At 36.3% G+C, this 120,288-nt stretch overlaps 13 protein-coding genes across 23 annotated transcripts in view; 7 read left to right on the top strand and 6 right to left on the bottom strand.

Moving 5' to 3' along the window:
• Positions 1 to 11,422: 11,422 nt before the first annotated feature.
• On the bottom strand, positions 11,423 to 17,275 carry Ctr9 (RNA polymerase-associated protein Ctr9). Its single transcript, XM_078186246.1, has 14 exons — positions 17,191 to 17,275; positions 16,612 to 16,710; positions 16,293 to 16,532; positions 15,643 to 16,215; positions 15,449 to 15,568; positions 15,052 to 15,362; positions 14,452 to 14,977; positions 14,179 to 14,373; positions 13,990 to 14,106; positions 13,598 to 13,908; positions 13,182 to 13,522; positions 12,934 to 13,108; positions 12,222 to 12,857; positions 11,423 to 12,061 (listed from the first exon to the last, which is right to left on the bottom strand). Exons 1-14 carry the CDS (start codon positions 17,254 to 17,256, stop codon positions 11,959 to 11,961), a joined length of 3,813 nt encoding a protein of 1,270 aa, XP_078042372.1. The 5' UTR covers positions 17,257 to 17,275; the 3' UTR covers positions 11,423 to 11,958.
• A 1,096-nt stretch (positions 17,276 to 18,371) lies between these two features.
• Positions 18,372 to 21,928, top strand: Sas-6 (Spindle assembly abnormal 6). 3 transcript variants are annotated; one of them, XM_078186958.1, is made up of 4 exons: positions 18,372 to 18,747; positions 18,984 to 19,488; positions 19,563 to 20,311; positions 20,445 to 21,928. In XM_078186958.1, exons 2-4 carry the CDS (start codon positions 19,121 to 19,123, stop codon positions 20,993 to 20,995), a joined length of 1,668 nt encoding a protein of 555 aa, XP_078043084.1. In that variant the 5' UTR covers positions 18,372 to 18,747; positions 18,984 to 19,120; the 3' UTR covers positions 20,996 to 21,928. The 3 variants fall into 3 exon arrangements, with proteins under 3 accessions (XP_078043084.1, XP_078043083.1, XP_078043082.1); XM_078186957.1 differs by having other exon boundaries at positions 18,981 to 19,488; XM_078186956.1 differs by having other exon boundaries at positions 18,962 to 19,488.
• A 559-nt stretch (positions 21,929 to 22,487) lies between these two features.
• Positions 22,488 to 26,264, bottom strand: Plekhm1 (Pleckstrin homology and RUN domain containing M1). The gene is made up of 3 exons (XM_078186421.1): positions 24,208 to 26,264; positions 23,473 to 24,108; positions 22,488 to 23,390 (listed from the first exon to the last, which is right to left on the bottom strand). The coding sequence occupies exons 1-3, from the start codon at positions 25,729 to 25,731 to the stop codon at positions 23,229 to 23,231; spliced, it is 2,322 nt and encodes a 773-aa protein (XP_078042547.1). The 5' UTR covers positions 25,732 to 26,264; the 3' UTR covers positions 22,488 to 23,228.
• Positions 26,265 to 29,068: 2,804 nt separating this feature from the next.
• Positions 29,069 to 65,670, top strand: LOC144472395 (serine/threonine-protein kinase PLK1). Its single transcript, XM_078185442.1, has 8 exons — positions 29,069 to 30,285; positions 55,443 to 55,547; positions 56,004 to 56,120; positions 58,588 to 58,802; positions 59,350 to 59,779; positions 59,972 to 60,465; positions 60,636 to 60,766; positions 60,848 to 65,670. Exons 1-8 carry the CDS (start codon positions 29,557 to 29,559, stop codon positions 61,189 to 61,191), a joined length of 2,565 nt encoding a protein of 854 aa, XP_078041568.1. The 5' UTR covers positions 29,069 to 29,556; the 3' UTR covers positions 61,192 to 65,670.
• Positions 65,671 to 66,245: 575 nt separating this feature from the next.
• On the bottom strand, positions 66,246 to 77,809 carry LOC144472394 (uncharacterized). The gene is made up of 19 exons (XM_078185441.1): positions 77,615 to 77,809; positions 75,660 to 75,965; positions 74,938 to 75,237; positions 74,460 to 74,607; positions 74,147 to 74,364; positions 73,746 to 73,901; positions 73,404 to 73,556; positions 73,194 to 73,331; positions 72,519 to 72,789; positions 72,310 to 72,425; positions 71,930 to 72,234; positions 71,283 to 71,863; positions 70,985 to 71,073; positions 69,785 to 70,122; positions 69,110 to 69,567; positions 68,651 to 68,975; positions 68,107 to 68,359; positions 67,526 to 67,655; positions 66,246 to 67,368 (listed from the first exon to the last, which is right to left on the bottom strand). Exons 1-19 carry the CDS (start codon positions 77,688 to 77,690, stop codon positions 66,963 to 66,965), a joined length of 4,767 nt encoding a protein of 1,588 aa, XP_078041567.1. The 5' UTR covers positions 77,691 to 77,809; the 3' UTR covers positions 66,246 to 66,962.
• Positions 77,810 to 81,382: 3,573 nt separating this feature from the next.
• Dnapol-eta (DNA polymerase eta) lies at positions 81,383 to 84,679 on the bottom strand. Of its 2 annotated transcripts, XM_078185181.1 has the most exons (8): positions 84,634 to 84,679; positions 84,427 to 84,529; positions 84,191 to 84,325; positions 83,922 to 84,127; positions 83,691 to 83,857; positions 83,394 to 83,617; positions 83,207 to 83,330; positions 81,384 to 83,145 (listed from the first exon to the last, which is right to left on the bottom strand). In XM_078185181.1, the coding sequence occupies exons 2-8, from the start codon at positions 84,522 to 84,524 to the stop codon at positions 81,778 to 81,780; spliced, it is 2,322 nt and encodes a 773-aa protein (XP_078041307.1). In that variant the 5' UTR covers positions 84,525 to 84,529; positions 84,634 to 84,679; the 3' UTR covers positions 81,384 to 81,777. The 2 variants fall into 2 exon arrangements, with proteins under 2 accessions (XP_078041306.1, XP_078041307.1); XM_078185180.1 differs by having other exon boundaries at positions 81,383 to 83,145; positions 84,427 to 84,647.
• An 822-nt stretch (positions 84,680 to 85,501) lies between these two features.
• Nc2alpha (negative cofactor 2 alpha) lies at positions 85,502 to 88,797 on the top strand. Of its 2 annotated transcripts, none has more exons than XM_078187789.1 (6): positions 85,502 to 85,694; positions 85,766 to 85,873; positions 86,092 to 86,164; positions 86,309 to 86,402; positions 86,491 to 86,661; positions 86,725 to 88,797. In XM_078187789.1, the coding sequence occupies exons 2-6, from the start codon at positions 85,832 to 85,834 to the stop codon at positions 87,029 to 87,031; spliced, it is 687 nt and encodes a 228-aa protein (XP_078043915.1). In that variant the 5' UTR covers positions 85,502 to 85,694; positions 85,766 to 85,831; the 3' UTR covers positions 87,032 to 88,797. The 2 variants fall into 2 exon arrangements, with proteins under 2 accessions (XP_078043915.1, XP_078043916.1); XM_078187790.1 differs by having other exon boundaries at positions 85,547 to 85,565.
• A 201-nt stretch (positions 88,798 to 88,998) lies between these two features.
• LOC144473686 (deubiquitinase DESI2) lies at positions 88,999 to 93,585 on the top strand. Of its 3 annotated transcripts, none has more exons than XM_078187793.1 (6): positions 88,999 to 89,600; positions 90,340 to 90,449; positions 90,517 to 90,589; positions 90,708 to 90,801; positions 91,267 to 91,408; positions 91,488 to 93,585. In XM_078187793.1, the coding sequence occupies exons 2-6, from the start codon at positions 90,411 to 90,413 to the stop codon at positions 91,662 to 91,664; spliced, it is 525 nt and encodes a 174-aa protein (XP_078043919.1). In that variant the 5' UTR covers positions 88,999 to 89,600; positions 90,340 to 90,410; the 3' UTR covers positions 91,665 to 93,585. The 3 variants fall into 3 exon arrangements, with proteins under 3 accessions (XP_078043919.1, XP_078043917.1, XP_078043918.1); XM_078187791.1 differs by having other exon boundaries at positions 90,271 to 90,449; XM_078187792.1 differs by lacking the exon at positions 88,999 to 89,600 and adding an exon at positions 89,647 to 89,798 and having other exon boundaries at positions 90,271 to 90,449.
• Positions 93,586 to 93,681: 96 nt separating this feature from the next.
• Positions 93,682 to 108,797, bottom strand: Gek (serine/threonine-protein kinase gek). 3 transcript variants are annotated; one of them, XM_078187787.1, is made up of 27 exons: positions 107,959 to 108,797; positions 107,522 to 107,709; positions 107,238 to 107,420; positions 106,874 to 107,145; positions 106,287 to 106,586; positions 106,049 to 106,192; positions 105,841 to 105,963; positions 105,539 to 105,747; positions 105,228 to 105,436; positions 104,158 to 105,161; positions 103,846 to 104,081; positions 103,631 to 103,737; positions 101,859 to 102,056; positions 100,674 to 100,837; positions 100,346 to 100,601; positions 99,980 to 100,266; positions 99,764 to 99,907; positions 99,553 to 99,688; positions 99,237 to 99,478; positions 98,962 to 99,142; positions 98,690 to 98,878; positions 98,417 to 98,602; positions 98,154 to 98,335; positions 97,957 to 98,055; positions 97,746 to 97,869; positions 97,505 to 97,662; positions 93,682 to 97,312 (listed from the first exon to the last, which is right to left on the bottom strand). In XM_078187787.1, exons 2-27 carry the CDS (start codon positions 107,649 to 107,651, stop codon positions 97,199 to 97,201), a joined length of 5,577 nt encoding a protein of 1,858 aa, XP_078043913.1. In that variant the 5' UTR covers positions 107,652 to 107,709; positions 107,959 to 108,797; the 3' UTR covers positions 93,682 to 97,198. The 3 variants fall into 3 exon arrangements, with proteins under 3 accessions (XP_078043913.1, XP_078043911.1, XP_078043912.1); XM_078187785.1 differs by lacking the exon at positions 101,859 to 102,056; XM_078187786.1 differs by lacking the exon at positions 101,859 to 102,056 and having other exon boundaries at positions 98,154 to 98,308.
• Positions 108,798 to 110,177: 1,380 nt separating this feature from the next.
• On the top strand, positions 110,178 to 114,398 carry Lin (protein lines homolog). Of its 2 annotated transcripts, none has more exons than XM_078186607.1 (3): positions 110,178 to 110,287; positions 110,387 to 110,886; positions 111,320 to 114,398. In XM_078186607.1, the coding sequence occupies exon 3, from the start codon at positions 111,464 to 111,466 to the stop codon at positions 113,246 to 113,248; it is 1,785 nt and encodes a 594-aa protein (XP_078042733.1). In that variant the 5' UTR covers positions 110,178 to 110,287; positions 110,387 to 110,886; positions 111,320 to 111,463; the 3' UTR covers positions 113,249 to 114,398. The 2 variants fall into 2 exon arrangements, with proteins under 2 accessions (XP_078042733.1, XP_078042732.1); XM_078186606.1 differs by having other exon boundaries at positions 110,184 to 110,565; positions 110,654 to 110,886.
• An 851-nt stretch (positions 114,399 to 115,249) lies between these two features.
• LOC144472590 (protein FAM98A) lies at positions 115,250 to 118,244 on the top strand. 2 transcript variants are annotated; one of them, XM_078185806.1, is made up of 7 exons: positions 115,250 to 115,306; positions 115,445 to 115,494; positions 115,675 to 116,041; positions 116,123 to 116,413; positions 116,499 to 116,797; positions 116,879 to 117,456; positions 117,526 to 118,244. In XM_078185806.1, exons 2-7 carry the CDS (start codon positions 115,457 to 115,459, stop codon positions 117,705 to 117,707), a joined length of 1,755 nt encoding a protein of 584 aa, XP_078041932.1. In that variant the 5' UTR covers positions 115,250 to 115,306; positions 115,445 to 115,456; the 3' UTR covers positions 117,708 to 118,244. The 2 variants fall into 2 exon arrangements, with proteins under 2 accessions (XP_078041932.1, XP_078041931.1); XM_078185805.1 differs by having other exon boundaries at positions 115,297 to 115,371.
• Positions 118,245 to 118,285: 41 nt separating this feature from the next.
• LOC144472591 (ribonuclease H2 subunit C) overlaps positions 118,286 to 120,288 on the bottom strand; it is a 5,691-nt gene continuing 3,688 nt past the window's right edge. The window contains exon 4 of the mRNA XM_078185810.1: positions 118,286 to 118,411. The gene's annotated coding sequence lies outside the window, so the exon portion shown is untranslated. The remainder of the gene's footprint in view (positions 118,412 to 120,288) is intronic.
• LOC144472589 (transmembrane channel-like protein 7) overlaps positions 118,480 to 120,288 on the top strand; it is a 4,133-nt gene continuing 2,324 nt past the window's right edge. The window contains exons 1-4 of the mRNA XM_078185804.1: positions 118,480 to 118,781; positions 118,996 to 119,226; positions 119,300 to 119,541; positions 119,611 to 120,288. The exon at positions 119,611 to 120,288 is cut by the window's right edge and continues 2,324 nt beyond it. Of these exons, the coding sequence (XP_078041930.1) occupies positions 119,049 to 119,226; positions 119,300 to 119,541; positions 119,611 to 120,288 (1,098 nt within the window). The 5' untranslated portion in view covers positions 118,480 to 118,781; positions 118,996 to 119,048. The remainder of the gene's footprint in view (positions 118,782 to 118,995; positions 119,227 to 119,299; positions 119,542 to 119,610) is intronic.

Here is a 120,288-nt window from a genome sequence, read left to right as displayed (position 1 = left end):
ATCGCGCGGGAGACAAAATATGAAAATGGCGTTTTGTTGAAACGCAAAACTGGATCGCGTTTGTTGTTGCAGTTCGTTGTATGATATTGAACCGTTTGGAACGCGTTTCAAATAAAACACGGCCGCGTAAACATGACTGCTAACGAACGGCAGAACTGCGAGTTAAACAGCGCCATAAATTAGGCGAAGTCGTAAACGGAAGCGCTTTGTATATACTTAATGTGCCTCGGCGGTAGTTGTAGCATCGGCCCGCGATATAAGGTCGGGAGAACACATTTGTAAACGCATCGTCTAGAGTCACGTACTATCGTATTGAGTGGCGACACGTGTTGTAACTCTGTAACTAGGACCAATTAAAGTGGTGTCAGGGAATATTGTTTACTATAAGGAGTCTCCAGTTAGCTAAATTAACTGGAGACTAAATTGGCTTTTTACCCCGATTGGTAGCCTGGGAATCCGGTGGCATGGCGACCAATAATTTGCCATCTATTATTGACGTATTATCGTATCATTTTTTAAACTTTATCATTTTGTATACTACACAATTTGTTGTATTATATAATTTTTTAAATATTAGATATCTCTCGTGGTAAATAAAATAAATAAAATAGATAAAATAAATATTGTTCGATCCTAATGGTACGGAAATATAAAAATGTTTACCGTCGAATAACCGATCGGTTAATTATTAATAATGATTTCTGGCAATTCTATCGTAACTCCTTAAGAAAAATTATTATAATAAACAGCAATTATTCCTGAAAACTAATGCTCATAACACCAGTTGTACTATTTACTGTAAAAAGAAACGCAGTCGCCGTCTTCGTTGCATTTAAATGAAACAGCTATTAGTCGCTTAACTCGTCGCACCCTACAAAATGGCGTAGCACGGTCGCCGGTTTGCGCGTCGCAATTAAAACACCGGCGTAAAGGCCGCGGAAGCATTTGTTTCCGTGAGGCTGCATAATCGTTCCGTGTATTTCCGCCGCCGCTCCGGGATTTCTATCAATGAAGGTTACGACGAGAAACGCGTGGCAAAGTTTGCACGTGGTTTGCACGGTGATGCACCGCGAGCATTGAATATTTAAATACATTTTTCCCAGGCCGCCGAATATACAGTCGATCCCATAAATATTCGTACTCTCGTTGCTTATAAGAGAAATTATGGTACGTGATAACAGTCCACAAAAGTATTCGTGCCAGTATAGTACATTTTTTAATTGTAATTCTGTGTTAGGCTTTCTCCAAACTTTTCCCCTTCCAACGCATCCAAGAATATTAATTAAGATGATAAAGAGTTTATTGCAAAATTGCATCCCTTGATTTTAAGAGATTTCTCTTGTAAGTGATGAAGGTACGAATACTTATGGGCTTGACTGTATATGCTCGTTTTCTAGATATGTTAGGTTATGTCGAATTTCTTTCTCTTCTGAGAAATTATTGAAAAAGCTCTGATCGTTGCGACGGCATCTTGCAAACGCGACGTTGGTCTAGCGGTTGACAGGAAGCCTATGCGAAACGTGGTATAATAAACATTATGCTCGGGGGTGCGTCGGCTCAATTTATTTCAGCTTTTCTAAAGCCTTTGGCTATTCGAAGGACGCCGCGTCCGATCGCGAACACGTGTTTACGCGCGCGACTCAAAGGCGCGAGGGAAAGATCCCCGGCCCCTCTTCTTAAGCTTCCTGGCGTGTATTTCCCCGTGGCAACATCGCCATAATAATTCCCCGAAGCACTTGCGCGGCGGACGGTTCAAGGCCTGGCACGGGGAATTTCAGCTGCGCGACGATATTCGTCGCGGTTAAATTTCAATTACCCTCCCCCCGAAAAGGGGTTTACTGGTTCAAATTTCTGGGATTACGGGCCGCGCGCGTGACCGGCCTCCTAAACTTGGACCGATGTATAGTATACGTCCCTGTTCTTGGTCCTTTTTGGGTGCAGAAAAATTTAGTGGCACGTTTAACCCCTTGCGGTATGACTGATTTTATGCTGCGTTGATTGGCACCTATTTGTCCTTAATATTTTTAATCATAGGACCGGACAATTTTAAGTTTATTTTATTGTCTTTATGTACCGTTGTTTTTAGACTTTGATAAGAGATGAATCTATCTTTACTGAGATGTGGAAGGAAGTGATAATGTTCATTTAATTAAATCAATAATAATATTCATATTTAATCTATTAAATATCTTCTTCTCTATTAAATTATTCTGCAAATTGCTAAGTAATATAAGAATACAGTGATATTTAATTGAATTGCGGTAAAAGGGCTCGAGATTTTTGAATTTTGAAAGGATGCTATAACAGTTAGGTTAGGGGTGGGTTAAGGGTCCTCCACACGCTTTCGATTTTTGAGAGATTTTCCCGATGCGCGCGTCACCGCCGTGAAAATATCGCGCACCGAAATACACCACCTGTTTCTCGCAGAGCAGCAGCAGCGTCACGAGCTATCAGACGCATGATTACCGATGACATTATTGGTCAACCGGACTCACACCGTAGCGTTTCGATTAAACTAGCACATCTACCGACCGCCCACGCGCCGACCTTATCAGTCGATGTTAATAAGACTTGGGAATCGCGCTCGAAAACCGGACGTTTTAACGGGGACGCGTCGAAACAAATACGCGGGAACGCGTATCGCAAACATTCTCTCTCTCCCTCCCTCCCCCCCTCTCTCTCTCACTCTGTTTGATCTCTATACGTGAGTTTATTTCAGCCGCGAGCGTTAGCGGGTTTCGGCAACTGGAGCGGAGAGAAAAAACATAATAAAATTATAAAATCGGCGCGTTTAAATTATAAATTCGCTCCCTTCTACGGATATTTATTTTTATTATATTCTGGTAACCGATCGTTCTATTGTTTAAGCCTCGTATCTATTTAAATATATGATAATATATATAGGCGATAGGTTAGGGTAGTTTAAGCACGTTTATCGTTAAAATCGGGTAATAACGTAATACCCCAGCATGAGTCTCGTTTAATTTAAATATACGAATCCCTAATTTTGACTAACTGCTAATTAGGGCGGCCATTGTTCATGTTCTTCTCGCCGCGCTTTTCTACGAATTACCATGGTTCGCGGGCCATGGGAGCGTGGCCGGCGCATGATAAATGGGAGGAGGGGTGTAGGAGTCCGCCATTTCAATTTTAAACAAGACTAGGTAATTATAAACAAGATCGGGTCGTTTCAAACGAGAAAGCTTCAGAATGCGAAAATTGTTCCGAAATAATAATAATAATTATGTCATTAAATAGACACTAATGGGAATCCTACTTAAATTGGTCCTAAATAATAATAATTATATTATTAAACAGGAAGTCTACTTATTTCCCCACTCTTCCCGGATCCCGGTGAACAAACAACCCTTTAATTAGCTCCGGTGGTTAATTGATAAATTGATCGGGTTATTCGGTGGCGGAAGTGTTACCACTGTTGACCATGCTATAAATATTAATGAACGGAGAAGGGGCGGTGTCATTGTTTTCGAGCACATTAACTTGCCAACGTTAACGGAAACGCGCGCACCTATGTAAATCGTAGCGTAAACAATTTCTGCGCGCGCATAAATATTCACGACGTTCAAGGAACCGATAACGATACCATAAAGTCGTAGACGTTTCGTGTGGGTAAGTTTGTTACTCGCACTGATCATTTGCGTTTTATGCACGAACCATTAGCTTGGTTATGGAGACGGTAACAGCCATTGGCACTGCAACGGCTCGCGGATAGCATAAACTGTATCGTTGATCGGTCCGGGAACTGGAAAAGCGGGAAATAAATCGCCAAAATCGATGCATTTTTGGTTACAGTTTTATATCGATGAAAATTTATTATTACCAACGCAACGTAGAAGAATGGCCTTTTCGTTGCCTTTTCCATTAAGAAACGTAGATTAACGAAACTCCTGCAAGATATAATAAATAAAATTAATCAAATATAACATTACAAAAATATAATTTATAAGAAAAGGCAACCTGTAACAAGGTCTACTGATTAATTATATTATTACAAATAATAAACACCCCTATAAATACACCGGTATAAATTCAGTGCAATTATACAGCAAATACATTTTTTTTTCTTGCCTTTAAAATTCTAACTAAAATTCTAAAATTACAACTAAAATTCTAAAATTACAACTAAAATTCTAAAATTACAACTAGAATTCTAAAATTCCACTAATTTTATAATTAAGTACGTACGGCTGGAAAACCAAGCCTAATTTCACACCTCTCCTGACCGATTTCCATGAACTGTGTCCCTAGACCTCGTTTTTAATAACAACATCAAAGGTCACGTCGACGGAAAGAATTCATTGGCGTCGTGTCGACTTGTACACGAAGTGTTTGATGAAGAAACAACGTCCCGTACGAGAGACGGTTTCGAGTGGCTTATACGAGTGGCCTTTACTATACCCACCCTGTGATCAGCTTACAATATTGGACGAAGTTGTGACTGGAATAAACACCTTCTGGATTCCCTATCGTAGAAACGATAATACGAACGTCGAATTGGGTCACCCCTGGCAGGGTGATACGCTCTCCCAGCTGCGGAAGAACAGATAGAACACCATCGATCCCGCTGTGTACGCATGTATACAGACCGTCTCATTTTAATCGACTCGCGAAATTTCGTCTGGGTCGCAAATTACTTTCGTCGTTAGAAATATTTGTTTAGTCACGTGTGCGGTTTATTATTATTATTAAGGAGAGTATTTTTAATATTAGTAGTATTAAAGTAGAGTATTTCTAGTATTTTTAGTATTATTAGTATTAAAGTAGGGTCAAAAGCATTCGTCGATGCTCAAGAATTATATTTACTATGTTATAGACAAGTAATACGACAGTAATGAAATTACCACAAAGATAATACAATACTCTTCTTTCCCCAAAATTCGAAAAATCATCGCGCGTATAAGTATACATTAATACAGCCGCCATTAAGATGGTTAACCGAAGAATCGCGACGATTTTATTCATCCGCCCTGACACGGTCCGATGAACGAACTATAGATAGTTCGCGATCGGTGGCGAGCGGTTCTCGCTGTTCACTTTATACCTTTCGTTCCGCGAACAGAGAGAGAGAGAGAGGTTGGCGACCCGTAGAAACGGTAACCATCCCTGCATCCGCGTCTCGCGTTTGCACTGACTATTAGATTGTTCTAGAACTTCGGGCGCGGGCCTGGTTGCCATTTGTTTCCGTTGACAATGAACTACCCGTCACCGAGCCAGCACAGGGCGAAGGGTGGAAAGTTTCGATGCAACAATTAATTTCTCAGACAATTACACCTGGTGCTGGGATCGAGTTGATGAACGAAGTAAACTAGATAGTAGGTTGAAATGACAACGGTAACTGGTTCGGAATTGTTTGACAAGGCTGGGACCTTATTCCTTATTGCTACCTTCATTTTTAAGATGATCTGATAATATTTTTTCGTTTTAAATAATTCTCGGAGAACGTGTGCCGCTCTTAATACCGTACATTAATTCTTCAAACCTATAATTAAAACCGTATTACTCGATATAGCTGCCATGATATAAATATTAAATATTTATAACGTGTAAATATTTATATAAATATTTAATATTTATAACGTATAAATATTCTCGTAAAATCCATACCAAAGAACGCCTATATAAAACAGCCTCTTTTTATCGTCTAATAAACTCGCTGCTATCGCAGTAAAGACAATTAAACCAGTTTAAACAGTTCATTCGCGGTCGCCATTTCATCGAGATGCATTTGTTTTGCTATTTCGCAACGCTTAGTAACCCTTGTCATTTAACGAACGAATAATGCAACGTGAATCTGACAGCAACGGCACACGTGCGCAAACATTTTCAAAGACGCGAAACAGTTTCGCCACGGCAAAATATTGTCGCGCGATATATCGATAATTATTAAATTCGTAAAACGTGTATGCTTAACACTTTACCGATCGGTCATCTATAAATCAGTTATGGCAATCATTAATTTGTTATCTATTACTAAAGTGTTATTGTATAATTTTATAAATATTATGTTATAAATAAATAAAATAGATATTATAAATTAATGAAATAGATATTATAAGTAAATGAAATATTAAATGTTAAATCTACGGTGCGCGCGGAATATGAATATCGGCGATTGTTCCGGCGGTTCGGCAATATTCGAGGCTACAATGAACAGAGGTGTCTGACTAATAACAGTCTTTACTACTTGCGAACGAGCTGCTATATCACTGTAACATAACCTGACATAACCTGCGCTGTAGAGCGTCTGCGACATCCTTATCAACTTAAAGTACGAACGATCGTATCGACATGATCACGTGGATAAATCTACAGCATGTTACACGTGAATAAATCCACCTATGTGTTACACATAAATAAATCTAGTACACGTTACGCGAGAATAAATCTACTACATGTTACGCGAGAATAAATCTAGTACATGTTACACAAGAATAAATCTACTACATGTTACGCGTGAATAAATCTAGTACATGTTACACCGATGCAATTTTTCTCTGGGCGGATTGATACGCATGGAGCGACTGGTCGAGCTATCTCTTGATCGGTCTTCTAGACAATTCACGCACGAGTTGATCGATTGCCGGATAATTCGTCTGATCACTATCTATGAATCATCACCATTTGCACTGTATTTCACATACTGGAATTTATGCTCAAGAATGAATTTTTCAAGCAAGTACCGCAGTTGGTATTAGACACACATTATTAACAATAATGTCAATATAATAATAAAGTATCGGCGATAAATATTTTAAAATACTTCGAATAATACTTCATATAATAAATACTTCAAAATACGACTAATTAACACGTTTCTCCATTTCTCTAATTTTAACACATTCCTTCACAGAAAATCCCCCAAAATAATGGAACGGAAACTCAATTTACCCTAAAACACCCCCATTAAATTGGCCGCGAGATATCCGAGGGAATTGTTATCCGCATTTAGACCTTGACAACACATGTGCCACGGTCGTCAGATTCGGCGATGCGCGTTCGAAAGTAAATAATTACCGCGACTAATTACAATTCGCTTATCTCGCGATAAAATAACAACGTCATCCGCGCGCACGTCGGGCGTCATAACTCCGTAACCGTGGTCCGATTAATCGCGGCCACGATTTACACCGAAGCATTCAATTCGAATTGACCTGACCCCGCGACTATGACGGAACGCGCGGGTCCAATCGATAACCGACTGTCCCAATGTGACTAACGTCTGTCGGCCGGATTCTCTCGTCAAATTCGATCGGTCGGTGAACGTTAATTCTTTGCACTCGAATGGTGACTATATGGCAGCAATAAAATTGACCTATCGCATCGCAAGATAAATTTTATAGTAACAAAGTTTAAAATTGAACTATCGAAACTGTATAAAAGCGCATAATAATAGCACACTATATTACATACAATGGGAATACTATAGACTAGGAAAATTATATCAAAGTTACACTTAAAATCTCTTCGAGTGGAAAGGATTAATTTCGCGCGTTAACAATGTATTCGTCGGAGTAGTCCGCGCCCCGGAAGAAACTTCTCCCAGGAAGATTAAATAGACCGGGAGACACCGGAGGTCTCGTGTCCGCATCGATCATCTCTACCCTACGGTACCGGAAACCATACGAGCGGTAACAAGATTTTCAGGCGAACGAGCGTGTTACAGAAATTGCTCGGCCGGGTAAATGCTATCGGTTACATAAAGCACTCCGATTAATTACGCTGGATCAACGACTGCTCCGACGGCGCACGGCGGTCGCATACTTAAGAACGCTTGACAAACGGCGCAACGTTTCCAACGCGTGTTCCCTCCGGTAATTCTTTACTATCTTCAATTTTTTTTCTGTTATTGTTAAAGTAAAATCGTTGCAGAATTATCATTTTTCACGAATTTATATCGAAACGATTTTACGTCGAAAATTACAATTTTAACATATGTAATCTTTAATAACGATAAAAAAATTGAAACAGTCACTATATAACAAACAGAGTACCTATTTACTACGCAAAAACATTCGCAAGGTGTCTCGTTAAAGCATCGATTCCCTTCAAACCGCGCCGTAGCAGTGTCGCGTAATTTCCAGAAAGGCGAGCAAATTGCAGAATTTTAATTTTCTCGGTTCCCTCGAAAGAGTTATTCCGCGAAGTAATCCGTGTACAGATGGGATTCGTTTAAAAGATTTCGAGAGCGTGGTTCAAATGAAACGTGCGCAATTAAATATTCCGGGATCCGCGGCTCGTCGGTGGACAACCGTGGAGAAAAAAAAAAGTGCGCTGGCTTTAAATCCAGTCCCGCGACAACGGTGGGCTCAGTTCTACGGTGGTAATTAATTAGATATTTGTTAAGGAAGCGGCTCGGCTAGATACGCCTCGTGATTCCACGGTCAAAGGAAAATAAAGTACAATTAAATTTCCGGGCTTTGACGGCAGAACGAGAATCTCATATCGCGCAATATCTTCACAACTTCGAGAGGGGTCGCAATATCTCCGAGAGGCCTTCGAGGAGAACGGTATCCAAATCCTTTTAGGCATCGGTGCACGCGCTGTTTCAATTTAACTCTCGTTTATACGCTCGATTTTCATTTCTAGCTCTATGCACGTTTGATTATCGCATAATCACGTTCACGGCGACCGAAGGCTAAAACCAGGCAAAGTGTTTTTAATCTTGAACTTCCCCGTGATAGAAATCCTCTCGCGCAGACCGTGGCCGCGTTTCCTCCTTTTTACGACGGGACATTACTTTCACATTTGACCCGTTTGTCTTCCCTTTGTGCCGCATAAGCTTAACCGCAATCATATTTTCACGTTGCGCCGTGTGCGGCTCGAACGGTGCTCGAGACCTTTATCCACCGCGGCAAACTTGATTCAACATTGGCAACGTGCATTGGAAGGCTCTAGAAAGAAAAATCCGTCTTACGAGATTCGAAGAAGGGGTTAAATATTTTACCGATCAACAATCTCGCGAGAGTTCGTCGGAATTTCCGCCACGGAGTGTTCTCTCGGGCGTGGAGGGATGCCGTTTCGAAGGGTATCGTCGAAGGAAACGCGGATCTTCAAACTCTGTTCCGTTTACAAGTGGGTCACTAGCGTCTGCACGTGATATTAATGTACCGGGCTATCGCCGGAGTCCCCCCCTGTGCAGAAGAAATATTGCATTCCGCGTCTTTTTCGAACCGGGTCGAACTTAGGCTCGGAAGGGTCGAGCTACGCCAGATTTCGAGAACTCGTTGTTATCCTACGGATGATATGCAATGGAGACGTTGTTCCTTGTGAATAATGGACGGCTTTTCTTTCTTTCACTCCATTTGAAACTGTCTGTAAAATAATTTTGACTATCAGCATAATTAATTAAAAAAGAAAAACAAAAATAGAACGGCGTCAAATCGTTGAGTAATCTTTTACGAAATCAGATTGCAAATGATTGCAAAGATGTTTGATGCTTCTTTAAACGGGTTCCAGGAAATTATTGTACAAGTAATCAACACGAGTACGGTATTTATTAATGACCAATCGGAAGAGCCACATGTTTGCCGAGGAAAATTAAACGGAGCCCGTTTGTTTACTCGCCAACATCTTCGCGGAAATCGCATCGCTGAAACATTATAAGGAGGCGGTTCAAATGCAAATGCGAGGGAGGTTAATCAAAGCCCGCAAGTCGCGGGAGTCTAGCACTCCTGCTAACCGGCAACGAGGTAACCGCGATAGTAAATAATTCTCGGATAGTTTGGAACTTTCCGGGAGAAACGAGTAATTAAACGTTTTCAAAATTCTCTCGACGCTGATCGTTATTTAAAATCTGTCTGTGGATGAAACTAATCTGCCAAATGGTACTTTGTGTTTCCTGAGAAAGTTGGTTCGCTCGCTAACGCATGTACTGTTTAGGTTATGATGCGAGATTGCCGGATTAAATTCTAACACTCGCAGGCGGATTTGTCGACGTTCCGCGCCGCGACTTGGGCAACATAAGGGATCAAGCGACTATAATATACACATGTGTACAATGTGCTACGGGTCGTTCTGTTCTGCCGAATTCGAAATTCGATTAAGCGCAGGAAGCTATTGTTTCGATTCGATGAAATTGCTTCCAAAGAATTCGATAGCTTGAAGAGGATCGTTTCAGTAGAAATAGCTCAAATGGCGTACGATCAGGCCCGCGGGGAAACTGTTTTCGATGTCTCCGGAGGATAAGGCTTTCAACCGTCTCCCGTTTCAGAACGTTTCTGCCACTGTGTATTACTCTCGTCTCTCTCTCCTTCTACAATTTCCAGTCTTGCTACACTAGACTTGCCCGGTTGTTCTACAAATAGGTTGCGAATCAATAGACTGGCATACCACCGAAACCGTAGATATAGCAATGATGAATACCTACTGTCATCGCACACCGAGAATCTTAGCGCGAATCCGCATTTTTATTTACCATTTTGTCATTACGATTATCGACTGGAAGATTCATATAATTATCGACTAGAAGATTATCTATTAGCGTAACCGATGATTCCGGACATCGAAGTATATTACTGAAACACAAAAAGCAATCATTACTTATTCCATAAATTACAATCATTCAAATTGTTAAGTAAATCAGAAAATAGGGATCAATGTTAGTTAAATTCAATGATCCAAAAATGGATCATCTTTGAAAAGAATATAACCTATTTCTAAAAAATTCAAATTTCTCCCACAAAATCGCCTTTCCTCCTGCTATTAAAATAATGGAATGGATAAAGAATGGAACACGTGTCGTTCGAAAGGGTAATATAAATACAGACGCTGAGTGATAGAACGATGCCTGCGTCGTTGCGATTGTTTTCTGTAATTATAAAAAGAAGGTAATGTATAATTGGAACAGGACGTGAAAGGTCAGTGCATGCACGGACGCTGGAAAATTCAAGCTAAATGCAGCATGAATGAGTTGTCGAGGACTGTAGTTGTGTCACTCACCTTAAAAGAGCATCAACAATTTATCTCGTGTGATCGATATTGGATTAACGAGGGGAGTATGCGGAGTGTTCCTAAACGGTTCAAGAACGGTAAAATCTTTTCATGAAAGACTGTGAATTTTTATTAAGAAATGCTGTCTTGTTACCAGTGTAACTTCGGTAAACATATATCGTTTGCATTCTTTTGAATGTTGTTGACCAGCAAATATTTTCAATTGTCGGCATTATAGGGGCATCGTTGCATAGACAAACCTCCCACTCCTACTTCAAGGCGATCACCGAAGCGATGGAGACGCGGCTTGTGGCAAAAAACTGACCTACGCATCGCGTCAACGCAGGCGCATTACACCGCTTCGGTTCGTGGACCGTTCAGGGGTAGCACGAACGCGAAGGAGACCCCTATGACGCCGGCAAATGGAAACACCGTGCTGGCTAATGCAATTGCACAGACATCGGTCGCTGCATTGGCTTAAATCACGTTTAATAATTAACTTCGATATATAGAATTGATTGAAACTATCTGTTTATTGTACAAAGTAGCAACAGACCACTAGGAAGGAAGAATTAACGTCTGTTAACAAACGAATTAATTTACATATGAAATCGATACGAGTTTTGCGTAAAAGTATAAAATACGCGACGTCAGTAAGCGATAATACGTTCTAAATGAATTTTAAAAAAATGACGGAAAGTCGATCAACTTCAACGATACTGTTTTTAAAACTGACGTTGAATCAAGTTAAAAAAGCAGCAATTCAATAAAAGTTACGTTAATTCGCGTTTATAATATAAATATATTTTTGCACGTTCAATGACTCCCGAGATCATTTTCCTTATCGTGATTCTCATTCTATCCACGACCGAATCGTGTTCCCTAAAATGTCGCGAGAATTGTATATTTCATATGTAAATTCACTCTTACAAAAAGGTATATATGCAATCAACAGTGAAAGTGTACATCTCGTGTGTTTCACCGGTTGTCTCAGCCCGTGCGTAACATTTATTCACTTTCACTACCGCCACCGCCGCCCCTGTCAGAGCTCGAATGACGAGAACCAACGTCGCTCCCGGACACTGACTTTCTAGATTCTGGAGTGGCGGATCTGAAACACAAAAAGCCATGATCTTTAGAAGCGAGTCACATTATCAAAGCCTTCATTTTAAAAAAACACTTCGCAAACTACAGGAAATTTGTTTTCAATTTATTTCAACATTCGCAGATAAATTACTAATATGACAAAAATATCTTTAAAAGTACTTTACCTTGCTGATCCACTAGGGCTGCGGCTGCGAGAGCCAGATTTCGACCTTGATCCGGAACGTGATCGTGATCTAGACCTCGAGACAGATTTAGATTTCGATCGACTTCTGGATCTACGTTCATCCGGCGAACCACTCCTCGACCTCGACCTGGACGTTGCTTTTCTGGAGCCGCTGCGTGACCTTGATCTTGATCGGCTATGTTTAGATCCTGACCTTGATCTTGCCTGTGATCCACTTTTTCGTGAACCACTGCGGGATCGCGATCGCGACTGACTCTTTCTTGAGCCAGACCTCGATCTGGAGCCTGACCTTGAACGTGACCCGCTCTTTGCCGAGCCTGATCTCGATCTCGATCGGCTTTTCGATCGAGACGGACTCCTAGATTTCGATCCAGATCGAGATCTGGAACGCGATCGAGAACGCGAACGAGAACGCGATCCCGACCGTGATCGTGATCGCGATCGTGACCGTGATCGTGACCGTGATCGCGATCGCGATCTTGATCGTGAACTGCTTCTGGATCGACTCCTGGATTTTGAACGACTTCTAGAACGAGACCGTGATGCTCGAGATCCTTCGGAATCTGAAGCAATTCTCCTACTTCCGCGTGCACGACCTTCATTTCCGCTCTCGCCCCTGGAAAGTAAGTTACGGATGTACTAAATCATTTTGATCACATTGACCATGTTACGTCACTTGGAATCCAACTTACCCGCTAGCAATTTTAAGACCTCCTGTATCACTGTCGGATTCGCTCGTCGATATTGTTTCCTTCGACAATGGCATCTTACCCTTCGTAGTCTCGGCAGTGCTTTTACGAAACTTGTCTTTTTTACCTGTTCCCATCTTTCTCCCACGTTTCGGCTTGACACGATCACTCTCAGAACCTAAACACATAATTTTTTTATTTATTAAAAAATAATCTTAGCATAATGAAGATTGTTTAAAACGATATCTTACCGCTTTCTCCGCTACCCATGTCTCTCTTGCGCTTCCCTTTACCCTTGCTTTTCTTCTCTTTACGTTCGCCGCTACCTTTCCTTTTGCGCGGTTTCTTTTCTCTTGGAGTTTCCTCTCTTCCTTCTTCTCTTCCCGAACCACCGCTGTCGCTAATATACTGATCCGTGCGTACTTTCTTCCCTTTCCTTCCAGACTTCTCCGACGGCATTTCTCCGAATACCAGTACATTTTTCGTTTTCTCAACGTATTCTTGTCGCTTCTGCAACATCTCTTCCTCTTTCTGTCTACGCAATTCCTCGAGTTTCCGTTGCTCTTCCGTTTGGCGCATCTTGAATGCTTGTCTGAAAGTGTTTTTAGAATTGTTAACACACTTCGATGTGACTAATTAAAATATTTTACTTTGTTATTGTTATTACCGTTCTTCTTCCTGCTTCCTCCTCAGCATCTTTTCTTCCTCGTCCAACCTCCTAGCTCGAGCAACGTGATACTGTGCTTGCGACAGCAGGTCCTGACACCTCCTGGCTTCCGCTTCCGCAAGCTGCTCCATTCTGTCTCCATGCGCCGACAGATATTGAAAATATTTATGCGAGAGCCCTAATTCATGAACCGCTTGAAGTACAGTAGTCAAAGTTGACTTTTCGTCTTTTAATATCTGCGTTGCTAGACGCTGAAGTACAAGCGCAATATTGTACAATAAAACCGTGTCTTGTGGGGCAACCCTGCGCGCCTGCGATAAAATATAACTTGTTTGTTTATTCCTTAAAAAGACATCCAAAGTACTGCAACGGAAGATTGTTTTTTTGCTTACCTTCAACAGCGTCAATTTTGCTTCCTTTAATTTACCCGCTTTGAAGTAAGCTCTGCCGAGGTATTGAAGGACTTCAACGTGATGGTATTTGTAAAATTTACGGAGGCAATTCTCATACTGTAAAATAATATTTATAAAGTAGGGCAATCGTCTTCGAATCGATTTGTAAGATCGAACATATGTAGTTACCATTTGAATGGCGCTGACAAATTGTTTTTGCTCTACATAAATGTGCGCGATGTTTAACCAAACGTCACAGAAGTCTGCGGTCGCCTCTCGCACCTGAGCGAAAATATCTCTGGCTTCGTTCACGCAGCCTTTATGCGCCAATACCGCTCCAATCCCGTTCGCCGCCCAAATATTTTTTGGATCATTCCGCAAAACCTAAAAGTACCATGTACAAACTGTACCAAGCGCAAATACCGGATTAGAAATTACAAAAAAAATTAGTGACTCCAATACCTGTTTATACATAGCCAATGCTCTGTCTTGATGGCGTTTCTCCCGATCCTTGTCTTTTCCACTTTGATGTAGAGTTTGTAACCAAATATTGCCCAAGGCGATTAGCGAATAAGCATCCGTACTGGTCGTAGGATTCTTCAAGATTCTTTCGAATTTCTTTTGACCAGGGCCCCATTCCATCTTAGCCAAATGCAAATTTCCTAAAAGCGACCAAGCGTCCGGATGCTCGTTGTTGATCCTCAAAGCGTCTTTGAACCAATCGGATGCTTCATAGATTTGTCCTTTATCACGTGCCATACAACCAAGGCGTAAGTAACAATCTACATAATTCGGATGCTCCTTTAAAATGTCTTTATACAACTTCTCCGCTTTGTCGAAAACACATAAAGCTTCGTTCAGTCGCGCTAAATTGTACGTTGTTGTAACCGCGATAGAATTATAATATACAGAATCGTGTAAGGCATCGGCTTTGGAACGCGCCAGCGATTCTTCCAAATTTTTTCTAGCTTCTTCTAAATTTCCAAGTCTGAAACATATATAAACATTTTATATACAAGCGACATAGAAAGTAGAATCTTTAATTAAACGTGGGTTGCACACCTATAATGTAGAGCTCCAACATTGTTTAGAATTTCAGGTGGTATGTCTGCTTGAACCTTTTCTTTTAAAATTCTAGTTGCAGTACCATATGCATTTAAGGCTGCATTAAGGTCACTTTGTTCTAATATCTGAGCCAACTCGATCCATGCTTCGACATCGTCAGGAAATTGTTCCGTAACTTTGCGAAGATGATTTTTGGCAATATCACGTTTTGATTGTGAACTCGAATTTGCATACAGCGATCCAAGAATTTTCATCGTCTCATAATTGCCCGGTTGAGCTTTCAACACTTTTTCGAAACATTGGGCAGCCTGCAATTACAATAGAAGTTTTTAGAACTATTCAATTCTCTACCGAATCAATTGAGATTTAATACGAATCAATATAGTATACATACATTTTCTGCATCACCTCGATAAACATACATTTGACCTAAACCAAAGTGTGGTAATACAAACACTGGAGGCGCAAATTGTGTTGCCTGATAGTAATACTGAAATGCTTGATCATAATCACCCTGAAACATAGTAAACGATTATACAGAAAGTCATTCGAAGATACTTAGATAAGTATTACGTTAAAAAAGTTTACCTGAACGTGAAAAGCTCTGGCCAATTGGTAACAACTTTCTGCTCGCATAGCTTCATTTTCTGTGTTGTGGAAGGCATGAAGTGCCAGATGTTGCACTTTGTTGTAATCCTTTTTAAAGAAAAAATGATTTGCCAAATGGTTCAATACCATAGGATTTGTTGAATCAATTGTATACGCTTTCGACAACATTTGCACTCCAGTTCTGATACTGTCCGGCTGTTGTTGATTTAATTTTAAGACAGAGAGCCCAACCAATGCTCCGACACATTGTCCATCTAATTGCAGAGCTCTCTCAAAGGCCAAACGTGCTTTCTCTTGGTTATTCAATTTCATAAAACAATGTCCCATTCCGAGCCGCACAGCGGCTGGACAATTGGGATTTGTTCTCAATGCTTTCTTGTAGAATGCAAGCGCACCACGGTAATCCTTTTTGTTAAATGCTATACAAGCTTTACCGAGTAAAGACGGGATATTATTTGGAGACTGATTGAGTACAAAATTGAATTGAGCATCAGCTTGATCCATTTTATCCCCTTCCAAGAGGCAAAAATAAGCTCGGCCGAGTAAATGATTCTGAAACATAAATTACATTTATACGAGAACTGTCAATATTTTTAATCATCTGCTGTATCAATAAAAACAATGCATACCTGGTCATACATAATGATCTTATCAGCGGTTGTGTATAATAATGTGGCTTTTGTAAATAGATCTCTCTTTTTGTCCTTATTTTTCTCTCTGTTGGCTTCTTGGACATAGTATGCCGCCAACATGTCCAACGCGCGCATTTGATCCTTTTCATAGTCGCGATAGTCAATATTTGCATCGATCCGAGAAGACTCAAGTATTTTAATAAAATCTTCAATTTTGTGTTGCTTATAATATTCGAGCTGCAATAAAAAATAACGTGCAGTTTAAGTATCGTAAGGTTTCTACGACAGCTGTTAGAGCCATGATACAGATACATACGGCCAAATTGACCCAGATATTAAGCTGGGCATGTTCTTGGCGGAGAATTCCAAGAACTTCATCTCCTTCTGGTAACTGATCGAGGTAGAGCTCTATTACCTAACAAAATACAATGATATCATTAAAGAAAGAAAGAAGGCTACAGAAATAAACACAATTTATTGACAAAATTACTGACACTTTAATACGTATGTTACAAATAATGTGCATACTACAAACAATTTGTTTAAAGTAACAATAAGACAAGATTTTTAACAATAAAATAAGATTCTCAATTCGACCAACACAAATAAAACAATCAGATTACAAAACAAAACTATATATATGTATGTGTATACATAGATATATATGTATATATATTTATATATATGTATGAGTAACAGTGTGCACAGTTATATCGTATATACGACGCTTTATTGCACAAGAATTCCGTGCGAGGTTAGGTACACTAAAACATCTTATCACGATCGCCGGACAAATTTCATGTTTCACCAATTGCAAACGTAATAGGACACGCATTACTTTCGTACAGTATCTTAAAAAATAGTGAATTCGAGGGTTGGAAACAACAATATTCACCTCGTCCGTATCACGAAGCGGAATCTCTATGGAACCCGCCATTGCGGCATCGTCACTGATTTTCATGACAGCATGGCCAACAGATGTCCCATTACAGTAACCTTCGCCGTACCGTGCCGTTTCTTGTATCTTCTCAATCCGAGCACTTCTATCCCCACCATTTCAATGCGCATCCAGCTGCGCGCAGTTGGTTTGGAAAGAGTACGAAGGTAATCGAGAGAGACAGAACGAAACCAGCGGGCTTTATAGTGTGAGTGTCGCTACGTTACTCGCTAAAACTGTGAGGGCAGCACCGCTTAGCTACAAAAGGTTAACCAATCAGAGAAAAGCAGTTTCTGTACCTTGTTTCAAATTTCTGAGCTCTTCGCCCCCGGCATGGCTTAGTATAGCAAAACGCTACTGTAAATAAATGCATAGACGAAACCAGATTGTCCACGCCCGGGTTTTCGGCGCGTACGAAATAGTGCTGCCATCATAGGCAACGTGGAACCACAATTAATGCGACTACTACAGGTACTATAGGATCTACGTTGCCGTCGGCGAACGAGAATCGACGTATTAAAAAACTCTGCTTTGCCGACAGCAAACGAATAACGAAAGCTTTCGTTTTACTTAAATATTCGCTATCAGCGACGAACACGAATCCCCGTCTTATCCAAACATGCGTTGCGAACGGCTAATTATAAATCATCTTTTATAGAAATCTATCATACCAACGGCAAATGTTAAATAGAAGTGTATATGTTTGGTTTAAGGTAAGACGGCCTAGATGTCTCATTCGCGTGATCCCCGTTCCCTTTCTAAAGCAACTGCGCGAAGATGAATGCGCGGTAAAATGGTGGGAAAAAAAGCGTTCTTGAATTGGGAGAAGGAAAAACTTTTGAATCGAGATGCGACTGTATTTCTTTTCATATAGATCATTGCAAGTTTAAAAGATTTATAATATATATTTTTAAATATATTAGACGTACATATTTATGACTATGCATATTTCATTTTAATTACAATATTTGTAACGAAAAAGCCTCTATTAATTTCGCATCGACAGACGATCGGAATCGAACACAAAATCAAAAATTCCTTTCGGCTAACGCTGATGCATGCACGTGCATATAACGCGATGCACATTATGTAAAAAGTAATTCAATGGGAGGGGCAGTAATAATAAAGCGTGACGCTAAGATGGCAGCACTGAGGACCGAGCGTACATCAACTGGGGATGTAAATTACAGGATTTAAAAGTATCAATTCCTACATATTTTTTTCATTCACTAAACATTGACAAATGAATCAAAAACCGAATACCCGTTTCGAAAAATACCGGGCGATTAGAAGCTAACAGATGACCGCTGAATGTATGGGCGTACGATGAATTATTTGAATAATTCAATAGTTGGTGGAGTGACTAGTGATTCTGGCCTCCAATTGAACAATGTCGAGGTATTATATACTAAAGTGCAAAGGGTTTACATTAAGCCGCAGCATAAAGAAGAACGTCAACGCGAACTTCGTGTTAACGTTGAAGTTCATGCCGGTATCAGTCCTGTTTGTCGCAAGGTAACATTTCGTTCGGTTACGTTAACCTAAAATAATAATATAAATTTACACGATCTCTATACGTTTGTATTCCATTTTACTCGAATGGAAGCGACGTTAGACTCACCGTATTGTTATCGATCGATTGATATTCTGTTTCTTTTTAAAAAGATCTCACGTAGATATCTAATAGAATAGAGTATTGTAGATTAACAATTCTGTGTTTATATTACAGAGTTTGTGTGTTTTGTTAGCAGATGATGACGATCCCTGCTTTCTGTACTCGTTATTCATCACAGAAGAAGATTTTAAAGTGTTAAAGTCCCAGCAGGGATTGTTGGTGGATTTTGATAATTTTGCGACTCAATTAATATGTTTGTTAGAGCAATGTCAAATGCCGTCGGCGAATTTGTCAAAAACTCCGCCGAAATTTTTGTTGTTGTTAGCAGAAGAGAACGGAGAATGGATATTAAAATTAGTTGAAACGAACAATTTCAAGCATCTGTGCCATTTGAGTCTGAACGTGTCGCCGGCGAGCGATTCGGATTTGAAAACTCATATGGCTATGAAGATCAAGCAATTGAAAGAAAATGTTCTGCAGCAAAATAGAAATACGGTGACGCTTGAAGCGAGATTGTCTGATTTAACGAATAAGGTGGAAACGAAAACGAAAGAGTTAGAACAATTGCAACACAAATGTAACTTAGAAAGAAATCAGATACAATTATCGTCGAGCGAGCAAATAAATCTTGAGAAAGATAGGTATGTAAAGCTATACAATATCTTATTGTATATGTTTATTAAATGTATGTGAAAATGTTATTGATATTTTACAGATTCGCTAAAGCTCGATTGGAATGGCAATGTCAAAGCGAGAAAGAAAAGTTAGAGGTAGAACGTAGACACACGGAAATTGTAAAAGAACTGCATACAGAACTTGCGGAACTACGTACACAAAATTCAACGTACAGAGATAAGATATCACTTCTCGAAGCAACGAATGTAGAACAAATAAAGCTGCAACAAAACCTTGAGAAAGAACTTAGCGTGACGCAAAGAGATTTAAGTGTATTGAAGAAGCAAAATTCCAAATTAGATACGGACTACCATGAGCAAGATAAAAGTGTAAACAGTTTGAGAACTAGAGTTGCTGTACTCGAGCAAGAATTAAAAGATAAAGGGATACTTATCGGTAAACATACGGAGATGCTAAAAACCGCGAAAGAACAGAAACAACATTTGGAGGATCTCTTGGCTGATAAGGAAGGGCAGTTACAAAGAAAACAAAACTCTTTGCGGAACTTGAGCGATGAGTTGGTGAAGGCTAATGAAATACTGACAAAATTACAGAATGAACTCGCTTCTACTAAATCTAAATTGAAATTAAGAACAAGTATAGCGCTTGAGCAAGAACGGTTGTTAGATACTAAACAAAAAGAGGTCGGCCAGTTTGAAAATAAAATGGAAAACTTGGTTAAAGAAGCAAAAAACGCGAAAACAGAGGCAGAAAATTTGAAAGAGCAACTTAAAGTTTTGCAAAACCAATTAGAAGAAAAAGAAAAAATGATCAAAAATAATGACAATGGTAAGAAACTATTTTTTTGGTTATTGGTATAAATATTTTAATACATGTTATCTTAAAGAATTACTTTTATCATGTATTGTTTAAAGTTTTTCTTTTAAGGAATTATATCAAATAATTGTGATGTGTGTTACAGTTATCAATTGGTTAAATCGGCGATTAGCAGACAATCAGTCTCCGTTACAAAATGCTAATGTAACAGCTCCAATTACTGTACCTTCGTCAGTTCAGCTTACTCTGCCGAGAACAAATAAATTAATTACAAATAAATATGAAACACGTACTCCCGCACCTACTACGATACAGTCGAATATGTTGTCTGGACTGCCAATGAGGAATCCAATTGTTCAAAATCCAAATATTAATCAAACGACACGCATGTCCGCACGATCAATGGGTGTTGGTATCACTGATAATACAACGGGTATAACGACATTTAATAAAAGTGGCCAAATATCAAGTACCAGTACTCCTATGGAAAGAATTAATTCGTTAAATAAATTATCCGGAAATATTGCGGGCTCGTCTTCGATGCCAGCTGTTATAGAAAATAATAATTCATGCTTGCCATCAAATGGTACAAAAGCAAAAAGTTCAAGTACTACGTTACAGGGCGGATTAAGAAGAGGTGGTTTGTCGGACAAACCAATTTTGCCATCCGCGTATTTTCCTAAAACTTTACATTGATCAAAGATCTGAATAGATGTTCAAAGTTTTGTTATTTGTCACAGAAAGAAACGCTGCATGTTGAAACAGCATTTCGAATTAAATTGGCGTTATGTCAATCTTGATGATAAAAAAAGAAACAGTACAAAATAGTTACTCAACTGAAAAGTATTATTAAATGAAAGTTCAGATTTCAAGTTACAAGATATTGTTGTAAATTTATATCTATATATATAAGGAAATAAGTATCCGTATTATTTTCTTATATTGCAAGGATTTTTAAAAAAGTGTGTTTGCATCCACAAATATTTTCATTATGACTGTTTAGGTGTGTTGAATGAAAATGAGTAATTGAATTGCGTGTTTGTGAGAAGCATCTATTTGTATAAACATTTACCATTCACAGCCTTCATTCAAGAAACGATACAGTATTCTGTATTTTTCTGCATAATATACGTCAGTTCATAAAGTATTAACATTTGTAAAACATATCAGAAAGTGATACACGCGTGACAAATATTTTCAAAATTGCTTTCCACGTCAGTGTAAATTCTTAATAATTGCTTCATTGTTACATAACGTTTATCCTAAATCAGACTGTAACAGAGTGCCAACATCGATTCAATTAATGTTTCAACTCTTTCCTAAATTAACTCGTATATTATTACTCATAATGTTGTTATATCTCATAAAATCATAATTTCGTGAATAGGTACCTGGAAAAATCTTAGTAGACACTGAAGATTATGTAAATATTATTTTTTATATATGTTTTATAAGCATAAAAATTAAACTTAAAAGTAATAAACGAAAGTATTAAATAATTAGTATTAAGAGAATCAATGTGCCTTATAATACAAGTTAGACTAGAAAAGTTATTCTCATAATAAAAATTTCATGACATTCTCTTAGAATTAATGTATAATTTTTTATGTATTGCAACACATAAAATATTATAATTCTAAACGAATTAATATAAATAACATAAATTAGTAAAAATAATATTATGTATTTATATTATATAAGATAATTCTGTTAAAGTGTTTTATATTTTGCCAGTCTTAATATGATATATACATATATATATTGTATTTTTAGTATCATAATTTAGAATTATTTATTAATTAAATCAAAATCGTAGTACAAATGAAATTACTAAAAAATGAATTTTAGATGCTGTATGGTTTCCAAAAATTTTAAGGAAAATGTAAATATATGAGAAGCATGTATTATTGATAAACCAAAACTATGTATTCTATAAGAATTTCTTTATGGTTTATCTCATAATTTTTTCACGATTCATTTCTAGTCTATAAGGTACTTTACACGCATTCATTTACTTCAGTAACACAATGATGTACTTTATTATGGAAAACACATTTTGCATATACTGGTTACCATCTAGTAGTATATGTAGTAAAAATATACATTGTTAAGCAATTGCAAAATATTTGTTTTAACAAAGTTTAATTGATAAACATATAACTATCTTAACGTAATGAGAGTCAGTATATACAAATTCCAATTTTTATTTACAATTTAGTACATTAAAACCAATAGGTTTAGTATATATACAAGCATGATACAAGGATATCGTTTACAAAGCGCGGTGATTCTTTTACATTTCAGAAATATAACAGTATTAAGCATAGCAAATACAAAATAATTTCACGAATGTTTGGTCAATATATTTTACTATCTTTTGTACATAATATTTTAATAAAATATATATTATATAGCATTCGTATTGTCTACGAATTTAAAAATCAACTACCTTAAAAATAAGAAGCAGTTTTTATAATAAGTAGAAACAATGAAATTGTAAATTAAGCAATATATAAGAAAGATATTGCTCTAGTAAATTAGTAAAATATGGCCTAAGAATTTCTTTATGCATACACACATATATTTCATGGAACATAATATTTGCGTTAGTAAATAATTGAGATTATACAAATCATAACATGGATTTATATAATTGAATGATTTATTTGTCCCATTTTTAATTTTTGAATATGTTATATTGTTTTGGATTGTAAAGCAAACCAATAGTTAGAAAATATAATATCATTTTGGTTCTTTTTCACTTTAGTCCATTATTCAGTTACGAAACAGTGTGCAAAAATATACGCTACAATTTAAAAAAAAAATACTAATTAAAATGAAAGTAGAAATCAATTAAATAATTAATTTTAAAGAAAAGCAATACTGCACACATTTTTGGACAAAAACGTGTAAATTTTTTAAAGTGTACTTATTCACTTGCATTAACTTTTAATGCACTATCCATTGTTATATCTGTACAGCCCACATCTAAGAGTGGAAGATCTATTCGTTTGCGTCTGCGTTCACATCTTGGACATGGTTTACGTGCATTTAAACATTCAATATGAAATACTGCATTACAGGCTCCACACTAAAAATCACACAACGAATAATTAATTAATAAATGAATTTTTGTCCTTTATTGGTGACATTAATAATTGACTTCGACTTACTCTATATGTAGATTCAATGTCAAAAGGATATATAACTTTTGGATTATTACAAATTTCGCATATGAACCCCTTTTGACTGCAAAGCCAACAATTTAAGACATGATTTCTTGCAAATTCTACAACCTTCTGCAGTTGTTGTGCAAGAGTTCCATTGGTTATGTCAAGCAGATCAGAGATAGAGTACTGATGTACGTGTTCGTACAAATAGTCTCTGGGTGCAACTTTCTTTTGCAGAGATTCAATAACAGGTTCGCGGCATGTGAATAAATAAGCTCTTAATAAATTCAGTTGGATTCTTAACGATTGTAGTTGAGCCATGTTGTCCACAGCCATATAAATTTGTGGATTCAAGATTTTCAAATCCAGTAACACTGAACAATCTTGTAAATATGTTGCAGCTTTATTGCAAACAGGGTAATGCTTCAAATCCCAATTATAAATTACTTTTGATGGAATAATGCAGTCATTTGATGACATACAATTAGAGCAATAATAATGTCCTGAATATGCACAAACATATGCTTTTGAAAATGTCATACCAATCGCATGACCACAATCAAAACAAGAATAATTTTGTACATCTAAACCTTTTTCTCTTGGAAGTTTTCCCACTTGTTCATCAAAATTTATTTCAACCTGAAAACGATAAAAATGACAATTTATGCAAATTCTGCTTATTTTTATGGTATTAGGTGTGTATGATAAAAATATGGTTGATATTTAGTAAAGTTATACCTTATTTTCTGATTGAGCTTTGCTTCCATTATCAACTGCTTCTTTTTTGAGATACTTTTCTAAAAATTCTTGAAGATTCGGCGTCGATGTGCTGCCAACAATTTGATAACTTTGAACAATTGATTCATATGTAGCACCATCAGCTGGTGTACGCGGTGCATCTGCTACAGAATCATACGATATTATGGAGGAAGTTAAAGATGACTGGCAATCTTCAAACGATGTTGACCATCCTAATTTTCTAATTAAAGAATTTCCTACTGTAGTTACAGCAGCCTCCTGTGATGTTTCATGATTTTCTAATGTATGGTCAATTCCCGAATCTTCGGTATCAGGTATTGCATTGGTTCCTACATCTCTAGTATTTGTACTAGTATTATTCAAAATTTCTTTTTCTTCTCCTAATTCTTGTAAATTTGGTTCTTCTACCTCTTCTATTTTCACAGGTAAAATATTACTTGGTGGACTTGTTGTATCTTCTATATCACTATTCGTTGCATGTTCTATACCATTATTTATTGAACATTGGATACCGATGTTCTTTGAATTGTCTATATCAATATTTTTTGAATTATCTATACCAGTAGTTTTTGAATTATCCGTACCAACATTTTTGGAACGTTCTTTAACAATATTCTTTGAACGTTCTTTACCACTATTTTTCGAACGTTCTCTACCACTATTGTTCGAACTGTCTATGCCACTATCTCCTGTCTCTGTGGTGGCCAATATAATTTTTAAAGCTTCATCCTCTGTGATAGAACCTATGGTGTTAAGCACAGACTGTGACGAATTAAAAGATCCTAAGCTGCCAATAGAACTAGCCGTTTCAACTTCGTCCATATTTTCACCGTCAGCTGTAGTTATTGTTTTCGCGATGTCAACTGCACTTTGTACAGGACAAGATTTCATTGGCGGCGACCATATACCTGCTAGTAGAAGCGGCGTAGTGGACCAGTAATTTAGAAGGCTTCCATTGCAGGCAATTTTAAATTGGATGTGGCCAATAGTTTCGATTAATCTCTGAACTACTTCCAAAAGATCTAAATCTCTCATGAACGCGTAAGGATTGTAATAAGGCTTCAGAGCTGAATTGTCTTTCTTGATCGAACCAAAGTAGCTAGCCAACAGACCTTCGTTTAACGCTAATCGTATCCATGCTCTGCAATATCCAACTTCCGTATTGATCTGACTGAAGGCTTGTATTTGATCTATGATCTGCCGATGAGAGAAAACTAACAGCGGGCCCCAAAAGCTTGGCTGAGGCATGGCGTCTATGTCTGGACCACTTAAAACCGCTGTTACACGATTCAAAAGACTGTTTTTCAAGCCGTGTAGAAAAATTGCTTCCAAGATCGAACATAGCGTCATAATTTCTTCGCAATTGCCAATCATGCCATCCTCTGCGCCCGGTGCACCTTCCAGCTCCATCACACTGACGTTTAACTGCTTTTGCAGCGATTGCTTGACCAACACATTCCTCTTATTACTCATAGAGTTGACGGTCTTCAAAAACGAATTCATTTTTCCGAATTTGTCGTGACAAAGGAGATCTAGTCGTGTTATTGTAATTTATTCTTTCAAGCATCTTCGCTTTTCGAATAAAACGAGAGTTACCTGAACGTCCTAAGGTAACTCAATGGGACTATTGTCAAATGTAACTCGACGCAGCAGATATTAGATAAATTAAATCTGCGCGACTCGAGCATTACGTTGATACTGACAAAGAAACAAGGAAGTATCCCAAGACGAAATATAAATCATAGCGTGATAAGAAATGTGGTTGAACTTCGAACCAGTTGTAATGCATTCCAACGCTATCTCTTCCTCTTGTTGTATGTATGTATATGCGAAATAGGTTATTCCATCTTGTAAAAACAAAACACTGTAAACGACCTCCTTTATACCATAAATTTCTATTTCATAGTCTACGCTACGAATCAAATTCGGCAAGACATTTCCTTTTCTTGCTCTCCTGTTTCTCGATAAATATGTATTTTTGATCCGATAAAACTTTAATTCACTACCACTCGAAACATGATTTATCACTGTTTTCGTCACCGACAAACGTTCGCATGCAATATCCTAATACGTATCGGAACGATAGATCGCGCCTGGATCGCACTGTAATGCATATCTGTGCATCAGCAGGTGATACATTTGACACGTTTCTCATTGTTTAGAATTGCTATCGACCTTTTACAAGGACAATTATATTTGCTGACATATTAGTGTAATTAATATGCTGCAAGCTTGCATAATATTGAATAAATTTTATAAAACATAACAAAGAAATCAGGATTACGTTCCTTTACTATTTTTGTACTAGGTACACCAGTATGAATCGACCCTAGGGACGACAAATGATCTATAAATGATTTACTAACGATAGTAATACTTACACATAGTATTCTTACACATTTTATTAATCATTCATAATTGTCTGATTTTATATATTACATTCATTAATACTGTTATTCATGCAACATACTTTTGATTTCAAAAACTTCATGTACATTCCTAATGATCCTCGATATGTTGCGCGTTTTTTAAATTGATTAGAAAAACTGATCAATGAAAAATATTCTAACCGTACTAACTTTTATTAATCTCTTTCAAATATTATTTTTCTTCTTACAACACACGATTTAAGTGAACAACGACAAATTAGATTATTTAAATACATCTGTCAAAAATATCAATTCATTTATTCATTTTGAATTGCGTAAAGAAAATAATCGTGTACGCAATGTATAAAATATATTCTATGAATTCATCGTGCCACATGTATTTAAATTTTGTGTCAATGCCAACTAACAATAAGATTGATAATGGTTACATTAATATTGTGTCATATGCCACGAGCTCATCTTTAAACTTAGTTTGCGCGCTAATTTATGTATTGCGTACAGTTTGTGTCCAAAAGAAATCTTTTAACGAACGAAATAAATTTGTCTTTGTAAAATAGACTGTAGCCTATTAGAACAGAAATTCCTGTTATATTATTATATAAACGTATTTTGATCTTAATCGAGTGTACAAGAAAAAATACATTTATATCTGACACGTTTCTGCAAACGACTACGAAAACGTGTAACACTGTAACGACAAACCGTATTGAATCTATTGTTCAAGCATAAAAGTTTGATCGTGCCCGCCATTCCCATTGGTACACCTTGCCATTGAAAGCAGGCAGACTCTCGGGGAATTCTGATCGTGTGTCAAACAGTTACGAAATGTAAAACGGTTCATGAAGCACATGAACGGTCGTTGCTTTAGATTCTATAACCATGTCCTTTCTTCCTATACCGTTCCTATATTTAGATGTGCACTTAGCGCATCTCAAATGTTGAAACAGGTATATCTTGTGTGAATGACCGAATACGCATGATGGGACGATGCGTGTTCCCCGTTTGACGGCGGTAGAGTTCTGGTATATAGGAGTCGCAAGAGGGAAAGGGAAAGCGCGACAGAAGCGAACGAGCGGAAAGGAGCAAGTAGATTGAACACGGGGACAACGAAGCAAATAGTAGAATCAGGGCCGTACGATCGTTGCCAATGACCGCCACCCCTCTCATTAAACGTTTAATCAAATTCTAAACTTCGACTTCTACCATTAAATGCATCACCAAACAATTTACAATTTTGAAAATCTGAATAATTTGTTATCTATTTTCATCGAACAGTAGTAAATTAATTCAATAAGAAGAATTTATTCTACCTCGAATCTCAAGCGTTCAGACCTGGTTTGGACGGAACGTCTGAGAAAATTTAGTAAAATTATAATTTATTCGATACCTAGACGACCATGAGAATAAATGCATCGGTATTCCAAGTCAGGTTACATCCGTTCTGTATGCAAAGGAACGATGCACCCATGGTTGAACTTCCCTTTTACACGATATCAAAAAAACAATGAGCTTTCTCACGTTTCGTCGGTGTATAGAACACACTGTACTCTTTGAAGTACATTCAAATATGCAGTCAGCATAAGAAATAATATAAAACTGCATTTCATTAATCAAATGGATCGATTATTTTTATTTTCAAGTGGCAGTACTGAAAATTATAATTCGAAATTAATTATTTCAAATAGTTATTATTAGACTGGGGATTTTCTGCATTTGCATCAAATCTGATTAGGTCGAAAACAAAACCACACAAATATTAAAAGAATTTAAGAATATTTGCATACTACGTGCACCTTATTAAAGTTATTAAAAGGCAAAACACGCATCCATCTGGCATTCTTACAATCCTCGCAAGTTATTTATTATTAGAAAATTGTTATTTTATATAAAAATCCGCAGTCTAGTTATAACTGATCGTAATCTGCATAATTATGAACTCAAAGTAACTTTTACATTGTCATAGATATAAGCGAAATATATAAACAAAAATTTAATAAAATATTATATTCGTATATTTTTATTATCCGTTAATTTTTCATTAAGTTATGCCTTTAATACAGAATATCTCAGCTAAAGGAGTGCTGTGAATAAGTAACTCTTAAATCTTCACTGATATTTTATCAAAACTCGAAACACGAACTATATTCGTATATTTCTACTTTTTGGTATTTCAAATACACAAATACGATGTTTCGTTAAGTATTTGTTTAAATATCACAGAGAATGTAAAAGCAACGTAGCGTCTATAATTATTCAAACCGTTGTAATTCCGATGTCAACAAAAATTTGTCAAGTTTCGGTGAGAAGTACCCCCGCGTCGAGCGCGTCGCCGGCCCTGCGCACTCAGGTGGTGGATGTGGTGGGGGGGGACTAGAGAGAACCGAGGGTGTCGGTCGTTGGGCCGGTGCGCGCGGACCAGTGGTGATTCGACTGGTGGAGCGCCAGGGTTACGGTCGCTTCAGGCTCGCGTGGTTTCTAACAGAGCGCGTGCGTTTAGCTGTGTCCGCGCAGCATCGCTCGCGGTTGCACGCGATTACCCGGACGCGTTTCCCTTGACTTGGTCGCGTTTCCATCAGCTGTTTCGCCCTGAACGAAGCCGTTTCACGGTTGATCGCAAGTCCCCGTGGTCGCGGGACAGCGTGGTGTCCGTTCCGTCGCCGTGACACTGTCTCTCCTTGTCAGTGTGCACGTGTGTCCAGGGGACGTCAAGCGGTAGAGGCGTCGTCTGTGTGCCCAAATGCCGTAACCCCTGATAACATGACATCCCGTGCAACGATTCTCGAGAAAATCGTAGCGTGCGAGCGATCCGTGTGCGAGGAAACGGGATTGGCGGTGGTCGGGTGTTGCACAGGGTGTGCGCTAAATAATTGATTTCTTGGTACGAGGTGCTCCGGGTCGTCGCGAGATCTCCTCGAGAGACCGACTCTAACCCGACTCGATGAAGCTAGACATGCTGCCCGCGAACACGGCCGAGCTGCAGATCGGTGGCTCGTCGCCGCCGCGGGAGTACGATGCGACCAGCAAGAGCTTCGTCCTGGAGACGATGCTCGGCGACCTGCACATCGAGACGGCCGCCTGCCGTTTCTTGGAGACCGGGGTCGTTGCACGATGCCACGAGCTGATGAACGACACCGTCAAAACCATGCCCGCCGAGTCCACCGAGTGTTCTGCGAAAAAAACGTACGAATCAGCTGGCAGCGGCGTACACGGGAACGCGCGGCCCCGGCACAGCTTCTCGAAGAGCTCCGCGTCCCTGCAGAGCTTGGTCCGCAGGTTATCCCTGCAGGATACACCGAAGGAGAACGCCCCGAGTTACCGTAACGACGAGAAAACCTGCGTCACGACGCGTACGTCCACGCTGCTTTACGTATCGTCCGCGCAACAACCGTCGTCGAGAGCGGCTAGCAACGGGCAGGACGTCTCCACGGCGGTGAACGTGCCACCGAGCGTGGCCGTAGCCACCACGACGAACAGCACAAGTAACGTTACATCCTCGGCGAGTGGCAGCCACTTCGGCAATACCGCGTCTTCGTTGATAAGGACGACAAGTGTGATCACCGCCGGGCCGTCAACGTCCTCCTGGAACAACTCCACGGAGCAGGAGTCGGATTACGTCGTCGACCCGGTCCAGGGAAATGCTTACCACAAAGGGCAATTCCTCGGGAAGGTGAGCGCCTCTATACACGCATGATAAACTACCGCGGACACCTGTCGTTCTTGCATGTTTCCTTTCTTATGGCTTCACCGTGGAAACGGATGTTGTCGCAGAACGTGGCAAAAAAATGGTTCCTGTCACTCGTGTGACAATTTTCACCGTATAAGCTATCGTAATTTGAGTCTTCCGAGGAACACGCATAAAAATTTATACAAATTAGTCGGAGGGCTCGTTGATGGATCTTTAAATGATCTTAAGAAATTTTTCAGTAGAATTTCTTAGATCTTTCTGAAAAGTTAATTCACCAGATGGCGTGAAGATTGAATTTTTTTCTAAAAAGTATCGTTTTTGAAAACACTATTGTCAAAGCTTGTATTTGAAACTTAAATGAGATATTTTGCGGATTTACATCAATTAATATAATATAATAATATTATTACGCCATTTTAAATTGATCAGAGTTACTCAAAGTAACGATTCGTTTTCTACTTTGCCATAAAAAATGCAATTCACAACGTTATCTGAAAGTTAAACGCATGCTTGTTATTTTTATAAGTTAATTGAAAGTTAGTGCTTCGTGGTTGTGTAACGTTGAGAACATTCTAATAAATTACACGCTCGATGAAGTCAAGAGCAGTTATTTGGTTTTTTAGGCTTCGTTAAGTAATCAATGTAAGATATTTCTTCGAATAATGTTGCGCTTGTACGGCGAAACAAATGTTCGGTTATTGTGTACGTTTGTTAACGTTAACGACGGGCTTCCACGTGTACGGATTATTATCTAAATGTAATTACGTTCTCCTATAATCATGAAATATTACGCGCCGTCTGATTATTCTCTCGGGAAATTAAAAACGAGTTACTTAATACGAGGATGGTACAGTTGCACGAACGGTAGTCGCTGAGGATTATATATTATGCGTTGAATAAAACCCGATGAAAATATTTTTTTAAATAGAATAAAATTAAATAAATAAAAATAAATTATATAATAATTTTCTAGAATACTTTGGCAGTCGAAAATTCGTAAAATGTTTTACATTTATCAGGTTTCAGCCTTCCGAGCGATGATCTTTCGCAAAGCTTAATTCCCCTTCATTTTCTCATTAATCCTGTAAACATTATTCAAAGCTTTTTTTTCTGTACATATATTGAAAGACACGTTGTGAAAATAGAATGGCATAAATTAACCTGCAAGGAATTCTCTTCACTCTAGAAACTACGCGAAGTTTCATTATAATTTTCAATTTGCATAGACTTCGAAATTAGAAGGTCTGCCCACTTGTGCCGTAAAATATGCGTCCAGTCTCCGTGAAAATGCGATCGGATAATTGAGCGTAGTAGGTCATAGCGTGTTGCTATACGTTGACAAGGATTCAAGGACAAGTAATTGTGCTTCGCGAAAGGAGAAGTGCTCCTTTTTCACGCAAAAATATACGGTCTCTTAATTGTACGCCAATCACCGCGGCTATTCGTTTCCATCGTAACAAAGACCATCTGGTGCTCCTTTCTATGACAATAAGCTTTTTGTTCGAATGGAAACTGTATTCAGCGTTTGGCGTAATTGTCTTCGATGCTGAACATTCCGAACGACACTCGAAATCGAAGATTTCTAAATTCAGACATTCATTATTTTTACAAAAAATAATCGAAAACTGAAACTCGTTAATTTCTGGTCGAATATTTCGAATAATTATTATTCGAATAATCTCGTGTTTACTTTACCCAGAATAGCCGAACGTTCGGTCAATTACGAGCGACAATGTACCCGCGCATCGTGTACGAGTAATTTTGTAAACAAGGTGACACAGTGTACCAGAAAATAGCAAGAAAACCGTGGTTAATGATTTCATACACGAAAATATGTCCCCGCGTTGTGACACTTGATCTTCTGGATACAATAACACACCCAGGAGACAGTCCAAGACGTTGTTTACGTCGTGCTTTACACTGTTCTAATTACTTCGAAAGTTATGTCGAATTTACGACGCCATTGCTTCCTGTAGCACAAATTGCATGGGAGATCGATCACGGTTAACGTATGTTCCCGTGCACCGTCTATTCGAAATACACATTTTTAATTATTATCGTCTAGGTCCAGTTCTCGCCAAACTAGAATACCTCCCAGGCAGACGCTAATTATTCTCGTCTTGTTTAAATCTTCGCCAAACTAGAATACCTCGAAGCCATTAATTATCTTCTAGTTGAAATTTTCGCTAGAATATTTCGATGGCAATGAAATATCAAATGCAGAGTAGTATGATTTATTAGTATAATTACGAGAGTGATTTACTAGTAAAATTACGTGCGATTTATTGGTAAATTACGAATTACAATTACACATTGAAATCAATCGCGTCGAACGACACAAAATCGGTTTATAAAATTCGATTCGACGTTTACGAGCGGTGAACATTCGCTCGATTGTTTTCCCCACGAAAGTACGAAGCAGTAAGATGTGAATCACCGGCGATTCGTTTTGCGCATACCGAGAATTCTAATGTAAAACGTTCGGGGAAGTTCTGTCACCATAGCGGAACCTATTTCCAAGAAAAGCTATGGCGTGTACGATGCGGCAACGGAGCACCGTGAGAAAGAAAGAAGTCGGCACCGTTTAAATTAGCAATGGACTCCGGGGCAACTGCCGAGAAAGTTCAATTTATGCAACTGCGAAGGTCCGCGCGCGCGTAGCCGGGAATCCAATTCACCGATTTATAACCTGTTAAGGTATTTGTAACAACTGATAGTAAAGTCGTAGCCATCTTTCCCAGCGAGAGAAGTCGACCAGTGAAGAGTCGAACTCGAAAGCTAATTGTTAGACTGCAGGTGCTATGCATTAATGGAGAAATTAAGAATTGAAAAATGTTTATGTATCATTTCGAGTCGATTAAAATTATCGCTGAGAAAAAGAACTCGCTATTCAATTGTGCTATTGACAATGTTTTCTTCGCAATAAAATTATAACTTATTTGTATAATTTTCAAGACCAAAATTTAATTATTCAATTGCAAGATTCCCTGCTCTCGTTTTCTTTATAAACAAATTCTCAAATTCAATTATCAAATTCTACTTCTGTTGGAAACTATATTATTCATTTTACATCATAATTTAAACAATTTTCCAAACAAAGGAACGCTACCGATGATCAATAAACTATATTAAATGCTACAGTTACAATGAATAAGAATTTGGCAGGAATTCGAACACGTGCTAGAACGCCGGAACGTTTTAACGTTAGGACGTATTGTCTGTTGAAATTTATGAGGCATAATTAAGGAGTGTGTCCTCCGCTGTCTGCACGGAGAATGTTGACGCGAAAGCAATATAGAGCTGTTACAGAGCAAGAAAACGGTCTTAATAAATGCGCGCGGTTAAGTGCGCGTTGACATAGAATTGTCACGTTCGGTTACCACGCAGTACAAGCGTGTACAAAGTGCTTTGGAGGATTTAGTCTTGTTAAAATATTTGTCAGTGACGACACAGATGTCAAACGGTTCCAAAGTCACGGGTTCAAGGCGGAAAACAATCGGTGACGTGTTCACATTGTCATCAGATTGCACGTATCACGCGTATAGTCATTTAGAATTGAAGTTAAATTGAATATAAAATTGAATTTAAAATTCAAAGCTATAGACAGTTGTAATATTGGTCAGTAGGAACGTTGACCGAAATACAAATAAATCCAAAGGTAGTCGAAAATACGTTACGTCGTAAACAAGTCTTAAAAAGTGTCCTCTGACAACGGTAGAAAAGGTTACGCTCTTGGCATTATTCATTTTCGCAGCAATATGAGAACGCGGCAATTTCGAAATGTCACTCGACGCGTATTTTATTTTTCATAGAACTTTCGCAGCCTCGACATGGATCAATGATTCTTTAAGATCTCTGTGCTTCGTTTACGCGCGAGAAATTATACATAGAAAAAGGTCTGATGTTTAGGATCACCGTGTCTATTATTAGTATAAAAGGTTGAGAATCCGTCGCCCCTGTTACATGCTAAATGTAAATGCTACGAAAGGCTATACATATTTATATACTTGAAATGTCAGCTGATCGATATATTATTTATCGCGAAGCATCCCACGTCTTGACAGATATCTTTTTCTCTTTGTCAGCGTTTTCGTGTAATATTGTTACTTTTATATCTTACTTGGTTTATTTAGATACTTTTTCTATTTCGTTCATCATGCTTCTCAATTTATTTAACAGGTATTTATAATTTACAAAGCAATATATATGCAATTATATGCAATTGTAGGCAATTATATGCAATTGTATGCAATAGTATGCAACCGATGCAATCCATTAACTTATCTTAAAAAATGATTACACCTAGTACACATTTCTCGTGTCAAATGACTCTATCCACAGAATCTAGTACTCTTGATTAAAAGATAACAGATTTATCGGTACAGTAAGCTTTATCTAATTCATTTTTCAATCATTAAATCTACACAGTGTCGTTCGAGTGCAGGAGATTCTAGATAGATCTAAACGCGGCCATAACTTTCGGAAAATATTAATAACATCTATTGCATGAAGGATATCAATCACTGCCGTAAAAAATTAATCTAATATCATTGTTAATTATCGAGCAATATATACGATACAAAATATAAAATGTTTTGGATTATGATTAAATAATTATGATTAAAGTGTCGAGAGATTAAAAAGATCTTTGGTTCTTACAATGAGGAATTACAGAACACGAATTCGCACGGACATCAACGATCTAGTTGCAAATAAACAAGAAGGTGATTAAACAGAACGCTTTGTTCGCGCGTTCGTTCCGAAACGATTTATCAAAATACACATGGTTCTGCAAACAGACAAATCAGTGCTTCGTGTACTGTACCAATAAATACCTATTCACACTCTTCGTTCATTCATGCTTATAACTCCGGATCGCGTATTTGCTGTTCGATCGATCAATATTAACATTACATAAAACTATTAAGTGGATTGAAAATTCTCGGATCTCTTACTTTGCAAATACCTAGAATCTTTCTAATCTTCGAATAAAATTGTTTTGCATCAGTTGCAACGAAGAATAGTAAAACTATTTAATTAAAGCCATTTCTTCTCTCAATAAAATAAATGTTGAAATATTAGATTATTAAAATTAAATTATTATCAAAAAAATTAAAATATTAAATTATTAAAATAAAATAAATGTTTGCCAAGCTTCTGCATCTTGCACCGAATGCAGATAATATATATAAAGATCCACAGTTTAGTCGCGATATGATTGCAGAACGTTGCGCAAATCCTCATTTTCTTTATCACAAAAAAGTAACTGCAAACGCTTCCTTGTATATTGGAAATCCGCAGACGCCAATAACGCATAGAAATTCACGTGGCGCGTATAACAGAGTAAACGCAGAGGATATTTGACGTCATTCTATCTCGAGCATCGTCGCGAAGGATGCACCGGAGAAATTCGCCACAAATCCCGCGTTTCATGAGACACCTGCCGCGGTCCTGTCCGCAAAAACACCTCATAATCGCGTTATCCTCGTACCACGAGGAAGGAGAGAGACAAAAAAAAGCTATTCGTTCAAGGGTATTGATTTTCACAGCTTAGTCGCGCTCTCGGCCCGGTCTTTGGTTCGGCTCGTTACGTAATGTTTCGCGGCGATTGCGGGCGTAGAATTAATTCGCGTCATTTGGCGTCACTCGGGGTCATTCGAGGCGTCATTTGGCGAGCGAGTAGATTCCGAAAATGTCGGCGAGGCATCGGCGCGCGGGGTACACACCGCCGCTCCCGGTATCGATTTGCTCGGCGAGGAAGTATCCTCTGTCTCCGGCAGGCACACCGGGATTCAATCTGTCGGTAGCAAGATGCGATTTTGCGGGGTTTCTCTCCCTCGGCAGGAAGGAGGAAGGCGCTAGGAGAGGGAGAGAGAGAAAGAGGGAGGAAGGGAGACCAGTAATTTCAGAGGATGCACTCAAAGTGTATCCTCCGTTCGAGAAAACCGGTCGTCGTTTCATCATACCGATTATCCGAGGCAGGTAGCTCGGGCGTGTTGCTAGTCCTCTTCGTCTCCCCCTCCCTCCGCGCTCTGTCCTGTCGCATGCACACCGCGTTAGGCGATCTCCCACAGACACATACCCGAAGACGCCTCGTTGCACGCGCTTGTGCGCGCTCGCGGTCGAGGTTTACGCCGAGGTCGCGGTATAAGAGCTTGCAATCTGGAATGATGAAGAGGAACATACCCGGACGGACTTTTCTGCCAGCGATCCCCTAGACGATGCCTTCTCTGTTTTCCCACTTTGCTTTGTTGTCGTATCAAACCCTAAATTCGTCGGCATACATTTCCGATTTTTTCATATCTTTTTAACATTGCTAGTGATATTCGACTCGCTCAATTACACTTGCAGAAAATTTTCGATCGAAATCGTGATTGTTAAACGAATATACAAGCATGGTAGAAGAGTAAACTATACACTCAATTCTGTGTTTACATGGGTCAGGAGAACTGGACACCATGACCTTTGAAAAATAGAAATAGAAATGTCCTTGAGAGAAAAGAAACATGAATCATTATTTTCTCAGCTTTGAACTAAATAAAGTTGTCTCGACACATTTTTAAATCGAAATCGATTTAAATCCATCAATTATTTCATCCGTAGAATTTGTTTTGATATTTGCATTAAGAGGATTAACAGGTATTGCATAACTTAACTCTTCCATCGATATCATTCCTCGTAACACATATTACATAATTGGATATTATCATTATGTCTCATCTGCAAAATCAGTATTCATAATTACTGTTCTTTTATTGAACAGATCATCCAATTATTTTCTAAAAAATCTAGTTATAGTTAGTGGTAAGTAAACTTCGATTTACGTACTAGTTACTTGAAGAATACTTTAAAAATGTCTTCAGCAATTACCTGGACGAATTCACGACGAGACACACCATATAAAGTGGTGACACCGAAGTATCGATTACCATTAGTAACGAAGCATCTTCGGCTTGTAGCCGCTGAAATCGAGCAAGCTTCCCCGCTGATTATGCTTGCGCCGCGCTCGGATAGTCATTTTTCATCGAAACTCATCTCCTCGATAGGCTCTCTTCCGTGTTCTCTTTTTTCTCCAGGCGAAGTGATGCGACGCTCAGAAACCGTAAAAGAAGCCGTGCCCACCCCCGCGCTCGCGCGCGCGCGCGTCATTATCGCGATTATTCCTCTAACTTGTTACGGGCACTTCGCGATCTGGAATCGAGAAGAGCCCGCAGGCTGCTGCTCGACGAGGTTTTATTGCGTTAATTAGACGAGCTCGCGTCTTAATTGATAACGGACTCAAGTGGGATACGAGCATGGATTTCGTTGATGACCGGCGCTAATTTATCGTTTCCGCGCGACTTTACAAGCTGATACACGACCGAAAACGGAACGCGGACCTCCGGTTGTGCCCTTCTCCGACAAGATCACGGTTATAGTAAAATATACCTTTGATAGCCGTAACAGGATTTCTGATTTATTCGACAGACTGCTTCTTAAACGATATTTAGTTAATTATTCTTAGCAGATTATTTATATATATTTTTTTTAATAGAACCAATTAATTTTTGTTTCTTCTATTGTCTTCATTTACTTTTGTTTCCAGACTTTGATAACAAGAGATTTTATTTTTATTTCGATGTAGAAGTGAAGAAATTTTTATCACGAGTCTGACTCGTTATTACAGTGCAAAGGGTTAATTGACCATGGGCTATCTTAGTTCGACAATCATCCACGTGCTTTGCCGTCAAGTACTTTTAAATATATTTATAGAGGCGCGTATTTCATTGGTCGCTTTGAACGACAATTTCAATATTCCTAGTCAAAATAATTAAATCAATTGTGTGTTCATATTAAGAGTCTTGTTCAACCCTTAAGAATTATTGGAGGTTTCGATAATGAGTTGAATATCAAGTTTTTAACAACTGACTTAATTTTGCACATACATTACTAGAACCTATAGGAACATTAACGTATCTAAAACAAGTAATAAAAATATATCGGAAAGATTAATATACAGTATATATAATATAATGTACAAAACCAGAAGAGAAGTTTTAATTTACTTCAAGCATTGTTGGAACACATGACCGAATAAAGAAATTTATTAAACGATCCCGATCCAGTTAATTTGAATAATTGTAAAAGACTTGGAACCGGTTGCACGGCCGCGAACGCTGGTTCAGTGCGAAGAGATAATGAGTCCGAGAGCAGCTTTCGCATACATCGTCCGCAAAATACCCTATTTACTCGAAATTTACGACTCTTTTTACAGTTTTCCGTCTCGTTCCGGAACAATGGCGTCCGGCTGCGTTAGAAATTTATTTTCTCGCCCGTGCGCCAAGTGGCGTTCCGCGGGCTTTTGTTATTGTATAGTCAGCGCGCGCGGGGTATACACGTGTGTCAATGACACGTTACGCCTTTCACTGATTGGCCCGCGGTCGTGTGTTCCGCGCATCCACCGTCCGGGGATAAGTTGAACGGATGGGCCCCTTCCTCTCCTTTCTCTGTTCCACCGCGCGGGGTCTTTTTCTTTTCGCCGCCCGTTTCCCCCCTTTTTTCTCTACCCCCTTCCCCCTCTGGTTCTTTCGCGCCGGGGCTGTTCACATGCACGAGATACCACACGGTTCTCATCATTTTCTATGCTGAACGGAATTCTTCTTGTCTATTAAATTAATTTCATAGATCCGCGCGCGCGCGCTTCCTTGGGAAACACGCTTCTCCGGAGGGGGGCTCCGAGCTCGTTCAACCAGACAAAGGGAATATTTTATCAAATGTATATTATCCAATTAAAGGACTCTACAATTACGCGAGAGGGGAGCATTGTCTCGTTGCCTCTGCTTTTTCAAGTTGGCTAGACCTCGTCGTAAGCGTACCATTAAATTCCATCGCGAAGCCTGAAATCGAGTTTCACGTATTCTTTTACCGCACGCACGAAAGTCACGGACTCTTTTTGCCGGCCGATATCTTCACACTTTCGCCGTGCTTGAGGATATTTGTGGTTCGAGAATTGAGATCGGTCGTAGACGTCGCACAATTTAATTAATTAATTTAATTTAAGGAATGGTTGAAGAATTCTTTTTAAAAAATAAATATTAAGTAAATGTTTTTTATTGCACGCTTTAATAGATGCGTCAACGAATCACACGTTGTCTCATATTACAATTGACAATTTATTTCTTTTTTTAATAAATTTAATATACTAATTTAATAATTTTAATAGACTTTCACATTCTTTTTATCTTTTTATCGTTTTATATTTCACTGATTCCGCCTCTTCATAAGTTCGTAAAATCCGCGGTTTATTTATGATTTCTTTCAAGTGCCATTTTATTCCATTAATATCGCTTAATTTGTTCAACTACATTTTATCGTTAAAAATAAAGAAACCTACCGATAACAGTAGTAGAATTCGCAGAGTCGTACATCTCCAGCTGCGTGTGAAAAGCGGTGCAAAATTCCACTGGCGAGCAACGTGGTCGCATTACGTCTCTATCTCCGTTCGGAATCTGCTTCGCACCAGGCGGTGTTTACAAACATCTGCGAGGAAAGTCACGTGTCATCTGTTTACCAGATTTGGACACTTTTTTTTCTATTCGTCCATCACCTCGGCGACGAAACGACCGGCAGTTGAATTTTTGTAGCAGTACCTGCCGACGTACCTGTAACCAATGAAGACGCGTACCCTCGGCTCTTTCCTTCCTCTCCGCATTACGGTGGACATCTATTGGATAGAAACCCAAAGTCGCCGCACAATTAGCCGATTATAGCTTCTCTGGAACTGGCCGAGAGATTTCACTTCGAACAGATGCTTGCCACAGGTGGGCCCTTTACGACCTGTTACGGCCTTCTTCGGTTTGTACTTCGTTTGTATGGAACACGAACTGCGCTGCAACTCTGCACGTGGTACACGGCTGTTAAAGGGTCCAGGTAATATAATGCCGAGATTATTGGAATCGATGGTTATGGCTCGAATGGTTCGCGCGAATTTGTTGGATAGACAGAGACATATGCGGGTAAAATTTTACGGTGTTTCTAGAGGTTGTTTTTAAAAAATAGGTATCATGTTAAAACATTTTAAAAGGAAGTTAATAATGACAATATTAGGTCTACCGGAAAAGAGCATAAACCAGTCACAAACTTGAAATTTAACCTCCTAATTATTTCAAATAATTGTAATATAACCTAACATGTTATTTAAAATAATATTTTCGATTCACAGGCATAGGAATAATTATGAAATAAAATAACATATTACTTGAAATAATATTTAATATCTACGCTCATTTGCTCGAAATAAATCATTTATTTTCGTTGACTGAACAAACTATTATTCGTTTCTAAGATAGTTTCTAACAGTTTAACATAACCCTAACAACCTATTAAGCGCGAGTATTTCTGTAAGACGGGACTATAAGAAATTTTCGTGCACCTGGGCCGTCTTATAGCCCGTTTTCATGATTCATTGATCCGATCGGGCATAGAATTTGAGTGAATCACCGGAGCGGTGTGAGTAACGTCAAGGGTAAGTAACTGTGAAAGGGAACTCTCGGGAGATTGTGTTTACGGAATTTTTTAATTAGCGTACAAGGCGATCGAACGGGTTCGGAAATTTTTTATCACGGAATTCCAGAACTGAATTTATAAAACGTGATAGCGGTTTTCCCCCGGGGATAATTATATCCGAAATAAATCTTCAGAACTTGCGAAGTGTTACATTTACAGCCAATCGGCAATACAATCTCTGCGAGGAAGTAATTACGTTTTATCGTTCTATATCCGTTCGCTACAAAATACCGTGTTAAGGAAATACGATTCGCAGATTTGTTGAAAAACGCGGCAATTACGAGAAAGATTCGCGCAATTCATTCGGGAAGGTATAATCGCGAAATTAATGGCAGGTTGGAATTTTATCATGAAATTCTAATTAGCTGTTTCAAAATACGTAACGGACAGGTATAAATCAGTCTTCGGTTTGTCTGAGATACATTTCATTTACGCTCGGCAGAGTTCATTAATTTGTGTGCGAATCAGTTAATTTTTTTAAAGTATTACCGTGCTGCACGCAATTAGCGCTGTTGGAAATGTTGTTAACTGCTTAATAATAATTTCTCCTAGAGAAAACTCCAGATATATTACATCAATAATGTTCGTAATTTTCACTTCGAATTTAAATTAAATATTCAAATAATCTTTATTTTAATTATCATTAAGATTCGCATGAATTAAATTTCATTTATATTATAAGAACGAGCTAATTAAATAGATATAAATATCTGAATATAAATACCAGACATAATTTTGGTAATGAATTCTATATATATTTGTTAATTAATACTATAAATACATTTTGCAAGCAAAGGAAGCCATTATCGCGGGAGGTTGAAATAACGGCGCAGTGTCAATGGCCGAACGGTTTCGATAATTATTTAACGATTATTCGTGCGTGACATAACCGGGTATATCGCGTCTTGGCTCTCTCGGTCTTGAAACGAGATTAGCACGAAGCGAAATCGTACTATCCGTTTTTTGTCGAAGTCGATCTCCTCAACTTCTCTTCTCTCAGTTTCCGTTGCGGCTCGCAACAAGATAACTCGGCTTCTTTCAAGCAGAGCGTGACATTTGTTAATAGAATTATTCCGAAAAAGTAACCGGCCAGTAGGCATAGTGGGAAGCGACGCGTAATCGACGATAATTATGTATGTACGTGCTCGCAAAGAAATTAGAGCGTGCGCGTTTATGCTTTGAGCGATAGACGCGGCACGTGATCTCTCTCGCGCGCGTACTTTCACGGGAACCGAGAAACGGGGCTTTTTTGTTATCGTGAATTAACGGTTACGCAAAAAAAATATTCTTCGTTGCAGTGCAGAGGAAGCGGCGCAACTTCGGTGGATTCGTTTGCATCCTTTTAAGATTCAAATAAGTAGTAACTAATTTGTAACGTTGCCTATCTAGGTCTTTATTATACTTTAATCAAAGTATGCAAATATTTTCAGTCAAGTTCCATTTCTCCGCGTTGTTTCTTCAGTCGCGATTACTTTGTATCCGTCTTTCGATTTATCGTCGATATATGTCGAAAATTCTGTCAGAAATTTCAGTGACAATTATTAATTAAAGTAAGACAATTAGTAATTAAAGTAAATTATTATATTAAAATAAAAACGTATTTCTTCTTTTAATAATTTTAATTTTAATCTTTTGAAAGTGCTCTTAAATTTTTCTAATATTTTCGATACTCTAATATTGTAACTTTATATGGTAAATTACTCTGTAATCTTGAAAACTTTTGCATTAAAAATACGTAGCAATCACTCTCTAATTATACACTTTCTGAGACTACACATTAATTCGATAAATTTTTATCTGGTTTCTCTGCATTGATACGAATAAATTTTTATTATACTTAATAACTGTTAAGATTATTTATTGAATATAAAGTATATTGCTTCCATGTACATCAGGCCAATAATTAATGCTCGATCAATAATAAATAATAAATAAAGCTTACAAAGTAAAAATTGCATCCTTAACGTTGCCGCGAAAGCTTTGACTTTCTTGTAGCGTCGTCTGTTTCTCCGATAACAAAGCACTTGTGACGACCCTTTGTTTCCACGTTCGCGGAGACTATTTTTATTTCTCTAAGCAAGCCTAATAACCAGCGGACAGGGAGAGGAGAGAGTTCCGTAGGAAATTACCAGGGAAAACCCAAGAGAGCCGACTGTGGACCACTGGAATCAGAACAAAGTAAATTTTCCGCTCGAGGCCGTTGAAGGGCTCTCCTCGACTTGTCGTTTGTTGGTGTCCTCACCCCTTCGATCTAGGGAAACGTTTTCTCTGTTCGTTGGATAACAGAACGTCGTGGCTGTTGGCGAGGTAAAAGCAAATGCCGGTATCTATCGTTTAATTTGTCTTAGCGGAGGTTGCATAGCTGCTGAAAAATCAACCCTTAGCGGACAACGACTTTTTTGATCAGGCGAGGTAGCAGAATGAATTATTTTAATTTGTGTATAATGCAAATATAATTTATATACGATTGTATGCAGTTATATACAATTATTTAATTTATATACAAATTATTTTAACATAAATACCAACTGCCGCCTCTCGTCCGAAAAGGGTTAAGCCTTTTCACAAAACTCTTATAATAATAATTTTAATATCTATTGCACAGAGTAGTTCGTAATTCCTAGTATAACAAAGTAGAGGGATGAATAGGGGATGAATTTGTTGTAATATTTTTTTATTCAGTTGCCTCCGTCCGAGATAGTGTTTAAAAACATTGACAACTATAAAAACGTTCCTTTTATACATTATAAGGGACAGTATGGTCAGGTCAGAGTAGATGACGTGGCAGAGGTTCAGGTATAATGTGGCAAGGATGGACGTCGTCGATGAGGCAGAGTTCGAGTGAAACCATTAAGGTGAAATCATGGCTTGCTAAGAATTTTGAGATGCTCGATAAGAAGATACTGGAATAGCAAACTAGTTTAATTTATATTTATATTTATTATACTCTATTTTATTCTCTCTGAATAATATAATATATTTATTCCTTCGATAATTAACTTGGAGCATTCATTAATCAACACACTGATATATCAATAATTAGGTACTGACATAACTAACTTACTGACATATCATTAATTAATCTACTGACATAATTACGTCATCATGTAAATTATACTTGCCGTTACCTAATGTATATAGCTATATGTAATAGCAAAATTCTTCTGTATCATATTAAACAAATAATAATAATAATAATAATAATCTTAAGAGAACAAAAGTTCTCTAAAAAATTGGTGAGATATGAATTTTGTTTCTCGCAGCTTCGCTTTTGAATTTATCAAAGCCGTGAAATGTGTCGGCACATCACGGTATTTGTTTTATTATACACATTGTGCGTTGGCGAATGCAGAAACGAATAGAAAAAAGCTGCGATTTAGTCAAAAACACAAGCACCGCGTGGGAGATTATTTTTTCAGCTGTTCAAATAAAACGAATCAGTTTATTTTAGCCAGCGGTGAATAATTTGGTGCTGAAACCCGCGCACTACACTCTTTTTGCGTTTGATATTCTGCATATTTTCTCGATTCGAGTAATCGTCGCAACGATTAACCCTTTCCACTCGAGCGGTGACTTTGAGGCACTATAAAATTGTAAAATGATCTCTATACTAATAACATTTGCATCTTAAATATTGTGAAGGTTATGTTATCTTAACACGCACGACAAGAATCAATTAAAAATATGCATAAACCGAATTTTATTATATAAAATGAAGATACTATAAGCCAAAGAAATTATTTCTAGTTGAAATGGCTTCGAGTGCAAAGGGTTAAATATTTTCGAAGGCTTCCGCCACTTTTGTCCTCCGCCGATTACATCTGTATTCTCGATAGAATGACTATCTCTACGGATCGTCAGTTTTCTAATCGCTCTTTACCATTCTTCTAGGAATGATGATGATGTAAAACACGGATCTGTGCTGAATGATTCATCATGAGACACTGAACTGTGCTATGGTCTTCGGTTGGATATTGCACGTGTCTTTATAACTGTAATAATATTGAAGTTATACTAGTTGTTAGTTTGTAGCGATGGAACTGGTTAAATAATTTATTTTTTGATCTGTGCGGTAACAGGCCACCTTCCAATTATAAGCTTTGTTAGATAATAATGCTAAACATGGAATGCGAGAACGCGAATCACTTTCACTTGACTCGTTTTAACCTGCTGCTGTTAACAATTGCTTGGGAGTAGCATCGTTAAAAAGTACCTCGTTAACGCTTGTCAATTCGATTTACTTTTGTAATTAGTATAGAATTGCTTTTAGCAATTTTTAGTTCAAAGTTACAATTTTTTCAAACCTTTCAGTCTCTCATTAATCGCGCTATATTAAAAACTAGGAAGCGGACCTCGAATATAAATAAAAGTTGCGTGAGCCTCCGATTGAAATACAAGGAAGACTGCTTTACGAATGAGATAATTTTTAATGTTTACGGTCTTCAAAGCGACAAGGTCATTGATCCATTACACGGGATTACGTACCCTCTTTGACGTCCCGTGCGCGCTAGTCAACGTAAGGATAGCAACCGACGGTCAGGTATTTTACCTTCGTTCGGAATTTTTTACCCTTCGCTCGAACAAAAATATTGACAGCAATTACACGGCATCCGTGAAACGTCCTCGTCCCATGCGATCACGTTACTAAGCGCAGAAACGGCGAGAGAAGAGAAATATAAAAATGTATGCAAAATAAAAATATGTAAGCAGAAGATCAAGAATTGAAGTCAGACAAAATAGAATAGAAAAAAATATTGTAATAATTCTGAGCATCGCGTGTTAACCCTTTCTGCACTCAAAGCCATTTTAGCCGCAAATTTGAAATAAAATACACTTTTATGCATAGAAAATTGACTCTTGTGACTCCTATCAGTAATTTTACTAGTTAACAATTTTTTAAATCTGAGCTTTATTGGTATAATTATCTTGGGACGTGGTAGAATAATTTTAGTGGTCCCTCAGACTGTAAAAGGTTAAAATCGAGTGCAAAGATTCGAGTTTTCGTCGACTAATTTCACAGTAATGAAGACATTTAATACCTTCGCAGCGTAAAACGATCTTTTCGGAACTTCACTCAGAATAGCTAATACCTTGGCCCAGTTACCTGAAGCACCCTGTACATTCAATTAAACAAACGTCTCTTATTGATCCCAAGGCTCGATATCGAGGAGAGCTTTTAATATCTTCATCGTGCACCACTTGCGCCCGAAGTTGCCATGGAGGCTGCCCACCGGTTTCGTCAAATTCCTCCCTCTATACCTATTTATTTATAACAAATAGCTCGCGGGTAAGTTCGCAACCCCCTCTAACTAACTCCAAAAAATTAAAATGAAATAATGCGAGGTTAATCGTCGTTGAAATCTCTTAAAATTTTATAGGTTAGAGGTCTAATGATAACGCTCACCGTGGCGGCAACATTATGCTTTGTTGTCTACCTTGCTCGAAAAGTTAAGAAACTTTGTAAAAAGAAGTGCACGTGCGCGAAGAAGAATCAACGACAATGACTCGATAGAGTCGATCGTTAAGAAAATTTACGGCGAGGAAATCCTTTCCCCGAAGGTCTCAGCTCGACGCCATTGAAGTCTTCGAAAGTTCAAGTCCAGCTTTTACGGGGAGCCATTAATTAAGCAATTATCGCGTGTCCCGGCCTTCGAACGTTTTCCTCGGAGCTAACGTCGAACGGAGTGCCCGATTTAACGGTAACGCGTCGCCGGAGCAAACTGCGATTATAGTGCGATACCTAAATTTATGTGGAGGACGACGGTTCTGTTTTCAGGTTTCGTCTTCCCAGACAATGATCCGCGTCTGCCAGATTTCGACACGTCTCGAAGGACTCGGGAAATAAATGCGTCCGTCGGAGAGGGCTTATTGACCTTTGGGGAAATTAATAAATAATAAAAATGATAAAGTAATAAATAATAAAAACGTCCAATTAATCGAGACGAATGAAAACTGAATAAAATTAAATATGCTGTGATTCAGACTAATATAGAAAACATTATTAATAATAATATTTAATCACGGACTAGTTAATTTGTTTGAACTATTTTGTTGCTATCATTGTTCTTTAAATTACCAGAATTTTATTACGAAACATCGATCTAGGAATTATTATAATCATAATAATAATAAGTAATATGTAATTTATAGTAATTTCATAATCAGTTGTTAAGGTTAAAAATTATTTTGTATTTAATTTCTTGTTCTTTACAATTACGTTAAAAATTTTCGTTTATTAACGTTATATATACGAGAATTTTCAAGCACTTGAATATAACAAACTGACTCCAAGTAAAAATTTAAGATTTGTTAAAATTATTCTTTTTTCATACTTGTAATTTTAGAAGAAAAGCAAGTTTAACCAATGAGAAATGGAGATCAACAAACGCATTGGAAATTCTTAGAAATGCTTGGGACATCGTGATAGGATTTAATGTGCAATTTGCGATCGTCGTTACGTAAAGGATTGGTGTACGTACCGCGCGATTCGTTAACCTTGTTCGATTTCTGGGGCGACAAGTTGTCGCACGAAGCCATTTTGGCTTCGCGTGTCCGCTTAGGAAATCCCGTTTCTGTCGGCGAGGTGCAAAAATTTTAAATGCTGATCACCCGTTCATATGCACCGGCCACAACGAGAAAATTCTCGTGACCGGTTTCTCTGGTATGCCGGGAACCACGTCGATTGCTAAGATTCAATTCCGAAGAAAACGTCCCGCGTACGGTATCGCTTTTTCTAATTGATCTGTTAGTACATCTTTCACGCTTGTTTCCTATTGTGCGATTAAACTTTGTTTATAACGCGATTTCGGATTTGTTAATTTAATTTTACAGTTTATACAGAGTTTTAAAAGAGACCACACTCGAAAATCGAATTTTAGATATTTGTTTATCACGACTGTCGCGATTTTGCATTTGTTAATTTAATTTTACAGTTTATAGAATCTGTTATAAAAGACCAAACTCGCCACTCGAATTACAGACACCGCAAATAATAGAATTTTTATTTAGAATTTTAATAGAATTATTTTTTATTTATCTAGCATTTCAAACAGATTAAAAAAATTATTTATAAAATATAGAGTCAAAGAATAATAATATTTCTGTAACATATCGATTGACTAACGTCTTCCACTATTGTGCAAAATAAAAATTGTCCTCCTCGCAACAGACTGGAATGAAATAAAAATTAACAGATTTTATTAACAGATCTTTTAGAATAATAATCACATAACAGTAATTATCATTTTGTGCCTCTTTTATTCTTTTTGCCGTGGAAAGTCCGTCTTATCATCTCGTTTCAAATCAGTGAAATTATTCGCTTAATTATCGTTTACAAGCGCGCGAAGGAAAATTCGACGAACGGGACAAAGAATTTTTGTAGTTTCACGATTGTTGCTTTAGAAAGTGGCAAGCTCGTAAGAAAGTTGTCCCGAGTGTATAATCTCGCGGGATGTCCAATAAACGAGTAGAGGCGGAATCTCTTTGATTAACCTATTAATCGCGAACGGTGAAACTATAAAAAAGGAGGAAAAACCGATGGAAAAATGGTCGAAGTAGTTGGTGAAAATGGTGTCAAGGTAAATGGAAAGGCGGGAGGAACGCGCGAAATTAGAGCGATTCCGCCCCCGGGGGTGACACGTCCGAACAAGTTTACAAGTTTCGGCGCGCTCCTTATTCAGCGATAAATAGAAACAGTTTTCTGGCCGCCTGTCAAATCGAATCTGTAATTTTAGACGCGCGTCTGCACGTGGAAATTGCTGTCTGCGAGGGCTCGCGCGAAAATGAGAGGAGCACCGCCGACGATATCGGTACGCGCGGCAATCAATGAATCCGACGCGGGTCGGACTTTTGCAACACGTGCTCGGTTTATCCGTGTCGGCCTGGCCCCAGTGTGATTCATGCCAGTTACGCTTTTGCAACCGGGCGACTGTATCGATCAAAATAAAAGGCGGTCGAATAACTCGATCGAAAACTCTTGTATCGTTTGCTTTCACCTGGTTGATAACTTCCAGAAACGAGCGAGAAAACTGCTGGATGATTTACGCACCTGTAGAACTCAATCTCGATTGGTAAACAAGCTCGATTCGCTAATCGAGAATTTGTTTTATAGATATATTCGTTTTATAGATAAATTTGTTTTATAGATATATTCGTTTTATATCTCAAGATTTTATTCCTCCTTCAAAATATTTTATTTTATTAAAAACTTGATCGTTTGATAGTCGTTTAGCGAAAGGTGGCCAACTGGTTTGATACGGTATTTATCCCTGTTCATGATTTATCAACGGCAATATACTGGTTCCATTCACAAAGTGAAATTACAAATATAGAACAGCTATTTAAAAGAATGGTGGAACACGTTACAGTCTCGTTTTCAATAACGTGATCAATGCTGTTTCTGTAAGGGATTCTAATCGGAGTTTATTTTGAAACGGAGCTCTTTCTTCGAGCGCGTACATCTTGCTCCGACGTTTTTAAATCGAACATTTTCACAGCTAAGTCAACAAATACGAGCATCTGAACATTTTCTTATCTTTGTGGAAGTTTTGACAGCAGTTTGCGTCGTTTCTTAGTAAAAAATGACGCAGATAAGGAATATTTATTATTCAGATTGAAGTTTTATGTTGTAACATTTTTTACAAGTTACTATAATTATACTGTGTTTGTTTGATTTCCTTTTTACTTCGTTTAAATGCAATATTTTTATGAAATAGATAACTTAATAAAGAATGCCAAAGTATTTACTCTTAACTAGTTAATTACACAGTCAATTGATTAATTAATCAATCAACCGGGTAATTATTCAATCAACCAGTTAACGAATTAACCCTTTACTGTGCCATTTTCTTTACCGTCGTAATGACTGGAACTAATTCAATCGCAATAATTTCTTAGAAGAAAAAGCAACTTTATATTCATTGCGTATTTATATCTATTATAATATTTTTGTAATATTGATGACAATATAGTTCGATTATGACTTAAAGCAGTGGAAGAACATGTACTTACCTAACAAATTATTATTGTAGGGATTTACCGCGTGTGTCCTGCGAACGTTCTGGAAGGACGTGTTTTGTTTACGCGCTGCTCTGAACTCAGTGCAAAGCGAGCGATACAGCGGAACAGACGGCGTAAACAGCGAGCGTTCATCAGCGTATTTTGTTTTGTAGTATTGCGTGTCTTTCAATCAAATTTCCCCAAAAATTAGCTTTACTTTTCGAATTTTTTGCATACCCATGCGTAATTATCTCGCATCAGAAAGAAAGAAAAATTACGCATGCATTTACGGTAATTCTTTATCATTTTTGGATTCCAAAATTTCCCTAATATTTTCAGTTATCTATATTCAAGTGAAAGATCCTCTGTCAACGTAAAATTTTTAGTACAATATCATATTTCTTTCCAAAGGATCGTGGCGAAACGTGCGCGGCGTACAAACGGATCGGCGCGAGGCTTCCGCAAACGCAAACAGTGCATCCGTTTCCACGCGCAGCTGTTGCACGTGTTGTTGGAATCGGTCGGCCACTTATTTTAAAATCTTTGTCGGTCCATTTCGCTAAACGGAAACGGGGTGGCACAATGACTCTCCTCTTCATTGGTTAGACTTATTTAACAGAACGACAACGGCAATCGAAACGCGCGCGCGCGCGCGGAGAATGCGTTTAGTTAGGTGGCTGCCAGAGCCGAATTCCAAAAATACCCTCGTCCTGTGTTTTGCCGACCATAATTGCTACGGGTGTCGTACGGGTGGTCTACTATAGTACTCGTGGTGAATTATTTCGGAGACATTCTTTGCAATGTTGTTGAGACACTGAACTGAAAACGGAAGGGTAACAGAGGTTTTCGCGCTGGAAATAATAGAACGAGGCGCGAAATCTGACAATCTATCACCTGCGTATAGACTATTAATTTAATATACTATTAATTTAATTTAATATCCTATTAGTTTATGTTACTATACTATTAGTTTATGTTAACATACTACTAGTTTACCTTAATATACTATTAGTTTCTATCACAATTGTTCGTTCATACAATAAATTTAATTTATCTTCACTCCGCGCGTTTGCAGTTAAGTTACAAATGATTTGTTACCGTCAATGGGCTTCGATACCGTCTATTGTGTTCGTAATGCAATTATTCCGGAAACAGCGATCTACTAATTAATTGAACATTGAACGAAGATTAATAATAGTCGCGACGAAGTATCGCTTTCATTCGAGATGTATTCGGGTCGATGATTTATTATGTATACAGGAATCGGTGCACGATATATGTATAACGCGTCGGAATGTCTTTTTTGAACAGGCGTCGATGAATTTTTAATGGACGGATTCTTTATAAATAGATCGGCTGTCTTTATACATTTATAGTTCATGAAACTTGTCTAGAGGAATGATATCGAAAATCGCAGCGGGGTCATATTCGTGTTTGTATTATTTTAGAGATATCGAAGCTATTTCCGCAGGGATTACAGTTTTCAATCTCGCGTTCTCTAATTTCTCGTGTATACGGCTGGATTTATATTTTCATTGAAAAAGAGAAATTTTATGGGTTTGTTTGGCTTTATATTAAAGGGAAAAAAGAAATAAAAGTAGGCTGAGAAAATTACGATTTTTATTTGACGCTAAAGATGACACTAATTTTTTATTAATTTGTTTTTATTGGTTAACCTGCAGAGATTAGTAAGTGCGAATATATTTTGCTTTAATTGTAATTTTCATAAATTATACTGTAAATTTAGTGCAAATTGGGCCATTGCTAGTAGAATTTTCAAAAATATTTTTCCTGGGCTATTTTTCCTTAAATTTTCATATAAATCGTGATATTTTAAAATTTGTTAAATAATAGTATAATAATAGTTATTTGAAACATTTTACGATTACACGTTTCATTGAGCAGTGCAAAATCTTCGTCGCAGATAAAATGGAGAATTACGTGCGCGTATTTCGAACAGAGGTTAATGACCCCACTAGAGTAATCAGTTCCCGAAAAGATATGAATTCGAGACGAGAGTAATGGCTCAATCTAATTTTGACTAATGAGTTTTTGACGTCACTGACAGCAAGCGATAAATCATTCTAATCTCGAGGAATAAGTGCAGGTTCGGTAACTTTCGAGTTGTCCGGAGTAGTTTTTGCTGATATTTATAACAAATATCAAGTGTTTCGAGTCTGAAATTCGGACAATTTTTCTTAGAGCTCAAAGTGATGTGTATGTTAAACTGAAATGTTGGTTCTCTTTTATACATTCACAGATAAAAATTGTGAGATCGTGAAACTTAACTGAAAGTATGAAAATATCGTATCGATTATAATTAATTCTTAATAAAAGTATAGTGGACTTGTAATAAAAATTAAAACTATTTCCTACTATTATAATATTACACATGTAAGTAAATTATGTTGTATTTAATTCAAACATTTTCATAGCATAATTGTAATAATGATGGCAGTAAATGAATCATTAGCCCCATGTACGAGTCACATTTTCGTAGCGGAATTTTCAGAGCTTCGTACCGCGACGACGTTCGCTTGTTTTACAAGCCTGCACGGGCCAGGGACATCTCCGGCAACGTTGAAAATTCATTTCGGTCCCGGGGCAGAGCTTACGTTGCGGCTTTGACCTAGCCAAATAAAAAATTCACGTCGCCGGGACGATCCGTTTTCTGGCCGTCGGCAAGGATATATCAAACATACGTCAGCGTGTTCTGTGTTTCGAGCGCAATTTAAATCGCGTGACGAGCACGGCTAGACGATGCAGGAATTTCCCCGTTTTGCTGAATCCGACATTTCTCCCCCCCCCCCCCTCTCTCTCTCTTCGCCAACACGTGATTTTTCCCCCTGTGTATACTATCGTACAAATGCCTGAAGCATCTGATTTTATAACACTAATTGGTACCCAACCCCTTTCGTACACTAACGAGACCTGACTCGACACGAAGACTTTGAACTGACTCGACTCCAATTTAGACATATTCCGTTGAAGGTATCTAATTATTAATTTTTATTTATTTATTTATTTTCGGTATTTCGACGATACAAACTTTTCATGTTATAAAGCTAAAATAGAAAATAATAACTATTGAATAGACAAGTAAGAGCAAAGTGATAAAATTGGTAACTAATAAAATAGAATAAATATGCAATATTTAAAGGTACAAAGTCGTTAATTAAAAAATCATTAAATAGCTATTATTTACGATTTTAATAAAGTTTTTTAATAAATATAACTTTGATATACCGTGTATATACATATATCTTCTGCTTTTTTTTAACTAGTATTTTACGTCGCATCAACTATACTTTTTTAATTAATTAGAATTTGAATGAAAGAACAGACTATACTAAATACTTAAAATCTAAATTGAATTTTATTTTTATAATATTAATATAATAATCGTAGATATGCGATAAATATAAATTTTCTTCTTACGACAAAGAATTATTATGAACAAGGAAGTTCGAGACATTGTAATCGGCTGAATAGAAGGAAGTCTGAAATTATTTTGCGATTTGAACGAATCGGACGTATAATTGCTCTACACGCAAATTAAAATAAAATTAGAGACCTTGTTATATTCGCTGTTTTTGCAGATGAAGATTTATAAAAATTGTTACGTCACACTCTCGAAGCTCTTCAACGACTATAAGAAAATGTGATAAAACGTTTTACGTTCACGTCAATTTAAATATTTCAATAAAATATTTTATATACTTTCGTTGTACAAGGATTAAAGTTAATTACCAAATACGGAGAGAAATTCCATTTTACTTTAACCCTTTTTTTATTATAACATTTTTACAATGTTTCAGACAGTGAAATCATGTACTCCCGAAAATGTTTATTTAGTTTATTTATTTTTAAAGTACGTGCTCGCGGCACGCGCGCCGAAGACTAGGAGATACCACCGGCCCCGCGCAATCGTTAACGATTCCATTTAGCTTCTTTGTTGTCGTAATCGTCTACCGTACGGATAATCCTGTTCGATCACGTGACGTCACAGCCGCGACAGAGCGAAGTTTTCGTAACGTCGGGGGGGATATTTTCGAACGAGTTATTCTGGCAATCGGCCCAGTAAATGCACGGGACACCCCTTTTTAACCCGAGAGGGAACCGACGAGAGCCCGTCGCCGCGCGCTTGTTTACCAAGCGATCGCACGTCGAACTTCGTTATTACACGTTCCCCGTTTCCAATAAACTGACAAGATTTTCGAAAGCAGCGATCATTGTAATCTTTTTGCTTGCTTAAATGGCATATTTGCAAGGTTAAAAAATTGTTCTTTTCGATGCATTTAAAATTACCCGCGGTAAACTAGACAAGCTTCTTTTTGACAGCAAAAAACATCATTCGGTTTTTATTTTTTTTTTGACAATGTTGCAGGCGAGCAAAAAATCTGAAAAAAATTGAGCACACGAGCCGTGATAGTATCTTGTCAGGGAATTAATATAAAAATAACTGATATGTTAGTTTTCGAGAAATCTTCAATTTTCCGATTATTTTTTGGTTTTCCATTTTTTGATAATCACAGTAATTGAAAAATCTGAAAAAAATTCTATAACATGCTGCTTGATGTCCAAAATAAGCCACATTTTTTTCAAAATTTTGGAACACCGCTAAATGTGGAAAAGTGCCGGAAAACTGCGACATCTAATTTACCCTGTAACTACATCATCATCTTCTATAAATCCATTAGTTACTAATCTAAGAAAAAAAAAATATCATTCATAGCTGAAAAATAAATTGACACCCACAACAAGCTGCGAAAGCATTAAAAGAACAATACCGCGCCAAAGATTCCGATTCTAAAACGTCATAACCGAGTTTTCCATTCGACACAATTCATCGATCATGCAGAAACGTTTCTATCCGCTTCCATCAACAAATAGAAAGACGTATCATCGATACACGAATAAATATTTGAACGCGCAGCTGTCCCATCGAAGTTCGAAAGCGAGAGACAAACGCTTGTTACATGTCTGTTTGTTTCGCCGTGGCGGAGATTTCTGCGCGAAAGAAGCGTGATTTGCAAAACTCCGCGAAGTGGCACGGCGTCGACGACGACGACGACGACGACACGGCGGCGCCGTGGAAACTGTTTTTACTTTCATTGCCCGGCAAATCTACCGTGGCGAAGCAATAAACGATAATTGAAAGATGTTCCCCGAGGAACGAAAGCAAGCGTTCCGCGAGGAAGGAAACCTTTCACTCGGGTAACGCCGAACGGATGCTGCAGGAGAAATTGTGGAATCTAGTTTCGGGTCCTCGTTTTCGAGACCATCATTTTTCGACTTTCCTATACCTTGTCTGGTTTCGACGAATTATAAGGCGTTACGAGGCGCGTTCAAATATTTCGGGGAAACCGTGTCACGATTTTGTTCAAAGGCATGCCAAGTAAATAATTATTTATCTTATTAATCGCGAACGGTATTTAATATTTAAAGATTTATATAATAATATTGGAGCTTATAGTACAATTTAACACATTTATTTATTGCCAGAAAATTATACAATATTATTTTATGTTCATTATTTACGAGGGAATTGAATTCAGTTGATTGTTACTGACACGTGTTTAATTTCTGTGTTGCAGGGTGGCTTCGCGAGAGTTTACCTGATGACTGACGTCAGCAATGGAAACGAATACGCTTGCAAAATAATTCCAAAAAATCGGATGCAGAAAATTCATATGCAGAAGGTTCGTATATTATTCATTTTACTATTATGTTATATTTAATTTACTATTATGTTACATATATTTTACTATTATGTTATATTTATTTTACTATATTATGTTACATTTATTTCACTCATTATTGCGAGTTTTTTGCAACCCCTATAATTCTCATATATTATTGAATCTTTTTATTATTTAACCTATAACGGTAAGAATCTTCTTTCAAGCGTAGAAATTAATTCTCTCCGATCAGAAAAACTCTATGACGCTTTAAATTAATACCTAACAGCTTGTAGTACGCTGTTAGTATATATTATAGTACCGCTAAAGTACGGTAAAGGGTTAGTAACAGATTTTTAAGAAGAATAATCAGAACTAAATTAATTATTATAAAAATTGTAAAATAGACTTCGAGCGGTGATTTGTTGTGCAGCGGCCGCCGAAAGGGTAACAACAATAACGATACATCGTTTGCAGATCGCCCGCGAGATCATGATCCACAAGGAGCTGAACCACGTGAACGTTGTCCAGATGCATCACTACTTCGAGGATAACCTGAACGTGTACATGCTTCTGGAGGCCTGTCCTCGAAAGGTATCGTGTGTCCCATGCCTACCTGCCCACCGCGCTCGCGCAGTTTCCTACGGTACATTCTCCTCTATACGCTCGCTCGCAAGAATTTCCCAACCGTCTCCTTTCGTGCTCGGGGCCCCCGGGATATCCCCGTTGTATTCGAAGAATGAGAGAAGTTCGCGTACCTGTTAGATAAAAGCTCTCTCTCTCTTCTCCTCTCTCTCTCTCTCTCTCTCTCTCTCTCTCTCTCTCTCTTTTGCTCTTCACTCGCGCCGGAGAGATCAGCCGCAGCTAACTCAAAGGGGAGCCACCGGACTCTCTGCGCCAGTATTTACGGTCCATTTAAAGAAACGGAATTGCTTTGTCGCTCGTTTCTTCGGAGCCAACACGAATTTATACGTTCGCCTTGAAATAGACGCGCCGCACACAAGCGAAACCTTTTGAGTCCGTTCTCCGGTGGTCCGACAATGATAGGACCTTCCTCCACCCTCGGCGCGGACGAATCTTTGACGGCGTCGCTGACAGTCGGAATCGGGTCGACACGCGAAAAAATTGTACACAAAAAAAAATTTCGATGCCACTATAACCAATTTCGATTAAATACGGTGTGTAGGAGTACAGGCTTGGGTCTGCTGTTACAAAATTTTGCTATATTTTGCAAAGGGGTATTTTTACCGAAGATAATAAAAGAGAAGAAATTATCTAAATCAAAATAAATTATCCTCTTATCAAATTCTATAAATAAAATTACCTAACGACAATAAAAGAAACGAAAATTGTCCATCTTCCTATTAAGAAAAATATAAAGGATAAATAAGTGCTAATGGACGTAGCGTGAGAGGAATCACAGTGCAAGGGGTTAAATACGGTTGCAGCATGAAGGAAGCCCGGCGCGTCACGCTTGAAAAATAAGGGGCGTACTTAATAAACTTCACCTAAATCGATGAATAGAACGCGAAGAATCAACTGTGTGGCCGGCCTGGCCTCCAGACTTAACCCCATTTCCTTTGTGGAACACTTGGGAATATCGTGTATCGAGATGAACCGACTATATCAGGTGGTATAGATAACGGATTACTACAGTGTACGTTGCAATAAAGTCGCAGGACATTGAAACGTACAAATATACAGAAAAATAAAATATATTTAATATTTTGCACGACTTCTGTGATTTAAGAAAATTAATTTTATTTCCATTTGGAAAATTGATTCAGTAAAATCGCCCCAATAAAAATTATTGTTATAATAAAATGAGTGAAACGTCCTGTTTAGCCTTTGGTAAATTTTTACATCGATTGTACGATTACTTATTATTTTAAATAACGTACGAAAGAAGTTTAGAAAACTGAAGAAATAGTATAAAAAATTCGTAGTAAAACGTAGCATCATTTACTTATTTATTTATTCATTTATTTATTTATTTATAATATGTTTCATTTATAATATTGTTAGTGGAGAATCGTGGCCGCCTGAAATCCCGGTATTCCTCCGCGGTCAGAAAAGGGAACGAGCACTTGCACTCTCCACAGCTGATCTGTCCACTCGTTTGTACCGTTAGGATGCACTGGAACGACAACTAATCGCTCGATTATTAACCGCTTCTCAAATCATTAACTTTAACCGGTGTATACGTATTCGCTCGGCCGCGCGGCAAACCAGCAAGAAAATTGGCTAGATGGCTTCCAACTGCGATATCGAAACTGGAAATTGCCTGTTAGGTCCGTCGAGGTTCTTCTTATTACAGAAAATTTCCTTAATGTAACCTCCGAGGATTGAAGGTAAATAGTTTACCCCTTCCGCTACGATGATTACCACTTTTTCGTTCTTAATCATTTCCTTGATGTCACGATATGATCTTCGTTTCTCGATTATCTTCGTTTACTTACATTTATATTTATTACTTATATTAATCTCAATTTAATTCTTTCGAATTTAATCCTTTCGGGGGAGATAAATACTTTTTAACACCTTGCTCTACGAAAGCTTTCCAAAATTATAAGGACACTTTCCTCGCAGATCTAGTTTCACAGAATTGTTTATAAAAAGCCTTAGATAATTAGTACAATGAACAATAAATTTTCATCTTTTGTTGCAAGTAAAATTGTGTAATAAAAAGTTATGTTTACAGCTTTTGAAATAAGATGTACAGTTTTGTCATCAAAATTAATTTTACAATAGTCAATGTACCAAATAGTGGAACCGTTTACCAGTTGATGGGTCTTTTGTTCACAAAAATTCCAAGAAAAATAGTTTATCAGCGTTCGAACAGTACTTGAATCTTCCGAACGTTGTTCTCTCGTATTATGGTCCTTTTTAACCTTAGACCTTTCTCGCAGATAATGTTTAAATTACAATTGAATACATCGCGTTATTTCCGTTCTTTAGACTGCGAATGGGGTCAACGGTTGTATATATTTTTACGATAACGTAGATTAGATTGTCCCACTAACACCGTACAATGGTAAACTGTGTCATTTTCGTTTGACAGAGCCTGATGCACGTGCTGAAGTACCGTGGCAAAGTCACGGAGCCGGAAGCACGTTACTATATGAAGCAAATGGTGAGAGGAGTCGCGTATATCCACTCCCAGAAAGTTGTTCATCGAGATTTGAAGCCGGGCAACATGTTCTTATCGGATCGCATGATCGTCAAGATCGGTGACTTCGGACTGGCGACCAGACCCGACGGACAACGCAGACGCGTGTAAGTATTTTTTCTCTCTGTTTCCGGCTGGTGCAACGCCTGGAAATAGTTGGAAATGAATTTTATGTATACATTTTATTTGAAATTAATTTTTATATTAATTAATGTGAACATCAGAAAACCAATCTTAAAGCATTGCGTACACCTAAAATAATAAAAATTTAATTTCTAAAATATAAATGCAGAATTTAAATGATAATCCTTTCCACGCGAAGAGATATTTATTTCCCAAATTATAAAACAAATTCAAGCATATATTGTAATAGAAATTGTACAAAATTTAAATAAATCCTACCTTGTCATTGTTATAAAGTATACCTTAATATACCTTAGTTCAGTAATTCTAGTATTAATAACAATTTAATGAAATAATCTAAAACTAAAGGACCGAACAAAATAATTTTACTTGTACCTTTCTCTTAATTACCCATGTCGCACTGTGAGAACACGAGACCTATGTTCTACACGAAGTTAAAAATGATTGACAGACGTGCACGCGCCTTGTCCGACAGGTATCCGTAATAATTCGTCCTTTTTGTATGCGCAGGACAATATGCGGAACACCGAATTACATCGCGCCGGAAGTGTTGTATAAACAGGCGTACAGTTACGAGGCGGATGTTTGGGCGCTCGGCTGCATACTTTATGCCCTGCTGGTAGGGCAACCACCTTTCGACACGGCAACGTTGAAGGAGACGTACGACAGGATATGTAATAATCATTATCGCGAAGTCGACGACACGATAGCGAGCCGCAGCGGCCAGGATCTCATTAGACGGCTACTGCAACCGAATCCGGAGCTTAGGCCGTCGTTGGAGAGGGTCAAGGAACACGCTTATCTCACCAAGGAATACGTACCGTCCTCCCTTTCCCATACCTGTTGCTACCAGCATCCGCACGCGGCGATCATCGACTCCATACCGTCGCCGTCCTCGAACTCGACCACCTCCAGAAATCAGAAAATTAATAAAAATCAGGTCGGTTGGCAATCTGGAAGACCGCGACCTCTAAGAAAATTTTTTTAAACAATTAACGATTCCGTTAAAAAATGCAAGAGGATTCTCTTAAGCATTTCTTTTGGAATTAATTAACTTGAAAAATATAAGATCTCTGTACTCTGTACACGTGGACACAGTTCGATATTTTTAATATTTGTTAAATGTTCTTAGGTTTGGCCAAACATGTTGTCGCAGGAGGCATCACACCCGTACCAGCAGCAAACTATGCACACGCAACAGCCCCAACCGCTGCAACAACACCAACAGCATCAACCGCAGCAGCAGCAGCAGCAACAGTATCAGATGAGCCGATCTCAGAAAAGTTTACGAAAAGGATCGAAAGTGATCACCTGGTTAGCCAGGAAGCTGCCGAAAGTGCCGAAATTTATGCAACGACTGAATAGTATATTGTGCCCGGATCATAAAAAGATGGGCTACGTCGCGCAGAGCATGCAAATGCACAGAGCATTGCAGGCGTGCATCAGCGAGATAAATCATAAGAATATGATGCAGAATCCGCCGCCGGTAGAGGACGTGGTACCACTGTTTATCACAAAATGGATCGACTACTCGAATAAATATGGTCTCAGCTTTCAGCTTTCGGATAAATCTGTTGGCGTTCTATTCAATGATAATACCAAAATTAGTTACACACACGACAGAAGGTCAGTACTATTTTATTAATTAACACGTATTCTATTTATCAAATATTTTGGTCTGTTTCGAAAACAAGTCAATAATTTCGCATCGATTATCTGTAATAATGTGCAGAGGGTTAAATATTTGTTTCTAATCGCATTTGGTTTTTCGAAATGGATTTCTGTTCGCAAAGAAGAGTGGAGTATATGACAACCGAGGATGAAGTAACGAGATACCATAGAGAAGAAGACGTTCCGCCTGTTCTGCAAGAGAAGCTTGAGTTACTCCAACGTTTCACCCAATATATGGATAACTATATGACTGAAGGTAATACGAATAAACATAAATGCAATGTTACTAAGCTTGTACTAAATTAAAGTGATTAATTCTATGAAATTGTTTACCAAGGTGGTGAGATCAAGGAATATCGAAGCGCTCCGAAGCAGTCGAAGAACGTTTGCATACCACGAATGCGGAAATGGTTGAGAACGGACAAGACTATTGTGATGGAACTGACAGTTCCTCTTTTACAAGTTAACTTCTTCGAGGACCACACGAAGCTGGTGGTTTCGCAAGAATCGCCCAGCAGAGGTTATTTAATTACCTATATCGACACCAGCAGGCAAACAACCTCATACTGGTTGAACGATATAAGAGATTTCGGCTGCACAAACGATCTCTACGAATGTTTATATTACGTGTGCAAACTCTCCAGGGAGTTCGCAGAATTACACAATAATACAATCGCTTGACCATTGTCGGCGCGCTCGAAAATACAAGGTTCGTCGAATGATATAAATTCGGTTGGTGGTCCGCCATTCATGTCTTTTCTGTTTGCTGCACTCATACTAAACTTGACACTAATTTGTTAATATTTATAAACAAATGACTTTTTGTTACATCTAGTTTACGTTAATTGTTAAGAACGTATTACATCATTATTTTATTATGTACATTTTATTGTTTCTCTCGTGTGTAGATAAAATCGTAAAATTTAATTGGTACTATGTTACATTTTTACTATAGCCGAGTATTTCTAAAACGACCTATTATCGATACAACGTAAAAGTGTTCATTATTTTTAAAAAATTTTATTTTCATTATTGGAGTATTTGCATTTTAAATTTATCGAGTTAAAGAGATCTTGTAATGTTAAAGGCATTTACTGGAAAAAATGTACATACAACAATTCCCACTAAACATATTTTATTATGCAATATTGATAAGGTGATAAATAATGTTAATTTTACATTGTAATAAATATTTTTGTAAAGTAAAATTAGTGACGTAAAAATAGTACATGCTATATGAAATTGAAATACTGAAAATGAAAAAAAATTTGATAAAAATCATTTCGAACGTTTTAGGTAAATTACTATTTTCGATTGATCTATTTGATGTAAGTTAAATTTAAAAAAAAAATAGTCGGTGCATTATGTTCGAATAGTTCAAATTAAAGTTTTAGTATATCGAGCGGTGTGGGTGCAGCCAAATAGAAAGATATTATTGGATAAAAAATGTATGGAAGTATAAGGTAAGCCATATTTAAATTTTGCATACAATTGTTTCTTTTACAAAATATAACAAAGATGTGATACATTATGTTGTAAGAGAAGAAAAACAAGGCGTAGGTAAATTAATGAACACTAAAAGTGTGGTTGATTTTTTAATTACAATTATACAAATGCAGACTCTTACTCAGATCTGTTCAGACTTCCATTTTGAACAACTATATATTGTTCATGTTTGGTTAAAATTATAAGTAACGACTAACTCTGTCGTTAATAGGTATATGCACAGTAGTTTGAAATTCTAAGTAACTCGATACTAGATGTATTACTGTGTATACACTCGTTACTATTACACTAATTTAAATGAACTCATGACTTTTTTATATCTCATAGTTATGCATATTCATACGCATAAAAGCTATTAACTGTTAATACAAAAGCTGTCAACACACAAATTTCAAAATTATTCTTTGCATTAAATTTATGTCTTCAAAAAAATGGTCAAGATAATGTAAAAAAAAAATGTTTTACATGTGTATTATTTTAACGTTGTGTTATTCAATGTTAATGTGCCACGTTTAGAACAATTATTTTTTAACGTAATTTTTATTTATACCGAAATCGACAAATAGGAAATATAATTTTGGAAATTTGAACATAGCAATTGAATTTTTAGTCAATTGTATGTTTTTATTTTATATTTGTCACAAATATCAAATTTGTGTGTTAACATTCGTCCATTGTATATCCATCTTAATATAATTGTTATGAGAATGAGTTAACATGCTTCGAGGATATCTTTACCAATCAGTAAGCTCTCCTAAGCGCATTTTCTAAGTATAAATAAATTTGTTTTCACGTAGGCAATAAGTTATAGTGCAAATATTCTTACCGTAGGAAGAAGTCAAATCGGAGCCATCAGATTTAGCGTTCCGAACCAACACATTTGTTATTATACAATAATAAAGGATACTAGATTGATAGGCATGGCGGAGATTGAACCAAACGAAAAGGAAAAAAATAATGGAAAATTGAAGCAATAGAAAACTTATTCTGATATTCGATCGTAGCATTAAAATACTTTGTAATAAAAAAAAAGATATTTAAACGACAAAAAAATTCAAAGTGTGTTCTAAAAAAAAAAAGAAAAAGAAACTTTTCATATATGAGAGATACAAATAAGATGATGTGCTAAACAATGATTTCTACAGAATGCCAAAACACTCATAATCTAAGTGCCTATATTGAACAAGAGCCTGTGTGTGTGTAACGTAAATCTAGGTTTTGGAACAATCTGAATTTCGGCAAGTTTCATTTCTTGGTGAAAGAAATTCATCGTAATGAAAGCAATCTGGGGGAGTACCAATTAGGAGAACGGCCTCTTTAGAAATGATTACAGAGTATGTACACGGATTGGGTTGACGGTACACAGTCGCAATGAAAAATAACATAAAGCGGACCAACTTAATTGGCTTGCAACAATATATCGCACATCGGTTGCTTCTATGTGAATGATTGTGACGCATAATTATCCAACGTAAACTTCCATGATAAAAAGAAATCATCTATTTTCGGGTACACGTACAAACCATTTGCAATCTACGATATCATATACCCACTAAAAAATGCTTCTATATAACATTTACCGAAATAACGATACAACATCTTTAATATACATGGCAGAAGATCTCTATTTTCCGAGCCAAATATTTTGATCGCTTATGTATTTATTAATCGTCTCGTTATCATAATTAAAATCACGTGAACGTTCGAAAACTGATTACATTTCCATTTATTTTCTTTAATAATTGCTTATGCATTCTTTGTACTTAAAATTGAAAATTATTGTATTTTCAAACGCTGATATCTTTACATTGATAATATGTAAAATTCTGAACAGGATTACGTTATGATTTGTAAGTGGCTTTTTAAATTGTTATGAAGTCTAGCAAGGACGATGAATTAATAGATCGGCACTTTGTATGGAAGGAAGGTAGAAACATTTTTAGTGGATGGCACTACGTATACAATGTTGTTGAATACTTTTGATACGACACGCTATTTAGTTTTGACTTCGATGCCTCGTGTGCGATGTCTTCGCAGAGAATTCAAACTAACAAACACTCAGGACATAATTTTCATCGCTCGCAATATACGAAATTGCATTGAATTTAAATAACTGTGTAATTCACCAGTTGAAGCAATGTCATTAATTCGTTTGTTAATATTACTCGAGTCGAGTTACATCCATACGAAGGTGTTTTAGTTATTCGAACATGCTTAACTGAAGGTCTAATGATCCTTAGTAATCCTAGTCACTCTCGTTTTTTCGCTTTGATAAGATAAAGAGCGAAAAAGAAAGTACCACTGCCATCGGTTCACACCGCAGTAGCCTGTCGTTGCTATATCCCAGGCTGTTAATTAGATAACATTATTTATTATAATTAGCAACATTATTATTATTATTAGAATTCTTATCGCAAGTACACTTGTCTTTATCATCGTCATTATTAGCAATTGCCATTGGCAAGTTATATGCGTATATGTTTACCGAATACATTAAGCCTTCGTATTTATGAAACGTAGCGTATTTAATAATTTGATCTCATCGAAAGTGGAAATTCAAATTGTCCGAATATCATTTGTTGACGATAGAAAATTAAATGAAATGTACTTAAATATATTTAAAAGTATATTATATTACAGAAACGTTGAATTATTATTCTTTCTGACGAATAGTATGTAATAAGTTCTCATTGGAGAGGTCTTCTTTTAACAAAAAATTCCAGCAGTATAAATAATTCTCATAATGTAGTATATTATAGGATAAAAAGCACTTAAGTCAGTGACTTAGAATGTAAAAGTTCATCGAAACAGATCTCCATTGGGTACTCGGGTGTGCGTGCCCACCAGGCCCCTCACCCTTGCACTCGCATGCGATTGTCAATGCTCCCTCTCCGGCAGGGAGTAGCTCATAGCATAAAATCATTGGTTCAGACTTAGGCGAGACATTGAACTGTAAGGGCGAGGGACTTGGCGGGCGCCGAACCTGGCAAGCACGCACTTAACTGGAACTTCGAGAAACACAAGTTTGTTTCTTGGATAGCATATATTGTTATATCGTCACCATAAGTTACTCTATGACTTGTTGTGATATACTTGATCGAGGTTCTTCTAATGTAATTATACTTAGTACAATGCCAGCGGAGGTAACGCATGTATCCACTTACATATTGTATAAGCCAACTTAATTTCCAGCGAACACTATCTATCTGCCTGAAGTGATTTAAACGGATATATACCGATTATACTTTAATTTCGTTCGATATATTCTAATCGTAACGCGTATTACTCGTACAGATGCCTCGGGAACCGAGTTAATTGTATTATAAACACATTGGAACGAAGGTATTCAAATTTTATCTCTTAAACTCTATTTCCGGATTCGTTTATTAATTTTTTCGGACGGTTAACTTACTTCCCGAGGCAGCTGTATACCGTGAAATTAAACAACAATTGATGATAAAGATCTCAGAATCATTAATTTATCCATTATACGTGAAGTGAATCGAATGACGGAGAAATATACACGATGATTCAATTTTATGTATGCATGCAGAGTCTTTAGAATTTACCATATAATAATGTACCTAATGATTAGAATTTAATCAAGCATGGGAGGAAGTAAACTAATAAGAACGGAGAATCTTGTTAAAACATTTCATTTTATATTACAAGATATCTTGTACATTATAATATTTTACAATTTCGAGTTTTTTAATTTTGAGTTTAAAAGAAATGCAGTTTATTTCTATAATTAAGAATAGAAAATTCATTTAAAAATGATTTGAGTATTAACGTGGTCTACCTTGATGCCCGCACATGAAAATTTCTACGTTAAATATGGTACGTTTGTTTAAAGTCTCCTGCGTATACATAGACGTATATGTTACGATTGTTAACGATAAACGAGGATGAACGTTTCCTTGCCGGAAACGTTTTATAGATCTGCGATTTTTATAAGATACACATTCACGAAATGCAATGAATCGGAAAGGTTCGTTCAACACGATTAATGTGATTTTATTTCGTTTCTTTCAAGTGTACACACTTAGATTATACCCTATGTACATATAAAGCTACTTATTTACCAACAAAAATACATTATAAAATTCTTGCTCCATTCGTTACGATCCACTCTTCCTTTTTTTACATATATCTCTAAAACACCGAACAGCTGGTAACTATAAGTATTAAACGTTACTTAGGCTAAGGTGTTTTTTTCTTTGTACAGAAAATTAGAAACATAGTCGTTTCATAAATCAGTTTATAGGCGAACAAATCGTTTTACAAGGTGATATAAAAACGAGAGTTCGATTATAAAATGCAGCGTCTTTGAAAGTACACAAGGCTTAGAAACGTACCCTTACAAATTAGTGTAGCATCTAAGTGTCTACTGAACAGAGTGACATATCCTGTAGATAAGTGTTAACGTATTAGAAGACAAAGTTTGCATCAATAGCACAAATTGGTGAAGTCTGATTTTTCTTTACATTAAGAATAAATAGAAAATATGTTCATGCTTTCTCCGAAAATAGTGTTGAAGTCCAAACCGGTTCTTAGATTTTTTGGATCCCATCATGACGAACGTATATGTATAAACCTGTTTTATGAGCACTGCTCTTGATTTCTGTCGTCTCAATTTCGCCACAAATCTTAACAAAGCCCATGAAACACATTAATTAATTACAGTGCAAATAGAATCACTTAAACAGGATAATTCACGAAACTCTAAAGATATGCATTGGTCCCAGCGCATCTTAAGTATCCAAACTTCATGGTGTATTTTGTTTCTCATAAATACAGACTTGAGTCGTATCAATAGTCGCATTTCGTGCTTATAATCTCTACGTTATAGTGTAATTAAGATGAACAGCTGTTACGATCGTAAATATAGCTCAAGTCTCAAGAAAACAGCAAGTTATAATTTGTGCAAGAAAATTTGAATTTCTTCAAAATTCGTATTCGGAAACAAAGATCAAAACTTTCGCTACCACGCATCCGGCGTATATTAGACCATAGTAAATCTCCATGGTGATGTCGAGTTCGATGTCCTGCGGACCCTGTATACTTTGCGTCATTAATAGGATAACGTTAGTAGGCGCGGTTCTCTTCAACGCGAAACAGGATTCTGTTGCGCGTTGCACTCCAGGTGGTGCACGCGCCTCTACGAACGCCATGCTGAATTGCAACGTTGATCTCGCCAGTGGGAATCCTCTCATCTTGAACAATTCCTCAGATTTGTTCGGCGCGATTGGTAACATGCTGACGAGAGTGATGTAGTTGTACGAATAATGCGACGGCGACTTGATGCAGGCCAGGTCGCTGGGATGGCAAGGTGCCCCTCGCACGCATCGGCTGAAAATGCAACATTTTATTTTCTATGTTGAAGATTTCATATTTTTAAAATTAAAAAATTTTGAATTTTAATATCTTGAATGAATAATATTGAGATTTTTCGTTTTCAGAATTAACTAATAATTCGTAGTAATTAGCGGAAGCAAAGAATGCTTACTTCTTCTTGTCAGCATCCTGGTGGTATCCCGAAGGACAGTTTATCCTGTTGCATCGGTAACTGCCTCTGGTATTGTGACAAATCTCGTCCGATCCTCTGCATACTTGTCCCGCGTTGCATTCGTTGATATCTAACGATAAATCAGTAAGTTTTCAGAAACCGAATAAAGAATATTATGATAAATTGATTAGAAATTAATCTGTTTGCAGCTGCGGCCGCGTGTCACGTTTAATCTAAGAGCACATACAAGGGTATCGTTTGAGATTCAGCTAGTGGCCCAGATCCGGCAACTAGGTCAAGAACAAGTTATAATGCAGAATGACGGAGGTGAGCCGTGCATTAATAAATCACTAAAACACGCTATGATTCACGTTACTATTTTTCCACGCATCTGCGTGGAAACAGTTCACTCGATTTAACTACTTCTTCGTCGAACCGAGAAGGAAGAATTAATTGCATTTAATTGCTGGAGTGAAAAGTAATTGTGAATTCGATGAACAAAAAGTTGACACAGTTTCGCTCCGAAAAGACGATTAATAGCATTTCTATAATACGGGAGTGAAAGGAATATTGAAATTCACCCTCGCAGCTTCGCTCATCGTATCCGAGCCGGTAACCCTTTGGACATTGGCAAGTGTAGCTTCCCGGCGTATTTTCGCAAATACCAATGCACAAATGATTATTTTTAAATTCTGCGCATTCGTCGATGTCCGAGCACGATCGATTGTCGGCGTTTAGCCTGTAACCGGGTTCACAGCTGCATCTGTACGAGCCCCATACATTGATGCACTTGTGCTGACACAATCCAGGATTTCGTTGACATTCGTCGATGTCCTAAAATATTAAGAGAGAAATTTCATATAGGACATTTTTCATTTTAAAATTATTTACTAATTATTTTCGGAGAACTCTGATACGTTTTGAAAATGGCGAAAAGACTGATGACGAAGGTTTGCTAATATTTAAATTGTACTGAGTCATTTTCTTCCTTTTTTTAATCTTAACATCAAAAGAAGAAAATCGTTTCGTCGTCGCTCTCTTCGCACATGGCTTCTTAAAAGCCCATAAAGTAACGTAATCGCTAACGGACAATCCAGGAAGAGCTGGTATACTTTCGCAACGTACCTCGCAAACTCCGCCGAAATTGTTAACATGTTGGAAGCCATCCCGGCAAACGCAACGATAAGAGCCGACCGTGTTCTCGCACTGACTGTTCGACCCGCATATATTACCGTAAAGACTGCATTCGTCAATGTCAACGCACTCATTGTTCGGACTAATCACGTGTCCCGGTGGACACTTGCAGACATAGCCGCCGATTCGGTTCTCACAGATTTGTTTCGACGAACACTCGTGACTACCGGTGGTGCACTCGTTAATGTCCACGCAATGTGTGCCGTAAATGGGGTCCAAGGTGTACCCACTGCTGCATATCACTCTGGATGTGCACCTAAAACGAAGGAAAGTCTACATTAGAAAATAAATAAATTTTCAAATCTGGACAAATGATATGATCATCGACCACTTATGAAAAACGCGGCAAACATTGCTAATTAGGTTTACTGTCAAATACACCCTTCGTACCTATAGGATCCAAGAGTGTTGACACATTGCTGGTAGGGTGAACGACAAGGATTGGTACCCTGGCACTCGTCTATGTCTACGCATTTATTACCACTTTCGAGCCGAAATCCACGCGGACAGGTGCGTCCTCCAGGTGTTACCGTAGACGTCGTCGGTGCCATGGTGGTCGTAGATGTGGTCCTTGTCATCGTGGTCCTCGTCACAGCGGTCGTTGGCCCACCGATTCGTGGCTGCGGGTTCGGTACTCGTGGATTACGATCGCATCGATACGAACCGAAGGTGTTCCTGCAATGGTAGCCGTCTCCGCAATCATGAGTGCCAAGAATACATTCGTCGTCGTCCTCGCAGATCTCGGTGGCGGCGTTCAACGTGTACCCCGTGCCGCATGGTAAAAACCGTGTGCAACTGTAACTGCCTATTGTGTTGTCGCATCTCTGCGTTGGAAGGCAGTTATCCTCCTGTAACAAAATACTTGGTATTATACGAGATGAAACATATTAATTCTAGATTAATATATAACATGGTTCTTTATATTTTATAGTATAAATGCTTAGTATAATTGCTAAAGAATTTATTGTATGGATAGGTGACCACTTTATTTATTGTATATCTATGCAATAAATATCTAGCCGTTAGTTTTAGTTGAAACGATCCGGCGGCAATTGATGGATTTACCCGCATTTGGCATTCGTTGATGTCCACGCACGCCTGAGTCAGATTGTCGCGTTTGAAGCCAATTTTGCAATTGCAAGTGTAGCTTCCAATTGTATTAATGCAGTCTTCGTTGCTGCTGCACGCGTCCTCTATTTCCCGGCACTCGTCAATGTCAATGCAGCCGCGATTCCTGACGAATCTGGTGCCCTCGGCGCATCTCTGATTCGCCGATGGCGTCAACGGGGCCAGCGGCTTCTTCGTGATCGGCGCCGGTGATTTCGCGCAGGTGTGGGTGCCCGGCTGATTGTAGCACCGTTCGCCGTTGCAGATGTTCGGATTTTCAGCACACTCGTCGACGTCTAACAAATAAAAATCGATCGGTTAAAAATGATGCAAGGATTGCATAAATTCGAAACTATGAATGGCAATTTTAGCGCGAATGTTAGTAGTTAATTTCTGGCGCATGCTTATTTCTCTTAAGGGTCGCCTGTAGGCTGCAGATTTTTATAACAAGCCTTGGTGGATGTCCGCTAAAATTTTGATCAGTAATTTTTCATTTGTGCATCTATTCTTTTATATTTCGTTTTGTAAACAGGACGTGGAAAAATCGAGCGCGGTCGTCTATATCTATTTAGGAGGTTGCTATAAATATATTTAATTGTTTATACTAACATTACATTATATTATGTCACATAACCTTGACAAGGTAATAAACAATAGCACGGATGTTTATACATTCATACGAAGCTATCACTTAGCCAATCAATATGCGATCACAATGAAATCAGACTTTCGGAAAGAAAATCGATCGACAATTTAGTACAAAAGGCAATCAAAAATTGTCTTCAATGCAGCACATGGCAGAACAATGCAAACACAAGTAACACATCATATACATGTTAATACGAACGAACCAACATGCACACGCAAACGCGAGAAGCCATTTAAAACACAGTATATTACGTTTGTAAATACATGAAGGTTTGCAAATTCCTGTTTTTACCCTGAAAAAAGTTACAAATTATTTAAGATTAGTAGTTTATTAATCTTACTGCTACGTTATCGATATGGTTTTTTTCTCTGCAATTTTTTTCTCAGAAAGTCTAACGTGAACGTTATTTATACATGTATAAGAAAGTAGCTATTAATAGTAAGAAAAAAACTATCGATAATTCTTCATCTATAATTCAAAGTGTTAGGATTTCAATTTCAGTCTAATACTTATGCATCTCTTCAGTTGCTTGTAGTATCTAGTCCCCGGTGGGCAACCTGCTTTTTCACGCGGAGGATCTTCCTGTCGCCTTTCGCATCTGAAGAAATCAAAATTCCAGAAATTCTTTATTAATCCTCTCGTTATGATAGTCCGCTCCGCCGTGGTGACGCCACGGAACGGGTTATTTATAGTCTTATATTACATTATATTATATTGCATTTATATTATATTATATTTATTATGAATTTTTTAAATTTCTTTCAGATCCGACTACTTCTAAAATCTTTTGAGAGCTACACGAGGTACCTGTACGTGCCCGGCAGGTTGATGCACCTCTCCGATCTAAGGTCACAATTATTCCTGCCATTGACGCATTCGTCGATGTCCACGCAGCGATCGTCCGCCGGGGAGTACGCGTGTCCTGACTGGCACGACGGCTGCCTCCACACGCACTCGTAGTGGCCGACTGAGTTCACGCAATGATAATGACGCTTTATGTCACAACGGTGGAGACTGTCATCCAGGCACTCGTCTATGTCTACGCAGCTGCCGTCTTGATCGCGCTTGAAGCCGGTCTCGCAAGGCGGTAACAGGTCGCAGGCGAAAGAACCGTTCGTGTTACGGCACATATGGGTTCTTTGACTGCAATCGTGGCTACCCAGCAAGCATTCGTCCACGTCCTGGCAGCCTTTCGTCCGGGGGCTGAAATACCAGCCGCTGGTGCACAGCGGCGAACACTCGTAGCCACCGGGTACGTTGTGACACCGTTCATGGTCCCGGCAGCTTCGACCTTGCTCGCACTCGTCGATGTCAGTGCACTCGCCGGTTGCAGGGTCCCTCGCGTAGCCGCGCTCGCAGGCCTTCTGGTACGAAAAAGCCTGCATGTCCTGTAAAATCGTTTTTATATTACCCATACCTTCACGATCAGCGCAAAGTTATTCGTGTGTTCGTACCTGGATGTTCAGATTTCTTCTACTATGTACGACTGTAGTGGGTGTTGTCGCTTTAATCATTGCATCGCAGAAATACGAACCGTTCGTATTCACGCAATCCTGAAACGTTGTGTTGCAGCTATGGATTCCTAGTTCGCATTCGTTTATGTCTTCGCAAAATGTAGCCGCTGTGCGAAAGTAGACGGTGCTGTTATGCAGCTGAAAGCCGGGCGGACAGATCGGGGAACAGCTGTATCCGCCCACGTAATTATCACATTGTTCTTCGATTTTACAATTTGATAGACCGACGCTACACTCGTCGATATCTATAATATGATGATATTTGATAGTTAGTCATAGATCGCCATTATACTGATTGCTAATCATTTACTATACTTTACCTATGCAGTCTAGACTTTGCGGATCAAATATGAATCCTGATTGACAATCCGTAGTTCGATTTGCACCTTCCATGTTTTGATATGACCTCGCATTTTCCTCGTTTATCGGTTCACACCTGGTTGAATATCAAAGCAATTAGTAAAATAAGTCACGTTTTGCTTCAATTTGTTATTAAATGAATGATTACTGAATTAAGTTGGAAAGGTACCTGTAACTACCAATTTCATTGACACACTCTTCGTTCGTTTCACAGGAATGTAACTGCTCCTTGCATTCGTCGACATCAATGCAAGTGTCTTCGGGATTATTTGCCGGCTTGTATCCGGCAAAGCAAACCAGTTGGTCGTCTGCCTTTTGGTCGGAGGAGTATTGCGGCAAAGAATGATTATCATTTACGCATTCGTAACCTCCTATCGTATTTCTGCATACAGCATTTAATTCGGGGCACGGGTTACTTGACTCGATACATTCGTCGACGTCTAAAAAGGTAACACGATAAGTACCGATAAATATCATCCATAAGAAAATAATTAAATTAAAATATTTCTGTAGACAACTAATCAACTAATATCTGTTTATTCGTTAACGACGTTGTTATTTAATGTCCGTGTTATATTTTTAAGTGCGAGATTACGTTTCACGTGAAATATTCTTACTAGTATAAATAATCTTACTCACAGTCAGACAACAATAGGACGCATGCCGCATCAACGTACAGATCTCGTGCATGAGCATTCATATTAAATTCGATGATTATAATTATTCGATTAAGTGATTAAGATGTACAAAGCATGCACACGCCTACACGGAGAAAAGCAGAACTACTGCCAGTTAAATAATAATTATGTTTACAGGATATAATGAGAAATAGGGCGATATTTACCGATGCAAACGCCCAGGTTATTACTGTAGACAAAGCCTTTCCGACATTTTATATTACATTCGTAAGCTCCTTCCGTGTTTCTACATTCCTCGCTGTCTTCGAGGCAACTGTGAATACTTTCCGCGCATTCGTCCACATCTAAAGGCAGACATTTAGTCAGTTTAGTCCGTCGATTAAATTTTCAAATGATAAGTTGAAAAGAGATGATACCTTTGCACTGTTGCAACTGTTGATCGAACTTGAACCCAGCGGGACAAGATTTCGCCCCTTTCATTTCAAGACAACTGAAACTACCTTGTGTATTGACGCAAAAGCTTCTTTCTGCGGGACATGGTTGCGGTAATATGAGGCATTCGTCGATGTCTGGAAAAACGTAATCAGCTTTAAGTATGATAATCTTTTATTAAAACATAAAACGTAGCATTCTCATTACAGAACCAGGTAAAAAGGCCACAAAAAGTGACCTCCTCTTTTGATCTAGTTTGAAAAGAATTCTTTTGAGTTATTAATTTAATGTCCTCGTGTCATTAGTCAAAATATAAAGAACCATACCTGTGCAAAGACCTGTGCGAGGTTCCCATTGGTATCCAGGTGGACAACCTTCGTAAGACGCGCCGGTGAGCTCGTCTTTCGACACGCATACGTACGATCCTATAGTATTTGCACACTGGCCAGGACACAATCCTTTTTCAATACACTCGTTCACGTCTATGCAGTGGTATACACAATGCAAACAAAAAGCAACACGGACATAACAGAATTGCAATGCGTGACGATACAACGTTGAAGAGGAAAGCTTATGATAAAAGCCCGTCATCCCTGGTCATTAGGTGATCTATAGAATAATCCGATCTCCGATACGATTTCATAAGAATAGCAAGATTTTTGTACAGTGGCGTTCTGAAGAATTTATAATTATTATTCAACAACCCTAATCGTAATTTACCGCTTACCGTCGCAGACCTGATTCGTAGCGTTATAGCGATATCCCGCCGGACAGATGGGTGACAGATCAGTCGTCTGATCTGGCGCAGCGGTGTTATTCGGCTGCGCTGAATTGGGAATGCACGAATGATTATCGTTCGCCAAAACGAAGCCGGGGTCGCAGCTGCAAGTCACCGCAACTCCGTTGTCCGTGCATCGTTGCTCGCACGGGTTGCTCGTTTTACATCTGAATTACGGTATCGGTCGTGTCAGAACTACATAATTTTATACTACATATATATAACAAGTAACAATCCGTGTCAGGGACAGGTAGAGATGTACCTGTCGGTCGGCAGGTCTTGTCTGCAAGTTTTCTGATCCTCCAGCAAAGTGAAACCTTCCCGGCATTTGCAATAGTAGGACGTGGGCGTGGAGATGCAGATGTCCGAACACAACATTCCTTTCATGATCTGGCAGATGTCATCCAAAGCTGGAAGTGATTTAAATAAGTAATGTTTCGTTGGTTCTTGAAACCCCGATCAACCCTCTGTACCAGATTTGTGATAAATATTCAATTCTAGATCTATTAAGTCCTTCCAAAACGATATCAAATTCTTCTGTCATCAAAGTCTAGAAACGGAAGTAAATAAAGGCAATACAAAAGACAATAATGATCTGGTCCTATTAAGGAAAATATTAAGAACAAATTAGTGTTAATCAGCGCGATGTGAAAGACGTCGTAGTGCAAGGGGTTAATTTTGCTAAGATCGGTGAATTTAGTTCTAAATCGTTTAACGCGCAGTGATAGTTTTTTTCTTACGGGGTGTGGGAATTGAAAAGGAAAAATCTGTTGTTTGAGTGCTTGATGCGCGAGTGCTGGATGCGCTAGTACTGGATGCACGAGTGCTGGATGCGCGAGTGCTGGAAGACGACGAAAGCGGCGAGGAAGCAGTTTCGGTCTTCTGGCTGGGCGAAGTTGAATTCGTCGATTCCGAGGTAAGCGTCGTCGTAGTGCTTGGCGACGCCTCGATGCAGCACTCCATGAACGCTGGATCCCATGGAATGCCGAAGGTGAATTTTTTGAAAGAACAGCCTTGGTCCATGGATCCGGATAAAATACCTAGAATCGAATAAAAAGTGAGGCAATATTAGATGAACAATATTATAATTTAAGGACATTTATATTATACAATTTATATTGTAAGGACAATATTGAATTTACTCAAACTTCTAATATTTGATTGAAACTTCTAATATTAGTATTAGATGATACAACATATGCTCGAGATTTCATTTCTTCTATTTTCCTTTCTATTTATATCACTATCTTTATATTTCTTCGAAAAATGCGTTTCCGTAACTCGTGCAACTATCAAAGAAAAAATCGCACATCGATCTTTTAACTTTTTAGTAGTTCTAACATTGACAAAGCAGCTTTTCACTACCAACAATTGTAAATTCTAATTTTCTTGGGATCCTGCGTGTTCCTTAACTCCATAAACGTATATAAAGTGACAAAGTCACGCGAAACTGTATGTTCACCTAGCTTGCACGCCTCGCAACAGTCGCGATGATAATCGCCGGTCCCGATCCGCCTCGTTTTGCCACCGGAGACACATGGCGAACCAGCACGTGCATCCGACTTCCCTTTTTCACATTGTCGCTCGTGATACGTTTTCACGCAGCAAATGTCCACGGTCTCCATGCAAAGGTCTTGCTCGTCTTGCGGCACCCCGGATATCGGGCCAGTGAACTTTTCGCACTTCAACCCCTCCATCGCCCACGAAGTGCCCAGGCCGCAGCACTTTTCGAACTGCGCTTCCATTCCGGCGTCGACGACGAAAGTTCCTGCGAAATTCATTCTTATTATTATAAAATATTTAATATTTTCGGGACCATCTTTAAAAAGGTTGTTCGCCGTGTAAATCATTTAGGATATTTAACAGTTTGTCAGGTTATATCAGGTTATGTTTGTTTAGTTAAAAAGACTTCCAGGAATATCTAATCATGTTGCCCGTGTTATAGTTGAAGTAGGCGCTGTTGCGAAAGAGGAAGCGGTGCTGGAACACAACAAATTAATCCTAGGTTCGCGAAGAACGGCAAACTTCTCACGAAGTTATCTCTTATTTGCATCACATTTTTCTAAAACTTCCACTGCGCTGAGAGACAAACTGCTCTTCGTTTAAACGAACTAAATGATAAGAAGAATAGCTGCGAGCAATTTTCTATAACTTATATGCATGCACCTAGTGCAATAATCGTTAAATATTATATCTACGTATATCGATGCTAGATTGTTATTTCAATTCATTTTATATTATTTAAAAATATTCCTACAAAATTTACCGAGAAATTATTTTAATCCTTTTTAGATAAATTTCTACTATATTATTTATACTATTATAGTATCATACTATTCTTATATTTTATTTATACTTCAATATAAGTAATACTAATTTGTTTAAAATACCAAACAGTAAAACGACGAGATATACGAAACGTTTTACGATTATTGTATCAATAAATGATTTCAAGATTAATAAAATTCCTGAAATATTTATACATAAAATATGAACCATTTTTAATGTAACAATGACAAAGAAATATTAACAAGTGTACGCCGATTTTTATAAATTTAAATATCACGAAAGCGGAATCGATTCAATGGAAGCGATCATGTAAATCATTTTTTCAATTAAGACGGATTTGCGTGGCAGCGATGCGTGTATATTTGCAGAAGTGATTCTGCAGTAATGTTTGAATAGAAATCACAATAAATCAGTAGAAAGTATACATGTCACGTAGTTCTAAGGAAAACCATGCTTTATACAGCGATAAGAAACGGCATGCGCGCTTCATTGAAAAATCAAACAACCTAACATAATATAACATTATATAAAATTCGCGCAAATAGAAAAATACGATTTTATTTATTAACAGTTAGGATTAAAGCATTTCGATCTTTCTAAATAAGAACAAACATTCTGCATTGTTTCTCGATCGTTAATCAACCTTAATTGTCAAATCACTCGTCTTGAGAGACTTCTCCTCGGATCTACACCTACAAAGACCGCGCGCTGCCAATTGCCGATTCCGAGAAATCAAACGGCTCTAATATGTATTCCATTCATTATCTATCTGCGATGAGCATTTAAACGATGCATAATAAGACCAATTAATCGGTTTTATTATGCATCGAATCGTAACGCGCATTTGGTTGGCGGAACTTGGCAGTTCATTTTCATCAAAAATTATTAGTTTTCTATCTAAACTGTACTATTTTAATAGACAGTTCAAAGAATCCGCGATTAACGCTAGATTTATTAATATTAAAAGCGATTATAATATATTAATACATGAAAATAACAAGAATATATCTATTCAATTTTTTAGCAATTTTTATCGTCGAAGGAAAGTAAGTTTTCTTTTGAAAATCTTAAAAGCTGTACCTATATTACAAAATTTTGGACCCGCCGTCATAACTATACCCACAGTACCTTGCTTCCAAGGGAAGAATAGCTCCAGTTGGACAGCCAGTAGTAGAAAATAGAACGGCCTAACGTGTCGGTCCATTTTCTTCTATCGATCGGAATCGAACTCGTTCGTTTCTTTCCACTGATACCAAAGAAGTGATCGCAAACACAATGCGTGGAACAGTCGCTCTCGTTGATCGACTGCGCTCCGAACGAGCGCTCAGCGTGCATTGGAACCTCTCGTTTGCCGGTACCTCGGTTTTATTCCCTGCACCTTTCTGTTCGCGTCTCCCTTCGTCTCACGAATCGTCCTCCTCCGTCGCGCGTGAATCGTTTCTTCCGGGCCGGAGCGCCGGCAAAATCTCACCGAATCTCTCGATCTCCATTGTGAGACGAATTTCGCAAATTCGTAACTAAAATACAAATAATCTTTTTACATATATTTGTTTTATTTTAGTATTATTGAATTTATATTAAAAATCTAGAATCTAGAGAATTTACCAAAAGCCACTGTTTAAAAAGACTGACAGGCTAAAGAATTATTTTAATTAAGCTTAACGCGTTCTTTGAATGTCTGAAGATATATTAAATCGACAAATGTTTATTGCAAATGTCAGCGAAACGGTGGAAGGCTTGTACAATCAAGCGCTTTCGCGAATAGTTAAATATTCGAAATTATACCTTCTACGACCATAAACTCAATACTCTACAACATCTCCTTACAGTACAAATTTATACAAAAAGAAGCAGCAATACTGTAAAATATATGTAAGTCTATCGCGGAAAGATCCTCAAAATTAAAAATTATAAAAGAACGTTTAACCTTATCGTATTGAATCAAGAAAATAATTTTTTTCATAATTATTTTAACAGTAAAATCATTTATAAGATATAAGTATTTATATTTATACTTTATGTAAAAGCTAGACAATTTTTCGACAACCATAGCAATACGCGTACTACGCGCTCAAAGCAAAACATGTATAGTATCGTCTGAAGGTAGTCCGTGCCAGCTCGAAAGTTTGTACGAGCATGTGTCATGGGAAAGAAAGCTTCTTCTAGCGTCGTTAATGATCTGGATCCTATAAATTCGTATTATGGGAGGGGTGTTAGAGCCATCGCTACTAGCTATCGTGTTTCTTTCTCAAAGGCGGTTCCCTTCAGGAGTTTCGACAGCGTCTCGCCATACCACGGGCGGCTTCCACTGCAGCATATGCTCCCGGCTCGCTGTCACGAGGCACAAAGATCCTTTTTTTGTCAGTGTCCCGTGGACAGTGGACGCCTTGTTGATCTCACGAATTTCCGTGACGCCCGTTAGGGGGTAAATCTTGTGTTGTGTACCCTCCCTCCTTTCGCTCTACGAATTGTCATTCTTCCTTTTTTTGTCACGCCGATCAAGAGTCGGTGTTTTGTCAATGGGATCACCGATTTCGTTCGATACTGGAACGCGTCGCACTCAAAGCTTGACTTTAAAATATCCGAACTTCTTTCGCTGCTTGTTTGACCAGCAACTTCATTATTATACCTTATTCTTTGATAAAACAGAAAAATAGTAATCAGTATAGAGAACTAATATGAACAAAATCTTTATATTTTTCAGAAAAACATACACGGAATTTAATGGCAAATAGATTTATAATATGAGAATAGATATTGTGTTGTTTTACGTCTATTAAAATTCTCAACAAAGCAAGCGAAGTGTTATTTCAAAAGTGTTTATTTGCATCGGGAAATTTTGTATTTTACCTCAAATTGTTCTTATGTATATTATCGTTCGATGCTAATTGGAGATAGGATGTGGAATTGAATGTGCATTCGAATGGTTGGAAAGGAATAAGGAGTTTACCGCTCTCGGTGATGTGTTCCTATTTGATGGCAAAGGTCGTAGGGGAAACGTGTGCCACGAAAACTAGCCTATAGACAGCCCAGTCATCATCGTGTTAACGAGGTTGCGATGACCGTGGCACGCGCAACACAGCGGCGATCGTGTAACATCCGAGTCCGCACAGTGGTCTCGTGTTGTGAAAAAAGTCAAATACATCCGTCCACGGCGTCGGCTGTCTACACGCTTCACTCTCGTTGAATCTGAAATGTCGTTTTTTGCGTCCGCCGCGATAGCAGCATGTGTCTACTTGTACGGTCTACTCTGCTCTCGTATCCTCTGACGAAGACCAACGAATCCAGCCGGGGAAGACGTAACGATGATATAACACGAGGAAAAGGTAAGGGATTCCTTTCAGCCGTCGTAAACCCTCCGCTCTTCAAGCGGCCAGAGCCACAGTGATTCACTGTAATGATCCGAGGAATGTTCGAAATCAATGTTTCTTCTACCGGTCGATATTTTTATGATTTCTTAATTACAAATATCGATTCTTTTTCATATTTACGTAGATAATACTGTACCTATTAATTTCTAAAAGCCCTTTCCAATTTCTTATTATTAACCAAAAAATATTGAGCTATCAAAAATAGAAATTTTATATGAAAAGAAAGATTCGATATTTGTAAAAAGGAATTAAAATTCAGAGTTAACATATCTCCGGAAATAAATGCAAGAAAGGTGGCACAATTACACGAGTAGCGTCCAAAAAGATAGAATCACCAACCGTGACTAACCGCCTTCATATCTTGCTCCTGGATAATAAAGAGAAATTATAATTAAAAATCCTGACTATGCCTTTAAGTATAACCCATATGTAAAGTATAATATCGTATTTTAATATATGCAAAATTGTAAATTTCATTATACTCTTATTTAAGCAGTACTTCAAATAAGAAATGAATAAATAGTCCAATCACCTCTTTTCAAACTGTTCGAAACATAATCGAATAATCGGAAGTAGATACATTGCATTTCTCTTGGCAATCAATGGCTTAAATTTCATGTCATTGGTTACAAATTGGCCACGGCAATGCTCCACACCGATTTAATATCTTATATTGCCATAATAACGCAAATTTTATAATTTTTCAAAGCTAGTATGACTGTGGACACAGACTCGAGAACCGTACAGACATCTTATAGGCTTTTCTGTCTCAGCTTCGAACGGATCTAAAGTCCCTTCCCATTCCGTGTAGCGATCTACATTAGCGACAGTTCACGAACAGATACGTGATCGCACGTTACCGACAGGCGCGAAAAGATAAGGGTGTACAAGATAAAGGTATACAAATCAAGGTAAGTATATATCCGCCACTGTGTACAAAGTAAATATTCATTTATTTAAAAAGAAGACGTATGGCGTGTACCTTATAGCACTAAAATAAACTAACTAATTTTAAAGCGAGATTATGACATACGAAAATAAACAATTTAAAAAATTAAGTTGGCAGAGAAAAACCGATAAAGTTGCAGTTTCTAAATTGGATACTTACATTAAAAGGTATGAGAAAAATTTTGGGAAAATATCGTCGCTAAATGTTTTATCGAAGGATAAAATAAAGTTAATTTTACTGATACAAAAGTTAATGAAATCTATCGAGGAAGAGGCGTCGAAGAGACAACAAGGTATAAAAATCTGTGAATACTCGAAACATTGTAGCAAACCCTTAACTCTTTTGCTTGTGTTGCAGCATTTGAAATACTGAAAATATCCAATGATTCGATAAAGGAAACGATATACAAATTGCAGGACTCTATGAAAGTGTATAAGGAAAACGTTAGATCAGAAATCGCAAAGTTAGATAGCTTGAATACAGATCGGCTTTTAAAAATTGATTACTTATGCAGTTAATTTACAAGTACCGCGTTATTAACGGTACATGATAATTAATGTTATTGGTAGTAGCTTGCTAAGATAATAAATTGGAAACAGTAACTTGGAAGATAATAAATTGGAAACAGCGCCAATTAACATTAGGCTTAAAATTTTATTTTAGAATAAGCCAAAGCATGTTACACTTTTTATTATTTAATTATTCATCATTCATATTACAGTACAAAATGCAATACAAATTACAACGCTAAATGTTTATAAACAAGATTAAAATGATAAAAATTATAATTAAGGATGGAATAAATAATAAAACGTATTAAAATACAATATAAAAGTATAAAAATACTGTTGGCGCCATGTACCTTCTTGTTATACATATATACAACTTTTCAATTATGTTCATCAATTCATCATCACTGACTAAAACAATTACATATCGTGATTGCAAATTAAAATTAAGACTATTCCTGTTTACATCATATGTATTGACTCTCTTTTCACATTCATTGTTTCTAGTACCGGATTATTTAGTTCTCTTTGCAAATTTTCAGCCATATGAAAATCGCAATGCTCGTTATATCTCGATACAGCGATCATTTGATAACATTGTAAACACTGTTTCGAAGGAACACTCGTAACATTAGATGGTCTTTTTACAAGAAAATTATAAATACCACTGTTTTTTGCTTTGGGGGTAGAACTTTTAAATTTACTTTTTGCTTTTAAATTTTTTAGCGAACTCTCTTTTGTAATTTTTTTAGTTCGCGCTTTCATATATATTTTTGCTTCTTCTTGTAACTGTGGCGGCAATAAATCAACTATACTTGGATCAATGTCATCCAAATCGGGAAATATTTCTTGCAATTTTGTAAAATTTTGTACATTGGTAGTTTCGTTACTCTCGCATATGTATGTACTAGATGAAGGTTGTTCCGTTTCAATTATATTAATAGACTCTAATTTATGACAGTTACTTTGCTTATCTGGAACAACATTATTACTTTCCTTAAAATCGCTATTCTCATTATCTTTATATGCTTTCCCTTCGAAAACGTTACAATCACTTTCAAATTCCATTTCCCGTGTATTACTTTTACTCATAGTATCGCATGTAACATTAACATTATTATTGTCATTTAATTCAGTTTCCGATACGCAGGTATCTTCGCGTTTATTATCATTTTCATTAAGAATATTCATAAAGAAAGATCCTTTGAATTCGTTCTGATCTATAGACTCGTCTAGTTTCGAGCTATTCTTTTTCATTTCTAGAAGTGCTTTTTTCTTATTTTGTTTATTTAACGAACTCATTAAATTATTTAATCTTCTGGAAGTAGGTGACGAATCTGTTTTCATGTTAGGAACTTGTACATTTAATTTTGCGTTAGTTTTAACATCATATTCTTTATTAACGTCAACATCCGGTATTTTATCGTTTACTGTATTTTCCGTTTCAATGCTATTGTTTGTCGACTGGATGCAGTTCGCTTTTAATGTTTCTGCTCGAACAAATACGTTCTTTCGTGGTTTCGAGTCCTTCACTTTGAAAAAGTTTTTAAAACTTTCCAAACCTTTCGCTTGAACAAATTTACCAGCTGAAATTCCTAAATACGCAACTGGACATTGTGTCGACTTTGAAACAATATTTATGCACTGAGCAGCCATCTTTTCCGGTTTGTACGAATTTAAATTACACGAACGAGATTGAGATACAACAGTTTTGTTTTGATAATAGTGATAGCATATTGTTAATAATGTTGCTCGCCGCTCGTTTTCCTCTTGATCTTTCTCGAGGCGTTCGCAAACTTCGGCTGACAATTCATTAGCCCAATGTGTTAGCTGCAAAAAATTCATATACATAAATACATGTATATTATTTGACATTTATTATTTTACTTACAACATCTAATGAAGTGATGGCTTGTTTTCCTGGAAATTTTTTACATGCTCCAATCGATTTTGATACAAGACGCATAGTGACAGGTTCATTGTCCACACCTCGTGCGATATTATATAACCACAGCCTAAACAAAAATATATACTTTCATAACATTAACTTAAAAATATGAAAGAAAGACATAACATACCCTGTTTTTTCATCAAAACGTTTTTGTAAATATTGCAATGAATATTGTAGTAAGTCGCCCATGACATTGCAATTGAGGGATTCAATGATAACATCTCCAAATTTCCCCCCAAGATTTCTAACTTTTTTAACTGGCAATGTAGAATAAAGTGTTGACACAGCACTCGGGGGTAATATTGTTTGCCTGTTCGGTTTGTGTAGTCCGCATGCTAATTTAGCTAATATCTAAACACAATTCACTCTTAACACAGTTATATGCATTCAGTATGTTTATACAGTAATTATTAAATAATCTTACTTTATTTTGCGATATACCAGCAGAACATCTAAATCCTGTCTTATCGAGTATATCGGCTCTCAATTCTTCAACTATTATACCAGCCATGGCAAGTTTCTGAGCATGCGAATCTTCAAATTCTTCAAAAATATTTGATAGCCAACTTTTCAAACCGCTCCTTCTTTCATCTAAGATTACAAAAATGTCATTCAATTGAAAATGAATTTTGCTTTATAAGAACGTTTCACGTACTCTCATCGTTCTTTCCAACTTCTGAAAATCCTACGACAAATGTATTTGCGAGTCCGTTCATTAGAACTTCCAGGGAATAATTTTCAGACATTTTTTTCTCAACGATATCGGTGATATCTAGATAAGCCTCGTCTACGCTAGCTCGTTCTATCAAAGCACAATGCTTTCTCATAACGTCGATGACATCGCGTCCAGCGACTCTATACCTATTTAAAAAGTTATAAATTAATTCTTATTACAATTAATTCTATTACAATTCTTTAGCAAACCTTGACGTATCCGCTTTCCCACGAAGGCATGGCACACTAGCTAAAATTAGATTTGGACATTTTTCTTTAGCCTCTCCGCCTCTCATGTGTCGTGTAACACCATAGTCTCTGGCTTCATAGTTGACTGCAATTATCCTAATTGAAAATATATTAGTGTTCCAGAGAGTATCAATATTTTCGTTAAAGTAAAATAGCGTCGTCGCTTTATCGTAATTTATGTTTATGATAAAATTTACCCGCCCAATTTCCACTGATTATACTGTACAACAGCAAGCGGTTTCCCAGTATATAGCGGTTGAAGTTTCGTCTCCACTTGACAGAAAAAACAGTCCATGTCAACTAAAACAATGATTCTGTCGTTATTTGAGCTCGCCATTGTGCAATTGTTTGTAATACTAAAACTTGGATAGGTTAAAAGTATTTCCAGTGTTCTGTTTACATACGCGTATTTGGTAAAACATTATGTATGTATGTTTATACTATAGTGAATGCTGTATAGTATATCGCATGGCTCAGACAAGATTCCCGGCAAGTTTCAGGACCAGTGCGTCTATTGGTGGCTTAGCGCGGCCAATAGCGTCAGGGATTCTGCTCGAAATCTACTCCAAGCGGCGAAGAGAAGATCTCATTGATAACTCCGCCACTCCCACTTTTCTGGAAGAAAATTGTAAATTGGTCCGAGAACCGTGACCTCTCGTTTCGCACGATTTTCCTACCTCCTATAGCTTTTCTAAACATCCCCCACCATTTCACCGTGCATTCAACCCACAGCGAATCGCGTCTCAGCATCGAATCGTTAGCCAATAGGAGCGAAATAGTCTCTGCACCTTTCCTTCCTACTATTTCGCTGCACGTTCAATTCCGGAATAAATCATGTCGGCCAATCGATGCAAAGTAATTTCTATCGCGACCCTCGCCAACTGGAAAAACTATGGCCCAAATCTAAGCATAAATAGGATCAGACAGTGTACACAATGTACGATTATGTACTGACACAGTGTACGTGTACATTGTTACATTGTCACCAACTGTTACAAACGTAAAACTTATTAGTAACACATACACATCGGAAATTCAATTAGACACGAGAAATTAAATGCAATTAGCAAGCGAACGAAAACAATGACGATTCCGAGTCTTTCTCGGAATATCGCAAATGTTGGCTGCGACTAGGTTGCCGTTCCTAAAATTATATTATCGCGTAAAACTCAATTACACGCATGCATAATAATTAAAGCATCTTTGATCATTGCTGCCACTATGTACGTACATATGTAACAACTTCACCTATGAACAGTAAGGGTGAAAAATTTTACATTAACACAATCGCACAAGCGGGGTACCGTCGTCGTCAAAAAATGATAATAAATAAAAAGTAAAGATCGCTCTCGAATATGATTCACGGATAGGCCTCACATGATTTATCGTATATTTTACGCTTGTCAACCGATGAGTTTAAGGACATTGATTATTTTATGAACTATCGGAAGCACGGTTTACAGATGTCTGTCAAGTTTTGGAACACTTAAATTGCAGCTAATACAACATTATAAGCGCGATTTTTTTTTTCCACAGTTTTCGTTCATCGTTTATATTTGTATACATTTGTTCGCGCTGTGAAGTGGTAATATCCGTGTGATAATGCCAAGTAAAAAGAAAAAATACAATGCCCGTTTTCCAGCCGTGAGTATCAAAATAACATGTATATTTTGAAAAGAGTGTTTTCTACGAAATTAATGAAATCTGACGTACAAGCGATTATGATTTTAACGAGAGAACGATGTTGCGATTAACAATGAATTTTTCCGATGCCGCGTAAACGCGTGAAAATATGAATAAGTATTTATACAGAAAACTTGCGAATGTACGTAGATAACCTAATTTTTGCATTCCTGCGTTAGGGACGAATTAAAAAAATTATGCAGACCGACGAAGAAGTTGGGAAAGTTGCACAGGCAGTGCCTATCATAATCTATATCCTTTTACAATCGATTCTTTAAATATATTAATATTCCTTTCAAAATTTCATATTTATTTGATTGGGAATATAATTTCTAATACTTCTTTTTTTAGCGATATTATTCGATAATCATAAATTCCTTAACCATTCATGTATACCTAGAACGTTAGAGTTGTTTGTACATTCGTTGCTTACAAAAACGATGGAAATTACTAGTGCTAAGAATGCCAAAACTTTAAGCCCATCTCATATGTAAGTAGTAGAACAATTCAAAGCTGTTATACAATTTTGTTACAAGCATTTACTTATCGTACTTTTCTTCTTTACTATTTATTTATAGGAAACAGTGTATCCTCTCGGAGAACCGTTTCGACTTTTTAAAGGACTTGGTAAAGTCGATGCCAGATATTTCAGGACCTGACGACGAAGTGCCTACACCGCCGCTAACACCTGCTCCCTTAACGTCAAACACATCTGTTTCCACTCCTATGTTAAGACTACCAGAAGCGGAGTAAGTATCGATTAAAAGAATTGTCATTTAAAAATGTTAAATTGCATCATCATATTTTTATAGATTTCAAAAGCAGCAAATGGGCTTAACTGCTAAAGTAAAAGTTGAAAAGAAATATTCGAACGATAATGGAGGAACAGGAATGCATAATTCTGGTACCGTGAATCAAATGATCACGAACTCATCTGTTTCTCAGGTTCCAGAATTCCAGATATCCGTGCCTACATCATTTCAAATTAGTCAACCAAATTTTTATACCGAAGTGAACCCTATGAATTTGAGTACGAACACGTCCAGTGTCAGTACAAACAATCAGCCGACATCAAATTTTGCTCATACCGCCAATCTCGACGAAGATTACGATACATAGTTGTAAATGTGAAACACAGTTGTACATGCGTTCGCTTGATAAATGCTATAAATTTTCATTCAGACTATTATCGGCATGTTAGAATATGTAATTTATATTAATTAAACTGTCTTATTATATGTATATGCTTAGCCAGTTGTAAATTTTTATATTTTTATATCGATTCTATCAATAATAACATATATGTATACATATATATTGTTCAAATTAGTTCAGAAAACATATGTTTGATAATTTAAAATATTTTGTACTGCTAAAAGTGCTCATATTCCTAGTTTCATATTTCGATGTATACATGTGTATAGTAGTCATAATCGTTAGAACTTAAACAATTGTTGCAAACTGCGATGCATACGTTCGTTAGTTTTCGATCTATAGGCAAGTACGATTTTGAATACAATTGGTGTTCATGCAGTTGTGCAAATATATTATGTATTTATACAGGTACAAATACTTTTAGTTATTAAGAGTGTAATTAGCTTTATCTTTTATAATTGTTTAATGTACCTTATTTAGTTGACATATATATATATATATTAGAACGTTCATCGTGTGCAACACAACATATAATAGAATAATGAGCTTTACAACTAAGATTTTTTTACGACTGTATACATGTATTTAAGGTACATAATTTTTATAAAGGAAAAGTTAGCACATAATAAGACATTTTATATACGTTAATAGTTAGCAGAATTGGTTTGAAAAATTTATATTTTCCAATATTTCTCGCTGCAAAATCCATATAATTTCGCCATTACATAATTCTTAAACATCTTTAAATTTCATAATCAATATTTTTTGTAACACCTATTCGATATATTTTACTAAAATTGTTAGTTTTCACATTCAGAATGTAAAAAGGAACTATGATAAAGACGGATGATTAAATTTTGTAAAACAATTTGTAATATATATTTCATTTACATAAATTATACATACCAATTACATTACCTTCGAATAGTGTAAATGCGATAAGAAATAATCAACAATCGAGCAATGCTTATAAAAGTATATATATATATATATATATATATATATATATATATATATATATTAGTCACAAGTGTGCAAAATAAGGTGCATGTTGTATATATACTAATTCTTTTTATAAACAACTTTTTTGTGAAAAAAGATTAATTTAAGTATTGATTATTGTGTCTTTGAATAAAACACGATTAATATAATACTGATTGAAGAGAAAATCAAAATACATGCAGTTTTACAGATGTAAAGATCTAGAAAAGCGCATTAAAGCTATAAATTTTAATGAGAGGAAGTTTTCAAGCAACTTTATGAATTCTTTGAAGAGACAAATCATAAAAATGTCTCGACCGAGAATTAAGAATAATTATCTATTACTTTATAAAAGTATGTGTATAAATTATACAAATATAAGACTGATTGAAAACTTTCTTCTTAAAACTGAATGTGTATATTTACAATATAGATTTGTAAATAAATATTAATAAATCTATTGTATATTAAGTTTGTTAGTTGCTATTATAGTTATGATACAATTGGTATATATAAACAATGATGAAATTCTGAAATGCCTTTCACAACAACGATTAATGCCACAAAAGCAATAAAATGACAATAGATTTAAACATACTTTTAATTAAGCTCTCCTACACTCAAGAACAACATTATTAAATGAAGAAATTAAAATTAATTCCTATCATTCTAAGAATATTTTATATAGAATATTCCTCAAGCAATCATCAAGTATTTATATCTGGAAACAGACTATATTTTTGTTAATTAATAAAATTTATAAGCTATTATAATGTTTATAAATAATGTTTTATTTTTGTGTTTTGATGTATATGATATATCATACTGCATTTCTCATGGAAATTACTAAATACAAGAAGACGTGGTACGCTTGTTAAGTGAAAAACCAAATGTAATTCTGCAGAGGACATATTACTTTAACAGTTTCAATTAACTTAATACATTGAACATAGTTTTTGAGAGATCTAATCTGTACACAAAGAAAAAGAATCCTATATACATATATATAGCATTGATCTAGAGGAATTTGTTAAATATTCCTAGGGGAACGACAATTATTTCTAGGGGAATAGCAATTATTTCTAGTTGGAAACGATTTGTGTAAATCCCTTCAAAAAATCTTTAACATTAAACAATTTGTTATGTGGAATTAATTAAGATTTCGATTGAAAAAACGAACAACAAATATTTGGAATGCGCGAGCTAATCTTCCGGGAAAAACTGTTGTTAATCTGTCACGCTTCAAATGGACAAGAGCTCTTGCTGACACAATGTATTCTATTTCGGAGTGATATTTAGAAAAAAATTCGCTATTAAACAGCACATTAGAAGATTGAATATTTATCTTTTTAATCGTAACGATATAATTAAAGGAATCGGTTGTTGATCCATTAAAAGTACAATCGCTGCAAATGGATCCACAGTTTTGTGCATTGTTTAACATCAACAAATCTCCGACGATATTTTGAAGTTTGGCGTGACTTCGTCGTTTCATGAAGAAATATACAAGAAAAAAAACACAGGATGTACTGAAATCGAAATCTTTGTTTAGGTAATAAAATATAATTTTCGTTTTTTTTATCGAATCTTGAATACAACCTTTGACCAAATGATTCATGTTTTCACCTCTTTTTAGCCTTATGTTGTGAAATGTAATCATTCTTAGGTTCTTACTCATATCGTATTATTAATTAACTTTCTAGATTATGCGCTAATGTTCTGCACTGTATAGTTTGCTATCGTTGACAGGGTAATAACGTGTTATCAAGTTTAATCACAACAAACTTTGTTTATGTTTTCGCTTTAGATTGTTACCACTTAGGGATTGTCAATAACTAACAAAGAAAACGTTTATAGTTTTGTTTCTATTATTTTCAATAGTTTTTATTAGAAGAATGTAGTTAATGCTATGCATGGTGTGTAATTTAACACATTTTTATATAATAAGCATGTAAATAATTATACATAGATAACAAATTTTGTGTAATTATAAATAAATCGTTAATGGGGTAATAGTTATATATGACAATATTTATTAATTGGTTCTATAGGTTCTTAATGACTTAACAGAATTTTAAGCTCCTTTTTTGTGTTATATTTCTTAGAAATTTCCTAAAAAAAATTAATATGGTGTTGGTTATTATTCAGAATTATTTTTGTAGTTACCTGTGGCTATTCGCTTACTTTAGATCCAGTATATAGCATATGTATTTGCTTATTAGGTGCGTTGGAACATAGGTAGTGCCGCTGTTCATCTGTTCGAGTACAAGTATCTATGATGTTTTCGTCAGGTCTTAGCTGTAATCTCTCCTTTCCCAATTGTCTGGGATACCCTCAAGATAGCGAAGAACTGCTACCAAAAATGGCCCAAGAGCCAATAATTCTTAACGTCTACGATATGGTAAGAGAATATCATTTGATTAACTTCATCGATGGATAACTTCACGTGACAGAATTATTTGTTTCAGTACTGGATAAATGAATACACTACACCTATCGGACTGGGGGTATTTCATTCGGGCGTAGAAATTTATGGAACAGGTATATATACACAAAATTGTTTCTTTCTAGTATAAGAAAGCATAAAATTATCACTGTTGTTTTGCAAAAGTTTCAAACTGATCTTACTAGAAATTAATTGTAATTAATCTTTTGCTAGAATATGCGTACGGTGGACACTCTAAACCGATCTCTGGTATCTTTGAAATTACACCTAGAGTTGCGGAAGAATTGGGGGAGCAATTTAGATATAGGTGAGTTTCTCTCTTTTATGTACAGAATGAGTCAGCAAACGTTTGCACGTTAAATAACTTCGTTGCGTCTAAAGATACGTAAAATATGGTAAGGACAATGTTTCATGGTACAATGGTATTGACACAAAGCTATAAACAAAATTTTGTTCTTGTTATTTTTTTTTTAGAGATATCAAGGTCACCTTGACTCTTTTTTAAGCACCTATAATGATAGTTCCTTTCGTTAGAAACTCAAGGATCTTAGTATGTATACTTGAAGGATCTTAGTATGTTTACTTTAACTACCACTATAGTATGTTTACTATTTACTACAAGTATGTTTACTGTTTTACGTATATCTTTAGAAACAACAAAGATATTCGAGGTGCAAGCGTTTGGTGACTCGCCCTGTATCAAATTAGACTATTTCCAAAGAAAGAGTTTAGAGTTGTAACGTTATATTTAACAACGTTCGTTTTATTATAGACAGTCTGTACACATCGGATACACAGACTTCACAGAAGAAGATGTCAGCAGAATTGTTACGGAATTAGGAAAAGATTTTAGGGGCGACCGTTATCATCTAATGAATAAAAATTGTAACCATTTCAGTAGCCAACTTACACTCGTACGTACTTACAATCACGATAGAACTCTATGCTTTATACGATTAATGCCGACAGAACTGTTTCTATTTTGCATTACAGATTTTATGCGGCCAGGAAATACCTGGTTGGGTGAATCGTCTCGCATACTTCAGTTCTTGTGTACCATTTCTTCAACGTTGTTTACCAAAGGAATGGCTGACACCCGACGCCCTGCAACATTCTCTGAGCCAAGTCAGTTATCATGAAAGTACACCATCGTCCGACACTTCCTTGTAACATATGGCTAGCTCCGTGGAAAGGGGAGGAGGTCTAAAATGCCGTAGGAGTTATACCTTCTAGAAAATTTATGCAACAAATAAAAAGAAGATTATCTTCAAATTGAATATACATATATCGCCAGGATTATGGAATCCAAGAAACGGAACCGTCGAAATGAGGTACAAATTTAAATAATTGTACTCCCGTATTCCGCTGGTGATTAATAGTACTGAAAGAATTGCCTTTCTTGCAACATGTCGTCTCCTAAAACATTGGACGGCAGTATACAATGTCGCGTGTGTTCTCTGTTGTATTATACAGTCAAAATTTAATAGATATATATATATATATAATTGATAGATAATTATGTATAAATCAAAGGCGTAAAGAGACTGGAACTTATTTATTTATCGGTTGAACGCATTAATCTCTTAAGAAATATCCTGTTGCTGAGAGTTTTTGCATGCAATGTTCTCCATTCAAATTTGACACGAGGATTAGTATTTATTATGGAGACATCTTAAAATGCATTATTCGAACAATTAAAGTTACATATACATATTCAAATTACATATATATATATTATTCATTTGAATTATTTATTATATTTTATAAATTAATCGATAACCGATTTTCTCACATATTTATCAATTTTACTTTACTTCATGATTATTTACAATTATTTGTGTAAATAATTGTTATAATATAAATGTTATTTATGCGACACTTCTCTGTACAGCTGCCATTACTATTGTTAGGAAGTTTCAAATGAATAATGAATTTAATAAATATTGACATTCATACGTAATAAATAATCAACTTACATCTAACTTCTATTTCTCACGTATGATTTAACAAAACTCTGTTTTCCCGAAAGCAATTTTATAATGAACATATTTATAATTTTAGAATTAAGATATTCTCTGAGTCAACGATTATACACCATATGAATGTCAAATTTTGTAAAAGTGCTCTTGAATTTTGCACGCCATAGGATTAAATAACGGAAGCATTATAATTTCAAAGGCTTTCGCCACATTCGTAATTCGGTGGATTTTCTTGTCGAACAATTCACGGTAAACAGAGAAGAATTACCAATGTTGCTGAAACTGTTATTTATGTCAAATTTATAATGTTACACGTTAAGAAAAAAGATTCATAAAGCAATTTGAATATGATATCAATATTTGAGAACGAAAATAAATTCTATTAGATATCTCATATCCGCAAAACTGTAACATAAAAAATGCAGCAACAAAGTAGTGCCAATTCATTTTTCGTTTTTTATTCAACCTGTATAAATAATATTAGAGAGTCATATGTTGCGTACAACTTAAATAGATGTTATCGATCATACATACTACGTTATATTTAATGTTAACGCGTGAATACTTTTCACTAAACGATTTGGAGGAAAATCTACAATGTATACAACAGTTGTATTTCAAATCATTCTTCCATTGTATTTAAAAAAAAAAAAAACGAACAAATCTCAGCATTGAAAACGCAAAGCACATTTTTCCGTTTCAAAAAATTCAATTGTGCGAAACTTCTTCCTTAAATTAAGACTCCAAGCTGGAAATTACTGAAATGATAAAAAATTTCTGTGCTTCTTGTACAATACACACAAAATGATTCTCATGAAATTATATGTATCATATTTGCGGGGGAAAGATATTAAAAACAATTAATTGTTACGTAATAATATTAACGCAACGTCATAAGAATTCATTACTTTCCCAACATAGGAGACAGTGTAGCATAATAAAAATAATGAAGTATACAAAGCACAATATACAGTATAAGTACAAAAGCTTGTGTAACTTTCTAAACAATCTTTTTTACAAGGATGTTCAGTTTGATTTTTTTTTAGTAGAGAGTTATCTCTCTCTCACTGTTCATGATTTATTTTTAAGCAATAAAAATTCTAAGAAGTAGATACCGTCGACTTACTCACTGTAGTTGCGCACCTGAAACCAATAACCGATACACAAAAAAAACATTCAGACGTCTGTCCTTTCAAAGTCAAATAATATACGCACAAGCTTTTTGTCAATTTATTAATATATTTCCTTTACACACGAAAATTAAGTTATTTCTTAAAGTATCGGTAGATAATGAATAAAAAAAAAATGTATATATATTCTTCTTTTCTAATGCGGAAGATTCTGCATGAAACAAAATGTGTAAAACATAAAGAATATAAATACTACAAAATCTACAGAAACAGATGCTTTCTTTTAAAAAGGATATCTTATAAACGTACAAGTGTTTGGTCTTCTTCCTCATCGTGTCGTCGCGCTTTTTTTTTCATTCAATAATTTACAGTGAAATACAATCTTTCATTTAAAATGCGAATAATTGCTTGCAATTGTTTTTTAATAAATATCGTAAATAACGCACATACTAGTTTATAAATAAGTTTATAATATCGAATATACTAGGTTGCTAGAGAAAAAAAAAGATGATTAATAGTCAGGTCATTACATGCACTGGTACTAGACCAATGGGATACATAAATCATTAATTATTACAGAAAAGTAATTTCTAACGGTTCATAAGAAAGAAACGATAAAACTATAAAATCATACAATCTATGTATGTATGTATGGTATGTATACATGATCATTCTATTCTCATGCAGAATGCCGGTCGTACATTTTTTTATATTACGCGTAAAAAGAAAAGCAATAATTATAGCGCAAATGTGTTTTTGTTTTTACATGTTGTAAGACGTAGTACTCGAAATGTCAGGTGTTCTGTTTATTATGTGCACGCAGAAAAGAAACTGAAACCGAAAAGAATCGAAGGGTCTAAAATCAATTTGAAGTTGCGGGCTTATTTATAACTTGAATTATTTACAAAAATATAAAATCAATGCTATATAGAGTGACTATTTTCTCGTTCTTTTTTTTTTTATTATCTATAGACAAGACTCGTTTCAAGGACAAAGCAATATATAAGAGACAAATAGACGCGTCTTTGATTTTAGAACCCTTAAGTAACAATGGCGGAAGGTATGGGCAAAAATTATTGAATTCTGTCGATAAGTACAATGTAACACATACAATACTATAATTTATAAACACACCTCGATTACACTTCTAGAATAGATTCTAGAGCTCATTTTTTAACTTTTTTTTTTATTTTACTCCAATACGGACAGCAATGTCTGTACTATTACATTCTTTGTTCGATAACATTAACACGTTTCTTCTATTAACGGTATACTCTATATATATATATATATATATATATATATATATACTTTTTTTTAATATAAGAATGTCAAATCTATTGCAGTCGATATATACTTTATTTATAATATATTCTCGTGAGTTTGTTACCATTACACAAATTTGTCGAAGACGATTTTTGTAATTGCAATATTATTTTTTTAAATTTTTCTTCCTTTAAATTATACTCATTTTATAATTGCATTACGTTTAATTGTATGTTCCTATCCGATGACGACCAACCAAAGAGTTGGAATTTCGTGTATGAAATGTATTGGTGTATTGTTTTATGAAAGTAAAATGGAATTTATACGGAATGTAGTGCCTCGATATTTCTACCAGTAACATTTTTTCAATATTTGCATAAAATTTTCGAGATTTATTCTAAACTCGACCGTTTTAAAATTCGTTATAAATATATGAAAATTCAAATGGAAGATTAGATTTTCAATTCTTTTTTTTTTCTTTTTTAAACTTGATGGTTGATATTGTTTAATTGGCGGCTCCATTTGTTTGACTGTTTACGACATATCGAAAAATTTCCAAGACGAAGAACATCCCTCCGATTTCCTATATTGGTTTTCGTATCAATTAAACAACTCCGGATTCTTAACCGTTACACCGTTATTCCGTATTCGAGCTACTGGCATAGAATCCTGAGATAATTATCTTGTTTCTATATCAACCTTTTCTTTTTTCCATTCAGCATTAGTTAGCAAATGTTTATAAATATACATACATGAAAAATGTATATTTTGTACATTGAAACATATAAAAACTTGTTACCGTGCGCCTGCGTGTCTTCCTTCGTAATCTTATTTTCCTTTTCTTTTTTGTTCTTTTCTTTTTTGTTCGTTTCTAATCTTATCTCTAATAGACACAAACTGAATGAACCGATTAACCGTCATGCAATCTCTCTAGAATTTAAATAACATGCGACATCTTTTTTTTGGAGTGGTTGATTTTTTTTTAAATGTTTTTAATATAAAAGTAATAAAAAATGCTGCAATATCGTTATGGCATTTACAGTTCTGCCTTATTTAAAACTATTGCAGAAACGTTAATATAGAAATTTCTCGTTATCTGTTTCGAAATAATGTTTTCTCGATTACTGTTCTCTTTCAATCCATGCGTTGCGCTTGCACTCTGTGTGATCGCCAGGTTGAAGGTATAATTCTTTATATAAACGAGCTAATGATTTTTCGCGATGATACCTATCCATTTTAAAGATTACGGAAAGCGGTATATATTTAAGAAAGGGGAAAACACAGTTTTCGTTGCAGTAAGGACAAAATCAATGTTCAACATCGTTTCGTTACTGACATTATAATACTCGTATGCCGTGTAAAAGTTTATAGCCACTTCGCTTAAATGACTACCTATTATCAGCAGGAGATTCCGATACATTGCACGATTAATTCTACTATTCACACGCTAAATAATATTGATGCATTTCACTGCATTATGACGTAATAGAAAATATTTAGTCATAAGGCAATCAAAATCGATTCACGTCCTTTTCGAATTCGTTTATGCCACTAAGAATGATTGAGTATATAATTTACTTGAAACTATCCTTTTTCTTTTGTTATACCTAGATTCAAAGGTAGGTACGATAGGTTAAGTAGATTAATTCTTTCTTTTTATTGCTAGATAATTTGACTGAGATTCCTGACTTTTATTAATTTAAGAAATTAATCGCAACGAATTTATATTATGCGAAATGAAATTTCCATTGAAATTTACTATAAAAGAAACACGACACCTACTTTAAATAGTAATGGCATCGTAAAGCTTGCTTTGTTAAACTCTTTCAAAACGCATAAATTATGTACAATAATTTATCATTATATATTATACTTATAAATTGCCTTGTTGAGTACACAACTTATTATGCATAAATTTATAAAAACCGAGAAAAGGAAAAGAGATTGCAATACGTTATCAAAATTCAACCGGGGATAACGTATTTCGATCAGAACATTGTATTGAACAATGTAATTGAAAATGTGTGCAGCTTTTATAGTTAGCATTGATTCGATTATTACGTAAAAGTTATTATGCTTTTAATTGTACGTTCGAGATGCAATTCAACGTAATTCAGAAATGTTCGGAAAGAGAAAATGTATTGCACAAAATTAAAAAGAAAAGAAAGAAAGAAAGAAAGAAATTTGATAACTTTCAAGCTAAAAGGATCAAGCACAGACATCGTCCTTGTATAAAGATATTACTGTAGATACTGTAATCTTATCGTTCAGGTAATGCAAATGATTACAGTAATTTATCCGTATTGTTAGAAATGTTTAAATAATGTTTTTACGAGTCGTATGATGATGAACCATGATCGTGAGCTGGACTTGGAGGCGTTGATGGATTTGAACTGTTGTTTGAAGCTATTGAATGTCTTGGGCTTCCACCAGAGGTGTGTTCCTAAAGTAACAGGATATTTTATTCAGAAATCAGAAGATTCTTTCAAAGAGATTAACTTCTCTTCAAGTCCGTTTTCTTGCATACAAAAATTTGCACGGAATATTTTGCATGCTCCTCCACTAATTCCAGAGAGTCAAATATATTCTACATGGAAACGTACGTTTGGTATAAAATAAAGAAATAAATAAATACCTTGTCGTGCAAAGATGCGATGCTACCAAGAGAGAGTGGGGTATGAGTTCGTAGATGTACGGATTCCGAGTCGACTTGGTCCACAGGAGTGCGCGGTAACGAAGGCGGGGTAGCAGTTGGTCGTGGTGGTGCTGGCCCCCTTCTTGACGATGTTGATCCTAAGAACAATTGTTACACTGAATATAACATTACTATAAATATACAATGAAGGGAAGGAGCGGCACATTGATAAATAGCATACCGTTATGTGGTGAATATCCAGAATTTCTAGATATATGAGAACTGAGACGTCGCGTGTCGGATGGAGGGTGCCTAGGCGGCAGTGGCGCAGGTTTACTCGCTGTTTGAAGCGTGGGTCCGTATAACTAAACGAAAACGTCACCAAATGTAATAGAAGAAATAAAATTGTACGAACAGTTACACACAAATAAGTATACGCAATAAATTCTTACTCTTTGTTGACTGCTATGTAGGTGAGTGCTACTGTGATGACCGCTATGTTGTTGATCAGCTGTTTCAAGTGTGGTAGCCAAATCTAATAATCGCTGTATCTGAAATAAAACATCAGGCGGTTGGTTTAAAAACGAATATACATGGTTAAGCGTACGCTAAGGCGCAATGGAATAAATTGATGAAACAAGTTACCTACCTGTATACCATTACCTGGGCCCACATGACTGATATGATTGAAATTCGTCGGTGCTGATATCATTTTAGAGCGTCTGTCTGTGGGTCGTACAGCTCTGTTCCCTTCTCTCAAAGAGAATCTTCTCCGTGGTCTTGTCATTTGTCTACCGCTTGCGTCTAGTGGTGTTAAATTGAGTAATTCTCCTATTATATCATAAAGAATTTACACTATGTTTGATAACATCGTAGAATTATAACATTGATTCGTAATCGAACTATACTCACGTTGATGCAAGTTGCTCAGGAAAATAACGTGTGGCATGTCATTAATTATACAAGACGTTAAAGAACCTGAAGTGTTCAATGGTCGTGCCCGTTTCACGTTTAACGTTTGGAGCCAGTCTCCCGTCGTACAATCAAACACGTCGATGTGTGTATCGCTATAAACTAATAAGTAACCTTCACAATAACCTGAAACGTAAGAACGACATAATATATAAAATCTGCCGCATAAATATAACAGTATATTATTAAATTAATCAAGTAAGGTACACTTACTAACTGCCGTAGGAACAGCGGGATACATAATTTCACGATCTCTATTCTTTCTACCTTGGCTGTCGACATATACTGCCAATGTCTGGAAGACTAATAAGAATTCACCACGTGGTAATTCGATGCAACGTAAAGCATCTACAGCGCTATATGTGAGAAAACCTAAGAGCGTATTCTCAGAGTGGACCAATGCTGCATTTAGAAGATAAAAAATTATTAACATAATTCATATTTCACGTCTTCCATGTATATAGAATTCTCACAATGATACTCACAAATTGCGTGATGATCTCCTAAGATGCTGTAGATAGAAAAACCAGAAGGATAGCCGACACAAAAGCGGCCCTCGGAGAGTACTTGCAGAGTTTGTGCTTGACATGGTAACATCAGTTCACGTATACGTTTATGACGTGTTTTCGTACGCGTTATTTCATAGATGATCACTTGCGATGCGTTCTACGTAGAAAATAGTTTTATTAAAAAGAAGACGAAAATGATTTCTATCTCAATTTTATACTGATTTTATAAACGTAGATAGAGAATGTCTTACCTGCTTCTTTATGGCAACGCACAAACAATACGTTAATGGACTGCGGCGCACTATTCCCGTTGTTAGGGTAATACATCCTTTTGTTTCTGCAACCTTGATCCATTCAACTTCATCTCCATCCAATGCACGTACTGGGACCAGCCGTACATGACGTTGCTTACCACTTAAAACTACAATTAACTGTTCTTCCGTTACATATTCCAGTAGATATATTTTCTTGCCTTCCCCAACTCTTGCAATTTCTAAACATTTGATATAAATTATAAATAGTAATATACGTTTTATTCTATTCGATATAAATATAATTCGAACGTACCACTACGATCTAAATCTAAACAGAAGAGGCCTTCTTCTGTGCCAATGACTAGACGATCTGGATCAATAATTGCTCCTGACATCACATTTTTAATGAGCGCCAATGTATTATCTAATAATTCTTTTGCTCTAAAAATCTGTGCGAAAGCAACGAATGGTATCAAAAAATTGTTACGAACGTCAAACTCGCAAACGTCGTGTATACAGCTTACCGTTGTATTAGGAAGATTATTTTTCTTTAATATTCTATGCAGTTCACTCAAAGCAACAACCCATTTTGTTTTTTCGCTTTCCGTGTCTGCAAGCATCAACGTGTGATTTCTCAAACCGGGTGGTTCCAATAGAGATGTTGTTATCTAAAATCGTTTGTTACATCAGTCGATCGCAAATAAACGAATGAATATAATGGATGAAAGATTAAAAGTTACCCTAAATATGCACGGAATATCTTTTTTCGTGGCATGTATGACATCCGAATCTCGAACAGAACTAACACTGAATTCTTCATCTCGCATATCTAAGACTTGTGATACGGACACAGATGGTAACGCATTACGATCCGGTGAGATGTCGTAAAGAAATAATTTGAAGTCGCAAACAACTACAAATTGACGGACCCAACCCTTTTTCACTCCACCCATTTTTGGCACTTTAACGTATCCTTCGTAAGCAGTACCTATTCCTCGTGTGGGATCAATGCCCAATGGTCGTTTTGCTGTGCAAAAGATATTTTGTGTTATTATCTTTCGTTGGGGAAATAAAGTGTCGAATTTGGTGATGCTGCGTATACTTACTTTGATCATGAGGCACAGGACACATCGGAGGCACCTTGTCGCAACAGGGCATATGGCATGCGAAACCACAAACTTCGCATACCACTCCTTGCCTTGTTAAACCCACCATCAACGATGTGCAATGGTTGCACTTTGTAGGCGCTGAAAACGTTCTTACTAAAAATTGATGAGATTTCGGTTTAGGTTGAAGGCTGGCTTGCCCATGGGACGCAGACGACTTGTTTAAGAGTTCATGAGACAAAGGTGATGTCGGATCCTAAATGATCAAAGGTATTACGATCATTTAGTATTCAAGATGATGTTCTATCTAAACGGAGGAAGTACTTACAATGCTGAGCTCGGACAAGTTGCTTTTGCTGCTGGAAATACTTGGCGCACGATTATCTTCAATATCGGCCTCGACACTATCTGCGCTTCCGTGGCGCGTACTGCTCGCAGTTTCTTTCAAAAAATGTTCGAGATATGACATTTGAGACGTGGGACGTTCTAAAACTGAAATGAAAAAAAAGAAAAATATTAAAATGAGAATACAGAAGTTCAAAAAGAGATGCATTTGAAATTTTCAATGATTGCAACTGCGTTTAACATTGTTAAATTAATAAAAAAAAAAAAAAGAAGAAAATATAGAAATTCGATCTACTGTTCATTAAGATACACAACGAAGTAAACTTATAAAAAGTATGATAATTATGTTTTCATTTTCATAAAAACTTAAGTTTTAATAGTGGACGTCGTGTGACACCCTTCGCAAACATTTTAATATAATCACTCCACTGCAACTTGCATCACACAATTCTGTTAAAGTAGTAATCGTTATTGTGTATGTTGGGATTGATATTTTTTTATCGTTCACCAGCAGAAGTAGCAAGCAGATAGTATAAAATGTAACCAAAAGTCAATCAGATCAAACAACTCTAGAGGCGAAAACATTCAGGCACAACATACCTGTTAATCATTTAATTACAAAAACCGAGAGATTATCAGCTACTAAGATTAACAAAGGGCAACCATCACCTAAAAAAACGATGAAGAACTACCAACGCTATCCTTAATGGAGGAACGATTATTGTCAACATACAAGGAAACACATAGTTGTTCTTGATGGTAATTGACATAAAAATTCACGCAGAGCCATGTTTTAAATCTAAAACAATTTTAGCAGACATAACTTATTTTCTTCGTATTTATACTACCCCTAAAAATTTCGGATTCCTTATGGTCTTTCATAATTTAGAAACGTAGACAATGCTATAAAGTTATCTAATTTTCTTTAGACTTTGAATGTGTTAAAACTCTAAGTCATATAACTTTTACATACATATATGTAACGAATAAGAGTTCACATCTTATTGTGTAAATCATTCCAGCTCTTTTGGCTCATTCGTATCAACATTGTATAACAAGTTTTGTAAGCAGGCATGTTGGGAAACACAGCTCTGGGCTTTGTAAATTAGCAATCCAGCCGACCAGTCAACCAAAATCGCGTTTTTCTCTCTGTTGCCACTTCATTTACCAGGTGGCGATACGATGGCGACGGCATTCTGACTGATGAATGTGTTGACGGGAACGAATCTAGTTAATAAGCGACATGTCGTGACGCGGGGAGCACGCATTACTGGTAGGGGTGACGACGGCTGGTGTACGATGATGCGTTGGGGTTTGGTGCAAACGATGTTTGAAGATTTGCTTGACGTTTTGCTGGATAGGACAGCTGTCACAAATACAGTTTGAAGATGAGCAACAAGAGGCCCCAGACACAGCTCGTTACGCCAATAAACAGAGGCACTTTGTAGTCTAGAAATCAGAATCGCATACCGTACCGGAGGACCGAATTACTATGCTGGATAAATATCCCAGTACCAACGATCTCTATTATTGGTATAGCTTATATATTGACAATAGATATAATAACCTTATTATCCTCTACAATTATCGATATCATGATTATCATTTCTATTATATTTCTATCCTTTAGGATTACAAATATAAATGTACGTATTGGAAATAAAACACTCTAATGCTTATGATGAAAATGTAACTGAACATCTCTTGAAAAACATCGCATACTGTGAGCTTCAAGTGCCTTATGTTTTATTCAAACAATTAAGATAATTACCAGCCTATACAAAAAGTGTTCGCCAATGAGTAATAAATATTAATCTGATTTGACAAAATAAAATGCTACGGCATACGTAATGATATTGCGATTTTGACCCTATTTTTAAATTTAAAGGCAACCATTAAAGACATACATAATTAGTATCAGAATAATATTTAATTTATAAATAACTTGAAAATAAAACGAGACGGTATCGTGATTATTTTTGAATTTTGTCGTATTTTAATTGATACAGTCGTCTTTTTAGTTATTTATTACACATAGTCGGCTACTTGTACATGTAGACACATGTATTGCACCTTTTTGAAAGGTATATAATATATCTAAAAATTCAATCAATCTGTTTTGTAATGAATTATTATCGTAAAGCTATGTTTAAATAGTTTATACTGAGATTTGTAACAATTCAGTGATACGCTTCAGTAACGGTACCAATCACCAAATATGACTATTCGTTCTTACAAAAAAAAAATAATACTCACACACTGAATCATACCAATTTAATATAAATTCATTAGTTGGCCAAATGCACAATACAGGAAGAATAAATGACTATACTTCATAGAAGCACTACTTCTATACTAAATTGAGGAGGAATTGTTAAGTTTACATTTTTAAGATCAATTTCGTATATAATATATGTGTGTGTGTATATAGATATATATATCAATAAATACTCTTCTTCATACATATGAACAATAAATAATGACTCAATATTTGTAACATAACAATTCCGATAACTTTTTTTTAAACACATGCAAATTTGTTTGCTTATAATATCAATAACACTATCTGTATGCTAATTTTGTTGAATCTACAAAATCGGTAAGTAAAAATCTTTGGTTACGTTAAAAATATTATTTGTCTGTTGATTAAATATTTTTAATACAACAGTAATGAAAAAATTAATATTTATTAAACATTAATTTTTAATAAATATTATATAGATTATATTAAATATGCCGTAATTTTTAAAGTGCTTAAGAAATCACTATTAGAGAAAAAAAATTCTCATCGCTTGAAAACTGTGCTCTTATAAATTACATACATAGCGTGTATCGCAGCAGTTTGTATAATAATAGTCGATACAAAATTTTTATAAAAACGCAACAAAGAAATTTTGGTGAAATTCTTACTTCTAGCATTGTTAACTGAAATGTACTTACAGCCGTCACCCGTATCAAGCCTTGCTTGCAACTCTTTTATTTGCATTTCTTTGCGTTTTATCTCATGCGTGACAGTATCATACCGTTGTCTGAAGTCTCGTAATTCCCTACACAGAGACAGACACACATTTATCATTATTACACAATTAGTGGCATACAAAAATTAGCATTGATGATATTTTAAAACATATAAAAAAGATAATTGCAAAAATTACTTTTGAGCAGCAATCAAATCCGATCGAGTCTTCGTAAGCTCTTCGGATATCGCTTGTTTAGCTTGTATCTCGCTTTGTAAGGAACTTTGAAGATTTAGAAGTTCCATCTTATCGAGTTTCTGTGATCTACGATTTCTCCAGTTCTTATCTGCCATCGTAGAGCCACTTCCTACACCTCCTACACCGCCAGAGTGTTTCAAGAACTCTAATTCTTCTGTCATTTTCGTGGCCAATGCCTAAAATGATCACATTGCACATGTAATTATTATAAATTTATTATAGTATAAATGATTTAATGTTACGAGGACAAACCTGCAAATATCCTCTAGCATCTTTCTCGTCGGATACCCATTGAATAATCTCAGTTATCTGAGCTTCCCATTGCGCGATAGCTTCCTTTTTATTTCTCAATTCTTCGTATTCGTCTTCCAGTTGTCGTCTTTCACCTTGTATTCTATTAACGCTATCCGTAAGAGTGTTAAGTTCTAACATAAGTTTTTTATTTTCTTCGACTAGCATAATTTTTTCTCTCTCGTGGCGTCTGCTTAATTCATTTATTGTCTCCTCGCTATCGGTAAGATTCTCCAATCGCGCGGCGTCTAGCTTTTCTTTTGTTAATTGAACTTCTCGCTCGAGTAGATCTCTTCTCGCTTCAGCCTCGTGCAGTTGTTCTTGAAGACTACGAATTTCAAGATTAAATCTGCTCTGCTGCTGATTTAGATTTTCATTGTACTGGACTTCGAGTTTCTCAACCTCCGCCTTTAACCTATTGATTTCTTGCGTTGCTAAAGCATGGTTCGCGCTCACATCATTGCCCATAGACCTCTGTCTAATCTTCTCAGTCTCTTCTTGCATCTGCTTACAATACTCCTCGCTGCGTTCACGTAATTTTCTTTCCTTGCTGGTTTCCGCCATCGCTTCTTCCACTCGATTTTCTAACTCTCGCCGAAGCTTCTCGGCTTTTCGAATATCGTGTCGCAAACTATCAACCTTCTGCATTACTACTTCCAATTCTTCCTCTTTATCTCGGACTTGTCTAGACAACTTTTGTTTTTGTTGTCTTAGTTCCGATAGTTTATCTGTGACTTCGGTATATTCGGCCATCGCTAGTTTCCGTTGCGTTAACGCATCTTTCAACTCCTTATCCTGGAGTTTCAGCTTCTCTTGAACATCCAATTTATCTTTAATAGCTTCCTCCTTTTCCAAACGAAGAGAGCGAACCAATTTTTCTAATTCTCGTAGTTTCGTCATTTCACCGTTGTCTAGATTGCGTAATTCTCGTGGTACTTCCATGGATTTTAATTGTGATTCTAACTCTAAAAATGTTTATTTAATTTAGAAATACATGAAAATAAGACTACATGATATATATATATACTCACCACAATTACGTTTGGTAAGTGTGTTTATCTCGTCCTGAAGTTTTCTTGTTGCATTGTTGGAGTCCGGTGATATTCCTGGCAAAGAATGACCGACTTGGTTCTTCAGATCTTCGATTACTTTCGTTAACTGCGCATTTTCTTCTTCAAGTATTTGTACACGTTTATCTTTTTGAGTTATAGCTGGCAAACAACCCAAATCCGATATACAACTATAATTTGAAAGTATAGCATCAGACCAAAATAATTTATTAAGTTAACAATCAAGGTAATAAATATTTACATTTTTATCGCTAAAGAGCTTCTTCACTTACCTTCCTTGGGTGAAACTAAAACCAACGAATGGTAAATGGAGTGCAGAGAACGCAGAATTTGCTGCCGGTGGAACAGCATCTGAACTACGAACGTCTGTATCGTCAACATCGAAATTTGATGTATCTGTCGGTGAGGAAACTTCAGGAATGTAAGGTGCAGTACTGTCCCTAAGAGTGTCCCAGTTAACTCCATCAAACCATGGATGTTTCTAAATTATATAATCAAAAGTTAATTTTATATAAATTAATCATCTCATCGTAGGAAGTATTACATTAACTTGGTTAATAATATTAGATATTACCTTAAAATCGTCAATTCCATTCTGACCTAATCTAAACTCCGAACTACATATTAACTTTCTCATTAAATCCTTAGCTTCTTCAGAAACGTCATACATATCGTCTGCTGGGAAGTCAAAGCAATTCTGAAACATGTACAAAGTATAGATGATTACATATACTACAATATACGATACAATATATTATATTATATGATATAATAATTTATACCTTATGATTCATAATTTTTCCATATGTTTCGACTAGAGATTCGGCGTAAAAAGGTGTCTCCCCATATAGCATTTCATACATGCATACTCCTAATGACCACCAATCACATTCAGGTCCGTATTGTCCTTGTCCATCTTCCATTGCCTACGATATATAATTCAAAATGTTATTTGTGGCAAAAGTCAAATGTAAAATTAATAATAGACGAGAGTATAATAATATAGAAACACGATATTACCCTTAATATCTCTGGAGAAATATAATCTGGTGTACCAACAGCAACATTACTTTGTACGGTGCCATCTTCGAACAATCGTAAACAAGATCCAAAATCGGCTAATCTAATGTGACCATTTGCATCTAATAAAACATTATCAGGTTTAATATCACGGTGCACGTAACGTAAGTCATGTATGGATCCTATAGCCAAAACCATTTCAGCTATATAAAAACGTGCCATATCTTCTGGAAGGCGATCCTCGAATTTGCTCAACAGCGTTAATAGATCCCCACCGCAGTAATAATCCATGACCAAATACTGCACATAATCATTTAATACATTTATGGAATATTTCTATTATTGTATATGTTACAATTATAATTAACCGCTTGCAGATAGTAAATCCTTATATGCGCTATGTAAACATAATCACTGTAGCCAATGACTTTATAAATATATCAAATGCAAATATATACAAATATATTATATTTAACCAATTTAATAAAAAAAATGCCCTATGCACTTCTATAGTGCAGCGAAAATCATTTATTTTCGAATTATTACATCTGCAAAGCGTTAATAATACATATAAGTTGAAACATTACCAAATTATTGTCATCTTGAAAGGCATAATGAAGATTTGTGATCCACCTACGATCACCGTACACCAGTACATCCCTTTCCTCCCTGAAGCATGCAGTTTCTGCACGTTTCAACATTTCCCATTTGTTCAAAATTTTCATCGCAAAAACTTTGTCCGAACCACGCATTCTTACAACACATACTTCTCCAAATGCACCTCTACCTATAACTTTTACTATCTCGAAATCCTCTCGCGCCAATTGCAAACTCTTGATGCAAGTGGCCACCGGTTTCACTGAAAAAAAAATACATAATAATTATAAAATTATCGAAACGGAGTTGTTTGTTAAAATTTAAATGTTTTCAGAATAAAGCATATAAATGTACCGAATTCAATAAAATCAGAGACAGTCTTCTCACGTCGTAAGGAAGAATTACAGCATTCATCGTACAAGACAAGTAAAATATCGATGAGCGTCTCGATAGAAAATGTGTGGCCGACTCTTCCTTCCCCCTGTACAGGACCACCAATAAAAACAGCTTCTAATTGGCGTAACCTTCCTCCTATGCCTATCAAAAAAATATCTTTTATTTGTTTCTGTAACTTGCACGTCGACGCTATAAAATAAAACGATATTATTGAATGTTTCATAGTATCTGTAATAACATACCATTGATTGCAAGACCCTTTGGCATAATATCAGGGGGAGGTTGATTATATTGATGTTGCGACGAATCTGACATGTCTCTTTTTCGATAAGGATGCTCCTTACCAAAATCTTTGGATACTACTTCTGTCATTCTTAACAATATTATTCAATAGTATTTGAAACCACCACATTATGATGTGATGACAATCCTAAAATATTTTAATATACGTTTCAACGAATGTCACAACGTAGAACACGATACGCAATTAAAAATATGTTCAATGCAATTTACATCTGACCATACATAAACATAATCATAACCATTAAAAGTGTGTTCGATTTTTTATGAAAATTTTTGTATTCACAGGTTTTCATGTATATACAAAAAAGAAAACACAAAAATAATAATACAAAGTATGCACCACAAGCATAAGCATGTATGTGTAGTAATCATTTACCTTAAGAAGATAATTCCCAATAGACATATCTAAATAGGATCACTTTCACTGTTTAAACATTAATTTTGTTTACAACCGTTGCGGCAACAATCTTCCGATCATGTTATCGGTGTATTACCAACAAAGCATCCAACTGTCCTCTCTTTCCCTTATGCAAAGAGTGTCAAAAATCAATTCCCTTTAACTTTGCGTGGTATATATGTCCACACGCCACTACGTGTAAAACAATCGAGTTTCATTTAATTCGTCATCGGCCATGGTGCCGGAATTACTCACGTCGGAAATTACGTAACCGCTACAAAGATAGCCAAAATATTTGGCGAAGAAAACACGCAACAAGAGAAATACGTGTAAATAAAGCGTACAGACAAAAATAGTGCGACGGGGTAGGGCACCGCATTCGCGGTCAGCGAATTCAACAAAATCACCAAGACAACTCGTGTCGCGGAAGGGATCGGTGTTCCATAGCGAAACTATACGGTACCCGTTTAATAGAACAGCTTCATGATAGAACCTAGGCGAACGTTAAAGCCCATTGTCCCAATTTCGTGTATAACCTCGACGCGGCACTACGCACTCGCCCCGAATCGAATTTTCTGACGTGAAACTCTCTTATCGCATGCGAGAAGGATGTTTTGAGCGAAAGGCTTTTTCTTCGCCGATCCAGACCGTTCGCCCGACCGATCCGAGCATATCTGCCGAAACGTTGCGCCCCGCTATTATATTGGTTTAATTGTTTATTATGCGCACCATTTGATTATCACAAAACATCTTGCATGGCCACCTCCAAACCCCCAACAATTTGGCTGACCCCCTGGCAGGCCCCATATAGAAAAAAAATATGGCAGTCCTACGTCATTGAAAGCACCCGTGAACGTTCGGTATATAGATCGGTCGTAACGAATGCGCGCGTATAAAACAACAAAGCGAGTTTACAATGATAATGTCGTTTCTTCATGGAATCGCATTCGTTCGACTTTCTTAAATCAATTTGTAAAGTACGCACTCTATGCACTTAATTGTCAAATTGAGAAATTATAGCACGTAATTCTTGTACGTGTAAACATTTATATGTTCATTCGTGAATACTTGTACGAATGTCACAATAAAAACGTACAAAACATGAAAGTCATGCAGCACAAATCAATACATATGATTCTCTATTTTGTAGTACGCATGTATGTACGTATAACAATATATACGATATATGTATATTTTTGTTTATCTTAATATTAGAGAAGAACAATAAATCCACGTAACATTAAAAAACGTAAACATTACGAACAAGTCATGGCACTATGAATTTGTCAGAGGAAGGTTATTCTTGAGTGATACAATCATAGTCTGTATTATTTTCTATTTAAGTAGTAAACTAACTAAATATGGTGAAGATTTCAGTTTCATCATTTAGATGTTAAACTGAAAATATCGGTAAGAATTTTTTTCTGAAATTTACTGTACATCAAATTTTGATCGATCATTGGTCGAGTTAGGTATCTTTCGACTTAAAGTTGGGTACAGCATGCATGTATATATATATATATACATATATATGTATATATAAATATGTATGGTCTGCCCTAGGCAAAATAGACCAATGAGAAAACCATCACTTAATCAGACGCGCCGCCATTATTACATTATGATTTTCTCTAATCTTAAATTGAACAATTTACATATATTCCACTTATTCAATGCTGAAACCAATTGCGCGACTCCAACATCAATTATATACGTATAATGTGTAATAACATATTATAATACATATTGCTCTATGTATTATAACAAATTCTCACACCTCATACGTACATATGTGCTTCCATAAGATTTTTGCGTTGAAAACGTAAATTTGGCTGCATAATGTATAATTGATGGCATAAAAATGAATTGTTAGAACAGTAATAAAACCGTTTGGTAAATTTTACAACGGTCGACTTGTTTATTTCTAAGAAAATGTTAGATCTAAAATTTATAGTTCATATTCGTAAATCGTTATAATATAAATATTACAACAAATAGGAATAATGTACATACGCATAAATGCCGGAGCGCTGCAATCGATGCAGAGTTGCCGATCATCTCGTCTATTTATTGTACGATTTTTCGATTTCGATCACTTTTATTATGAAAAACTATAGAAATGCCGTTCGATGAATATTTCAGAAGTTTCGATCGCAATTTGAACGCAATTATTTAAGTAATTCGCATTATTCGCACTCAGTATATTGTGGAATGTGCGAGGAGGAGCTACTGTGTTACGCAGCTCTGCATGATGCCATCGGAAAAATACGTAATAAACACGAAGAATTCGTGTCATATGCGCTATCAGGTTAACATTTTACCACTTGACATAAGATATGAACTATTTTACGGGGATGCGTACACGGTTAAATGATATAAAACCGTAATTCTTATTTTTACTCGGTAGCATGTATACGTGGCAACAGAGCAAAGTAGACGAGTGCTCTGTCACTTCCTAGTCAAAAGAAATTCTTTGGGCACAAACAATAATATATTTACACTGTTAAAATAGCGAGGCACGGTGTAATTTGAAAAAAGTGCTGCCAAACATACCGCTGATACGTTTAACTGTCCCCGAAGTGATCGGTAAAGAATCATTTTCTGTGTATATTCATGTATCAGCAAGCGTCGGTTTACATATTACATGTGCAACCTGTATTAAACTCTTTCACAGTTAGCATTTCACGAATGTGTCCGTGGAGAAATGTAATTTTAACCTGTTAAATGGATGCTGCGCGTTAATTGTTTAATTAATCGTCAAGGAAAAAAAAAATAAACGTATACACATCGTTGTACGAAAGAATATGTAAACATATACACACACATTTATTACGTATATATATTTACAAGGTGTTGGAATTCACAAATATTTGAAAACATCAGTAAAAAGAAGAACCGATTATTGTTGTAAGTTTTAATATCACGTTCTATTTGTTTATCACCTGTTTGAGTGATCACTGTATTTTTATGTTAAATGTATTGTTTCAAGAACACATTTTTAAGTTTGTTTTCTATCATGCATAATGTCATTAAATAATTTATATTCAAAATATAGTTAATATTTTTACAATAATTAAATTTGATCAATGATACATACATTTGCAGAAATACCTTTTTATTTATAATTCTCAATGAATACATGTATGTAAATCGAATGTAATGAATTTTAACCAAATTATTACTTTCACCAATAGTATAAATTGCTTAGAAGTATTACACGGTATAAATTGATTTGTATAATAAAGAAAGTACAATACTTATCAGATTTTATTTTTGTTTCTTTTACATTGTTAATACAGGTATGCTTTGTGACTAATGCAATCTTTGTTTATTTTTCTAGGTACACAAGAAGCTAATGTTTGCTATATTTCAACCATTATTTATATGGTGTTTTGTTCCTTGGAACATTTTATATATTATGAAGATTACCTGATGAAAGATCATTTTGGACCGAGAAGGAAAAGCAGCAAGAATAGTGCTGCTAATGGTGCTTTGGCACTATTATTATTGTCCTCCTAGCAACACAATGGAGGAGCCAGCAAAGAAGAAGCAGCGTATCGAGAACAATGATGTTGAAAGGGACACGTTATCGGATATTGAACAGCTACAAAATAGTCTGCTAGCGCAATGCTTGTGCAACATACCGGAGAGCAGTTTGCGCAAACCTTTCACAAGTGCGACAGTGGAAGATTCTGATGGCACGTATCGATCTTCGCTGTTATCGGAGTGGGGAACTGATCAGATCTTAGAGTTTATAAGTGCTTTACAATTACTGTTCGATTTGGCTATAAAACAAAACACAAGAGGTGTTATGTGCAGCAGAGTGGTAGATGTTTGTTATGCGCTGGCGCGAAACGAGCATGGCATTATAGATCAATTGATTGACCTATCCTGTACAACAAACAAATTCATATCATTTTCTGCTAGTAGAGTTCTTGCCGCGTTTTTTATTGTTACAAAGGAAAATATTGATACGGCATGGTTAGAGAGATTAACACAGTCTTTAGTAAATACTCATTCTCCAAGTCAAATGTTATTTACTTTGGATGTTGTAAAAAGAGTTGTAGAACATAAAGACTGCAGTATTCATCCTCTCGAGGATACGGAGATCGCGATGCATCCACATTATTGTAATACCATAACAATTTCAGATGCGGAAAGTTTTGATAGTACACCTGTAAAAGCGATGTGTGTTAAAGCTTTAGAGTCTAAATGGACTATATTAGTATCGAAATTTGATGCCATTCTTAGTTCGTATACGCCTCAACACGAGTCAGTTGTTATCACATTCCTTGATTTGTGGGAATCAATTATTTCTGTAAAAGCTAACTTGTCCGTCATCGACACCAAACTCTTTTATTCGCAATTAGACAACTTGGTTGTACTTTTAAACGCCAATGTTCCTGGTGTAATCTGGAGACATCTTCTTGGATTATTTAATGAAGTATTATGTTACGGAAGCACTTTGGCATTACAAGATGTACTACCAGATGAGCCCTGCTCTCTTGCACACTTTATCGTACGTGCTGTAAAAGATTGGAGATTATTAGACGCTTTGCCGTATCGGCATGGTTCAGGAAGATTCGGAGGTGGTTCCGGAGAAGGTGATCGTCCCCTATTACAAAAGATAGTGTTGTTAGTTTTAAAAAGTGTTGCTGTGACTGTTAAAGAGACACGTAGCGATTCCAGTGACTCTTCTTTGGGTTCCGAAGCTGAAGATCTTGACGCTGATATGGCAGTTATCGAAAGAAGTATAAGAGAAGTTTTACGTCAACTGGATCAATGTATAAAAACTCTGATGCCGTTTCACCCCGAGATGCCTTTGTCGCAATGGGTTGTGCAAATGTTTCATGACCAAGATGATTTTCTTATCGAGGGCATGGTTTGTTGCTTAGACGTGGCGGTCGGTCTTTTCTATAGAGGACCGCCGCAAAATGACCTTGGTCATATGCTTAGTCCAACTTTAACGTTCATACAGTTTATACATGCTGTATCACATGACCCGGATGTTCTGTTAGATTTACTTGTTAGTAATGAAACGTGTTTCTTATTATACTTATTGAGATTTTTGAAGTATATTAAACGAAATTGGACAGAGTTTGTTTCTTGTTGCGGTCGAGAGTTAGATGATACCATGACAATATTGATAAGACTTCGTTTAGCGATCGATAGATTAGTATCTAAAGCTTTGTTTCCTTATAATATAAATCCAGTTCTACGTCTGTTAGAAAAATGTGAGTCCTTCTATGAAGGCAATATAGAGAATTAATTATTTCGATTGTATGATAAGTGTGAAATTTGAAACTCAGATATACTAGATCGATGTGTACAAACTGTAAGAATAAATGAAATTTTCCACCTGGCTCGTTTTATTAGCCAGAAGTAACTACAAAATTGTACAGACTTATTAACTTCATCTTTTTAAAAAGACGACTGAATTGAGCCACTGACTTGGGCGATCTTAAATATCCTAGATTAATATTAGAAGAATGAAATGAAAATATTTTTATTTATTGTGCTTAGCAAAAATTTCGTTCGAGAATACCGCTGAATTTTTACAGGAAAATTAACATTTTGCATTTCATGGTTGAAGTATAAGTGGATTGAAAGTAGTACAAAGGATAGCTAAAATTACATGCTTCGCAATGAAATTCTACTTTTATGGTGCTACGAATATCAATTTGCCAAAGCACCATTGGAAATAAATTTACATGTATACTATTAGAATAATATTTATATGTATACATCCAGCCGAATGTACAATTTGCCAGTCAAATAGAGTTTTGACTATGTACACGATTTTATGTATTTAATAGATATTTGTGTACATTTTGTTTTATTTCATTTATGGAAATATGTCGTGTAGTATTTCTTAAAAATTATTTTAAAAATACAATGCTTAAGAAGTTCTCCACTAGTGCATTCAAATATAAAATCGACTTCTTAATTTTATGCCGGAGGCATTAGTAAAGTATTTAATTTTACGATTAGTAAAATCAAAATAATAAATAAATTTATTTCACTTTGTTCTTAAAGTGAGAATTCAAGAAGATCTTAATCATTTTCCGTCTTTCCGTGTACTTAATTTCAAGTGTAAAATTCGGTGAAATTTGTTCGAACCGAAAATTATATCATATTGTCATGATTAGTTAATATTGTATAAATAAACTATACTGTATAATAGTGGAAATATATAAATGCATAATTACTGGCAATAATAAATAGGAGTCATCGACATTTAATGTTATGCCAGTATTAATAAATTATTTGATCCAAATGGCAATCATTGCTCGTAAGATAATTTTAAAATAATATTTGCCATGATCACTTTGGTATCAATGTATTGTATATAACAATTGTAATGTTAATTATTAATCATTTTAAGATTAACTCTGTAAGTATGATACATGTAATATGTAATACACTAAAAATCTAAATATTTTTACTTTTATAATCCTGGTGTAATATTATTTCATATTACCTAACGCGATAGATGATAAGCTATTTATCTTCATATACTTATTATTTTTACATACATGTCTATATTAATATCGCGATATTATTTCCTTGGAAAATGTACATTCTCATGTTATATCTTATACATGCGTGAATACGTATGTAAACATTCAAAACACGATACGTGAGTAGTATCGTATCCAGTCTCCCCCCCCCCCAATTCAAGAGCTTTTTCTTCTCCCGATTCAAGAGCCCTTTTATCCCCCCACCAGTTTACTGCGCATTAACTTTTGCGCAGTTACTTTAAAGAGGGAATGAGAGACAACGAATCCAGCAAGCTCTATGGTGAATGCCCGCACGTACGAGAAACCTAGGACGCCTCGCTTTACCCTTCTTGCGCGTTTCGTTCTTATCGCACATCTGCGCGTCTGGCGCTCTATCTGAAACACGCGGCGCGAAATTCGCTTTTCATAGAACCTTCAAATAATAAAATCTGTTACCTCGTAGGATTTTCGAAAACGTGTTTGCGAAGGATATTCAATAGACATTGGGATATGTTAAGAAATAAAATGTTCTATGCATAACATTTATATTAGGATGAATATTTATAGTCTATTTACTATTTTAAAAAAATACTTCACTCCAACATTACTTCATAATCATTAGCTCTATAGAATTATCGAATTCGAATTAATTAAAGTTTCTTTCGAAATTTTTATTGATAAAATTTTTCATGTCTGAGGAAAATGATGAGGACGTTGCGAGCCAGTTTAGGGAGTACGAAAATTGTACAGGAGTAGGATCCATTACTGTATTCAGTTCTGAATTGTCAGCCAATCACAGCACAGCACAGAATTCAGTTGGACGTCGTGTAAGTACTGTGACAGTACATACGGCAAGCTAACTTACTCCATTCAGATTGTTCCTATTTTTACTGTAAATATAGTTTATTTATACGTTCACCGTGAATTCTGTAATTGCTAATAATCGAAACATTTTGTTAATTAAGGTTTTTTTTACAATGGAGTTGAAATTACTGGAAAGAATACAGAAACTCGGGTAAGCAATTTAGAGGTTATCAGGCATTGATGTATGTAATTCTGTACAATGTTTAAAAAAAATTTTTGTCGGTTAGATAATTGTATTTAAGTTAAATAAAATATTTAAAACTAAGAAACTATTTAACAATTATTTTTCAAATACAACATTTAACTATCTGATGCATTATGCGCTATTTAGGTATAATGGAGAGCTAACAGAATCTAATAAATTTATGGAAGCGTTAAAACTAGGCCCAAAATCGCCAGAATTCACAAAACTTGTTGCATGGCTGGCGGATGAAATAACAATACTTAATGAGATGGACGAGACTGTCCATGCGATAGCGTCCGCGGATGACTCTAGCTCTTTTTTATTAGAACTGAGTTGTTTTCTCAAAGAATTAGGATGTATAAACGAACGACTGATATCTGGTAATATTAATACACGATTATCGACTCAACAAGATAGGTATATTTTGTTAGATTTTTTGGGAGCAGAATTGAAGGCTTCTAGATTATTGGAATATAAAAGGCTTCAAAACTTGTCTTCTACGGATGTTCATGTTGTAAGTTTTTATTAGAAAAGTAAGCCCGAAATGAGAGTTTAATTATCGTTAACTATTAAAAAAATTTGATATGCACTATAGGAAGAAAGTGATACAGCCAAAGATTTGAAAGACATGGTAATAGCGTTAAATTTTGAGAAACCACCAGATGATATTACCCCTGCTAAACTATTTGCGAGATTAGAAAACACATTGAAAGCTGCATTAAAGGCAGTTCCTCCTGAACTCATAGGCCAACCATTAATTACTAGTGGTTTTACTGAGAAGGAATGGAAAGATTTACAACATATTCAACAAGAATTGCACGACGAATATAGATTACGTCGTGATATGTTACTTAAACGTCTTGACGTAACGGTACAGTCTTTTCTAGTAAGTATAACGATCGGCATTATCTAAATCTATTAAGAATACTTATACCTCATAAGTATTATAAATATGTAATTTTCGTGCGTAGTGGTCGGACAGGATAAAATCTCAAGAAGCGGAATTAAATAAACGATACGAGGATACTAGAAAGTTTTTAAGTGCGGAGCCCGATGTTACGTTTGCCGATTTGTTAGCAACCAGAGATGATATTGCGTTGATGGAGAAAACAAGTAGCGCAAGCGTTAGGAAAAATACCAAAAGTAATATTAACTCTGTTATTATCGGCGCTGTACCAGATAGAGGTGGAAGACCGTATGAACAAGAGCCACCACCACCAGAAATGCCACCATGGCAAAAAGATAGAGTACCAGGACCTTCAACTTCTCGGTTAGTTAAAATTAATAAGCGTAATTTCAGACAAAATGATTCACAACAAATATATACAATTATACAATGTTTCTAATATAGCGGTGGCCAAGGAGGAGGGGGATATAATAGAGGAGGTCGTGGTGGTTCTAACACCTCGTTTTCTAGCGATAATAGAGGAGGTCGTGGTGGCTCCAACACCTCGTTTTCTAGCGATAATAGAGGAGGTCGTGGTGGCTCCAACACCTCGTTTTCTAGCGATAATAGAGGAAGTCAGGGTTCTAATTATTCCTCTAGTAATAGTGGATTTGGAAACCAAGGCGGTGGTTATGGTGGAAAACAAGGGGGAGGGTACAGCAGTGGCCAAAGTGGTGGATATGGAGGAGGACAAGGAGGTGGTTACGGAGGAAATCAAGGAGGAGGATATGGTGGCAACCAAAGTGGAGGATATGGAGGAAATCAAGGAAGTGGTTATGGAGGAAACCAAGGTGGAGGATATGGAGGTAATCAAGGAGGTGGGTATGGAGGAAATCAAGGAGGAGGGTATGGAGGAAACCAAGGAGGAGGGTATGGAGGCAACCAAGGAGGAGGGTATGGAGGCAACCAAGGAGGAGGGTATGGAGGAAATCAAGGTGGAGGGTATGGAGGAAATAGTTACAGTGGAGACAACAGAGAAGGAGGTAATAGAAGACCCAGAGTTATAAGTAATTTATATTAATAACGTGATTGTTTCAAATTTTCACGTACAGGATATGGATCTCGTGCAGGATACAACAGCAATAATTCTCAATCTGACAAAGGTGGACAACAATATCAAAGAGGCGGTGGTAGGGGTGGCAGAGGAGGTAGAGTTCAAGGAGGGTGGAGTAGAGGAAACAATTCTAGCACAGACAATTATCAGCGTAGGGGCGGCGGTGGTCAACATTACTAAAATATTTTATGTAAAATATTATTATTGCATTATCACAATACATAGCATTAATAATATCTGCATAAAACAAAGCCTAATAATCAATATCAGTAATCTACATAGAATTGTGTTTAATTGTTTATACATTTCAAGTTAAATTTTCAAATGCCGTGTAAAATATAAATATTTAAAAGAATTAATACCAATTTTTAAATAAATTAAAAATTTCGATATTACTGATTTGGTTCACCGGAATCGTTTACTATGTAGAAATTTGAATAATCGTTATGTATATATTTGCAATGCTTTATACTTGTGAAGTATTTTTTTTGCACAATGTATTTGTATTTGAATTTTGTAAATATGAACTTGTATCTAATCGAATTGAATTTCTTTAAATTCAACAATATGATGTATTTGAAGAATTGTGAAATTAATTTATTTAATTTAATATTATGAAATGTATCACTCAATGCATGTAGTTACACACATAATTATTAATATTTATGCATTTATGTGTTCATGGAATCTCGAAAAAATGTTGTAGGTCAAGTTTTTTTAATAATCTTTTTCATTGAATCGATTATTAAAACTGAAAGACGCTAAGAATTCAATAAAACTATTTGCGCAAAACTTAATCTTTTCATTCACTCTTTTTTCATAACTAGGTGACTACCTTTCTACACTCCTCTTGGTTTATGATCCATTGTTCTCTTATCAGTCGCCTGTAACAGAATACAACGAATGTGATATACGAAAAAAACAAGATGCCAATAGGTGTGCTTGCTAATGATTCATCGCATTTATCTCGGTTTATCTATTTTCAAGAATCCCATTCATTGTTTTTCGAAAGTATAAAACACAGATTGATGTGATTCAGTCTTGCATACCATTTGATACCAGTCAAACATTTCGCGCAACTACGTCACAGTTTACAAAACTATACAGTGTACAGTGCCATTGGAGTTTTAAACGCGAGTGTTTTTGCCATTAGAGTGCTATTTTTTATAATAATTTTTATTGATTTGTGTAGTGGGAAGACCTCATTGAGCAATGACACATTTACGAAACATTTGATTGACTGATTTATCTAAGGTACGTGTTGTATGACGTAAAAACGCATCAATTTATTATTAATGTTGTTTTTTTCCTTACAACAATTAATCTAAATTCTGTTTACAAACATACGAAATAATAATTAATGTGTACATAATCAAAGATTTTACATATCGTAAACGTCTGTGAATTCGTTTGTTCCATTGGGATGTGTTTGAAAACAATTTTTTCTGTTTAAATTTTACTTATAAAGCTTTGGAACGTTGTTACGTTTATAAATTACGATCACTGCCAAAGAGAAGAAGGATGTCAGGCGGAGAGAGAAAGAAACGTGCTTGTGATAGAGGACAGGGATGGGAAGAAGCAGGTGCTGAATTTTATCAGGAACGGTATCCCGCAGCGATTGAAGCTGACTTACAGCAAGTTCTACAAAGGGATCCTTCCCATATAGCCACTTTATTACCAAGTAAAAAGTCTCGTGTTGGTGAGTGTTTCGATATTCTATATGTGTTATAACTAAAACAAACTGGTATACATTTGATGTTATTTTATAATAGCTACTGCCAAACGAATACGTAATGATACAAAAACAACACTGAGGAGACACACTAGTACAAGATCTCGTGGTACGACTACGTCAAGACGTATGTCAACAAATGTTCACGATGTAGCAGTATCTATGTTACCAGATTTATCAGAGAATTTATCAAATGAAGAGCGAACATGGGAAGAAATAATGCAAATTAAAGCTATGCCCATATGTATGACACAAAAGATACAATTAAAGAATCAACTACAGGTATACGATGCAATGTTATGATTTAATTAATGAAAATATTTCATTTATGCATATGTATATGAATTTCAGAGCGCTACAAAATTAAGGTTGCAAGGTTTCGAACAACTGAAATGGCAACGAAGAAAAGCTTGGCAACAATTTCGTATCAGAATGAAGGAAGCATATTCGAAAATGGAATTATGGAACGAGAGTCTGAAAACAATCGGTGGAAATTTCGGAATGGGCATAGTAGCATACTTTTTATTCATCAAATGGTTGATGTATCTCAATATTACATTATTTTTACTTATGTTCTTATTTGTTGCATTACCTGCAATAGCATTTGACGCGTCAGAGAAAGAATTATGCATAAATTCTAATAGTAGCCACAGTATATCTTGTTGCTCAGAGTTATATTGGAATATAACTCAAGAAAGTAATGATATACTAGATTTTGTACAGGGCACCGGCATTTTAGAATACACTTTATTATTTTATGGCGCATACAGTCGTATGAGTTACGATACCGCCGGTATTCTTTATAATTTGCCTTTATCATATATTTGTACTACCATTGGTATATTTATCTTTAGTTTGGTTGCCATCGTTAAGTCAGCCGCTAAAGGCTTCAAACAGAGAGTTATTGAAAACGAAGGTCAATTCTATCAGTATTGTAATTTAGTTTTTGGAGGCTGGGACTATTGTATACATAATGATAAGTCTGCAGCTGTGAAGCATAAAGCACTATATAATGAGATGAAAGCATTC

This window comes from Augochlora pura, chromosome 7 (genome assembly GCF_028453695.1).
Source record: "Augochlora pura isolate Apur16 chromosome 7, APUR_v2.2.1, whole genome shotgun sequence".
Lineage (NCBI taxonomy): Eukaryota > Metazoa > Arthropoda > Insecta > Hymenoptera > Halictidae > Augochlora > Augochlora pura.
The sequence above is the reverse complement of the archived record's forward strand: the minus strand, read 5'-3'. Positions and strand labels throughout refer to the sequence as shown.

Excerpts from the sequence above, each read along its gene's own strand:
- Dnapol-eta (XM_078185180.1), bottom strand. The coding sequence starts at position 84,566 with ATGGCGAGCTCAAATAACGACAGAATCATTGTTTTAGTTGACATGGAC. Across the intron at positions 83,858-83,921 it reads AGTTGGAAAGAACGATGAGA|ATGAAAGAAGGAGCGGTTTG; the intron begins GTACGTGAAACG and ends TTGTAATCTTAG. Across the intron at positions 83,146-83,206 it reads CCATCACTTCATTAGATGTT|CTAACACATTGGGCTAATGA; the intron begins GTAAGTAAAATA and ends AATTTTTTGCAG.
- Gek (XM_078187787.1), bottom strand. The coding sequence starts at position 107,651 with ATGACAGAAGTAGTATCCAAAGATTTTGGTAAGGAGCATCCTTATCGA. Across the intron at positions 106,587-106,873 it reads TTCAAGATGACAATAATTTG|TATTTGGTCATGGATTATTA; the intron begins GTAATGTTTCAA and ends GATTATGTGCAG. Across the intron at positions 103,738-103,845 it reads GATTTGATTGCTGCTCAAAA|GGAATTACGAGACTTCAGAC; the intron begins GTAATTTTTGCA and ends GTCTCTGTGTAG.
- Plekhm1 (XM_078186421.1), bottom strand. The coding sequence starts at position 25,731 with ATGAATTCGTTTTTGAAGACCGTCAACTCTATGAGTAATAAGAGGAAT. Across the intron at positions 24,109-24,207 it reads AAGCTCAATCAGAAAATAAG|GTTGAAATAAATTTTGATGA; the intron begins GTATAACTTTAC and ends TATCGTTTTCAG. Across the intron at positions 23,391-23,472 it reads ACATTGAATCTACATATAGA|TGTGGAGCCTGTAATGCAGT; the intron begins GTAAGTCGAAGT and ends TGTGATTTTTAG.
- LOC144472394 (XM_078185441.1), bottom strand. The coding sequence starts at position 77,690 with ATGGACCGACACGTTAGGCCGTTCTATTTTCTACTACTGGCTGTCCAA. Across the intron at positions 74,608-74,937 it reads CTTTTCAATTCCCACACCCC|CTTTGGATGACATCTGCCAG; the intron begins GTAAGAAAAAAA and ends AATCACTTCCAG. Across the intron at positions 67,656-68,106 it reads CGATGAGCGAAGCTGCGAGG|ATATCAACGAATGCAACGCG; the intron begins GTGAATTTCAAT and ends ATTTATCGTTAG.
- Lin (XM_078186607.1), top strand. The coding sequence starts at position 111,464 with ATGGTGCTTTGGCACTATTATTATTGTCCTCCTAGCAACACAATGGAG.
- Ctr9 (XM_078186246.1), bottom strand. The coding sequence starts at position 17,256 with ATGAAAATCAGTGACGATGCCGCAATGGCGGGTTCCATAGAGATTCCG. Across the intron at positions 14,107-14,178 it reads TTGTCAGCGCCATTCAAATG|TATGAGAATTGCCTCCGTAA; the intron begins GTAACTACATAT and ends ATTATTTTACAG. Across the intron at positions 12,062-12,221 it reads AGCCCTAGTGGATCAGCAAG|ATCCGCCACTCCAGAATCTA; the intron begins GTAAAGTACTTT and ends TTTGTGTTTCAG.
- Nc2alpha (XM_078187789.1), top strand. The coding sequence starts at position 85,832 with ATGCCAAGTAAAAAGAAAAAATACAATGCCCGTTTTCCAGCC. Across the intron at positions 86,403-86,490 it reads ACTTTAAGCCCATCTCATAT|GAAACAGTGTATCCTCTCGG; the intron begins GTAAGTAGTAGA and ends ATTTATTTATAG. Across the intron at positions 86,662-86,724 it reads TTAAGACTACCAGAAGCGGA|ATTTCAAAAGCAGCAAATGG; the intron begins GTAAGTATCGAT and ends ATATTTTTATAG.
- Sas-6 (XM_078186956.1), top strand. The coding sequence starts at position 18,544 with ATGTATGGGCGTACGATGAATTATTTGAATAATTCAATAGTTGGTGGA. Across the intron at positions 18,748-18,961 it reads TCAGTCCTGTTTGTCGCAAG|AGTTTGTGTGTTTTGTTAGC; the intron begins GTAACATTTCGT and ends TTTATATTACAG. Across the intron at positions 19,489-19,562 it reads ATAAATCTTGAGAAAGATAG|ATTCGCTAAAGCTCGATTGG; the intron begins GTATGTAAAGCT and ends GATATTTTACAG.
- LOC144473686 (XM_078187791.1), top strand. The coding sequence starts at position 90,324 with ATGATGTTTTCGTCAGGTCTTAGCTGTAATCTCTCCTTTCCCAATTGT. Across the intron at positions 90,802-91,266 it reads GGGGAGCAATTTAGATATAG|ACAGTCTGTACACATCGGAT; the intron begins GTGAGTTTCTCT and ends GTTTTATTATAG. Across the intron at positions 91,409-91,487 it reads TCAGTAGCCAACTTACACTC|ATTTTATGCGGCCAGGAAAT; the intron begins GTACGTACTTAC and ends TTTGCATTACAG.
- LOC144472590 (XM_078185806.1), top strand. The coding sequence starts at position 115,457 with ATGGAGTTGAAATTACTGGAAAGAATACAGAAACTCGG. Across the intron at positions 116,414-116,498 it reads TAACGGTACAGTCTTTTCTA|TGGTCGGACAGGATAAAATC; the intron begins GTAAGTATAACG and ends TTTCGTGCGTAG. Across the intron at positions 117,457-117,525 it reads TGGAGACAACAGAGAAGGAG|GATATGGATCTCGTGCAGGA; the intron begins GTAATAGAAGAC and ends TTTCACGTACAG.
- LOC144472395 (XM_078185442.1), top strand. The coding sequence starts at position 29,557 with ATGAAGCTAGACATGCTGCCCGCGAACACGGCCGAGCTGCAGATCGGT. Across the intron at positions 30,286-55,442 it reads AAGGGCAATTCCTCGGGAAG|GGTGGCTTCGCGAGAGTTTA; the intron begins GTGAGCGCCTCT and ends TCTGTGTTGCAG. Across the intron at positions 56,121-58,587 it reads TGGAGGCCTGTCCTCGAAAG|AGCCTGATGCACGTGCTGAA; the intron begins GTATCGTGTGTC and ends TTCGTTTGACAG.